The 142,863-nt window shown below is 40.6% G+C and overlaps 10 protein-coding genes across 17 annotated transcripts in view; 5 read left to right on the top strand and 5 right to left on the bottom strand.

Annotated features, from left to right (window-relative positions):
• The window catches only part of armc6 (armadillo repeat containing 6), a 3,812-nt gene extending 2,880 nt beyond the window's left edge, over positions 1–932 (bottom strand). Inside the window, exon 1 of the mRNA XM_054626672.1 lies at positions 490–932. Coding sequence (XP_054482647.1) covers positions 490–610 — 121 coding nt within the window. The 5' untranslated portion in view covers positions 611–932. The remainder of the gene's footprint in view (positions 1–489) is intronic.
• Positions 933–12,369: 11,437 nt separating this feature from the next.
• On the top strand, positions 12,370–27,300 carry LOC129089144 (transcriptional repressor p66 alpha-like). Of its 6 annotated transcripts, none has more exons than XM_054596515.1 (11): positions 12,370–12,565; positions 18,997–19,532; positions 21,122–21,251; positions 21,568–21,696; positions 21,800–21,877; positions 22,358–22,477; positions 22,770–22,964; positions 23,977–24,238; positions 24,846–25,258; positions 25,343–25,601; positions 26,090–27,300. In XM_054596515.1, exons 2-11 carry the CDS (start codon positions 19,000–19,002, stop codon positions 26,227–26,229), a joined length of 2,259 nt encoding a protein of 752 aa, XP_054452490.1. In that variant the 5' UTR covers positions 12,370–12,565; positions 18,997–18,999; the 3' UTR covers positions 26,230–27,300. The 6 variants fall into 6 exon arrangements, with proteins under 6 accessions (XP_054452490.1, XP_054452492.1, XP_054452491.1 ...); XM_054596517.1 differs by having other exon boundaries at positions 21,119–21,251; positions 22,794–22,964; XM_054596516.1 differs by having other exon boundaries at positions 21,119–21,251; positions 22,791–22,964.
• A 2,283-nt stretch (positions 27,301–29,583) lies between these two features.
• ndufa13 (NADH:ubiquinone oxidoreductase subunit A13) lies at positions 29,584–32,530 on the top strand. Its single transcript, XM_054596160.1, has 5 exons — positions 29,584–29,728; positions 31,088–31,166; positions 31,271–31,342; positions 31,442–31,511; positions 32,295–32,530. The coding sequence occupies exons 1-5, from the start codon at positions 29,635–29,637 to the stop codon at positions 32,412–32,414; spliced, it is 435 nt and encodes a 144-aa protein (XP_054452135.1). The 5' UTR covers positions 29,584–29,634; the 3' UTR covers positions 32,415–32,530.
• A 785-nt stretch (positions 32,531–33,315) lies between these two features.
• Positions 33,316–38,072, bottom strand: cirbpa (cold inducible RNA binding protein a). Of its 3 annotated transcripts, XR_008531119.1 has the most exons (8): positions 37,985–38,072; positions 37,204–37,310; positions 36,976–37,082; positions 36,675–36,795; positions 36,407–36,557; positions 36,250–36,308; positions 33,752–33,828; positions 33,316–33,668 (listed from the first exon to the last, which is right to left on the bottom strand). XR_008531119.1 is itself a non-coding variant. In XM_054596226.1 (7 exons), exons 2-7 carry the CDS (start codon positions 37,301–37,303, stop codon positions 35,726–35,728), a joined length of 552 nt encoding a protein of 183 aa, XP_054452201.1. In that variant the 5' UTR covers positions 37,304–37,310; positions 37,985–38,072; the 3' UTR covers positions 34,818–35,725. The 3 variants fall into 3 exon arrangements, 2 of the variants coding, with proteins under 2 accessions (XP_054452201.1, XP_054452202.1); XM_054596226.1 differs by lacking the exons at positions 33,316–33,668; positions 33,752–33,828 and adding an exon at positions 34,818–35,739; XM_054596227.1 differs by lacking the exons at positions 33,316–33,668; positions 33,752–33,828 and adding an exon at positions 34,818–35,102.
• Positions 38,073–40,392: 2,320 nt separating this feature from the next.
• LOC129089154 (midnolin-like) lies at positions 40,393–45,863 on the bottom strand. The gene is made up of 7 exons (XM_054596532.1): positions 45,519–45,863; positions 45,043–45,130; positions 44,092–44,154; positions 42,696–43,226; positions 42,404–42,509; positions 41,492–41,743; positions 40,393–41,052 (listed from the first exon to the last, which is right to left on the bottom strand). Exons 1-7 carry the CDS (start codon positions 45,743–45,745, stop codon positions 40,889–40,891), a joined length of 1,431 nt encoding a protein of 476 aa, XP_054452507.1. The 5' UTR covers positions 45,746–45,863; the 3' UTR covers positions 40,393–40,888.
• A 7,112-nt stretch (positions 45,864–52,975) lies between these two features.
• Positions 52,976–60,250, top strand: LOC129089351 (voltage-dependent calcium channel beta subunit-associated regulatory protein-like). The gene is made up of 10 exons (XM_054596763.1): positions 52,976–53,023; positions 55,880–56,025; positions 56,231–56,292; positions 56,402–56,564; positions 56,651–56,831; positions 56,928–57,071; positions 57,793–57,991; positions 58,123–58,327; positions 58,405–59,375; positions 59,430–60,250. Exons 1-10 carry the CDS (start codon positions 52,976–52,978, stop codon positions 60,248–60,250), a joined length of 2,940 nt encoding a protein of 979 aa, XP_054452738.1.
• A 1,339-nt stretch (positions 60,251–61,589) lies between these two features.
• Positions 61,590–78,141, bottom strand: stk11 (serine/threonine kinase 11). Its single transcript, XM_054626620.1, has 11 exons — positions 77,897–78,141; positions 76,229–77,158; positions 70,314–70,397; positions 70,019–70,108; positions 69,559–69,691; positions 68,868–69,004; positions 67,668–67,795; positions 66,253–66,310; positions 65,917–66,110; positions 64,180–64,419; positions 61,590–63,445 (listed from the first exon to the last, which is right to left on the bottom strand). The coding sequence occupies exons 2-10, from the start codon at positions 76,510–76,512 to the stop codon at positions 64,211–64,213; spliced, it is 1,317 nt and encodes a 438-aa protein (XP_054482595.1). The 5' UTR covers positions 76,513–77,158; positions 77,897–78,141; the 3' UTR covers positions 61,590–63,445; positions 64,180–64,210.
• An 879-nt stretch (positions 78,142–79,020) lies between these two features.
• Positions 79,021–87,047, bottom strand: sugp1 (SURP and G patch domain containing 1). The gene is made up of 14 exons (XM_054626365.1): positions 86,917–87,047; positions 85,542–85,731; positions 85,255–85,358; positions 84,601–84,849; positions 84,329–84,452; positions 84,133–84,233; positions 83,099–83,222; positions 82,681–83,009; positions 82,230–82,336; positions 81,751–81,928; positions 81,505–81,611; positions 80,359–80,504; positions 79,768–79,897; positions 79,021–79,618 (listed from the first exon to the last, which is right to left on the bottom strand). The coding sequence occupies exons 1-14, from the start codon at positions 86,933–86,935 to the stop codon at positions 79,592–79,594; spliced, it is 1,935 nt and encodes a 644-aa protein (XP_054482340.1). The 5' UTR covers positions 86,936–87,047; the 3' UTR covers positions 79,021–79,591.
• A 1,068-nt stretch (positions 87,048–88,115) lies between these two features.
• LOC129088958 (E3 ubiquitin-protein ligase RNF126-like) lies at positions 88,116–93,875 on the top strand. Its single transcript, XM_054596244.1, has 9 exons — positions 88,116–88,247; positions 89,412–89,470; positions 89,579–89,639; positions 89,729–89,967; positions 90,415–90,483; positions 90,557–90,626; positions 91,070–91,163; positions 92,093–92,208; positions 92,779–93,875. Exons 1-9 carry the CDS (start codon positions 88,173–88,175, stop codon positions 92,929–92,931), a joined length of 936 nt encoding a protein of 311 aa, XP_054452219.1. The 5' UTR covers positions 88,116–88,172; the 3' UTR covers positions 92,932–93,875.
• Positions 93,876–96,349: 2,474 nt separating this feature from the next.
• LOC129089090 (potassium/sodium hyperpolarization-activated cyclic nucleotide-gated channel 2-like) lies at positions 96,350–124,470 on the top strand. Its single transcript, XM_054596432.1, has 8 exons — positions 96,350–97,497; positions 99,836–100,259; positions 102,281–102,442; positions 111,324–111,542; positions 121,714–121,860; positions 122,127–122,367; positions 122,495–122,659; positions 123,521–124,470. Exons 1-8 carry the CDS (start codon positions 96,350–96,352, stop codon positions 124,468–124,470), a joined length of 3,456 nt encoding a protein of 1,151 aa, XP_054452407.1.
• Positions 124,471–142,863: the final 18,393 nt, after the last annotated feature.

Here is a 142,863-nt window from a genome sequence, read left to right as displayed (position 1 = left end):
CGGCTGTGGCGTAGTGGAGAGCAAGGTAGTTCTCCAATCAGAGGGTCGGTGGTTCGATACCCGGCTTCGGCAGTCGATGTGTCCTTGGGCAAGACACTTAACCCCAAGTTGCTCCTGAAGGCTTGCCATCGGTGTGGACTGGATGATGAATGTTAGTTAGAGTCTGATGGTGGCACCTTGATGGTAGCCTGTCATCAGTGTGTGAATGGGTGAATGATATGTAATATACTACTGACTGTAAGTCGCTTTGGATAAAAGCGTCTGCTAAATGACTGTAATGTAATGTAATGTAATGTTTTAATTGATCAAAATTGTCATGAACCAGCTGGACATACTGATACACTTCATTCTGATTCTGAAGTTCATAAAGATCATATCAGACTTGGCCTCATTCTCATAGAGACAATAAACAAGCTACCCATGAACAGTCAACTACAAAACTGTACAATAATCATCTCCATCAGTCACAGTTCTTTCTAGCTACGTTACCTTGAGACTCAAACTGCTCCACAGCCTCCTTCAAAGCCTCATCAGGATCCATCTCAAACTCGTCCATGTTTTCCTTGACAGCAGCATCAAAGGTTTCCTGTGTGATCCTCCGCTTCTCCATTTCTCCCCAGTTAATGTCCAATCCGAAGTTAAGTGTGTAATTACAGGTATGTCAAAAGATGAGAAAACTGTCTGTTCAGTTTGAACAAAGATAGCTGCTAATAGCTAATGTTAGCTAATAGATGCTGTGTTTCTGCTCGTTTAAATTCTCAAAGTTACCGTTTCATAAAGCTGCTGTACTGTTATGTTCTTTACCACTTAATAAAGTATCCTCATTAATAACATAAGTCAAATCCCCTAACTGTTACCACCTGCTTCACTGATATGAATGAACCGTCCACCGCTGTCGATTTACGCAATTTGCGTAGACGGAAGGGCGTGAATTGTGCGCAACAACTTAAGTGAATACTCCTCAAAGGGTCCCACTCATTAATGTGTCCGGTTGAAACAAACCCTGCAACGCGTTGGTTCCGCCAACGTTAGTTCCCTTGGTGTCTCCTAAAGACAATATTCAACCATTTCATGACCTGTGTTTTATCACCGGCTGACCACACGGGAATGTATTTACTAATAGACAAGCCATTATTTCCATAAGGAGAGTGAGGGATTGCTCCGTGATTATCCGTCATAAAATACACAAATATATACTTTTAAGTGAAAGCTATTTTGACGAATTTCCCTTCAAAATAAAGGAAGTATTTTAGTCATTTATAACACGGTAAACTCCCATATCTAGTGGATATCGTGAAATACCCTTTAGAGGTAATTATTGTATTTGTGTTGCTGTGGTGTCACTACAATGACCTGAATTAAATTGGTACATTTTTCACTTAAAGCCTCCCCTCTGACTCACCTGTAGAAATAGGTGAGCTGCAGCCAAAGTGTTTGATACCAAGCAGCTGTACAATAAACCACAGAAATATCTGGAAACATGTCCATCAATGTTTTATGCTTTTCTTTTAATTGCACCAGCTGACTGTCCAACAAAAAAAACCTGCTCAGTGTAGTGCTGGCACTTATATTTGGTTTCTTATGTTTCCTGCAGTGGTTCATATCACCACAAGTATAATTATTTTGTGTATACCATGAAATTGCACACAAACCTCAACATTGATGCAGATTCTCACATGCATAGATATACACATTTTCTAAAGAAATGTATCTTGGCACTAACCAATCTTATTATGGTTTTAAAAAAAATAATAATGCTGCCCAGCTTCACACACTACTTTTAGGTATACAGATAACACCTTCACGGTAAAAGAAACACAGGCATGCTTGTCATAAAAATGGCATATATTTTGGGGGGGAAACACCTAAGTTGAGTCAGATCTGGTGTCCTGCAGCACGGGGGCCCCACAAGGAACCGTTCTGGCTCCATTCCTCTTCTCCATATACACATCGGACTTCAAATATAACTCTGCCACCTGCAAAAGTTCTCTGACGACTCTGCATCATCACCTCATCTCCGCCGGTGATGAGAGGGAATACAGAGAACTGAACCAGGACTTCATAGGATGGTGCCGGCGGAACTGCCTCCAGATCAACTCTGGTAAAACCAAAGAGCTGGTGGTGGACTTCCGCCGGGGTAAACACTGTCCTCCGGAACCAGTGAACATCCAGGGACAGGACATTGAGATTGTGAAATCTTATAAGTACCTGGGTGTTCACCTGAACAATAAACTGGACTGGACTAATCATTCAAAGGCACTTTACAAAAAGGGTCAGAGCAGACTGTATCTGCTGAGGAGACTGAGGTCCTCAGGAGTGCAGGGAGCACTCCTGAGGACCTTTTTCGACTCTGTGGTGGCATCAGCCATCTTTTATGCAGTGGTCTGCTGGAGCAGCAGCATCTCGACAGCTGACAGGAAGAGACTGAACAAGCTTGTCAGGAAAGCCAGCAGTGTGCTGGGGTGTCCACTGGATACGGTGGAGGTGGTGGGAGACAGGAGGATGATGGCCAAGCTGTCATCCCTGATGAACAACACCTCCCACCCCATGCAGGACACCCTGGCAGCTCTGTGCAGCTCCTTCACCACCGGCTGCTTCACCCCCGGTGTGTGAAGGAGAGGTACTGCAGGTCCTTCCTTCCTGCTGCTGTCAGACTACACAACCAACTCTGCTCCCAGCAGACCACATGACACTAAAAACCTGTGCAATACAAATACACCGTGCAATTATAGTTATAATAGTTATTCTGTCTGTACATATAATATTTCAATTATTGTGGATTTTACTGTTTTTTATTGCTTATTTATAATAGTTGTTTTTTATTGCATTTTATTTTTATCTTGTTTTTCTTTTACCATGTCTCTTGTGTGCACTTTACCCTATGCTGCTGTAATCCTGCAAATTTCCCCGCTGCAGGACTAATAAAGGATTATCTTATTTTATCTTATCTTATCTTAAACAAGCACCTTTCGGATAGATTCAAATGAAATCTAAAGTTTGTTACAATACAGCTCTTAAAATACCCATTCAAATTTGATTCCTTTTTTTGAGCCAGGGCATTTACTGTATCTCTATGAAGTTCATGGATAATTCTGAGACTCAGTTCATTGGATTTTTTTAAACTCTCTGTGACATCCTGGATTTATCCAGATCTTTGAAATCCAGCTGCAAATCAAGAATATGTTCTCAATAATCCGCAAACAAGTCTGTTTGCATCTGTTCCTGAAATATTAACATTATTGAAGACACAAGGTGATCATGACAGCGCTTAATGCAATATTTTCAAAAGAGAATAGCTTGGGGTCTGTGTGACTATGTGATGCTTATGTGACTCAGTGGCCCTCTTTTTCTTCTTCTTCTGTTAGATGACAACACACCACGAGCTGTGGACGTTTATTATATAGATAATTTACATTTTGGCCTGATGGAAAACTCATGGAGTTTACCAAAATGGAATGATTTCAAGAATATATTGTGTATATGTGCTCAGTAAATTTAAATGCAGTCCACCTATTTAATTTAGATTGTTGTGTACCAGTAGACATTTTGATCTGATGTTGGCACCAAAAGCATTAGGACTCGATGTATAGTTATGATCAGTATCTAATATACAGTGTACAGTAATATACAGCTGCTAGCATAAGAGGTTGGGGGCATGTGATTGTTTTATATTATCCAAAAGAAGGGGTTTAATTGCACCAATGCACAGCAGTCATACAGGGAGACGTACCTTGCAGAGCAGTCAGAGATTATCTCCTTACCACCCACAGAAATACACAACTGAGTAATGAAGCCACAGCTGAATTAGAAATTGACATAGCTTAGGGGAAACAATTAGGGGAGTGAAGAAACAATTAATCACTCTTTAGTAACTTAATAAGTCTAAGCATCTTTGAAAGTTGAACTGACGTTAGAATCCAGAGTTGTGAAACATTAAAATGCAGCTGTGGTCATCAGTATTCACAATTATCCTTTCCCAGCAGATCTGAACAAGGCTTGTGGAAACGCATTGGATGTCCACGGGGCAGTTCAGATGCACCAAAACTTTTCCCAGCAGCTCCTGGACGACCACAGCCTGCCTGCGGCCTAACCTGAATACAACCTCATCAGTGTAAGCACCACGTCGGTCAGTCAACCATAAACAGAGAATCAATCCACCCTGCCTGGAATTTGAAAGAAACTGTAATGTGTTCTGTTCCAGTGGACAGACGGCCTCCCCCAGTGCAGGTTCAGCCTCAGAGTTGACCTGCTACCAGCCTGGCCAGCCTGCTCTGAGAACAAAATCACAGCCTGACTGGGAAAAAGAGACACGGGAGAGTAATTGTAGGGATACTTAAATAAAAAGATGAACAAAATGGTCAATATGAAGCTAAAGCCAGCAGCCAATCAGTTTGGCTTAGCCCAAAGACTAGAAACAGGAGTAAACAACTAGTGTGTAGAGATGACGGTAGGGGGATTTTGTAACCATTTGACGTAGCCAAGACAGTCTTTCCCCTGTTTCCAGTCTTTGTGCTAAACTTCATATGTACCATACGGACATTAGATTGGTTGAGGGGATGAAGTTAAATATAAATGTTCAGTGATAAAAAAAAAAGCTTAAATACATCTTGAACTGAAACCATCCGTTACCCAAACAGATTTGACATTGTTATCTATAGTGTTGTGCATGAATTCACAACACTATCTGGTTGGCTAGTTCTGATACACAGTGTTAGTTAGGATGCATTTGGATAGATAGTAAACTATATATCTGAAATGAGCTTAATGTAGTGTAATGGTATGTTTGATGTGTACCTTAGGGTTGGGTTGACAGCTGCATATGTAGTTTATTCACTTAAGAGGAACGAACGTGAAATTAAAGACATATATACCTGAATTATATTTACTCGACCCTGAAACCAACATTTAATAGTATTTATTCATGCTTTTTAAGGTATGAAACATTTACTTTAAACATCTTTTGAGACTGTGATGCATTAAAAAAGTATTTGGATAATTTCTGGACACTGCACATTAGGTGACTTACTACCTGGCCTTTTACATTTTTACCTTTCACGCTCACTGTGTTGTATATTTGATATACCAGGCACAGTTTGGGTGGAGTCAAGAAATCAGTTATCATAAGATAATAATAAGATTGACTTTTACCTGTTTGCACATATGTTGTTTCATGATGAAAATCACATTCTTATCTTTTCCATGTAAATGTTGGGGATTTTTTTTTCTGTCACCTGTTTTACTCAAGTCAGCCAGAGGATGGCAGCATAAGTCTCTATTTTCATGCCTTATTTATTCAATGCTACATTTCATTTTAACAAAAGCAGTTGTTGTTTGCCTTTGACTGTTTGATATATAATGAAATAACTGGTAGGACTGTTGATTTAGTAACGCTTCTGTTGGACTGGTGCATTTATTGTTTTATCGAGTCAAGATATTTGTTTTGCAGATTTCTGCACTGATAGTTTAAAAAAACTACTGAGTTCAGCTGTTTGCAAAGTAACTACTGCATAAGAACTACATTATGGATGCCATTTATTGTATTTTCATTTTATTGTATGTTATGGAGCGGAATGTTTTATTTGTGTTCTCTCCATTTACATTTTAACTGCTCAACTTCAACACATCTATAACTTTATAAATAAAAGCAATAGAAGTAGACTTGACTATTCTTAATTATTTTCTATCAGAGACTAAAATCTAAGTGCTAACAGAAAGAACCATACCAGGTTTTTTTTAAATGTTGTAGCCCACTTAGTACAAGACACAGTACACTTTACATCACGGCCAACTGTGTCGCAGTGTTTAAGACATTTCCATTTATTTCTGTACACAATGTAAACCTGTAGGCAGACTTGATACTTGCTTAAGTTGACACTGTGAAGTCTGCATTCATTTATGTCAAAGCTCTTGTATTGTCTTAGAGTAATACAGTGCACACTTTCAGATCAATCTTATACAAAACACTACCAGGCAGCGATGGAGTTAAACAACTCAAGTTTCAAGTGTGTGCATATTCAGTTTTATGACACACAGAAATTATTGAATGCTTTTAACAGTAGAGGAAAGCATTTAAAAATCTGAAACATAGAATTTATTTAAATAGGGTCAGAGATCTATATGGTATTGTGATATGGTATGACATGATCAAAGGTAAGAGCTTTATTTTGAAATCCTTATTTGAGAGAGACAAATTTTCAACCACAAATGTGTTTGAGTCAGCCTTATTTCTTTAAAAGTCTCAAGTCCATCAATTTGCCAAAATTGTTTGATATTAGAAATAAAAAAATACACGGTTTGATTTTGCTTTTTAATCAGAACAGCAGAGTGATGAGTCTCATAGGTTGTTCTTGTTTTATTTCATATGCAATGAGCTGGAGTAAAGAATCAATATATCAACAAAAATGCATCAGTAATGCTCTCAGACTGATGTGGACATGGTAGCGCAGGATAGGTGTCTGACCTCGGAGGAACCACTGAGTGAACTGTGAAGGACACAACCTATGTATCAAATGCAAAGGCCATCAAGAGACGAGGATCAGGTCACCTGTTTAGAAAAAGGTCAACAAAAGGCCTAATGTTTCCAATGATAACCACTGGCCTCCAACTGTCAATAGAGATGTTTTAGGCTTTAAATAATGGGAAATAAAGTTACTGCCATTTCAGTGAAAGAGATGGGCTATAGAGAAACGCAGCATTTTAGTTGAAAAAGGGTATTGTGTTGGGATTTTAATAATATATACAAACCTTGTGTCTTCAATATCCTCCATGGAAAACAAGACTTCTAACTAATTAGGCCAAAGCACAATGTTACAGATCATTTAGGATGATATCTTTGCCTCTATATATTATATTAATCAGACATCTAAAACAAATAAAACTGACCACCAAAAAAAAAACATTCTTAATTGAATATTATTGGACATTAATGAGGCAAAGTCATTTAAATATGAAAGCAATTGATCTTACTTTATGTTAGTTTTCTGAATCTGAAAGTCTGTGATATTACATTGTTTAAGACAGGTATTGATTTTCCCTAGGATTCATGATAAGATAAGATAAGAAATCTTTTATTTCCCGCAGTGGGGAAATTTGCAGTCCTAAAGAGACTAGAAAAGATAAAAATCTATTATAAATAAGCATATGAAAAACACAATAACTGAAATTTATTTACAGACAAAAAAAAAACTATATTAACTATTATTGCATAAAAACTTGAAAAGTATCTAACATATGACCCGATTTTGACAATATAATTGACATAGCATGACAGTAAAGTAAAGAGTATTAACTTAAAGTGAAGGTTGCTGGGATTCGTATACCCTAAAATATCCTATTAAGATATTCAAGACAGGCTCATCGTTCATTTTCAAGTATGGACATGAAGTTTTGCAGCCCATCGGTATTCAATGGAGAGCTGATGTATTTCTGTCCTACCACAAATAAATATCATGAGACACAATTACATCAAGTTATAACATTTATTCTCTCTTCTCATATATCTGTCGGGAAATAAAGAGGTTTAGTGAGAAGTGAAAACTTTTGGGACGCTCTAGGCGTCTCGGACGCAGCTGAAAGGAGCCATTTCCTGCCAAATAGTGAGCCAGTCTAATCGTGACTGCAGCAGCTACTTCCTGCATTGTTACAGTACTTAATGAGGATTAAGTTGAAGCTGTCATGTTGAAACAGGCGGCCATTAGGCCTCCTACACGAGGAGAGAGGAGATCTTAACTGGGTTGATTTCAGAGCTGATCCCTTCACATGGTCAAGACCTGCTGACTGACTCTGTCATGTCAATAGGCTACATATTGGCCTGAATATAAATATAGTATAGTTTATATTTGATCAACAATACACTCATACAACATATCAGTTCATTTGAGAAATAATAACATTTGTGTATAGCAGTAAAAAAATAACATCATCGTTATGTAATATTGCACTCGTATTAGTTGCTGCACTTACTGTATTCGTATCAGTTCGCTGCACTTATTGAATTTGTATTTGTTTACTGCACTTATCCTATTCGTAGTAGTTTGTAACACTTATTATATTCGTATTAGTCTGTTGCAATTATTGTTTTCCTAGTAATCTGCCTCTGCACTATACTTTTGCTCTGGTTTATGCTTTTAGATGCTTGTTTAAGAAAGGAGATGCACTTATGACTTCTGGTGACTAGTAGTTCTCTTGAATACCTATGTTGAATACACTTCCTGTAAGTCGCTTTGGATAAAAGCGTCTGCTAAATGACTGTAATGTAATGTAATGTAATAGTTGTGAATGATGAGTAATAGCAATAAGTATATTTACATTTCCTAAATAGATGAGGTGGACAAAGAAACAGGACCACCTGACAATATAATGTAATACAATACAAAATCCCATCCATCCTCAAAAAAGATAAGATAAGATAAGATAAGATAATCCTTTATTAGTCCCGCAGCGGGGACATTTGCAGGCTTAGAGTAAGCGTAGAGTAAAGTGCACACAAGAGACATAGTAGAAGAAGACAAGCTAAAAAATGAAAAATAAAATAAAACAAGTATTATAAATAAGCAATAAAAAACAGTAGAAAAAACAACAATAACTGAAATATTATATTTACAGACAGAGAAAAAACAACAACAACTATTTTAACTATTTTTAACTTTTTTAACTATTATTGCACAGTGTAATGTGTAATGTATTGCACAGGTGAAATTTTTTGTCATGTTATTATTATTCGCTCTGACCTGACCTTTATTATAAGTAAAGGCTCCAAAAACTCTACGTTGTAGGCTAAATATAGGAGGGATGTTTAACTGTGTCATATTTTCTGGTAGTTTTCCGCCTCTGTACATTTATTAAAAGACAAGTTAACCTTTAATTCACTAATGTTTGCAGGGCCGTAGCAAGGGTTTTAGAAATACTTATGTTAGGAGTCCTCAAAGATCCACCATTCAATTGCCGCAACCCAAGAAAAAATCTGACCAGACACCAAAGGGGAGTTTTTACCTATGCTTCATTGTTCGATTTTTATTTCTACAAATATTTGTCTACTTTAAGTTTTGAATCCTGGTTGAGAGCCTTCTCTATAAAGCTAGGAATCATATTCTGGAGGGTAAATAGTCATTGGACATTTTTCAAATTTAGAAGAGAAATTCATGGTCCTCAGAGGATTGATCCTACTGACTTTGGTGATCTGCTGACTTGTCCTCTAGGAGCTTTTTGAAGCGCCACCAACTGGCTGAACTTCTCACTAATCTAACAAATGGTCTGTCGTACTGTGAACTTCAGTGGATGACGTGATGTTTTCATTTACCACGTTTTCTGCTTGTGGCCTTTATCAGGGTCAACAATTTGAGGTTGTTCTAGAACCCCTCCTCTATATTATGATGTAAACTCCCCCCAGGTTGCTCTGTGTCCTGGAGTCATGTTTTCAAGTGAAGCTGGTTTCGGATTGTATTTTACTTAGGGTTATTACTGGCTGAGGTAACATCTACTTGTCCCTTGGTCCACAGTAACAGTAACAATATATACAGAAAGATTCAGCATTATCTGCAAACTCCAGAGTGTTGTTTAATGTTGGCTTTAGGTATGGGTGATTATGAGAGGATGGCCCCTTGGTTCAGATTTGGTTGCATTTTTATGTGACAATGAGTAGCCTCAGGAGATGGAGTGGCAGGATGAGAGGACGGAAACAATCAGACCTGATGACACAGCATCATCTCTAGAGAGAGCCTTTTTTTGTCATTTAAAGAACCGCAACAAAGAACGCTGACAAAGCACTCGAACCCCCCACCTGTTAGAGAACAGCAGCCCCCTACCCACTTCAGTCTACTTCTATCGCTTAGATCACAGTCTTTCAAATGTGTGTGTACACGTGTGTATGTGTGCATTTCTATGGATGTCTGTGGATGATAGAGGATTAGTTCGGTTCACAGGGATGCTTTGAAGGGAAGCCATGAAAGAAGCAGCCAGCTGGACCCTCCTGCAACCTCTGACGTAGTAACGCTGCCATGTGTGCTGTTGACTCACATGTATGGATCTGACTTTAACTGCAAGCCTGGTTAACTGGCTGTTAATGCAATAAAATGAGATGTATACATGTGTTTTGGGTTGATGGTTTGGAATTTTATATGGGGTCAGGGAGTGATATGTGATGCTAGCATAGGTCCTTAAGAGACATGAGGTAATAATGTGATGCTGAGGTTGCGATAAGGATCTGAATGTGAAGCTGAAGCAGGTCCCTGTTGAGGGTATGTGAACATGAAGCTGAGGATGCTGCTCTGAGACTAAAGTTTGAGGGGAACATATGATGCTGGTGTTGCCAGACTTTTTATGTTGGGAGAAACATACACTATATTGCATATCTATATACAGCAGTCATGTCAAGGCATGTTGTGCAGTTACAAGACTAATTGCGTAGCCGGATTGACCTGCATTGCTGCAAACATATGTTAACTCCCCACCCTCAGTGTATAGACTCTGTCGCCTCAAAGTTTCCATCCAGTGTAAGACGCACAGTGGACTTACATGAACTCAGGTTTGTGTCAGATGTTGGTTGTAATTTGATTAAACTCAACTTTATTTAGGAACAGTTAGTTAGTGTTCACGAGCAAAATAATCCAGTTAGAAAGCCTCTCATTTTACTGCAGCAGGGTCTGTCAGTCTCGTTGGCATAGTCCTGGTTCTGGTTCTCCCGAGCCTCCCTTCCCTCCAGCGATACGGCCTGGGCCTCCAGCAGCATGGTGTCGATGTTGGCCACACAAAACTCTGCTCCTGTCCAGAGGAGAAGCTGCTGCAGGTGGAAGGCAGAATGTGAAGCTGGATCTGGATCTGTTCATGACGGGCTGGTCGCTGCCGGAGTCTGAGCTTAAGGAGTTTCTGGTGAATCTGAATGCCATGAACTGTTTCGTCACAGGACTTTTTAGGGACCCTGGGGGTCTCAGGCACTGGGACAACTTAATTGCCACCTGTGCCCGGTTGGCAAACCAGTCTTGGGTCCTGGCTGACCTGCACAGTATATCAGTTGTGCTCTGTTAGTGCTGCATGCCCTTTGTTTACTATATGAATTGATTTTGTTACATTACGTTACATTACATTACAGTCATTTAGCAGACGCTTTTATCCAAAGCGACTTACAATCAGTAGTATATTACATATCATTCACCCATTCACACACTGATGACAGGCTACCATCAAGGTGCCACCATCAGACTCTAACTAACATTCATGCAACATCCAGTCCACACCGATGGCAAGCCTTCAGCAGCAACTTGGGGTTAAGTGTTGTTCTATGTGTTGCTTGATGTCATATGTTTAATGTTTTTTGGTATAACTAGGTCAGATTGCTCATCATACCAGCAATAAAGTGGCTTTGTATTTTTGACCTGCTGGTTTCTGTCTTTTTCGTATGTTAGGGGACAATTGGGGGGCGGCTGTGACGTAGTGGAGAGCAAGGTAGTTCTCCAATCAGAGGGTCGGTGGTTCGATACCCGGCTTCGGCAGTCGATGTGTCCTTGGGCAAGACACTTAACCCCAAGTTGCTCCTGAAGGCTTGCCATCGGTGTGGACTGGATGATGAATGTTAGTTAGAGTCTGATGGTGGCACCTTGATGGTAGCCTGTCATCAGTGTGTGAATGGGTGAATGATATGTAATATACTACTGACTGTAAGTCGCTTTGGAGAAAAGCGTCTGCTAAATGACTGTAATGTAATGATGTCATATGTTTAATGTTTTTTGGTATAACTAGGTCAGATTGCTCATCATACCAGCAATAAAGTACCTTTGTATTTTTGACCTGCTGGTTTCTGTCTTTTTCGTATGTTAGGGGACAATTGGGGGGCTGGATGTTGCATGAATGTTAGTTAGAGTCTGATGGTGGCACCTTGCATGGTAGCCTGTCATCAGTGTGTGAATGGGTGAATGATATGTAACATACTACTGACTGTAAGTCGCTTTGGATAAAAGCGTCTGCTAAATGACTGTAATGTAATGTAACTTGGGGTTAAGTGTTGTTCTATGTGTTGCTTGATGTCATATGTTTAATGTTTTTTGGTTTAACTAGGTCAGATTGCTCATCATACCAGCAATAAAGTACCTTTGTATTTTTGACCTGCTGGTTTCTGTCTTTTTCGTATGTTAGGGGACAATTGTGATCCTGGACTGCTTTGAGTGAAATGTGTGATGCCATCTCATTGTTAAGTGATGTATGCATGTGTGTGTGTGTGTGTGTGAGAACCTGAATGAGTGTGTGTTGGAGGGGAACTCTCTACTTGCTGGTTCCTTCATGGGTCACCCCGAGGAGCCAGTGTCCTGCTTTGGCCCTTGGTGGTCAGTGACTTCTTACATGATGTGATCCGGTCGCCCTGGTACACCGAGGTGCGCATGCCCACAAAGAGGACGCAGCGGCTCCATGTGTGTTGAGGCTCATTATTTGGCAACAGACGCGGCAGTGGGGAGGGCCGAAAAAAAAAGAGGATATCCCCTGGATTTAAAAAAAAACCAACGATTTATCGAGGTTAACTGCAGATTAAACATTCCTTGGTCGACCATCGGTGAAGAACGGGCGACAAAGCGACCGAGTAAGTTGACTGAGGAAGTTTTTTTTTTTACTGAGTGGATTTTTTTTAATCGGAGTCGTCGAGAGGAGCCAGGTTTTCTTTCCTCCACCTATCTGTGACGATAAAGACGCTGATGGGCTGTTGAAAAGTAACACTTCTCCGCAGAGCCAAAGGTTGAGCAGTGTAGAGGAGATGATGGAGGGTCTAAAGGGGTCTGAAGGGTCTCCAAGACAAAACATTCTCTTGTTTTACGTTTTTATATGAATGCCAGCTTGTAAATATGACCCCTGGACTTGGTTTCTGTGCGGTATTAGTCGTTAAATGAGGTAAGGATTACAACGTGTCATCGCCAGCAGCGGCTCCTCCCGGCTCGGTGGGTCTCCGGGCCGGTCGATGAGGAGGACAGCCCGGGTACAAGACCCCCGGAGAACCGCACACAACCTCACAAGAGGGATTTTTTAAACAAAACAAAACAACAAAAAAGTTTGTCTGCTTTTTGAGCAGATTGCTGTCCCGCAGACAGGTCACCTATCCGGGCTCGGTTCTGGTTCTGGTGGTGGTGTAGTCATGTGGATGAGGAGTTCTCTCACTTTGGACTTTGAAGAGTCTGCTCAGACCTTTATACTGGGAGCTACAGTGGTTTCATGGTGGTGTTGGTGGTGTAAGCTAATGCTAGCTAGCTAACAGCATGCTGTCCTCCAGTGTCAATAAAGAGACGCCGGCTGGGTGCACATGTAGTGGGCTGGTGGTGTTAGAGGGCTGAGTCTGGGCTGGTGGTGTTCTGGGTGGAGGGACGGGTAATGGAGGACGGTGCTTGCGAGCTTTAAGCCCTTTGGCACAAGTGTTGGTTCTGCTATCTGGTAGCTAATCTTCCTACTTCTCGCTGTGACAACCGGAGTCTTCCTCCTCTTAAAGCTGAACACACACATACACACAGAAATACACACACACATATACACACACATATACACACACACACACACACATATACACACACATACATACACACACACACACACACATATACACACACACACACACACACACATATATATACACACACATATACACACACACACAATACACACACACACACACACACACACACACTGTCACACACACACACACACACACACACACACACACACACACACACACACTGCACACACACACACACACACACACACACACACACACACACACTGCACACACACACACACACTGCACACACACACACACACACACACACACACACACACACACACACACTGCACACACACACACACACACACACACACACACACGTTTTTAGCCATCACAGCCAAACCAGTGTGCAGCGCTTCGGGACAGAAACTGTGTCCCAGTATAACCAGTTTATACTTTATAAGTCTTTTGTGTATTTATTTGTACGCATGCGCAAAAAGGCTTTTAATATTTAGCCTAATGAATAAATATGACGGAAGCCGGTGTGTTGACAAAACCACATTTTTTCATTTTGTTATGAAATCTGCTGCTGGTGTTCACTTTATTTGTGCTAATTTAAGACTTTAAACCTTAATTGCAGTTTTAATATTTTCTTCCAATTGAAATTTTCTAAGGTGTTATTATATAATATTTGTTATGTTATTATTAGTGTTCTCTGTGATGATACTAGTGTAGTCTACAACCTAAACTGCAGTATGCTACAATAAAACTAATAAAAAAAGGAATGAGTGGAGAAATAAATCAATGGCTTTACATTGTTTCATTAATTATTTATGTTTTTGGTTAATGTTACAGATTTCCGAGGTTATTGTTTTTATTTAGGGCTACAACTACCCACTGCTTTCAATATTGCTTAATGTGCTGATTATTTAACAGATTAATTGCTTGGTTTATAAAATGATAACATATTTTGATCCATCGAAGTTTACCTGAGTCCAAGGTGACATCTTTAGGTGTCTTGTTTTGTCCGTCCATAAACGTCCAAAATCCAAAATCTTTACATTACTTAAACAATTGATTCATTATCAAAGTTATTTCTTACTCATAATCTGATAATTGACTAACTGTTACAGCGCTACTTTTTTCAGATATGTTAAACATCCTTATCAGTAATCAATGATCATTGTTTGAGTAGGACCTCTGCACAACAAAGCCACTTAAAACCAGTTATTGTGCATGCCATGTCGACTGAGGATGGTATGGTGATTTGTTGTTAGAAGACTATCGCTTTGCTTCTGGAGAGCTGGAATAAACAGTCAGTTGTTCATGTGAACAAAGCCCCTGTAAAGAGTTATCTATATTTTAGTCTGTTGCACGCTTGCATTGTTTATGACTTGTCACTGTGAACAAAATACATGTTGCCTTTTAGAGAAAGGGGTTGACTCACACTGGGTAGAAGAGTGGAGAAGGCTTTGCTTTGACACCCCGTTATGACAGACAGTGCTGAAGTTGTATGTCTACTGGTAGTCATATTGAGTGACTGTATTCATGGTATTACAATTACAACCGCATGTGAGTCAGAAAGTGTTCAGAAGTTTCAGTTTTGTTGTTTTTCCAGAAATCACTGTTCCAGTGATCTCACACACAAGACTGGACCAGAGCCGTTGTGTAATCGCCACTGTTCTGGAAAGGGTCGTCTGCTGGCCATATTTTAAGCTGTTGCACATGACTGCAGGGGTCAGAGGGCAGCTGTTTAGTCAAGCTCCATGACTTCATCAAATATATAGGCAGCACTGATTGCCTTTTTTCTGCCTACTTTGTGTAGCGAGTCGTGCTCATTGCTTCATCAACACTGACTTTTAAATTATTTTATCAAGTAACCTAGTGATCAGCTCCAAAGCTAAATTGTTAAATAAAGCCTAACAGCTCAGATTCAATTATTATATTATGAATTGTGGAGGCTTGCAGACCATCATTGCTATCATTTGTTTTTCTGACAGATGCCACCAGATATCTGATACAAGTATTTAGCAGACACCGCAGTTTTCCATGGTAGTGCAACTGCGTGGGTGCACAGTTCTCTGTTAATCCAGTGCAGTGTTGAAATATGTTTTCACAGGTTAAAATGCTTAACACATACTGTATGTGCAGCCAGACCTCCATGATGGTTGAGAGTGAGTCTGCTAGCCCGAATGAAGTCTGATTGAGTGAGTGGTGGTTGGCATGATCCATGAGTGACTAGATAAATAACCACCTCGGGGCAAGAACAAAAGACACTCAGCGAAAAATAAGACGGGTTCGGATGAGCGGCGCCCTGATAGTGGTAGCAATCTAATACCAGATTAACATATGAGTATTATGCCTGGTGAAAGCCACACTTGCCGAGAGTCAAGTACCTGCATGGTGCAATAAAATGATATGGTAGTGATCCTTGTGATGTAATTACATTGCAAATGTTAATGTGATGATTGAGTTAGATTAGATTACAGTTTGTTAAAGGGCCAACCCTTTGGTCATTTTGTAAACGTTGCCTAATTAATAAACAAACACAGACACAAGGGCTGAAAGATGCTTTCAAAACTGATGTAATGTGAATAAGCAACTATGATTGTTTATTTATATGTAGTATTATTTTTATAGTGCACTTCTCACCCAAACATAAACATTGTTTCACTGCAGTTACTTTACAAAGCAGCAGTGGCTAAAAAGTATTTCTTACATTGTTGTGTTGCATTTAAAGCGCATATCTCCACTAGTGTGCCGTTAGAAACGCTTTTACAGAAATATCGCCCTCTCTTACAATTAAAGACGCAACAGCACGGCAACAAACTTAAGAACAGTAGAACACGTCACCTTGACCACCACCACACACCGTACAATGATGTCTTTACAGTGTCGTTAAATGCTGTTGGAGGATTTCCATCCTATTTTAATATTTATCCAGATTACAATGTTTAGCGAGATAATTCTGATAATAGTACCATGGAACTCTCATAACAACGCAAACTCTGATTAAAAAAGTAGCGAGGGAGTTTAGCTCTTTATCCGTATGTGTGTGTTAGTGAACAGTCATTTAACTTGCAGTTAACTTTGTGAACATAGAATGATTGTAAGTGTAAAGTGGAATTTTCCTTTCAGTTTTAGCTGCTTTCAGAGCCTTTGCACTGGTTGCATGTGATGTCAAACTCTCATGTGGGCTGGGGTTTGATACACCATACGTGTGTATCTGTATGTATGTGTGTGTGTGTGTGGGCTTGATGGAAATGTGTCTAAACTGCCATGGAGATGAAATGTGAAACCTGTCAGCCATTCAGATCCTCTGTTATAAAGATAGGGTCAGTGTCTGTAAGAGGTTGGGGGTTTGCGTGACTTACTTCTTACCCCAGCATCATTTCACAGCTGTGCATCAGAATTAATAATGCCATCACAACTATCCCCAGCACACACACACATATACACACACACACACACGCATGCACTCACATACTGTGTAATGGCCGTCGTTGTGGAGGCACGCAGTGTACTCCAGCACCTGAAGGGTTAAATCCAGCTTCAGCTTCTCTCTCGGTCATAGACACACTCTCACACACACACACACACACACACACACACACACACACACACACACACACACACACACACACACACACACACACTGGCCAACCGGTTTAAACCGGTTGTCAGGAAAAGTGCTTTGTGTCCCACTGAATCCTGGGAAGGGTCATGTCATGTGTGTCTCAGTGATGTCAGAGTATTAAAAAAAACTTAAGTCAGCTCTCTGTTATCAGATGATTGCTTTGCATGCTGCATTGTGACTCCGTATGTGTAGTCTGTGTAGGTACATCACAGATACACTAAGTGTGCTTTATGCTCGACGCCATAACCACTGTGAGAACAGGAAGGGGAGGGAGTGGAAGTGTGTGTACAGTGTGTGTCACATAGAAGTAGTAGGGCGTAAGGGTTCATTTTAGTCCTTTTTTCCCTAAAAAAACCCTGATAGCTTCCTGTAGTGCGTTGCTGGGCAGACTGAGGGCCTCACACAGACTTGGCAGGACCGGGCCTCGGTTCTACAACAGAAATGCATGAATATGATTCAGGACTTAACAGTTCTGTGTTTCTTCTTTGTGGTCGTCCAGTAAATAGTCAAGGTCTGAGTCAGTCTCTCATTGTCTCTTGTGCTTTCTGTTTGGGATACTGAACTTTGAGCACAGGTCGTCTCCTGCAGCAGGTCATATGGGCCAGCACGTGTTCACCTTTTACACATGTGATAATAGCCAAAGACATTCTAATGAGAGCGTGTACATGCACTGTAGTATACTGATTTTAAGGGTCTTATTCTGGATTTGGATCTTATTCTGGATATGAAGTTTACATGAAACATTGAAACTTCATATCCAGAATAAAACCTTGTTATCGTAACAGTCTAATCATTTGCTTTCAGGCATGTCTTAATCTTTTGACATCTGAACCACTTTGTCATTTCTATACTGACTGAGTTACCTAAGCAGCTAAAGATAAACATAGTCATACTTTCCCTTTTTTCAGCGTGTTGACCATAATTAGATCATTTACCGTCATGGTTTTTTCTATTTCTGACTAACTATAAGGTACACCTGGATATAGTGTCCACATGCCACAGTATTGCAGTTTCTGTCAGAGAACTCCAGCTCGGGACAAACTGTTTATCAACATTTCTGGCAAAATATGATGTTATCATGCGCAACACAACAACCTGATGATAATTGAGGTTGCACACTCAATGTTGTGTGCATGCTTATCAGATTGTAGAACAGACTTGCTTCAAGGAGATGCTGAACACTAAGAGTGTGGTTTTGTAGTTCTGACCGATCATATGACAAAAGTGTCCAGAGGGAAAGATAATTTATCAATAATAACATTTACTCTCCAATAGACGCATTCTTTTGTCGTTAAGTCTATTATACATAACCAGTACTTTATACACAGAGAATTTTATTACAATGTTGTCATGTGTTGCCATCCGTTTGATGTCTCATTGCTGCACTGTTCGTACCCCTCTTACAAAAGACGGTGAAGTCAAGTGATCCTCAGATATTTTGGTTTCTTTTGAACATTGAGGGCTTACTGCATACTCCAAATGTCTTTTTCATTTTTTTTGGTTTTTGGTTTACAGACATTTGGATAATTGGATGTTGTGGAATTATACTTGAGTCATCATCTTGGTCATGTGACCTTCATAATCACACATGTTTTGTCCGGGGGCCATTTTAGTCACCCTGTGTCCCCTACAGCTGACTCAAGGTCAGTTTGTCTGCCTAAATTCTAAATGATATGACACTTTCAGTAAATTTGACAATTTAATTTATTATTTTAAAAGCTCTTTATTGTTGTTTGTCAGATAATGTCAACATGAAAGGAATAAAATGTGACATCCAATCAGAGCTTGAAATAGTAATTTTAAGTACTGCGAGTGCTGCTTTCAAAGAGCTCTAATTCATTTTATTTTCAACTTGATTACATACAATTATTTATTTTATCTTTATCTGCAGGGGATGTCTGAGGAGGCTGTCCGCAAGACGCGCAGCCAGAAGAGGGCGCTGGAAAAGGATGCTCCCCCCGAGTCTATAGAAACCTCGGATGCTGACAATGAAAGCAAAAAGCCTAAGTTGGACCCTTCTGAAGCCACAACAAAAGAACAAACTGAACCTGAACCCGCCTCTGTACTGGCACGGGAAGATCAGAGCCCGAATATGGTTGGATCAGAGCACGAAAAGGAGAAGGAGCAGGAGCAGAGCCTGTCTCCGTTGTCTTTAGCGTTACCTTTGGCCTCTCAGCCGGTGAAGGACGATCAGGAGCAGACGCAGAGACAACAGACGACGGTTGAACCCAGCTCAGACAATCAGACTGAGTGCAATGACAGAGCCAGCAAGGTGAGGACAGAGACGGCTACGGATACAAGAGGCCCGGTCCGACTGGCAGAGTCAAAGGCGTCCAGTGGCCTGCTGGCTGCAGGAGAGGTGAAAGCCACCATTAAAGTGGAAGTTCAGACGGAGGAGCAGCCCGTGGACATGAGCACCTCGAAAGGGTGAGAACATAAATATATATTTATTAAAGTAAACTCTCTTCAGCTGGTACAACCACATGACTCATTACTCAAAAAGTAATGATGTCAATGTGCAGAAAACTTTATCAAGACGACAGAAAGATTACAGGCTTCTTATTCAGATTGTTTGTTGGGCGAAAAAACTTACTTACAAAATCATTTATTACACTATTTGAATCTTAAAAGACGTAAAATGTTGAAAGTTATTCTATGATCCTGACTTACTGTGTGGGGTAGAGGGGGTGCGGGGAGTTGTTGACTTCAGAGTGGGGTTAACTTTACCTCTTAGTCTACCTCCATTTTCCCCCCACTCAGCACCTGAACCCTAAAAACTCCCCTCACACAAAATGAAGCCGTGTGTCACAAACCGGTTCCAGCCGGTTGTTGCCATGGTTTCCACAGTGGAAGGAATAGTGAGTGCAGGGGGAGGAGGAAAAGTGAGTGTGTCACGTGACGATGACTTTGAGGTCATGTGACTTCTTTGGAAGAGTAGTGATTAATCCACAGGAAGTGATGATGGCGCTAAGCCCGAGGAGAGACTAATACACACACACTCACCCACACAAACACACACACACACACACACACACACACACACACGTAAGGAGGACGGCGAGAAGAGACAGCCCTTCGTGTGTAGACTTTAACGAGTTATAGGAATACGTAATCTGTGTAATCACAAGACCATCCTTGTTTTGGAGAAGAACATTACTCGTGTTTTTTTCAATCTTTGAGTGCCTCTTGTTTAAGAATTTAGGTCATCTGCTTTCACATTCCCACTTTCTTTGATTTCCTTAGCGTGTTTTGAATGAGATAAGCAGCCCAATAGAGGTCACCCCAAAATGACTCAGACGCCTTTAATGTGCTGCCACAATATCCTGTTTCAACAGGAAATAATAGGTGGCAGAGCCATTTGATGTGACTGAGAGACCTTATTGGCGCTTTAGGGCCCACCTTGCTCCTCCTTGTTATTTAGGACTGTTCTGTTGTTGGAGTGGTATCAACATGAAGATTACATGTGTGGAGGATGTGTGGGCTTTCTAGATCATGGTGGAGCGTATTCAAATAATGAATGTGGTTAAGGAGCAGATCTCTATGAAAACAGACATCACTAATGGTTGCTGATATTCGAGTCGGTTGAGGTGAACCTCTTCATCTTGCCTCAAACAGCCATAAAAAGTTTTTAACCTCAACCCCACTGGATCAATCAGTACCAACTGATAATATCTGTTTTAACCAAAATAACATTTGTTGTAAATTCTAGTGGAGACCCCAAAGTTTTTAAAATACCAAATATGTCGAAATTTGGGGAAATGTGTATAAGATTCTGCCCAAGGCATTTGGAAAATGTTGGCGCAACCACTAGAAAAAAACATGACGTCCTGGATTTGAATATTACGCATCATAAAGTAAGGAGCTGAAACAGAATATCTGTGATATGGTCAGATAGGGTTCAATAAGAGGATTTTGATGTAATGCAGTTCTGTGCTCACTCTATCCAGTATAAGTCATTGATATATAAGATGCTTAAATCTAAATTTGAATGTCATTGTCCTTCTTCTTTCCAGCAGTATAAAAAGGGAGAAGCGCCCTCCGTCATCTGAAGATGACGATGTCATTGTCCTGTCAGACAATGACTCCCCCAGTCCTCCCATGAACGGCTTGAGCCACTTTAAGGAGCTGGACACCGACCTGCTAATGGTGAGACACTTGTGCACAAAGCTAGACATGTTAAAATCATAGCTTAGGCTTTGGCTATTAGCTTTTTCCAGTTTTTTTAAATACAGACAGTTGGTTTAGTTGGGCCTTGGTGTGAGCAACTTATTTTCTATCCTCAAAAATTGAAGTTACACTCTAGGCGATTCATTGATGCTCAGAGCAACTGAAAATAGGATCGCAGATACGGGTTCAGTATCCCAGGATGCATGACTATTAATGGTCAGCTTAGGCTCCAACATCTAATGTGTTATTTGTTGGAAAGGATTTTGTGAGTGATGTTGTTGTCTGTGGATTGTAGAAGAGCAGCCCAGCAGAGAGGGAGCGCATCATTAAGCAGCTGGTGGAGGAGCTGAGACTAGAGGAGGCCAAGCTGGTGCTGCTGAAGAAACTTCGACAGAGCCAGATACAAAAGGACACTCTCCAGAAAGTAAGCGGTTATTACCCACATCAACACAGGGTCACACAAAGAGGCACCACAACACTTCAAGCATCCTGTTTATGTTTAATATCTTTCTTCTTTTCCTTTTCAGCCCACTGGTCTGTCCGGCTCCTCCGCTCCTCCTCCTCTCATTCGAGGAACAATTACAAGCAATAAAGGCACTCAGCAGGTTAATGCTCTTCTATGACTCATGGGCTGCGGTTGCACTTACACCACGCAAATTTGTTTTTTATTGTTGTTGTTGTTTTTTAGCATTATAATGCAGAAAATGAGTACAGTGACAAACTTTATGTTGGACTATTCAATTAAAGATTCCTGTCCAAAATAGAATCACACCTCCTAAGAAGGATGTTTTAACTTTATCCAGAGAGCACAATTAATGGTACGCTGCTTTAAATGTTGCTGCCGCAAGGAATTGTTGGACAACATTATCTCCAGCAGTGTACCCAATGCTAAAGAAGATAAGAAAGGAACCACCTATCCTTCTCGAATTATGGCTGCCACCTAAATACTTCTGGGTCATTTCACTCAGTTAAGAATCTTTCTTAGCAAAAAAGACAATTCGACCGCAGCGATGCATCAGGCAGCATATCTGTGTGACAGCACCTGTAGTTGATACTGTTTCTGATTTAGTTTTTTCTCTGACCAGATATTGACAGGCAGGAGTTCAGGCACCGTCATTCCGCCGCCGCTGGTGAGAGGAGGGCAGCAGATGTTGTCCAAACATGGCTCCCAGATTATAATGCCGCCTCTAGTCAGAGGGGCACAGGTGAGTCATGGGGAAATGTTACCATTATTATTAACAGGGTACGATATTAAAATGACAATGTTGTCTTTGTCAGGTTAATGGTAGTCTTAGTTGTACCATCTTACTGCTGATAGTCACTCTGGGACAATTAGCAGGGAAATAATGACACTTAAACTCAGGACTTATGGTCTCTTTGCGCCTTTCTCTCTCTGTGTGTACCCTTTGCGTCGGTGCTTTTGATGCCCCTCCCTTGTCCTCCACTACCTCTGTCTGTGGTGTCCCTCCGTGTCACCCCTTCCATTGTCCTGGTTAGCCCATCTCTGTATCTCCACAGCAGATCCAGGCTCTCCGCCAGCAGCAACAGCAGCAGTTGGCTGCCTCTGGAGGCTCAGGCTCAGGACCCCCTCCTCTGCTGATGGGCCCCAGGAACTCATCCCCTGCAATCCACGGCCACAGAGGCTTGGTCAACTCAGGCCTCATTAGAATTGGCACTAGTGCTCACACAATGGTAAGTATTTCACAGGTTCTTTCAAGGTTTAAAAAAAAAAGTATATTCCGCTTTAATATTGGGGAAAGACGAGCCAGGCTTTTCTGTATCCTGCCACCTGCCACATCTTGGCATCAGTAAAATGATTCCTTTCACATTTAATTTCTATCTGGCTTCAGTTCACTATTTGTGTTGCCAATTACCCCTGTTTCAAAAATGTCCATATGCAGGAGTAGCGCGCATTCATGCATGGATCCCAACTTTTGTGTTGGAAGTTACTTATGCTTTTGAGGCCCCGTTTTTTGCATACTAAACGATTATCAATGAGTTCCTAATACAGACATTTAGCAATTTCCCCCATCAAGTCTAGATTCGAACTGAAACTCTGAGGAAATGGATGACCGAAAATATTCTGTCTATTTTACGTTTACACCGGTGTATGAAGCAACCACAGCGAGCGCTTAGTAGCTTCAGTCCTGCCGCTTTATCAAGTGTGCGATTATATAAACTTATGGGTGCTTCATTTTTGGTATCGTACCAAGTAGGAGCAGATGCACAAAACGATGCATTTCATGAAATATAACGTATAATATAATATAGTAAGAGAGTCGAACTTTCACTGGCTTATTATGATGATTACAGAAGATACGTCAGATATCATGACAAATTTAGTTATCTACAATAACAAGTCTAATTTGTTTAGAAAGTTAGCTACCTTGTGGGTTAAACTGTCCATCACCATGTGAAATTGATCAGCTAGCTAACATAAGAGACTTCAGATTGAACTTTTCTAGCTTTACACCAGTTTACTGAGCAGCTGGTGTAGCTGAATACTGTCTGAGGCGGCTGCATGTCTGTGCATTAAAGTCTAAGTGAAAAGAAGTTAGAGCACCTTAAGCTTCTGTTTTGTGAAGTGTTCCTCGGTGACACTGAATATTTGAGCGATGAATAGTTACCAGTTGGATTTAAATCCTTTGCATCTGATTGGACCAATAATAGTGTGCGGTCTTTCTGTCTTCGCTTGTTTTCAAAGGCCTCGCCATCCAGTTTGAAGAGCTCTTCCTCGGGAAGCAGCGGTGTGTCCTTGGTTAGCGTGAACGACTCTCCAGCCAGCCGCCAAGCTGCAGCTAAACTCGCCTTACGGAAACAACTGGAGAAGACTCTACTGGAGATTCCCCCACCCAAGCCCCCTGCCCCAGAGTTTAACTTCCTGCCATCTGCAGCCAATAATGAGTTCATCTACCTGGTGGGACTGGAAGAAGTGGTACAGAATCTGCTGGATACGATCCACAGAGGTGTGTTATTTTTTTATTTTTTTCATGGATTTTGTTTACATGTTGTAGAGTTAAAAAGATTGTTCATTAATCAATCAGTCAAACAAGAAAAACAGAAAAAATATTTTCAATAATCAATTAAGTGATTAAAAAAAAACCCGACAAACTTTCTCTTTTTCCCCTGCTAAATTGTGAAGATGTTCTGCTTTTTTCTTTGTCATACATAAGTGTAAACTTAATTTCTTTAGGTTTGGTCTGCTGGTTGCACAACAAGCAGTTTTGTGAGATCTATTTGGGTTGTAGTAAATTGTGATGGTTATTTTACACAACCAATACAACTATTGATTTAGAAAATAGTTGTCAGATTCATCATTAATGAAAATAGTAAATCATTTCAGCTCTAGATGTTCGGATAAGATGTTTGATCTTTTTCAAACAAGCTTTTGCAATTGTGCCATTTTTATGGAATTTAAATATTGTCCATATGTAGTCAGGACATTTTCACTTTAATCCATGTTCTAAATAGCTGCTTACTTGTGTATGTTTCTTTCTTATTACTTATTTGACACCATACAAGCAACTCCGTTCTCAATCAGTGCCTCTGGGTTTCCCATCTTTCTCCATCCAGGAAAGACAGGTGCAGCACTGTCCAAGAACATTACCAGAGACCCCTTCACCTGCACCCAGTGCAAAACCGACTTCACCAGCCGCTGGAGGTACGACAAGACAAAAGGCGGGGCTGTCCTCTGTGAACACTGCATGTCATCCAGTCAGAAAAAGGTTTTGAAAGCTGAGCATACCAACAGGCTGAAAGCTGCGTTTGTCAAAGCACTGCAGCAAGAGCAGGAAATAGAGCAGCGTATTTTTCAGCAGACGTCCTCACCAGTTTCCCACAGTAGCTCCTCATCCTCTTCGTCGATGAAAGCAGAGAGGGGGATGTCTCATCAGCTGAAGCAGGCTCACGCCAGAGCGTCTTCCTTCCAGCACCTCCACCAGGCCAGTCGAGGAGCCAACATGGTTCACCATCACTCTATCAAGCAGGTAGGAATCTGTTTTAAAGAGAGAAGCATTGGTGCAGTTGATGCAACTGTAACACAAACCCTTCCCTGTGTGTCTTCCCCTCAGAGCTCCCAGGGCCAGCTGTCCCATGGTGTCTCATCATTGGGGGTGAGGGGCGTCTCCCACTCCTTCTCCTCCTCCTCCCAGCTGCAGAGTGCAGTGGCGGCTGCAGCTTTGGTCAGCCGGCCAGGTAAGCATGCCCACGTTTCCCATCGCTCTGTCCAGAGTTCAAAGGTGAGCAGCAGTGGAATCGCCGGCAGCAGGAATATCAGCGGAGGTAGTGCCTCATCCACTGCATGGAAGAAGCAGAGCCACAGCAATACAGGTAGACTCACATTAATACCAGCCCGCCCGCTGACATCGGCTCTCTCTCAAATTCCTGTCTGGTCCAAAAGCAATCCTTGAACATCCTACGTCCACATTTTTCTACTGTTAGGAAATCTTATCCAAAAGTCGCCATCTAGTATAATCTCAAATATAAAAAAAAAAAATACAGTTAAGGAGGAAATGTTTTCGGACAAGGCAATCCCACTCTCCAGTTCCAACCCTGCCAGTGATCTCAATCTTCCTGCTTTAGTTCCTCGGTTTGGTGCTGTATTGTTTTTCCCTGGGTGTCACTAGTAAACCCTAGAGTTTTATCATTCGTCATTTTTCCTTTGTTTCCGTCTGTATGTTGTGGGGACCCGGGTGGCTATATATTCAGGTGCTATGAAATCATACTGCTTTTATTTCTTATTTAACTCCTGGGCCATTAAATGGCCAGCATGCAGCTCACTCCACACCTTGACCAGCTGCTCTCTTGCATGTTCACAGGAGTCACTATGGCCTACGTGAACCCCAGCCTGACGGGTCACAAGACGTCAGCCACGGTAGACGCTCGTCAGAGGGAGTACCTGCTGGACATGATCCCCTCTCGCTCGTCGATCTCGCAGACTGCAAACACATGGAAATAATTCAAACAGTACTCTAGTACTACTAAGTTTTTGTCCAAGTTCCTCAGTTCCAATAATATGGTCAACAGCAATCACCGGAGGACTGAAAAGCAAATACAATCTCTCAAATTGAAGAAACCTTCCTTCCTTACTTTTTTTATGATTGTTGTTTTAGTGTTCTTAGTTTCTGTTGTTTATTTTGAGATTTGCTGTTCTCTGGTAATGTTCAGAAACTATTTTGATTTGATTGGGGGAAAAAAACAACTAATACTTGAAAGACTACCCTCCGGGTTCTTCTGTCCTCCAGACTGGGTTGTTAAATTATTGTGTGATAAGAGGCTATGTGTGCATTGAGTACTTTGAAAAATTCAAATAAGTACTATGATCTAGGCTTATAAGCCCTTTCTGCCAAGATGTGGGTCAAACTGACCCGACCTTTTGACACTTGAATGGTTGTAGTCTTACCCAAGAGTTCACATTTAACTAAATACACATTAGTTTTAAGCAAATACAAAATAACTGAGTTGTAAAAGTTTCAGTACATCACCCCCGTAGTTAAAGGTTTGAATTTATTTTGTATTTACAGTAAGTTATTTTGTTTTTTTAATTATATTTCAGTATATGATGGTTTCCACAAATGAAGAGTTTATACTAGCTTTTTTTTCCTGTTAAACAGCATGCCTTCCCTCAAGCACCTTAGCTGAAGAAGCATGGTGTCTTAATACATCTGTAATTACCATCTGTAATTTGCTTATTTTATATTAATGTCAACATTGTAAGATTATTTTTGAGTGTTTTGTCATTGCTGAGAAAATGCAAACTCTGAAGAAGCTGAATTGGCCACACTTGAACCAGAGATATAGCTTCAGACAAAATGCATACAACAAGGCCTGAATCAGTTTTTAGAGGGACTATGTCCCAGTTACCAAGAGTCTGGAACACATAAGATATCTTCATCTTGTACCCCTCACAATATGGCATAATCTCTCTGCTTCCCGATTTTAGCTACATTGTAAAAAACTTATGTTAAAAGTTATTTGGTTTACTTTTTTCCTAGCTCCTAAATGAATAAAAAATTACATTTTAAACATGTTTTCATTGATTATGTGTGGATTACATAACACCAGCTCAACATTTCATCTATAAAACAAAACCGTATGGAATGACATTGTCAGTGATCACTCTCATATGATCAGATCATGGGTTATTAAATCTAATCACTGGCATTCACTATCGCATCTTTACAAATCTAAGCTAGGGAAATTATATGTGGAGAGGTTATATCAGTTTTCGTCCAAAGCAAGTGAAGGTCTTAATTCGAAGACAAAGATAAGAAAATGAAATTCAAAAGCAAGCAAGAAGGAAAATGGAAGTTTCAATGAGGAAAAGGGTATCATAAAGGCGAATCAGATAACAGTTGTTAAGTGAGGTGAAAACAGGAAAGACAGGTTGGTGAGATAACAGATATTAAAGAGACATCAAACATAAAAGACTGCATATAACTGCCAGAAGGCAAACCACCATTTTAGGCAACTGTGTCATCCTCGGCAATAAATTTCATTGTACTTTACACTCTAAACACATATAAACAATCAATAAAATGAACTCTTCCTTGTCATTTTACAACATTGCAATGCAGCTTACACTTGTTATAATCCAATAGTACATGTCACAAACTGGCTCATGTGACATAAAGAGAGTACACACAAGACCATACTTAAAACCAAACAATTGAATAAACTAAGGTCAACTCAAAAACAACTGAGTGTGCAAATCAGCAGAGTCAGAATGTGATGAAATGCTATGCATGGATGTGGCAGGTTTGCCATGGAGGTGTTGAAGGGGCAAAACCAGACAGATATCATGCAGGGTAGATGTCTGCCGCAGCATAGGAAAGAGACAATGAACCAAGGGACCAGCTTTTATAGCCTTAAAGACCCAGCTGAGCTAAATCAGGCTTAGGATCATTGTCAGCCAACTGCCTGCTGAGGACAGTAGCCGAGGCTCACATATGAAATGCAATATTACAACTGACGGGGACATTTGTGTACATGTGTACTCCCATGCAATACTTTTGTACTTCTACTTAAGTAGGATTTTGATAACAGGACATTGCGTAGATGTAAACCATTGAGGTAATCTGTCACTAAAGACAGTACATGTTTTACAAAGAGCCTGCATTAAGACAAAACAATACAATTCATTTAACCAATTTAGTATTTAGTAGTGTTGTTGCTAGATTCAGGTCCAGTTCTTGACATTTCAGAAAAAAATGTTCTACAAATTATGACTGCGCTCTACTAGTACTTTTGCACTTGAATTTTAAGTATTAGTGAAGAATAGACCTCATCCCTTCAATAAGCCAGTGATTCACTGATGCTCACCGCTGATTTTTAGCATCCACAGCCTCCCCTCAGACAACGCTGGTGAAAAGACGCCCCCTCATGCTTAAATGTGCAGGCTAGATGCACTTCAGCCAAAACTATGGGGTCTCTCTAAGGGCAAAAAACAACAACATTTCTAATAGTTTTTGTTGAAATTCTCATTACATCCTGACAGGAATCATTGAATCAGAAGCTCTGACAAAAACAAAAGGTTTCTATGGCTGTGGCAGAACTGTAATAAGCCCATCCAATCATTTCATTATGGACGGTCTAGCTGCCTGTCTACCTACTGCCACATATCCTGCTGTTCACTCATCACAGTTGTCCCTTCTTATATTCAGGCTAGTGTCTCTGGATGGGGACCTGAAGGGACGGGCTCTCAGTGTTTCCTACTTGGTGACTTTCTTGCTGGATTTAGTAACTTTTGGAGCTAGGGCTGCTTGCTACTTTCATTGGAAAACCGTTGGCAACAATGTGTTAGGTTTCTGGGTTGTAGGATCAGGATATAATTTGGCAAACTCTTGCTGGTTTCTCAAGATTACCAATGCTTCCTTTAATAAGATAAGATAAGATAAGATAATCCTTTATTAGTCCCGCAGCGGGTTGTAGGATCAGGATATAATTTGGATATAATAATAAAAATAAAATATAAATAAAAAAAAAATAAAAATAAAAAACAACTATTATAAATTCAATAAAAACAAGAAAAACCAATAACTTATATTTTTACAGACAGAAAAAAAACAACTATATTAACTATTATTGCAATACCTAATTTACTATGAATGGAAACTGAAACAAGAAAAAAAAACACTGGCTGCAGTATTCTTAATATTACGTTAATAATGCCTTATATACATTTATTAAAAAAAAAAAATAATAATCAAAAAGCTGGTTCTCTTAAATAAAGCCAAAATGTGGAGTTGTCCTCCAGACGCCTGGGGGCGGTAGAGAGCCAGAGAGGGTCTTGTCGGACGAGAGAGAGAGGAAGCCTCCCTGCAGTGACGTCACCGGCGTGTGTTGCTGGAGAAGACGGAGCAAGATGGCGGCGTCCAAGGTGAAGCAGGACATGCCTCCTGCGGGAGGTTATGCTTCGTTTGACTATAAGAGAAACCTGCCGAAACGAGGACTCTCAGGTACTTCCATTACACACAGACAGGATCCACACACGACCTGCTAACTATGCTCAGGAGCAGACCCACTAAACGGGTCTAGTGTTGCCTTCAAAAGTACCGTACAGCCAGTTCACTGCTAACATTATAGGACCTGAATGCATTTGAAATGTGAGCTGATTGAGGTATTATATTATATAATGTAGCTACATATACAATGTACTCGAATTTCCCCATGGGGATCAATAAAGGAATATAAAGGAATATAATGTAGTCTGCAACACTGGCTGCCTTTTCTATCAGGCATCATTAAGACCCACCAAAGTCAAATAGTTAAATATGTATACAGTGTATATATACAGTGTATGTATACAGTGTATGTATACAGTGTATATATACAGTGTATGTATACAGTGTATATATACAGTGTATATATACAGTGTATATACAGTGTATGTATACAGTGTATATATACAGTGTATGTATACAGTGTATATATACACTGTATACAGTGTATGTATACAGTGTATGTATACAGTGTATATATACAGTGCCCACCTTCAGGATGAAATAAACAAAACAAGCTAGACATTCTCCTCAACGTTACTGTGACAGAAGGAAAGGCAGCAACGAAGATTGATTCAAAATGAGCTTTATTGTCCAGTTAGGTTTTGTGTAAAAGTGATTAAGTTAATCTCAGCCGATCACATTTGACAGTCAACTCCAAACTGCTGTATAAAAGTAGAGACAGATGTCAGATCGACTTGATGCAAATATCAAACAGACAACAAGAGTATTTAGTTAAGACTAGTTTCGTTTTGAACAGGCATCGACTCTAACCACCTACTTTGTCATTCTCTCTCGTCCTTGGCTTCTCAACCGCAGCCTGGTGGCTCACTTATCCGTTTGTGATCTTTTTATAAGGTACAGACAAAAGGAATGTGACAGAGAAGCGAAACCATCAACATGTTTATTTCCTGGTTAGTCAACAATGGTTCATGAAAAGCAACTCCTACGATACATCTCTCTCACGCAGGGGGAAATCTGTGGGAAATATCCAGTCTCTGCAGGTCAACATATTAGAGAGCATAGATTTGAAAGAGCAGACTTAGATTCAGGCAAATCCTCACACATGTTGAGATGTAACCATTGGCTGTTGTACTTTTATTCAGAAAGTGACAACCATCAACACATTGGTTGAATGTCATTAACTTTCATCAAATAGATTGGAAACTGGACCAATTTATAAAAAATAATTGTTGTCCCTAGCACTCACATGAAACTTGATATTGTGGTTGGGATAACTCAAATCCCTACATTAGTAATCTGTGGTTGTATACAATGTTGCCTTAAACCCTCACTAATCACTTCTTTAATCAACAGGATACAGCATGTTTGGTATCGGCATTGGCATCATGGTGTTTGGTTACTGGAGGCTTTTTAGCTGGAACAGAGAGAGGAGGTCAGATTATTCTGTCAATTATACTTTGGGTTTAACTGTTGTTCACAATTGATAATATTTCACAATATGGCTGGAACTAGTGGTGATGTGTTTGTGCAATAAAGACGCCTGCAGATTGAGGAGATGGAAGCCAGGATAGCTCTGATGCCTCTGCTGCAGGCCGAACAAGACCGAAGGTGACAACAACGAAAAAACTCATACACACCGTAACACCATATACCGTAACCCCCTTCATGCTAGTGTTTATGTAATGGTTGAATTCTCCCTCCGCTCAGGTCCTTACGGATGCTGAGGGAAAATCTAGAAGAGGAGGCCGTTCTCATGAAGGACGTTCCTGGATGGAAGGTAAAACACCTGAGCATCAAAAACTATATATATTTTTTTACCAAGATATTCACCCATTGAGATTAAAAAATCTATTTTAAAAGGGAGTCCTTGTCCAAGACAGCAGCATATGGATTCATTTAGAAAACGAACAGACTTAACACAATCAGCAAATTACATCAAACGTTAAAATAGCAGTTTATTCAGTGATCAAATAGGACTTAATCCTGTTTTTAGTTTTAAGTGACTGTTGCTTTAACCAAGATGAGTGTGCAAGAAAACAGTAAAAGCACTTCCACCAATGACAGTGCAAGTTTATTTATAACCATAAAGCCATTTATAACCTTTATAGCCAGCTAACATTACTGTAGTTTTGGATGTATTCAGACATAACTAAGTAGCAGCTACGGTAGTTTTATGCAAAACGATATTAATGCTCTGTTCTGTTCATAAATGTTATTAATTTATTCTATTTTAAAATGCGTTTAAAATGCGTTTTTTTCATGGATTCAAAATAATGATTTTCTGCCAAAGACATATCCAGTGTTTTATGACCAATAAACACTGATTCTAAGATCTTTTTTGACCCATTTATGGATGAGTGTTGGTTCAGCAGGTTACAAACATTTCAGCAATTCATTTTAGTTCACTAGTGAATATTTGCATCAGATATTGGGAACATGATTAAGATGTTTAAACACAAGAGACATTTATTAATAATCCATGTTGATCATCATTTGATCCAGGTGAGCATCAGTGTCTTTGTATTTATAAAAACTGTTTTTCCTGTTAATGTTCTTGCAGGTTGGTGAGAGCGTCTTCCACACAGACCGCTGGGTCGCCCCTCTGTCAGAGGAGCTTTTCAACCTCCGGCCTCGTGAAGAGCTCTTGCACAAGCGTTTCGGTTTCATGTCGTACGTGTGAGCACCACCAGATGTCCAGCGTCCTGAGATCAACCTCATCCACAGCCAGCACCGCGTGGACCTGAGCCTGAGCTCAATTCAGCTTGTAAATGTTCTATATTAAAGTGTTTTTTCTGTACCTAATCCTGGTTTGTTTGATATTTTTTCTGTTTGGATTGAATTTCACTGCATGTACTTCCTAGTGGTGCAAAATCTATTGTAACTGGGAGGTAGTTGAACTTAGTTTTACATTGTATGCTTTATTACAATTCATATGAAGAAAACATTAGAAAGTTATGGCCCATTATTAATTAAGCTACCCCTAAAGTAGATGATAAAATAATCCTTTGATAGTTCCGCAGCAGGGAAATTTGTAGGATTACAGCAGCAGAGAAGATACAAAGTAAAAAAAAACACAATCCTAAATAAGTGATAACACAGTAAAGAATAAGTAAAAGAACATTAAATGACGTGTACAGCGAGTTACATTTTTAGGGATATGTGGTCTACTGGGAGCAGAGGTGGTTGTGCAGTCTGACAGCTTAGCCGTCCCAGGACACTGCTAGCCTGACAAGTTTATCAAGTCCCTTCCTGTCTGTCGAGATGCTGCCGCCACAGCAGGATATTCTATAGAAGATGGCTGATGCCACCAGAGTCAAAAGGACCTCAGTCTCCTATATCTATGTATCCATCTTGGCAGGGACAATTTAGAGCTTTTAGCAAGAAAATACTTGAGGGTAATAATATGAATACCAAGCATAGTTTAAATTTTCCTTCGAGTACTCCATTAAGACCTGAACGCACAATGTTCCTTGAGGTGATTTGCTCCCACCTTAAATCACTTTGTAAACCCAATAATCGAACATTAAAGTGTTGTCAATGTTCCCCATCCAAATACAAAAAATGAGTACTAGAACAGAAGTAGTTTGCCAAAATTTTATTTTTGGAATATTAATACAAGAACAGCAGAATACTGTAATACTTGTGACTTGTTAAATGAATTTGCATTGAAATCATCATAACAGTTCTATATTCAGACAAAAAAAAGAAAAAGTACAACTAGGGTGTACAGCTGTCATCTTGTCGTTTGTCTTTCCTCCAATACTCGTGACCACCACCCATTACAGTTGAGAAACGTGTCCTTCTGGCCGGCCGACATTTCAGTCGGTAGGATCCTGGCCGGCCGACATTTCAGTCGGTAGGATCCTGGCCGGTTCCTCCCATGTAGCCTCTGCTCACAGCTGCGCCATCGCACCATGGCTGTTGCGCATTGAGCCTGAAACAAGGCAGTAAGACATTGTCAGTCAAATTTTGACTAAATCAGTAACACAACATGAGGGCTCAACTGTTGTACTGCACCTGATAACTGAATCTGCATTGATCACCGTCATCTTTAGCGAGATACTTCAACTTTTAGGCTCCACTGAGTCAGTTCCCTAAAGAAAAAAGATAAAGACATGGATTAGGCTGGGCAATTAACATTTGACACAAGTCAAATCACAAAATGCATGCAACCCTATTAGAGTCTGAAACTCACCACTTATTCAAATGTAAGGGTACAACAAAATACAGTCTAGACACCTTAGACGTCAATTAGGACTGCTGCGGGGCATTACTGGAGCAAATTTGAGGACTAGTGCAGTGAACAGAAGTGGACTGAGCACAATACTACCCATGACTTAAGAGGCCAATGCTTTTTTGGTGGACTCGGGAGGATGAGCACTACAATCCAGAGGAGCTTCTTAGAAACATTTTCTCAATGAACTTTTCCAAATCGGGGAAGAGGCCATGGCATGTTGTAGGCGACATCTGAAGCAGAGGACTAAAAACAACGACTAACTTGAAGGTATTCATGGAAACAATGAGAACTGAGTTTGAAGGATGTGAGCAAAGCAAAAGTAGATTTTTACCTCACGTGCATTGGCCTACTTTCTCCACATTTGACCTAGGCAAGAGAGCAGCTTTCATCTCTGATGAGCACTTGTTGGAAGGCGCAACACTTCACTCTCCAAGGACTTGTAGGTTTTTGATGTGGCTGACCTCTTGAACGTAATGAAGTGTTAACATGACCAGCTGATGATTTCCCAGCATCACCCATTTTCCAACTTTAGGGGTTCAGTATTCAAACCTCACTAGAGGTTGATCTCAATCGACTATAAGGTTGCCTAACAAAACTGACCGCTTTTTTTGACTGGGCCAAAAACCATTACGTTTTAGGCAACCAGATAGCCTGTCGAATTTTTACAGTAAACCCAATTAGAGATTAATCCGCCATTGTTTTTCAGATAATTGCTCTCCAAAGAACGCGGATGTAATTTCGGTGCTACGAGCTGTAATTTTTCTAACGCAGCCTTACAGTAACATGGGCCTAGAGCTCTCAACTAAATTCCCCATGCGGTACTTTTAAAAGGCAAAAGAATCAAGATTATTTTCCACAGTCTGTTTAATAGGCTCCATGAAGCCAAACTGACAAAGAAAAAAAATGTTGATCATACAAAGAACATAAAGTACAAAACTGTTCCCGGTTGAGATATTACTTTGGGGAAACGAAGTTACATTTTTCGATCACTTAAACAAGATTAGTCCATTTTACAGCACATTTAAAATGCAGATGTGGAGCAGAGCACAAAAGATACCTTGGACAGACTGTAGCATGCTGCAATTTGCAACTTCATGACAGCCGGCCACTTCGGTTGTGTAGTTCACCAGTCTGAAAGGAATTCACTCTTTGAACACAGGAGCCTCAGCTAGACTAAGTTTTTTTTTTTTTAATAGTAAAAGAAATTTAGCATAAAATCCCCCAAAAGTCTGTTTAGGAGTAATTCGGATTTCTTTCCTCAATCGCTTTAAAACCTGGCAAGAGGTAGGTCAGCCACTGAGACTGAGCGAGGAAAAAAGTAAAGGAAAACGAACAAGCCCATCGGATATTTCAATATAAAAAGAAGGAAAAAACTAAGGAATCAAAATCAGGAAACACTTTACGTGCTGGACAAAGTCTATAGCGATGGTAGTGGCCATGTGGAGAGCAGTTGTTCGGTCCGCAAAAATTGGGAATTACAGTACTGTTCAGATTACACAGATGCCTTTTAGTTAATAAACGACCTTTGAGGAATTAAGATGCCCAATCAAGCAAGGTAAGAGTCTGGAACTGTAATTTGTAACATGGTTTGTTAAGGAATGACCAAAACTCATGGCTACATTTTTTTTAAGATGCTTGAGCTACTACAACAGAACTACAAAACTAAGGTCAGCAATAACACGTGGACATTTTTCTTGAGGAGCGCATCTTTGAAATACAGCCAGCCAAGTGATGATCTTGAATCAGGGAGATGTTTACTCGTTTGCAGCTGAGGATAAGAAGTGGGCACACAGGTAAAGACACTGAAAGTTCCAACACTCGAGTTTCACAACATCCCCTCAATCCCACCAGACAGTCCTTTTAACCCTCCCTCAGTTTTTCAGCTCCATTCGCTGAGCAATGTCAGAACATGTATCATTTGCTAGGTGATTCAAATTGTTTGCCAGCATCTGTATCAGAGTGGGACTGTGGAAGGAAGGTGGGGGCTAGCAAAATTTGGCAACCGCAGCGAGGCATCAAGTTGGGCTCAGGTACAAAACTGAGGGACACACATTATACAAGCCTTCATATGTTGGGGCTGTGCAGTTTTAGTGTTCGATAACCCTTGGTGTGATGGTGCTTTGGAGTCATATTAGTTAATGTTTAATGAATGCTTAGTGTGTGACAGACTATAAACTTTTATGATTAATATTATGGCAGGTTGAAGGTATCTTTAAAATTTGATGACAGCCCCAACATAGGTCTACATACACAGTACAAATGCGTATCATATGCTTACCATAGCTGTCGTATCCATCACGGTAGGATGGACCGCGGTCGCTATATCCACCCTGACCCCTGGAAACATAGCAAACAATGGTCAGTATAGTTGCATCACATTAAATTGTGCATGCAACAGCATCAGTGAGTCTCATCTGTAATTTACAACATTTTACCTGTTGTCTCTGTAGCTTGAGTATCCGCCGCCGCTACCGCCTCCTCCACCTCCGCTGTTCCTGTACTGGCTGCCACCAAACCTCCCTTCAGAATGGAAGCTTCTGTCGCTGTAACTCCTGTCACTGTAGCTCCTGTCACCACCGTATCCACCTGAGAAAAGACAAAGACATCATTGACCAACAGGACAGGAAGCATGGCGTTGTAAACAGAGCACATGACAATTAGTCGCAGACAGCTAGTGTCCACCTCTGGAGTAAGCTCTTCCACCTCGACCACGCCCGCTGAATCCACCACCACGCGTTCCTCTTTGGGCACCAGAGTTGAAAGTTCCCCTGGTACGTCCTCCCTTTCCTGCTTCATCCACACGAATTGACCGTCCATCTAGAGTCTGGGGGGGGAAAAACATAAAAATTTAATTTAAATCCTAAATGACTTCAAAATGCCAAGGCTTTACACTTTTGTACATTGCAAGGTAAATTGAGATGTTTGGGGAAAATTGTTAAAATTTAGCCAACAAAATCAGTAGGAGAAAAATAATTTAAAAAAAATGCTGCAGGGTTGTGTTTACCTTGCCGTTCATGCCCTCCAGTGCGTCTTTGGCATCTTCTGAATTGTCGTATTTCACAAAGCCAAAGCCGCGAGATTTCCCCGTCTCTTTGTCTCTGATCACATCCACTGTAGGGGGGCGGGGGGAGGAGGAAAAATATATATTTCATAATCTCCAAAAGCAAAAATATCGTCAGCACATACACACATATATATATATATCTTGTATCAACAAATAAAAGGCTTTTACCTTTTTCGATGGTTCCATATTTGCCGAAGGCCGCAGCCAGAGACTCCTCGTTGGTCTCAAAGCTCAGTCCTCCGATGAACAGTTTACCCTCGTCCGACATGGTGGAGCTGAGATTAAAACACAAACACAGCCAAGCAATCACAAACACGAACAAAACATTTGGATCTGCGCAGAACGAAAGAAGTAGGTCACCTGCCACTATGATCTGCGTATCGTTTAATATAGATTTAAACCATTTTTTAAAATATAAAATACATAAATATAAAATAATCTTAATGGAAATTATTCTGTGCAAAAAAAACAACAACAACAACGACTTGAATCCCCCGCAGTTGGAGGCCTAGCGGCGCAGTGAGCAGGGCCTCAGGCCTATAAACGTGGTCCCGTTATGTTAGCGGATTATCGGACAGCCTCCATCGGGTCGGCGCCATTTTGAAGCACCGAGCTGAAGCTTCACTCCGGTTTCAATGCCCGACATTGTAGCTGCACACACGGCTTAGTGCCAATAAATCATCGTTACATAAGAGGAACACATATACTACGACACAGGCACATTAATAGCAACACAATTAAAGCATTTGTTGTGTAATATGTTTATAAAAATACATATAATAATGATAAAAAAAACAACAACAGCTCACATATCTCACTTTTTAAAAGCGTATAACACGATAATTAAAAGTCGAGATAAAAAGCAAACATGCCTTGTAAATGCAGGTGTACGTGATTAGTGTTCCACCGTGAAAATATATAGAAATAAAATCGTATAAATAGCACTTACTCTCACTTAATGTGCGTCCGACTGACGAATAGCGAGGCTGCAGGTCGAATGAGAGGCTGAAGAAGGAGCGGTCCGCTTTACAGTCGCTTCTTCTTCTGTCGCTCTATTGTTGGTAGCGTGTCGACGCACACCGCCACCTACTGGACCGGAGGATGTGGCGTCTCTCTGTGAGGGTAGGTACTCTGATTTAAACAACAATGTGTGTTATATTATATAACACACATTGTTGTTTAAATCAGAGTACATCAGAGTAGAAAAAAAAAACATGTAGCTATATATATAACCATATATATAACTTATATATATATGGTTATATATATATAGCTACATGTTTTTTTTTTTTATATATATTTATATGTATAAAAAAAAATGTAGCTATATATATAAACATATATATAAGTTATATATATGGTATATAACTTATATATATGGTTATATATATAACTTATATATATGGTTATATATATAGCTACATGTTTTTTTTTATATATTTATATGTAAATTCATAAATACATCACACAACCACCTGAGTGTGTGATGAATTTACATATAAATATATTTAAAAAAAACATGTAGCTATATATATAACCATATATATAAGTTATATATATGGTTATATATATAGCTACATGTTTTTTTTATATATTTATATGTATAAAAAAAAACATGTAGCTATATATATAACCATATATATAAGTTATATATATGGTATATAACTTATATATATGGTTATATATATAACTTATATATATGGTTATATATATAGCTACATGTTTTTTTTATATATATTATATGTAAATTCATAAATACATCACACAACCACCTGAGTGTGTGATGAATTTACATATAAATATATTTTTAAAACATGTAGCTATATATATAACCATATATATAAGTTATATATATGGTTATATATATAGCTACATGTTTTTTTTTTATATTTATATGTAAATTCATAAATACATCACACAACCACCTGAAACCCCTGCCAGGCCCCCTCCACACTGACCCCACACCCTTTATTCCCGTTGTGTGTGTGTATTTATATAATAATAATAATAATAATAATCAATCCTTTATTAGTCCCACAATGGGGAAATTATTTCTCTGCATTTGACCCATCCTGGAGGAGCAGTGGGCTGCAATGAAGCGCCCGGGGAGCAACTTGGGGTTAGGTGTCTTGCTCAAGGACACCTCGGCATGTTGCCATATAGATATATAAACTGAGACAGTAGACATTAGGGCAACAATAAATAAAAAAACAGTAGACCTAAGTAAAGTAAAAGCCTCTACTATAATAATCAATTATCAATTAATCGTTTTAGTCTTTTCCAAACAAAAATCCCAGAGTACACTGGATCCAGCTGCTCAAATGTAAGGATTTGCTGGTTTTCTCTTTCAAGAACTGAATATTTTGGGTTGCAACCGATGGTCGATTAAAACAAGCAATATAAACACGTCTCCACGGGCTATGCCAAATCATAATGGACATTTAAAGATTTTCTGGCATTGTTATATAAATATATATATATATATAGTTGTTGCTGTAAATGGATTTCATATAACTGAGGTGCAGTTGTTGGTGTAAAGGGAGCACAGATCCTGTTTGCTGGTGGGGGGTACAGTGGGGAGGACCTGGCATGAGTTTCAAGTGGTTGTGTGATGTATTGATGACTCTCTCTCTCTCTCTCTCTCTCTCTATATATATATATATATATATATATATATATATATATATATATATATATATATATATATATATATATATATATATATATATATATATATAATGCATAAAACTACAGTTGTTTGTGTTATATGATTCCATATTACAGAGGTGCAGTTGCTTTCAGGTGGTTGTGTGATGTATGTATGAATCGGAGCGGGTGATGGGTGTGAATGTTGGCTTATCAATACAGTCAATCACATTCAGGTCGTCAGCCAGTTGATGGTTCTTCACAGTGTGGGGGGATGGTTTCCTGTGGCTGTTGATGTCCTGCAGGGTCGCTGGCTGAACAAATTTTCAGGGTAGCTTCTCTTTGTTATTCTGTTTTCCTTTGTCAGTATGTCTCTGGCTTGGGTGTTCAGGATTCCCCACTTATCTAGGCCCCCATTCTTGGCCTTGAACAAGACGTCACAGTATCTGTGATCTCATTAACGTCTGTAGCTGCAGCCTCAAAAAGCACTCAATTAGTCCAAATCAAGCCTTTTACTTCAGCCTTGCCCTCATTAATCCGTCTCCTCACAGTTCAATATCACATGTCATGCTTAAACTTAAGGAAATTCACGTAAAAAATGATGCCAATGTCTGGATGAAAAAAAGGTATCAATTAAGAGACAGATGAAGGCAGCAATGTGTTCCAAGTCTAAAAAAGGGCACGGAAATATCCCAAGGTTTCTTTATGTTCCCTTTATTCTTTTTTGCCTTCCTTGTGTGTAATATTATTAATATTGAAACATTTTATATGAACATCCTCAGCACAGAACAAGACATAGTTTACATTCAAGACATGTACATTTAAGGCATTTTAGTACATAAAGAAACATACGGTGAAAGGTCTTTGTACAAAACACCAAGATGTATTACATGAAAATGCACATTGGAACCTTTTGTGGCATATGGGACATAACAATGTGAGCCGTTTTCCCTCACAGACTAAGATGAAATAACATTTTCAGCACAGAGACAGCCACATGAATCACACTCCTCAGACCTTCCCGGGGTTACATTCTTCAGGAATGCTTATAGTGTCAAAATAGCACCAAAGCATTTGAGTTCACTCTGCTGCTCTTTCACCTGTTCCATGAGTTCAGTAGTATGCATTGGTTGCTAAGCTGGTTCCTTCTAGTCACCAGAAAGCAGCCTCTGCTATCACAGTGATTGGATCTCTCCCATGCAGGAGACTAGGGACGATGGTGATGATGCTGGTACGGGCGAGACGTTCGTGAGTTCCTCCGAGTCCGCCTGCGAAGACGCCTCTGATGCATCAAAAACTGCAGACGCTCTAGCTTACAGTGTAATGTTTGGTTTTCCTGTGTTTGTGAGCAGTTCATTTGACTCTCCTCACCTACAGGGAAAGGGAGGAAGAACAATTTGTTAGAACTGCTACACGGTGTCCCAACGCCAATATTTAAGGATAAAGGTGGGAATCAGTAGTCCTACATTATATTCAAATATTTAACAAACGGGGCACAGACTAATTTGTCGTGCATGTACACATGGGAAACGCAGTACATAATAAGTAACGGACACACATGCCAGCGGTATTAAATGGAAGGACGTAGAGTAGAAGGCATTGACTAAGACTCATGAATTTAGGGTTACCAGTCTTCACTTCTCACCCAGTGAAGTGTGAAAAAATATGGCCTTTTATTACGGCACTAAATGTTTGGTCAGTGTCATTAACCCAACTGGAGCTTTATTGAGAGCCAATGCATCAGGAATGTATTATGAATGCATTCTCCACCAACTCCGCAGTGTTCAAATGAGTGATATAATGTGTTCACCTGGAGTTTTACTCAAGTGTTCTGCCCTCTGGGCCACCAGTGTTTTGCTCTTTGCTTTGCTTGGCCCCTCCTCCGCTGTGAGCAGCAGGCTGGCTGGAGGGTTCGAATCAGGACAGTGGGGAGGAGGAGGGGCAGGTTGAGCCCCCTGGTGGTGGTAGGTAGCTCTGAGGAGGTCTGTGAAGATCTGGAGAATGATGCCAATGCCACGCCGAGGATGGCTGAAGCCACTCTGACTGCTAGGGGCCAAGGTGCCTGATGGGATAAGAAGTGATCAGGGGACATGAGAGAGGGAGAGGTGGGTGATAGTTGATGAAAAAGAAGAACTAGAAGCAAACTGAGACAGTAGAAATTAGGGAAACAATAAAAAAAACAAAAACTAAGTTAAGTAAAAGCCACTACTATAATAATTGATAATCAATTAATCGTTTTAGTCGTTTACCAAAGAACAATCTCAGGCTACACTGGATCCAGCTGCTGAAATGTAAGGATTTGCTGGTTTTCTCTTTCAAGAACTGAATATCTTTGGGTTTGGATCGATGGTCGATTAAAACAAGCAATTTAAACACGTCTCCTTGGGCTATGCCAAAGATTTTCTGGCATTGTATAAACAAAATGATGATGGAGAAAATGATCATCAGATTAATCATTAATGAATATAATTGTTAGTTGCAGCCCCCAAAAAACACTAGAAAGCTGTTAAAGAACAGCCCCTCTGTGCAGTTCATTCTGTTTTAATATCCAAGGACAATCCTACACTTGCAGTAAAGCATATAATATTATCTACTAGACTTGCAGCAACACTGCAATTTTCCTTTGGGATTAATAAAGAACTTGGTCTGTCTATCTGGATTAAACTAATTAAAAACTATTGTATTGTGTCATTTTTAGGCTTTTAGCTGCTGACACACTTACCAGAAAAAGTCCCGGACAAGACCCCTGGTGAGGGGCTCACAAAACTTTCTATGACTGCCCCTGGCTGCTTGCTCAGCTCTGCAGTGCGTGAGGCATGAACATGACTCTGTAAAACGAGAGGGAAATAAATATGTTTTTAACCACACGCTATGAGGAATAAAAACTAGTAGAACTTTTTTTAACTCCTAACTGACTTGTTATGTTACAAAAACATGCCAATAATACATAGGTGAAACCATGACAATGCATTGTGATTTGGATATAGTTTTGCAGTAGAATATGTAAGCCTAACCTCTTTGAGGGTTGAAGCTGGCGTTGGGTTCTGGGGTCCAGGTATGGAGCCGGTGGGAGCAGGTGAACAGACTGGTGTGGCTGCTGGCAGTGGACTGCTGGGATGTGGACAACCAGAAGGCAAAGAAGGGGTTGAAAGACCAGGAGAGGATGTGTGTGTAGAGTGGGACGGACAGGACTGATGTGGAGGGGCAGTGGTGAGTGAGTGGAGGCTCGGAGCTGTTGAGTTTAAGGAAGTTCTGGGTCTTTGAGCACTCAATTGCATCAAGGATGTGGAGTCAGAAGAGTCTGGGGCTCGAGTAGAGGTTTGGGAGGTGGATCCTGTGGTTTTGTTAGAATAGTCAGGATGGCTCATCCTGGCAGCAGTGGGCAGGCCGGCCTGAAGGTCGCTGCTGCTTCCAGCTCTAAAGTCCCTGTGGTGCTGCAGCTCCGCCACGTTCTGTGCGGACAGTTGGAGCTGCACATACATCATGTGGGCACCAATTCCCAGGTTAATGGTCAGAGGAGAGCGCCCTGACAGGAAGTCATTGATCTGCAGGATAGACAGGAAAGACACACATCAGAGTTCAATTTGTTGACACTCATGGTTACCATGGTAATAGCAAGTGTGGTTTACAATATTTCAGCAAACATTAATTGAGAATCTTATTTGTCAGGGATACAACGGAATAGCTGCAGCCTCATAAACTCACATTATTTTAAGATAAAAGTCATCATGGATGTATTGTATTATGTGCATGCAATGTTTCCTGTGGCAAACCCAGCCAGTAACCATGACAAGTGCTATATAGAGGGATACAGTAATTATTGAGTGTAAATACTGTTGGTCAATTAATGGTTATTGCAGACAAAATGCCCCAAAAGTAGGTTTGATTTCATCAAAATCTTGAGGATTATAACTTTAAATAAACTTTAGGTCAAAGCTGTACATGTGTGTGTGTTTCAGTGTGTGTGTATAACTGTCAGTCATCAATGAAGTCTGCATTACCTTTGTGAAGGACATGACGCAATGAAGTTAGTATGTTTATGATTATTATTTTCCAGAAAACATCAAAACAAGAATGTTGGGCGTTTCTTCTCATGACACTGAATCATACATATACATTGCTGTCCAATGATAACCATGCACTCCCTATTTGGTGATTTCTTTTTGAAAAACTCTCATGCTCCTTGAGAAAGTTACTATTTTAATCCCCAAAGGATTATCTGAAAGAAAGCATTGTCAGTTCACAATGCAAAAAAAGATGAGGTTTTGGAGATGCATGGTTTCACAGGACAACAGTGAGATTTGTGCATGAAAATAAGTGGAAAACACACCAGTGCATAGTTTGAATTCTTAAAAAGCAAGATTGTGTCTATTTATTTACAGCATAGAGCCAAAAAGACATTAAATTTACCTGGACTTCTGTTAAACCTTCCAAGACGTCCATCATAGTTCTCTCAGCTCTGGCAGTGGAGCACTGTGGCAGTAAAAATATCACAACATGACATCTCAACATGAAGTCTGGTTAAATGTGTAAAAATGTGAATGGAAATGTGTTTCAGGAACACTTTACAATATCACAAAACATTACCAGAGAACAATTGAAGATTGAATGAGGATCTATCTTCTAGTAAACCATTAGTTATATCTTAATCAAATTTTAGTAACAGATAACTTGATTGAGAAATGACTGTATAATATTATATTAATGAACTAATATGTATTTAATTGTTCATGAATCCTTACAATGGCCATTAACTTATGATTCTTGTTTACTTCTGAATAATGTTGTAAACAGCAATTAACAAATTACAAATCATTATGTCATTATAACTCCCCTTTAAGTTTCTATGCTCGCCCTTGAATAAAGTGGTGTTTCAGAGACCTGAATCATTACTTCATGATTACCTGTTCATTAGTTACACATTGTATGCCTCTAAAGTAAAGTGGTGGATCACACTGAATGAATATTTCATCAAGAATAATCATTAGTTACCATGTTTCTCTTTCCTATCCCTGGTGCATCACCCAAATTGATGGATTACTCTTTACAGCACTAGCAATGCATCAATATTGATCCTGTCATTAATTATCATCTAAGCCTTACGGAAACATTTTTTACAAGTAATCCATCATTACTTCATGCTTATCAATCCACAGTGTGAGAATCATCACAATTGTATGACTAGAAAATGAACAAAAAGGAATCAGTCGTACATTTGATTGATTCAGTAGCTACTCAGGAACAGCCCAGTATGATGCACCACTTTACAGGAGAGGAGGCACAAACATAATAACGTACAGGTAATCATGAAGTAATGATGACCACTGTGTGTATTGGTGGAGCCTGCATCGGCCTACTTACCACTAAACCAGCTTCAATGGCCGGGACCAGGGTCAGCTTGCTTCCATCTGTTACACCCAGGTCCAACAGTTTGCCTGCAGTCAGCTGCCTGCCACATACACATTTTATAGTTACCATATATTGACTTAAGAATATAAGATGGGGGAGGCTGTGGCGTAGTGGAGAGCAAGGTAGTTCTCCAATCAGAGGGTCGGTGGTTCGATACCCGGCTTTGGCAGTCGATGTGTCCTTGGGCAAGACACTTAACCCCAAGTTGCTCCTGAAGGCTTGCCATCGGTGTGGACTGGATGTTGCATGAATGTTAGTTAGAGTCTGATGGTGGCACCTTGATGGTAGCCTGTCATCAGTGTGTGAATGGGTGAATGATATGTAACATACTACTGACTGTAAGTCGCTTTGGATAAAAGCGTCTGCTAAATGACTGTAATGTAATGTAATAAGAGCTGTGATGAAGCAATGTGTGTTACATGACTCACTTGTCTCTGTGCAGGAGGACGATTCTGTCTGTTTGCAGCCTGAGTTTGTGGGAGATGTGTGTCCTCAATTCCTCCACTGTCTCTCCCCGGGGGACGGTGAGCTCCACCGGGCTGCCGGTGGTCGAGGCGACAGACAGACGCATGGTGGGCCGACCGGTGGAGACCCCAGCCGGGCAGCCTGCAGACTCACCCGGGGTGAAGCTACAGAACCCCTGCTGCTGCTCCATCAGGCTGTGAAAGGTCCAAATTTAAACCAGATGCTGGTCGCTCGACTGAGTTTAGGTGATTTCTGTTTTCAGTCTAACTCCTCATCCCTCAGAGGACAGTGTGAATCAGCTTTGGACATTTGACAGACGCAGCACTACTCCACCGAGCGTAAAACACCCCAGCCCTGTCAGTGTAAGCTCCGCCCCTTCGAAAGAACAGCCAATCAGCGACAGCGCCGAGTCCGGTCTTCCTGTAACGTCCAATCACAGACGTCTGTTCCTCCCGTAGCTCCACCCTGTTCTGTCTATCACTCACCATTCATAAATGATGCAATCTGCAAAGCACTACAACGTTTTGTACAGAATGTCATCATGTCCATTTTCTAATAAAAACAATTACAGACTGTAGGCTGTAATATTTCAGGTTATTATTAACATTATTAAAAGCTTCCCAGAAATGAGTAACATTTTTTCTGTGCTACTACTGAAATGACTCATAATAATAATAATAATAATAATAATAATCAATCCTTTATTAGTCCCACAACGGGGAAATTATTTCTCTGCATTTAACCCATCCCGGAGGAGCAGTGGGCTGCAATGAAGCGCCCGGGGAGCAACTTGGGGTTAGGTGTCTTGCTCAAGGACACCTCGGCATGTTGACTGTAGAGGGGTTTGAACCACCAACCTTGTGGTTACGGGACAAGCTCTACCTCATGTCCACACCATTATCAAATATTTACTTTCTCATTATCATAATAGCCCTATTATTACACTATGTGTCCATGACGCCATTACACCAGCCACTAACTCATCTTTATTTGTGTGACCTACAAACACAGTGACATCTACTTAAAACGGGACACCTGAACTTAATGAGCATAAAACTAGTATAAAACCCACCTGCTTATTATCCAGGATACCAGACAATTGCTCTTAAGGTGAGGCAGCTTCAATTTTTTTAAAGGTCTAAGGATAGAGGTGGTCATATGTGGTAAAGATTAAAAGGACATCAGAGACAAATATGGGCACATTTGTGTAGCTACAAATTAGTGAAGAAATTCCTGCATATTTTGGGGAAATTTTAACAGTTCAACAACAAAGACGAGCTCTACTTTATTCTACTAATATCTCCTCTCTCTCTCTCTCTCTCTCTCTCTCTCTCTCTCTCTCTATATATATATATATATATATATATATATATATATATATTATATATATACATCCTGTCCCAGCATGCATTGGGCAGAAGGCAGGGAAACACCCTACATGCACATCTGTGGATGCAGTATAATCTCTCTGTTCAGCCAGTGGGAGGAGACGCTCACAGACAGGATCCAGCCTTTGTTCTCTGCGGTCTTTTTCTTCCTCGGCTGTTTAGTATTCACGTCCCACCTCTGGTCCACAGCAGATCCTCTGGCCTGCACCTGTCACATGACTCACAGTTGGGAGATGACCAGCTTGGAGTAAAGTGACGTAGGAAACCGGGATAGGGCAGAGAAATGCAGCTTATATGTGTTTCCACACAATGGCTAAAAATAGCTACACCCACAACACCCCCGCTTTATACGGCCTGCGTCACTCCTCTTCCATATCACCTCCCTCCCTTCCTCTCCTCACCCCCACACTCACTCCTCTTCGAAATGCAGACATGTTTGCCTCAAATTGTATTTTGTGTCTGTGCAGCATGTGAGAAAAACAGCAGCTATCCACTTCCTTTTTCTGTGCTGCTTTGCTTTGCATATCTGTTCAGTGGAGTGTTTTCATCCCTATTTGTTTCCTTCTCTAATGTGCTCTAGGAATATGAGCGCTACACACACATATACACGCTGTAAATATCATTTAAAACCATAACTTCATATTACTCTTTATTGAACTTCACTGGAATTCAAAAGGAATCCCACACTAATCTCTCCTTCGTCTTTTCACCTTTTCAGTGACATGATGAACACAATATCTCAGTGAGATTCTGCTGGAGATCTCGTCTCCCTCCCTGAGCCTCCCCCACCCTCATTCCTCACCAACATTTCTTTGGCCAACGTTTCACCAAGAAGGGAGCGAGAAGGGAGAGGTTGCTGCTTTACATTCTTTGGGCCTCGCTGAGAACAATTCCACAGGATGTCCTGCTCTCCAGAGCATGCACAGACGCCGTTCTGACGTCAACCGACCACCACACACGCACACACACACACACACACAGCCTCTCCTGGCATCATTTCCCAGATGTTTCAATCCTCTGGTATGTTACGCCTTAGAGTTAATGGAATTTCAGAGATAAAAACATTTGTATGGAATCAGTCCTGAATATTTCACAAATAATCTCAGTGATGGACTAAGAAAAACATCAAATGGCTGTCGCATTGTCTGTACATACAGAAACACAGATGGTGAAGAGCACATCACAATCTGAATTTATTGCCTCAAATTAATTTTCTAGTAATTTCGTTTAGCTCAGCCATCTGTTTACAAATTTACCGTAAAGCACAACAGTCCCTCAAATACTCTTTATTTATTTATCTAATGCTTATTTCTACAAGTAGAAGTGAATGGACCTATGTTCTCCATACGCTGAGTCAGAAACCCTGAGGGTTACCAGCATGACACGTCTGATCATTAAGACTGAAATGTCTCTATTTTTGATAGTTCATTATATTTAGTATGCAGTTGCTTTGAAATAGTTTTTGCAATCAGTGTAGAAAGCTACAATTTTCTTCTGTTTGTGAAGAGTATAACACCTGTAATAATAAATAATCATAATGAATGCATTTATAATTACAGCATGTAAAGGGTCTAAAAGTGACAGATGTTCTCAGTGGCAACATTTCTTTTTTCAAGTGCCAAGTCCTTGAAAAGATTAGCTGTGTTTATGTTTCAGATGTTAGAGGAGTAAAGAGACTGAGAAGCGTACAAAATGTACTTACAAAATGTATCTTGAGGAGTGTGAGGCCATTCCAGTTTACAGACATTATGTGGTCACATTCCTGAGAACAGTAACTCCAGTGAGTAATTACATGTAGGTCATTTTGTTGGCCCTGAACTGGTTCCTCTCATGGGCTGTTATTTCTGTCACTCAACCAGCTGCTCCACTTTTGGGCAAGTTTTGTTTTTGGGGAAAGTCTTTGTGCAGAAACATGAAATGGGTTTCTAACTAACTCAGACATCGTCCTCCAGCTTTCTGTTATCACACAGGTGCAGATTAGACCTCCTGCCCCTTTGCAGCTGACACATTTCCCCTTTGTGCAACTCCTTCATTTCTACATCACTTAAGAATTTACACTGCAGGGGAGATGGTTGCAATAAGCCTTTTTGGATTGGAGTGTGAGTGCAATAAGTGTAGAAAATATTTGTGGCACAAAAGTCACAGGGGACAGACAAAGTAATGTAAACACACAACGTAAACAAGTTAAAAGCTGTACTAAATAGCTAATGCTCTTGGTTGGTTATCTTGGTCATGTTGAATGCCTTTAGCTGCATTTGTCGTGAGTTAAATTAAATAACTAAACTCAAATCATCAAAGAGGCATAAAGCTGTGCCAAAATACAGTTGCATCAGTATATCTGTTACATTTTATTATTATCATTTAATATGTTAAGACAACATGAGATGGACTAGAGTTGGATTTAGGGTTTGAAAAACATTTACAAATGTGTTAAAAGATGATCCTAAGTGGCAGGCAAAAACAAATATGATCTAAATGTACAGCAGTTTTATAGCTATTAAACTTAGAGTAAAGATAAGATAATCCTTTATTAGTCCCGCAGCGGGGAAATTTGCAGGATTACAGCAGCATAGGGTAAAGTGCACACAAGAGACATAGTAAAAGAAAGACAAGATAAAAATAAAAGTATTAAGTATTATAAATAAGCAATAAAAAACATAGCTATATTTGCACAGTGTATTTTATTGCACATGTGTCATGTGGTCTGCTGGGAGCAGAGCTGGTTGTGCAGCCTGACAGCAGCAGGAATGAAGGACCTGCAGTACCTCTCCTTCACCACCGGGGGTGAAGGAGCTGCACAGAGCTGCCATAAACAAGTTTATTTAATTTGTTGCATGTATTAGGAATAAATAACCTTATGTTAAGTAAATAATAAATAACAAAAATGCATTTCGCAAGGTGTGCAGGGTATATATTAAGAAATATTTGTCTTGAAAAACAACTTTCTACAGAGATACCATTTTAAGGGATCAAACCTTTCATTAGAGAAAACATTCTTATGGTGTAAATTCTCACATTTGGATGAGTTCTTTTAATGAGAAAGAATTCAAACTATTGTTTATTATGCAGGAAGTTTTGATCTGGAGTTTTAAAAAGATAAAAAAATAAACTGCATGAAGAACTGAAGGCCTAAAGTATGTTCAACCTGAAAACAACAGTTCAACGCTGCCACCATGTGGTGAAACGTGAGATTACCAAGATGTCCACATTTTGTTGCGCATTAAAGAAACGAAGGCAAACATAGCAAATGGAACATATCAAAATATAAATCAGAATTTCAAGATCCATACCAAAAAAAAAAAAATCCCCATAGCCAACCAATGAATTCCTCCATCAGCAGCTGCCATTCATCACCACCTGCTGTGAATGAGGTTCTCTCTCCTCCATCTCACATCATCACCACCATCATCACCACCATCACCATCACCACCACCGTCAGCACTGGTCACATGGTGAGTGGGTGTGTCTTGTGTGGTTTCATTCATAACTACAGTCTATATTTGAAGCCCAAATTAAAGTATGCAGACGGGGCATGCTGCCGGTGGAGTCTACAGCCGGGTGAGTCCGATCTTCATGATGGACCTACAGGCATTCTGTGCTACTATTTCATTATGTTCTGGACAGCTTCATTGGAGTGTTTCAGTGTGAGATGTTTGGTGTTCCTGGTGTGATAATCATGCATTGTTTCAAGCAGGCTGAGAGCAGATAACGCAGAGATGCTGGACAGCCCCGATCGGAGGGTTTTCGGAGGAGAGAGGAAGATGCTGATGATGCTGATGCTGAGGCTGCTGCTGCTGGTCGCTGTAGTCAAGCTGCTTTAACACCGTATAGACCGTAAGACACAGCACACCTGGAGACTTTCATCATCCAGTCACACGTCAGGGTGATATGCAGTTACCTCCCTCCTCCTCCTCCCTTCAGCCTGGTGGTGCTTATAAGGGTGTAAACACCACAAGCATCTTTACAAAATCTGCTGATTTGGATTTTTTTTCTCGCCACCATTCAGGGGTTGGTGTTTTTTTTAATTGTATTCTGCTTACTTAGATAATAATAATAATAATACAAAATGATAATATAACATTTTCTAAAAATGTATGGAACTTTAAAAGTAGACTAATAGGGAAAAAGTTATTATGAATGAAAAAGAAAAAAATGATTAATGAATATTTAAATGAACTTCTGCTTCAAAAACATATTTAAAGCTAAAGGCTCTAAGTGGTTTTTATTAGGTCGTAATAATAAAGAAAATGGAAAATGTAAGACCAACAGCAAGGACATTTTTAAAACCTTGGACAATAAAATCAAATGAAATAGACCATTAAATTATTTTCCAAGGTAGCTTTAAACCATTTTTTTATTCAATGCCTGAAGAGAGGTCAGATGTTTTCTCCACATCTGTCTTGAGGGAGATATTGTCACAATTAAAAAAAATATCAGTGTTTTCTTCTTTTGTTACAATTATTTTACTTTACTTTCAGTTTCTTTTAAGTCCCCCTATTATCACGTATATCAAGAAAATGTATGATAAATAGTGTATAATAGCTGTAATAATATAGAATATTAATATGTTTCTAATTGTTGACAAATACTGTACATTAATAAACACTTAAAAATGACCATATCTGCTTACAGCTACGTCATAGAGTGTTAAACCATTCATTAAATGTTAGAAAAATAAGGGTGGTAAAGTAAAGTGTTACCAAACTTCAACATGATCTGTGTGTGTGTGGTTCTCTATTGTTGGAGTGCTCTTGCTATTCAGAGCTTCGTCCTCGTCGGTTTTACCTTGAGCTGTTGGTTTGTATGAGATAGCCTATTATATAAAATATGACTCTCACATGGAGAGGGAATGTGCGGCAGTGTTCTCAGTGTGTGTAAGGAATGCGACCGTGGACTGATGTTACACAAGCTGCACTCTGTGAACACTATTATGTACTGTCAGCTCTTCTCCCTGTCTTACCACATTTTTGTCAGTCTTCGTCTCATTTTAAAGACAGAGGACCGTCGTCTAATGACTGAGACAAGAAACTCTTGGTTATTGTGTGATATCGAGTGTGTATGTGTGTGTGTGTGTGTGTGTGTGTGTGTGTAATAGTACATCTTCAGGAGATGTCAGTACATCTTTAGACACATTTAATGTACTGTGCTTGATGTTAAATGTTAAAGGGGCATTACATCAGTTTTAAACAAGAGCAACAGTTTACTTGTCATGAGGTGCAGGTACTGTTCAGTCTGCAAAAACAGCCTTGTTCTCGGGCTCATTCAAATGAACAGAGGAAGGCAATAACTTTGATTTAAATAAGAGCAATTCTATTGATTTACATAAAATAATAAGTTAAACAGAGTTACATATGTCTCTTTCCCAATGTAAGTCTATAGGAAAAAGTATTTTTAGGACCCATGACATCACATGAAGAACCTGGAACTTTTAATTCCCCAGTTTGGTTGTTATGTAAAATTAGATATGAGATGTGTCCCGTGGTCTTCTTTGCGTTGGACTATAGCTACACGTGAAGACAACGTGCCCAATTGTTCCGTTATTAGGAGTTATCACAAATGCCATTGTAATTAATACACTATAAATGAATGCACACTTACATTTTTAAAAACAGGCAGCACTGTAGTTTTTTTGCAAATGTCAAACAGGAGGAAATCGTGTTTTTGTTGAGGACTGTTTACAGCCGTGAATTATTACACATTTGGTGCTTATTTATGGCAGCAGGACGTTTGTGTGGTATTGAGTCACAACAAACTACAGCGCCCACATTCATCGCAATGAAGGAACATGACACCTGGTGCAACTGTGTGGCTTATTGCTGTGTTTTTAAACAACAATGGAGGTCTATAACATATACATCAGATATAGTAGGATCATTTCACTGTGGGTCTTGGTCACAGTATTTGTATCTTCTGCTCGTTGGTCTTTCTGCATGAAATAACAGCAACTGTGTCATTATGGAGAAAGTAGCAGCAGCTCTGTCTGACTTCACTTTCTCCGTCCTCTGCAGGGTTCACACACGCTGACCTGGACAATGAGCAATGATTTGCCTGTTCTGACAAGTCTGACTGAGAACTCCACTGTGAGTACCGCTACGTCCGCTCCTCCCACTCTGTGTTCATCAACACTAACTCTCCCCACCTTCACATCAGCTGGTGTCTGCGACAACTCCTCCATGATACTTTACAGTTCAAACTGGACCTCAGCCAAAAGCAGCAACAAATAGGTAGAGATAGTGAGTTTACGCCCCAGAGTCCAAGTAAAAGGTATTACAATCCAGCAGGAGCTGTAGTGGAGGAAAGATTGATCTGTATCATAAGAGGATTTGACTAGAAAACAGGGCGTATGTGTGATGCCAGCTTTGTGTGCCATGTATCTGAGACAGCAGTGGTGATTATTGGACAGTTAAAGCTGTTAAAGCTGAGGGAGCATGGACAGTAGTTTCCCTCGACAGTGTGTGTTAGAAGCTCGGCCTAGAGACTGGCAAGAGGCTTCGCCGCTCACGCTGATTGATTGGGTTGTTCTTCCTGTTTGGCTGAGCTTGTGAAAACAGCAGATTCAATTTAAGCTACAGGCGCTGTGACAAGCTGTGTGCGTGTGCGTACGTATCAAGGTGTGCATGTTACCTACACACACACACACACACACACACACATGGCTTCAAACACATTATACTGAAGCTCCACATAGGCTTCAGCAGAATGTAGGTCACTATAGCATCTAATGGATGTGAGAATATACTATGTGTTAGTGTGTGCGTGTGTGTGTGTATGTGTGTGTGTGTGTGTGTGTGTGTGTGTGTGTGTGTGTGAGAGAGAGAGAGAGAGAGAGAGAGAGAGAGAGTGTGAGAATGTGACATGAGACTTAGTTTGACACATATAGGCCTGAAGCAGGTTTGAGGTTTACTGAAAAGAGGGGAAAAAGTGTACAGTTCTTAATACAACTCCATTAGTTGATTGACAGAAGATTAATTGTTTCAGTCATTTTCCAATCAGAATTCTGTGCTGCTTCTTCAGTTGTTTGCTGCTGTTGATATAATATATTGGGGTTATGGACTGATTGACAAACAGAACAATTCATTTCTGAATAGAGCAAACTACAAATGAAAAAAACTTGCAAATATAATTTTCACTATTTCCTGACATTTTATAGACAAAACGTTTGATTGAGAAAGTGATGGGAGGATCACAATATAATGAAAATAAAAATAATTAGTTGCAGCCCTAAAGTGTCTGTACATCAAGTCAGCAGCAGGCTTTGGGTTTAAGCTGTATTTTAAACTTTGACTGTTCAAATAGTCCTTAATCCTGTTTTAACTCCCTCCATGCTTGTTAAATATTCTAGTTTAAATTGGCTCTGTAGCAAAAACTTTAAAAGCACTTTCACCTCAAACAGTGCAGGTTCAAGGAATGACGTATACGTAATTTGCCAAATGGCGAAGGTTGGAGCTACTGAGAGTTTTAAGAGTCAGTAGAGAACATAGATAAGGAGGCAGTTTGTGTAATATGGCCTCATAATGAAAAATGTACCAACGTTTCATTCTACAGTTGTATAAGGACGACAAACCAACTTAAAAATGACCAACCAATGACTTTGATGCTGATCTTGCTAACGCCATCATCATCATCTAAAGGTCGGCCTGTGCTCAGTGAGGAGCTTCTCCTCTCCTCGGTTTTCTTTAACTCTGTGCACGATGACAACCTTTAACATTTTCATATATTATGTAACGCTAAATGTTGCAATGGATGAATATTCCCTTTGTGACGCCGAAAAGAGCCCAATTATTTTCACTCCCTTTTGAAACTGACATCGGAAGAAGAGCCAGAAAAGTCTGGTGTGGGGATTGCTCATGTGTGTCTGCAACCTCCTCCGATTTCCATTTTTAGCCTGCAGAGGCCTCGTTTCCCACTCACTGAGAAGAGCTGGGAGATTGAATTAAGGGTCTCGCTGATGTTTCGATTAGCATCCCCAAGCTCACTCAGCTAAGACTGAGAGTATTAATCAGAGGGACTAAAGCAGCTGTGTGTGTGTGTGTGTGTGTGTGTGTGTGTGTGTGTGTGTGTGTGTGTGTGTGTGTGTGTGTGTGTGTGTGTGTGTGTGTGTGTGTGTGTGTGTGAAAGCAGGCAGGATGTATACGAGTGTGTGTGTGGTTACGAATCACTGTGAGCAGGCAGGGACTCTCTCAGTGTTAATTCTCTCCTTATTAAATATTACAACGCTTTGCTGGCAGCGTAATGCGACAAAGAGATTCCTCATTGCTGTGAAGCTCAGAGGGAGAAGAATCAATTAATGTCCCAGCAGGACCAATGCAGCCAGCGAGCTCACAACAACTAAACATGACAACAGAGATATGTCTTTGTGCTTTTAAGGAATGAGTTACAAATTCCAGCGATGATATAAGAATACAGTAAGGGGAATAAAAGTGAAACAGTGAGAGTACAGATGGTATCAGGGTTTGACTGATAGTGGTTTTGAAAGCCAATATGTTTAGTGCCAGATTATATTTTCTGTCAATATCTTATTTTTATGCAGCAAGAAAAGATCTATTTTTAACTTTTAAGATCCAGAATAACAATTTCAAGCTATTTCCTTTAATCCAAGGAAGATATAGGTTGAGATTTGACAATCGGTCGGTGAAATGCATGCTTAATAATGCAATAATAATATTAATATTTTTATCCTGAAAGAGAATATTACCTTGTTTTTATGTTATGGCTTACTCTGACATCCAAACACCATATTATATTATCATAATTATTATACGTTTAAGTGATTGTATACTGTACTTTGTATGTAAAATGTATTGAAGTTAAAATATTTCCATCTGAAATGAAGTAGAAGGTAATACGGTTAAAACTAAAGTAAAGTTCAAGTACCTCATAACTGTATTGCTTAGACTAAATGTACCCAACCTCTTTTCTTTGCTGCTGTTGACCAGGATGTGCCGGTGGCGGCGGGCCAGGTGGAGAACTATGTTCTGCTGCTGGTGCTGCTGAGTGTTTTTGCCGGGGGGACGCTCGTCCTGCTCTCCCTGCTGCTCCTCTTCTGTCACCGCTGCTGCATGGGTGGACGACGCTACTCCAGGTGGGTGCGGTCCGCTGAGTGACACACTGTGTGGGACTGGCAGGCCTGGTTTGTCTGCAAACACACAGGGATTACAGGCGGCAACGTGATTGTGACAGAAGTGGATTAAAGCTGTGGTGAATCTGAATGTTGACAGCTGTGGGGTGATCAGACATTTGTGTTTTCTCTGAAAAGAGGACGGAGTAAAAATATTTTCCCCTTTCAGAGCGAGTGATGACCCCGAGAAGACAAACACGACTTATGCTGAGGATTCTCAGCCCACCCAAGGTCAGAGCTGTGTATTTTCATAGGTTCATACCTACAAGTCTCCTGGCCCACCGTCCTCACTCACTTTATTCCTCTCCTTTGCTTCGTCCTTGTTCTCTTTGTCGCTCAGAGATCACCATTCATCTGGATGAATCAGATGCTCTGTCAGCTGCCAGCTGTCACGATGGAGAGTCAGAACGATTTGTCTCCACTGGGTCTACTGGCCGCAGAGTCTCCTTTAATGAATCTGCACTTTATGAACAGGAGAAGACGACTCAGGACAAAGGACGCAGGTACAGCTGAACGGGTGATTTTACATTATTATTGGATGAGCTGTTGGTGGAATCAGATAAGATGATTCGTCTTTCCTCTTTCTCAGGTACACTCTGACTGAGGGAGACTTCCACCACCTGAAAAAGGCCCGGCTGACCCACCTCCACCTGCCTCCGGCCCCGTGTGACCTGAAGATCCTCACCATCATGGAGTGTGACTCAACAGAGAGCAGCACCGTCAACATCAATGAGACCACTGCTCCCAAACTGCCCCTCACAATCTACCAGGTGACTTTTCACTGGCTGTGATTTGTCTCACTAATGTTAGAAAAATCAGGTTTGTTTTCTCATTTTTGTTGTCCCCATGTTGATTTCTCTCTCCAGCCCTCTGACAGAAGAGTCTCTGACTGGATGGGACTGAGCCTCAGCGGAGGTCTACCAGGAGACCCGCACCACTCCACCATCCTGGACCAGGGCCCCAGACAGGCTTCATCAGCCATGAAAGCCCAGCATTCATGGTCCCAGACAGTGAGTTTCCCCCTTTTCCACTTTGCATCGACAGTTATAAAAATGCATATTACAGGTCAATGTGTTTTTAGCCACACTAGCTGCCTTGCAGGGTAATGTTGGACTGTTGGTTGGTCGGTCGACCAATTTCGTCTAGATCAGCAAATTATGCTGTGCCAATAAGTACAACATCACTTCTTCATCATGGGTTGATACGCTCAGTGTTTTATTTAAGTTATTGTAATCAGGCAAAAACACTATTTCTATGCTGGGGTCTTGTCGTAAGTGAAATGTCAATATGTCAGGGTCAGACTTTCAGGAATGCCTGTGAGAAAATATTTATATCACAGCTGACATTCTAAAGCAGGTTTTTAGTTCCTGCCTGAAACATTTTTGTTTAGAAGAAAAGATCAACTTTCCTCAAAATCTGCAAAGCACTTATTGTTTTATACAGTAAAATTGTGAGCCACAAACACATTTGCAGAGATAGATTCCTCAGTGAGCATTGATCCACTTGTATCACAGAAATACAAAGCTGTGAAAAGCAGCTACCACAGGCTCAAACCTACTGAAGCACTGTGACATCAGTCATCACTGCAGCTGAGTGACAATATGACAAACTGCGGTCCCCTGAGGAGCTTTGCCTCTGCCCGTCGCGATTCATCTCAGATCGTCTGCCTCAACCCTCCTTAATGTCTCATCACCTCCCTCCATCCTCCTCTCCCTTCATCTCTTCTGTCAGATGGAGGCTATTGGGGACAGTGGAGAGGCTGAGAGTGAACAGGGGATGAGAGGAGAGTCGACTCAAGCTCCGGGCCAGACTTCAGTTCTACATTTCTTCTCTAAACTGCGCCGTCATGCCAGTCTGGAGGGGGCAGGGCCTTACTTCAGGAGGTGGAAGTTTGACAGCAGTCATCGTGCTGCCAGCCTGGATGCCAAAGGTTTGGATAAATGTCATAAATGGATGAGTAAGCTTAGATTTGTGTATGATGTAAAACTATGCAAAAAAAAATAAAGAAAAGGTGAAAAACATCAAGTAGACATTTTATCTTTTCATGTGCATTTCTACTAGGATCCCCCAAGAGAAGGCCCTTCCAGAGACAGAGAGCAGCAAGTGAAACCACTGATCACACCGATGATGACTCTTTGTCTCTCCGAGATGAGGTCATTGAGTCATTTCCACAGTCCCCTGTCCCGACCAGTGACCTCCAGTCCCTCTCTGCAGAGTCTCTGTCTCAACCAGACACTATACTAACGTCCTCAATCTTCCTCAGCAGGTACATCGCTTCCCATAATCCCATGATTTGCACGATGAAATTCCCAATTAACGATTAACTGTTTTCCATCTTTGCAGGTTAAAACTAGAGGCCATGGTGGAGTTCGGTGGTAGCAGCGGCGCCACAGGAGAGGATCTCTGTTCGCCAACAAATGATTGTCGGGCGCAGAGGCAAGAGGAGGTAACATCCAATGGGACAGGAGAAGAAAGAGAAACAAAGTTTGGTGCAGGTATGAGAACAGAAGGAATGGGAGTTCAGCTAGAATCAACAGAATATGACGACTTGTTTGCAGTAAAACAAGAAACTGCTGTACAGGAAAGGTTTGAAGACATGTTAATGACAACTCAAGACCCACAGACATCAGATGTGAGGAACACGAGTGAGGCAGATGAAGGTGATGAGATGGTTTTGGGAGCTGAGTCCAGGCGAAGGACCGGCTCAGGCTCATCAGTGTCCTTGATGATTCGCCAGGAGAGCTCGGAGGCTCCTCCCTCCCTGTACAGAGACATTTGGAGCTTGCGAGCCTCTCTGGAGCAATACGCCTCCTCGGACCAGAGCAGCACAGATCGGGAGTCCATTCGCAGTGATGCAGACAGCGTCTCATCCCATGGTGGGGCAGGAGCTCGCTCTGGCCTGGATAGCTGCTTGTCCCAAGACCTGGACGATGAGCCTGAAGGAGAAGGCGAGGGAGAGATGTTGGAGGGAGGAATGAGAGGGGCGTCAGGTGGGGACAGTGAGGTGGGAAGTGGAGCTGGGGGAGAAGGTGAGGCAGGGAACCGTAAACTCCTCCAGATGGACAGCGGCTACGCCTCCATTGAAGCACCGTCCAGGGCCCCTGAGGAAATGCGGCTTTTTGGGACTCCTGGGGCTCCAAGAGGGAAGACGGCGACTGAGAGGAGGCTGTTCTTCACCAGCTCTGGGAGAAAAGGTTCAGTGTGCGAGAGCGTCGAGGCCCGGCTGTTTCAGGAGGAGCTGGAGGATGAGGCGGCAGACGGCACAGAGGGGAAACTAAAGGAGAGATCTCGAACTGGCAGCCAGTCTCTTACCCTTCAAGAAAAACATCATCTTCTGAAATCCCTTCAACCTCAGAAACCTCCAGAATCACAATCACAGCTGATGTCCCCGCTGATGAAGCCGATGTCACAGCCCTCCGCTCCTCACAAACCTCGTCTCCGCCGCCGCGACTACAGCATCGACGAGAAGACGGACGCTCTTTTCAACGAGTTCCTCCGTCATGATCCACGGTTTGACCAACAGGATTCGCCAATGCGCTCCAGGCACCGATCCAGGGTTCACCTCCGAAAACAGTGGCAGCGACACAAGCAATACAGCGACCCGGGGTCAGGCGCTGGGGGAAGGTACTCCCCGTCTTTGGAGAGGCAGAGGTTCACACCGCTGCGAAGAGGCGACAGCGCCGGTTACCCTCTGGACACCAGGTATCACAGCACACTCTCACGAATTGCGAGCGCCGCCGATGAGGAAGCCAGCGAGGTTGCGGCTTGTGAGGAGGCCTCCAAAGAGAGCAAAGATAACAAAGATCCGTCGAGTGAAGGAGGTGCAGAGGAAACAACAGAAAGTACAGCAGACACAACCTCTGAAGGCAATGACCCAACAAAGAGTTGTGCAGAGCGGATTGGTGAGGATGATGGCTGCCAGGTCTCCACAAAAAAGGGCACAGAAAGCACAACTAGCCCATCTTTGACCACAACACAGCCGAGCAACATGGATCCGAGAGTCAACAACCGAAACAACAACAGTAGTCAAGCTATTCTTTCAGAGAGCAGCCTCACAGACAAGCTGGCCGCGTCGGTTGAAGAGAGGCTCTACAGCGGCCTGCGCAGCGCAGAGACGCTCGGCCGGGGAGGAACGGAGCGTGTGCGTACCGTGTCACACACAGCCTCACCTGGCTTCAGTCCCATATAACCTGTTTATCTCATCTTCTTCATTAACTTTATTTCACATCCATTATCTATAGACGACAGACTTGAACAAAAGGGTCAATGCTTCAAGCATCATCATGTGTTAAGATACTTGGCCATTTGTGTCGCTTACATTTGGACGGGTAACTGATGCATCAAAACATAGATATATCCTAAAAGGAGAGAAGAACAGTCTCTTCCAGCATTTCCATTCAGACCTTGATTTCCACTGTGACGCCATGTGACACGTGATGCCCCCTTTTTATTGGTGACCATTCCCAAAATCAAATGCATTTATTACATAGCTTTGAAAATATAGACCCATCTTTAGAAAAAAAAAATATTTTCAGACTTAACTGTGAATTTCCAGCATGCTACTGTATGTCCAAACAATGTGTATGTGAATACTGTACAGTTTTAACTTTAAAACAAAAAGCACTTTGATGGGAAGAAAGATAACGATGGAGTTTCTGTCACCCATTTATCTCATTTTGAAACCATATCCTCCTCAAGTGTCCTTCTCATCTTGATCAACACGAGGGTAAATGTCTCTGTGAAAGCATGAGGTTTATGTATTTGGCGATAAGAACACTGACCATGTAAAAGAAAAAACATATTAACTTAAGTGCTTGCAACCCTCTAATTTACACAATATCAGCAGATCTAGAGAATAAACTATATCAGAAGTAAAAACAGGTGGGATACCCAAATTACAGACGATTTTTTATACTCATATTTCATCTATTTTTATAGGGTTTTTGTTAATCATTTGTCCCTGTTAATGACCATAATTAAGGAGGCGGTATCCAGGAGCTTCCTTGGGTTGGAACGAAGTGTTGCATCAGTGCTGGGACTCTGTTTGAGGGGGAGACTGACAGATGATACTTAAAGTGACTGACACAGGAGCCTCTCAGGCTTTTAGACAGATGGTCCAGTGACAGAGAGTGGAGGCTGTGAAAGGGGAGGTTGAAACTGAATAGCAGTGGCATGGGATACACTCGCTCTGTATTACTAAATAAAAGATACGTCTGGTGGTATTCTATATTTTTCTTAGTCAAACATCACACGAAAAGACCAAAACTAACAATTATTCATCCTACTATCAAGATTTACCTGTGAAGCCAAAGCCTGATTTAGTTTATTGCTCTCCATTGTCTATAAACTATAACAGTTTTGCATCAATTAATGCTACAGATAGGCACATTAATATATTTTGAGTTAGTACCACATGAAGCCTAAATATGCACCAGAGCAAAATTTGTGTTAATCCACAGCTGATAACAGTTCCCAAAAGTGAACTATTTACTCCCATTAGAGTAATGATTTCTAAAAACTGCAGTGCTAAGCGGTTTTGGTAGATTATTTATCATAAAAACAAGAAGGAATAAATATAAAAGTGTTGTCTATTTAGAGACAAACTAACACCTTGTTGGTTTTGTTTATTTGTTGGCATAGAGAAGAAGATAAAATATTGGCAGCCCAATCCTTAAAGTAATACTTTGCAGATATCCTGTGTTTACAAGTAAAAATCACAGGCTGAACAGCTTTCTTTCCACTCTCTGTGCTAGTATGGACATAAAATTATTTGTTATGCATTCATATCAAATTGTATTTCTTCAACATGAGAACATTGCTGCATGTTTTAATGTGTGACGTCACCTGGAAAACTGCGATGGCAGTTACAGCTTGTCCGTTTTCCTTTCGCACAGATTCCGGTTGGAGCTAGAGTACATGTATGTGTGTTATGAAACTCATGTCTTTGTCCTCCTTCATGGTGGACCATCCGTTTTATTGTAAATAAGTAGTGCAGAACATTTAAATGTCTCGCAGCCTTGACAAAAGCTAGACCTTGAGGGACCAACTGAGGCACATTCATTTTGGACCGAACATTTTTGTGAATAAAAACATGAAGAAAAAAAAAAAAAAAAGAGACTCCACAACCCGTGATTTTATGCTGCTGTAACATAATTCATTTAAGATGATGTACTGTGTGAAACGGAAGGCGTCCTCACACACTAATCACACCCCTGAAATATTATTCAGCCTGTAAACGCGAGACATCTCTTCATCCTTCCTCGTGTGTCTCGTTTAACAGAGAATCTCTCTGTCGACCTTGCTGACGTGGGTAGCGCTGCTCCCTCCCTCCCTCAGAGTAGTGACTCACCTGCTCTCTGATCTATTCCCAGCGAGGGGCTGACGATAGGCCTGGCTGCGTGCGAGGGGGGCAGGGCTCCCGCTGATGTGATCGGCGCAACAAAGAGCAGCATCGCAGAAAAACAGGCGACTGCGTGATTGTGACGGCACACCGCCTGCAGCCGCGCGGCCACGTCTTGATTTCTAGGATCTGACTGCAAACTAGCTGCAGACACCAGGAGTATGACAATAGTAGTATTCCTATCAAATAATAGCCTTGTAAAGGACAGGTAGGAAAATTAAAACAGGACAAAGGATCATCCAACAAAATAGCCTGTTTGGGACATATTTTTTATAAATAATAATTAAAAAATATTCATTGGAAAAAGAAAAAGAAAAGAACCTAAATGTAAATCAAAAAAACCCCAACAGGTCAGCGGTGGATCCGAAGCTTCAGTCCGTCCACAAACCAAGCACTTTCCCTTTCTTCCAGCTCTGTACAGCATGCAGTTTTTTATGTTTGTGGTAGTAGAGTACTATTATAATTATTCGCATTACAGATTTAAATATAGAATTATTCATAACTTTTGTTATCTTTTTTTGTCTTTAATTTTTTTACACATCACAATGTGTCTTAGAAACTGCCATTAGGGTTCTGTAAAAACAAAGGTAGTAATAGAAACAGAAGGTGGGGTAGAGTGTTGGGATGGGTGGGGTACAGGGGTGATGGTGTTTGTAAAGTCCGGTGTAACACTTGACCCTCCTAGGAGGATGACAGGATGGAGAGGGGGACATGACTAGATTACAGAAGTGGATGACAAGAGTTGATAGGAGCCAAAATATGGGAGGAGAGAAAAAAAAACAAAAAAAACATCTTCACAGCCAGTGCCTCAGTCTCAGAGCAAAAAGAACATTTCATGCTGTCCTCCTCCTCCCCGTCACTCATACCGCATCTTCAAAAGACTCTGCAGGCCAGTGGTCCAAGGAGGTATGGGGGCATTAACGTCAGCAGGTTTCTCTCACAACTGTGAGGACTCCGGACACAGAAGGACGGGGACAGACCGACCTGAGAGACAGAGACGGAGGACAGAATATAACAAGACGTCTGGTGTGGTTTTATTTGAAGTTTATCTCATCGCATTTTATAACCAAAAGCAACTGCCCCTTAGTTAAAGTATCAGGTATACTTTGTGAACATGGAAAGACTCATCCACAGGGTGAGAAAGAGAGAGTCAAACATCCCACAGCCCACTTTATCTCATCCAGGATGAGTCATCGCCTGAACAAATTAGTACACAGCCTCTCCTCTGCACTGAACTCATGACAAACAGCCTCACACGGTGACTGGCTTGTATGTGCTAGAGATTGAAAGAGGAAGCTGTGGGTGGTAAATGGAAAGAGAGGAGGACAACCTATTGCATTGGTGTGTACGCTTGCTGCATCAATCTGTCCCACTTCTTAGCCTGAATGAGGGACACTGACAAACCCCTGGAAGGTTATGGTCTTGATTAATCCTGCCGAAGAAATAGAAAAATGATGCACCAAGACCAGATCTAGTTTTCATGACTGTATAGGAAACCTCTTGGGGAGAGGTGGTGAGTCAGAGCAACGCTCTCTGAATATCAACACTCTCTCTCTCTCTACCCTGATTACCTCTTCCACACCTTCTTCCTCCACTGATCTCATCCCTCCCATCATTTCATCTGTTGGTGTTTATCTCAATCCGTTTCCTCTGTCTACTGTATAGAAGGCGTCCTCTGAACAGAATTCACATCCTTTGTTAAGAGTCTACGCACTCACCAGGCGGGTTGTTGCCGAGGGAGGAGGGGGGTCATTGCTGTTTGCAGGTGGAGAGCTTGCGGATCTTGCTGGCTGTGGAGACTCCTTTACGTGAGGGGTTGGATGAGGAGGAGGATCGGCGTTCCGCTTTGGCCTTGCTGTTCAGAGACCCCCCCTCTGTCCCATTCACACAAACTGGCTTGGCTAGAGCTGGACTGTGGTCCTCGTGCCCCTGATCCTGATCTTCTTCGGCCACTTGTCCTAAAAGACACGCAGAGTCAAAACAAATCCATCACAGTTTGAAACAACCGCTGACTCGATCGCTGCTTCACTGAGCAAGCGTGAGGTAGTAGCATGAGTGCGCAATCTGCAATGATGTATAGATGGAAATGACAACAGAGCAACTGCTGTAAAAGCTGTAACATGTTGGTTTTTTTGGGCCCTAGCCTAATGTGACTTTTAAAATTTAAAGTGCAGAGGTGTGAGTGTGTTGGTGTAGATACAGCGATTGCAGTTTCTGAAAAAAAAAAAAAAAATCTCTGACCTGCAGATTCCGATTTTTGCTGATTCCGATTGTCTTTCTTTTTCGTACCTTTTCTTTACAGTGTTCACAGAGAGTGCCAAATGTTTATGCAACGTGATGTGTAAATCGGACGCTAACTTGCTGTTTGGACCAGCTGTTACTGTCTGTGCCTGTGTGTACAACCTTAAACAGACTTGAAGCACATGAGTAAATTTGACAAGCAAAAAAAATTGTGTGTGTGTAGCCAGGGCCGGGAAAAACTCTTGGATAACTTCCCACAATGTGAACACTGTAACACCGAGGAGAATAACAAAAGCTGGGAGATGTAGTTACTGCTTTAGAGAAACATTAGGTCTGACCGTTGTTTAATTTACCATGGACTCTTAATTCACTCACACAAAGCATCCTATGAAACAATGCGGAGCATCTGTGGGAGTGAACCCTGAAAAACCATTCATACTCCCACACCAAAACCATTTCAACTGGACTATTTTTAGATCACTTCATTCACAATGTGCAGCTCTGTTTGTTTTTATGTGGAGCACCACTTCTAGATACCCGACACAGACTACTGCATTTATTATTAACAGCTGTTGCCTAGCAACAGATAAAGGACCTGAATTCTGGGAGAAGAGGATTAAAAAAAAAAAAAAAAAAAAAAGCAGGGAAACAAATTAAATCTAATATATAAAAAGGTACCGTCGTCATCTATTCACCCCAAAGTCAGTAAATACTGAGAACGTTTGAACACACAGTTAACACATGAAAATAAGTTGTACAAAATGTACATAAAATGTAGCCTGTTCCAGACAAGACTCTGAATCTCTGCCCACATATAAGCCTTGTTTACCCGTTTCCACTAGGTAAACAGTCAACCAATCAGAGCTCAGTAGGTGGGTTTAAGAATGGGGACATTTTCCTACATATGTGAAGCTGGCTATCTACCTACATTCATGAGAAATACAGAAAAAAACCCAATTGCAACTAGCATGGATGAGTATCAAGCATCATAATGAGGGACATTTTTGGTAAGCCTTTATTTACCTCATTGCTTTTTTAGGGATAAGGGATGTCATTTGCAGCCTTATACAAAAACAAAAAGTGTCTGATCATCTTGAATTTTGTTTGACCTTTTAAAGACATATTTAGTGATGACTTCACCCACTCAAACAAAAGAGCATGAGCAGTACTGGAGGAAAGAATAAATAATAATATTAGTCTGAGCTCACACTTACCTGGCACTGTGAAGTCCTGAGTGTATATGATCTCATCCTCTCCATCATAGAGCTCGTCATCGTCCTCCTCTGTGTAGCCGTGGAGATCCTCCAGGTAGGGCACCACCGTCATACTCCGCCAAGGATCCCTGCTCTCTGCGTTGGCAGGGATGGGCACAGGGGGCTCAGACGGAGGGTGTTTCTTACGCACCCAGCTAGAAGGGACAGGCAGGAAGAAAATGGACATGTAAATGAAAAATCTCACTTCAACTAGGCTTTCTAAAACACATTTCTTAATCAGAACATCATTCATTTTACATGGGATACATTATTAATGCCATATACTTTATCACTCACTTGTGTTGCCTTATGTTCTGTATGGAAAACCTCTTCTCGGGGTCATACTCAAGCATTCCTGAAAAAACAAACATTACAAAAGGTCAATTAAATCACAACAATCCTGAAAAATTCCTCCACTCACATCATGTTTCTGTTAAGTGTTGAACATAAAGTTGTGGGAGGACACAGCAGTGAGGAGCGAGCTAACAGCAGACAGATGGAAAACTCATTCAGGGAACATTAATTAATGTGCGTAATAATTTAATTCATCACTGTGTGTCAAGGAATCCTGCAAAGCTTAAGGAGTCAATGAGGTACAGTGAGGAAACATCAATATGAGTAGTAGAACAGCTGTATCAATTTAATGAAGATTTTGTCCCTTAATTATCCTAATGTGGGCTGAATCTGTGGGAAAAGCAGAATGTGAGGCAGCAGTGATGCAGTGCCGATCCAGACCGAATAATGTAATTGTCTGCCAGCAGGCAGCGAGGGGCAGCGTGCAGAGTGCTGATAGTAGTGCTGCGCCTGCTGAAGGACACCTTTTGTGGCACTGGGCTTATTTTAGCCCATGTAATTATGGACCGACTATCTCCCAGGTGCTGCGTCATCACACACAGACGTCACACGCTCACACAAAATGGGGGATGCAGGCTCTCTCAGTTATAACAGCACCAGAATGTGGCGGTTCTCTTTTTTTTTTTTTTTTTTTCTTTCTTCCTAATCACAGTTAAGACATTGTTCAAAATTCCTTCATGTGACACCAAGTACAGTAAAACAACCAGATAAGATGGATCAAAGATGGATTACTAGGCATTCAGCTGCATTGTTTGGTGCAATAATAATCTTCCTAACATTCTGTTTGGATTTTACATCCATTCAGCGGATTTTAAATTTCACTATTAGTTTTTTGTTTTTTTTACAAGGTGCAGAAGCATTGCAGCATTCCAGTCGGGAAAAGCAACGCCTGACTATGAAGTGTTTAGTATGCCGCTGCTGGCTCCAGATCAATGGAAACTACGTCAACAGCTGGAGGGTTTTCTACAGTTTGGAGGAAGCCTGGCATGCTGAGAAGTCACAGAGACTTTCAGTGTCACAGCACCACCTACTGGACTTTTTTGTGATTTATTGCTGCTCTCAATCCAAACCTGACCAATTCCATTTCGAAGCTTTTACTTCCAAGAGAGTCTTTTACTGCAATGTTACACAAAGCAAAGCACATCCACTATGTTGATATAAATAAATGATATTGCCTGATGGTGCATGACATAATCATCTACTGTAATGACAAAGAAAAAAAACTACACTCAATGGATAATTCCTTCGCTGAGCTAAGAATCTTCCACAACAGCCTAGGTATGTAACCACAGCAACAGCTTGATGAGAAAGTATGATTTGGCCTTATGGTAAAAACATTAGCTCTCTAACACACTCACCTCGCAGCAGGTCCGACAGGAGGGGTCCACAGTCCTCGGGAATAGTGTAGTCTCCTTTTCCAATGTTCTCAAATAGCTTATAGATGTTGTCCCCCTCAAACGGATACAGACTTGTTGTGATGTTGTATCTGAAAAGATAGAAGGAGTCAGCAAATACTGTAAGTGTATCATAAACTGGGATACTGTTAAGAGTTGTCACCAGTGTTTTGCTTTTTTGGCAGCTATATTACCCCTTAGACAAAAATGCTTATTAGTTTTAGTCACATTATAGTCATTTCTACCCTTCATAGTTTGAGTCAAAGACAACTCAAAATGTTTAAAAAAGTAATTACATTTTAATCAACTTTTAGTCATTACCTATAAAGTGTTTTCTCTCTTAATTCTGTCAGCCATTTTTCAATTTAGTCTTCGTCCTTTGTCAAATGTCCTTTTTTTAGTCATCAGATTATATTGTACATTTTATTCAACCTATTCAAGCCAAAAAACAATAATTTAATAGAAGAGAAGATAGATGGTGTTGAAAATAAAGAGTTTTGTATTGTTATTTTTTTTTAAACTACATTTTTATTCTTATCTTTTGTTGTCTACGATATTGCACGTTCGATATCGTCACAGTAAATTATGTCTGATACGCCTCATCATCGGCTCGCCTTAATATTGTAGGGAAAAAAAGGTCATTGATAAACATATTATGTCATAGTTTCGACCTTTCTGGTGTTATTTTTGACTGTTCTTTATTATCTAAGAGAACCATATTGATGCACATTTTAATCACAGCTTTTTCTATAGTATAACATGCCTATGTACACCTCCTCTCTGTAGCAGTCTATTCAATCCCTAAATCCTACACTCTAAACTTTACACAGAATGACAAGGAGGAAATATTATTTTTGAGGACCTTAGAGGTGGACAACTTGGGGATGCCAATAGTGAGATGACTGAAAATCAGTAAGGACATCTGTTAAGTGTCTTTCTCTATTAACGTCAGGGCTGCTACTCTGCCTTTTGAACTTCCTTATCAAAAGGACAAGCAAGAACATTTTCCTATGACTATCATTAATGTACCAGCAACCAATATCAAATTTTGTCAGTTATTAAGACAGTTTAGCAGATCTTCTGTCTATGATTGGGCATTTAAAATACCATGAAATCTAAGGATTTCTTCGAGAACTTGAGCAACCTGAGGCTCTGAGTACTTACAGTGTTACTCCAGCAGACCAAATGTCCACTTTAAACCCTGAAAAGGTGTCCAGTCCATTTGCAATCTCTGGAGGCTGGAAGGCCGGTGAGCCCTGACTGGTGCGACATGTGTCATCCTCTGCAAATGGGTGAAGGGCCTGAAGAATAGAGAATGAATATGACGAGTGAGAATCTGAGTTAGTGTTTCTCTATATCCATATCCACAAATATCAATTATGAAATACCTGAATAACTTGTTGCCATTTCCTCTCTAAGCCATACTATCTACATTAGAACCAGTAGTGATAACATTGTGATAAAAACTAGACTGAGTCCATAGATTGTATAAAACATGGACATCACTCGTAGGTTTCTTATGAGCCGTTGTGAAGTTAAACGTCGGCGGCTCCAGGCGCCGCTATCGTGGCAGTGACAACACAGCCCAACTCTAAAAATGGGCAAACAGGTGGATCATCGGTGGAGCTGAGGCAGGCCCATGTGATATTTTCGTATAATAGATGACGATTATTTTTGACAAATCACCCCGTCCCTACCATAAACAGCACTTTTGTTTTTGTGTATACAGGAGCTGGCAGTATCATTAGTTGGAATATGTGGAAATGAAAACAATGTGGACCACTGGTGGTTATGGTGGAAAAAACCATCACTCCCCCTGGATGGTAGACAACACAATGCTGCAGCTCAAGCTCACCTCTGCTACTCCCAGGTCGGAGATTTTAAGCGCTCCGTCTGTGGTCAGCAGCAGATTTCCTGGTTTAATGTCTTTGTGAACTATTCCCTGGCTGTGCAAATATTCAAGGCCATCTAAGAGTTGGCAAAAGTACCTGAAAAAAAAGGAAACAGAGGGGTTGACAGACATAATTAAAAGAGTATAAGTGTTTCATACTGCAAGTTGTAAAAAAACAAAAAAAACAATTGGCATTTCAAACAGTTTATCACTGTGGCAACATGAACCTTCATCACTTAGTACTCTAGCGTCAGTGGCTTTCCAGCAGTGACCACACATTCACTCAATTCATGCTCAGTTATTTTAACAGCAGAGGCCCTGCAGTCTTGGATCTAATCTTAGGCCCGGAGCAATGGCTGCAGAGAGGCTTATTCTAAATATAGCAGAGGGACTAACGGAGGGGGGGAGAAAAACACACACTTACCCGTGAGCTTGAAATACTGGAAACCGTTTTTCTGGGACGCTGTCCAGCATTTCTTGCATCCCACAAACGCAATACTCCATCACCATATACGTAAGTCAGGAGTCAAGGGGATTTGCCAAAGCAAACAAACAGATCCTTTAATATATTGAGCCCATTATAAAGACAATAGGTAACAAACTGAAAAATGTAGGCACAGAAATTACCATCAGGAACAGCAACATTAAAATCTAACATCTAAAATCATTAAATATCAAATATCAACTCATATGCGCACTCATTTACAATGTAAGGATATATTTTCTGCTTCTCTTCATTGTAGAGCACGTCCACCAACTGAATCACATTCTTGTGTTGGAGTCTTCTTAGCAGCTGAATCTCCCTGTAAACATGCAAAAGAACAAAAAAACATGCAAAAGATCCATTAGGCAATGTCCAGGTAGTGTCTTATAATGTAATAGTGGCCCTTGTCTTCTGAGAAATTAGGATAAAAGCCAGGTTCCGTAAACATCAGCACAACCACACTCATTGGGGATGCACCAGTCCGACTTTTTAGTAATTAACTAATAAGCGGTGTGCTTCACTGTGTGGAAGTGACTGGGATCATTTTACATGTAAACCTTTTAAATGCAGCAAAAAATTAATTCTTAAACAGAATTAAACTTAATTCAGCTATTTGAGTCAGTATCTGCCTGATATTTGATACCTGTGCATCCCTAGCACTCTCATGGCACTGTATAGCATCAGCAGTTATATGCTGTATATATATATATATATATATATATATATATATATATATATCGAGCAGGGACGAGAATTGATGGCAACATAAATCATTTCACAATACAGCAGTTGCTGTTTTGTGTCTCTGTATATGAAATTCAAATACATTTTGTTATATATTAACGAGTAACTCAATTTGTATATCCATTAAATCAAACATAAGACTCTGCTAGAAGGTGATTCATTGAAAAATTGCAGGAATGGTACTGTAAGACTTGATATTGTCTGAGCGTAGGAGCAGTCAATTACACCAGTCTCATAGAGACCGATAACCCGACAGTTCACTTTGCTACCCAAGGAGTTTAAATCACCAACATGGCAATACACCCAGGAGACTCCACATTCATCAGAGAGCTGTGAGAAGGGATGCTAATGGAATTGGATCGGAAGATTGCAAAGCACAAACCACAGACTATCTTCCCACATCCCCACACGGAGGACATTTTTGCTAAACAATTAGTGACGCGAATCTGGTGATTAGATTTAGATTAAATGTGTCTCACTGGAACATTGTTCATATTACTGAAAATTAATGCCAGTTATGTGTTTCATTAGCAGCAGTGAATATTGAATAAAAACGACATGCTATTCTCTGTACATGTTTCAGTCAAACAATTGAACGTCGACATATGTCATGTCAAATCCCTCCTTTTTTGGGAGATGGTAAAATCGTAAATGTTTGCAGTCACTGAAGATAGGTGCTGGCTAAACTTACTTCTCTTCCATAGCGTCATACAGTAGTTTTTTTTTCTTTTTTTAAGAATGGGGGGTTTGTCTTGCCTTTATTTGAACAGCTGGAGAATGACAGGAAATGGGGCAGAGAGGGGATGACATGGAGCAAAAGACCACGGGTCAGAATTAAAACCCGGGCCGCTGCCACGGATTCATCTAATATGAGGAAGCACGCTCTACTGGATAAGCTAGAGGTCGCCCCATGTAGAGTTCTGTCTTTACCATTTCTTCATCACTGTATATGCAGTGTGGACAAAACATAATGTTAGCAATGTCAAAGACATCAAAGTCACTCACAAAAAATGAAACAGAATACATTGATCGTCGTTGTGAATATATTTAGAACTGGAGAAGATAAAAACCTTGATTGTTATGTAAATCGATTTAACCATCCCTCCAGGAAAGACGTGATTAAATGTTTCATGTAATTACAAGTCAAAGCCATAAAGGGAGTGCGCCTGTACAAAAAAGAAATAAAGCCCCAACAGTGCTGAAGCATCATCTATTCATCTTTTTTTTCTTCTTTTTACTTCTTCACAATCTAACAACAAACTTTTCTCTCCTTTATCACCCTGTGGTTAATGCGCTGAGCCAGTCCTCTGCATTTCACACAATCTTACTACTGACAAATGGATATTCTGGGCCTCGTCAGCCTCTCGCTTGCACACAGAGAAACTAAAGCTGTTGCTGCTGCATCACTGCGCTGGTAAAAAAAGACAGCTGACTCATGCACACCTAAAAGCAGACCTATGATTAAAGCATGGAAAGGCATTTGAGCCATTACCTCCGTCTTAAATACTTCCTCACTCATCGTGGGTGAGATTCCTTAACTGCAGATTGTTCTCCGGGGAAATGCAGTTGATTTGACTGGTTGCAGTCTCATTGCGCAACGCACGTTTTGCAATTCGCCATGTTTTTGTAATTGATGACATTGATGAGTTGCCCGAACACCTATTTTTTTCCTGAAGAAAAACTATTAACCATTTATAGTGAAACCATTAACTATTAAAAGTGAAACTATTAACGTAACCAGTAACATTTCTGTCAGGTAAATGTTGTCCTAGAACGTTTTCCACTGATAGTGTGGCAACACAAAATTTTACTTTACGCAACAATAAACTGAATCTCTTGTTTTTTGCTACGCTGGTGGCCAGAGAGCAACATTTGATTAGATGGAAAGACCGTAATCCTCCGACGTTTGCACAATAGATTGGTGATAAATTGTATTTTATAAAGTTGGAGATGATTAGGTATACTATTACGTGCTAGCTGACAAGTTTATATTGATATTAAAAACGTTCCTTTGCTGTGTTGATGCTTTAAACTCTGGTAACATTATGGCTAAGTAAAGTCTTTGGTATTTACACGTACATACATACGCACACACACATATGTTTATTTATTTATTTTTTTTAACTTATTTTCCTTGCATAATCTAAGTTGTATATCCTGTAAATGTTATCATGGGTGGGGCAGGGGGCTTCCTATAAGTCCTTGTATTTATACAGTGAATTGTCAAATGAACTATGAACAAAAAAGCTGAAATAAATGTTGTCAAAAAAATATGGTAAGGCATGAATAGCATACTTTTTAGCAATACATCATCTCTGCTATTCAGCTGAACAGCAAGCACAGATGACATGTCTGAAATGTAGCAACCAAGCTGCTTCGGCATCGCTACTTGTTTCCATAAAACAGATCATAAAACACAGGCACTGCTGCCACTAAGGAACAGTGACTACTGCAGTCCATCCGCAGTCTCTGAGCTCCAATGTGTTATGAGGAAGCCTTGTGTGTTCAAGGCCTGAAGGCTGCAGAGCTGAAAGGATTTCAGCACACAGCTACTCTGGCACACAGTGGCAACATTGACAACTGATCAAAATCTGCATCTACACTGTGCTGAGTCTAGTTTAAGGTATACGTGTCTGTGTTTGCATTCCTGTCATTCCAAACAAGGGCATGGCATTTTTGGGGTGTTGCCCTAGAAACGGGAGTGCCATTACTCAATCAATGCTGGTATGAGCATGCCCATTCCCGTGGCAACCCTGTAAAAGCAGGATGTGTTTTGCAGACAGGAATGCTAAACAGAGGCTGAATGGGAGGCTTAGAGCTACTACGGCACCGCGCACAGACGGGCCTTTACAGACTCGAGGATCCAGCTTCTTAAGGCTGGAAAACGTAAGGCCTCTACCAAGTTGGACAGATGTAGAAAAAGTCATGCATCAAGGAACACTGCTGTGGTCTTATTAAAAGAGGGACACAACCATGTAGTTAACCACTGCAGCTTAGTCCTAATAATATAAATATGGCCAGGTTTATTGAAAAAAACATCTTTGAAAACAAAAACAAAAGATTTATGGTATGAGAAATATTTGGGACACCTTCAGATTGATACAAAGGTGGAAGTGGAACCTGTTTCTTTAAAATGTAAGTAGGTTTCCATCTGCAGTACAATACCTAGCATTACCCTATTCAATTGTTTACTTTCTATAAAAACATTTGTAATCACTAATCTCACACATCTGATCAGGACAGTTTTTCAACATCCTTCTTTAAAAAACTGCTCAACCTATGAAGTAACATGGGGACTGACTGACTTAACAGTAATTTTACATTCTGCCACATATTCTGGATTTGACTGAGGCCTGGTCTTAGAGTTGGCCACTCCAGAATATAAATATGGTTGTTTTTAAGTAAGTTAGGTGTAGCTTTTGCTCTCCCCTATCTAACACTCCATGCAAACATCAGTGGGTTTGCATGCGGGATTTCCTCTGTTTTAACCTCTACCTTCAATTCCATGTGTGCACGTCGCACACGCAAATTCAAGGCAAAACTAAGGCTGAAAGGATCCAGCGTAGACACTGATGGAGAACTGCAGCTGCTGCTGTCGAGCTACTGACAGGCTGCTATCAGTACCAACTAACTGGAGACTGAGATGGGGAAATATGGTATTACTTAACATTAGGTTGCTTATCTTAGAATGGTTACACAATATTCTGTGATAGACTTAAGTAAAGTTAGTCTGGATACTTGTGATACTGAAAGTTACTACTATAAGCTACTAAACTCCCTACAAAATGACTCTTACTGAGCTGTCTCCATAGGATTTTCATCAGTCTTCTGCTGCCGTTTTGATTGCAGCCTACAAACACGCCATCTTGCAGCTCTTCTTTCTCTCTGTGTGAACTCATTTTGACAGTTTTCTAAAGCTTCCTCTATAATTAGAACAGGCCCACAGCGAAAGGCTGGAGTAATATTTAATAAACTACTGTGTAATTAAAACTTCTGATACAGCCAAATCACAGAGGCATTAAGAGATAATAGAGAGACAGACAGAGAGTCTGGTACAAATAGAACATGTTACATTTAAAATAAAAAAATCTATTCAACATTTATTTATTTATAAACACTGGTAAACAAACCTGTTTTTATTAGTTTAATAAATTACATTTTTTTCATGGTAATCTTTTAGTTTCTTGGGTTGCATTGATTTATAAAATATATTTAGTTGCACTGACTACATTCATTTGCAAACAAAGCAACTTATTGAGAGAAATCTGGTAAAGGCAGAATGCTCTGTCACCACAGACTGTGGCTGTTTTTGTAAAAGGTCTAGCTGTGTTAACCAAGTTTTTCTTATTACTTCACCTCGATTACAGCAACCACTTTCTTTCCTATGCAATGTTTATAAATCTGGGTTGTTGCAAAAAGTTGACCCATTTACTTAGGTGCATGTACACTCAATGTATGAAGATATTCCCTCCTTCACTGTGGACATTTGAACTAACAATGCTGATTTTTGCAGTTCTGGTTTGTGTCAGCTTATGACTGGTATACGTTAATACTTACAACAGCTCTAAGTTTGTGTGTGTAAGACTCTGGGCATGTTGTTGCATTAGTTTCATACTTGGCAATTCAGGCATACAAATTATCTCGTAATTGAACATCATGAATTTGAGACATCACTGAATTACATCTGCTGCAATCTGTGTTGAAAGCTGAGAAATGTTGGCATTTAGACCATTTTTAACTGTTTAAAAACAAACTAAATTCACTTTTTGTTGGCCTACAGTAAATTAAGTTTTTATCGATGCAGAAGTTTATTCAGGGTGTGCTAGGTGCAACTTCACATCACTCTTGTGATGTGTGGAACAGAAGAATCTGAGCACAACTTCTGACCAAACTCAACATTGATGCTTGTCAGAAGTGCATAAGACATTAAACCCTCAACCAGAAGAGGCTATTGAAGAAATGTAGTATACAATATTCTTAAAAATTGTGTGAAATGCTGATCCATTAATCCACTTTGGCTTAATTAGTTAAATGAGAAAACGCTTTTTGTAGAAAGGTGAAGTAAATCCTCAAAAAGGTATTATCTTGATATTAATACTAATATTAAGGTAGTGGAGATTTCAAGGGAAATATTTCAGTTGCAGGTTGAAGGTTAATAAGAAACCAAGTTAACAGTTGTCATAACACTTTCAGTAGGGTGATTTAAATCAATTAGCTCATATTAAGAACAAGAATTCCAGTCAAGTCAATGCTACTGTATCTCAGAATGACTCACTATTCCTAACAGGAGAGACCCATCCTCTAAGTTAGTGACACTGGTGTAATGACTTGAATTGTCAGAGTGCAGTGCAAAGACTGCAATAAATAGTCAAAGAAAGCAGGTTGACAAACCCAAAAAAGACTCACTTTTTCACATTGGCTTCTCCATTGGGAATCCTCCTCAGCTTCTTCTTCTTCAGTATTTTGACAGCCCTGCGACAAAGTGTCTCTGAGTCCAGCATCTCTTTCACTTTGCCATAAGATCCCTCCCCTAGCAGATCCCCCATCAAGTACTTTCCTATCAGCTTTGCCCTCTTCCTCCTTGGCTGGTAGATCACCTCTGTAGAGTCAATGCGATGAATGAAAGTATCCATCTCCATCAGTTCATTTTCATTTAGATAGTCAAGGTGTTGCAGCTCGCCGGTACTCATGACTAATAGTTCGGCGGCCACAACTTAAGCCTCCTGTGCAAATTGTTCGCTAATAGCTATGATTGCTGCTGGAGAGTAATCCACTGGTAACCTTTAAGCACTGAGCCGAGTGTTTTAATTCCACAAGGTGGACTACAGATGATTTACAAAATACTGAACATGGGAGAGAGAATAATTAGGCCTGAGAGTTGAGGGGATGGTGGGAGATCAATCCCAATTTGTAAACATTAGGGCTCTTTTCTCTCAGGAGGTGTGAACAGAGGTGAAGAACGTGTTGGGTCCAGTGCCAAGTTAGTGCTCTATACTGTGCATAAGTGCAGCTGAACAGAAATTAGAAAAAATGTGATTCTAAAATGTTATTATTCTCTGCTTAAGTATGAATGTAACACCATGCAGACTAAGGTAGAGGCCACCAGTCCCGCTTCGAGGCCGTGCAGTACAGCATTTCTGTCAAAGGTCCATGCTTTAAAGCACAGGTTTCCTCAGGATACATAGGTGTGTACAGCTGGACTGGATCCAAGCACAGATCTACAGCCAAACGAATGCAGCAGTATGAGCCCGACTCCCGGAGGTCGACTGAGCCATCCAATGTTTCCAACAGTCCTCAGGTGTCCTCCATGCCACCACGGTTTCTACTGCCTGGTGCCTGAAAGCAAACGAGCATTTAAACATGGTTAATAATGCACACACAGCACACCCGCTTCTGAACTAAGTTAGCCCTCCTTGGTAAACAATCTGTCCAGACATCAACACTTGTCCGGTCAACCTTACTGGGTTTCCGATCCACATGACAACATGTTCATTTATGAGAGTACACGTGTATCACCCTGCTGGGATCAGTCGTTTGAGAGTTTGATTGTAACAGGAGTTGAGGTTTTTGTTTAGTGTTAACGCTAACCATCAGCTAGCTGGTGAGCTAGCATAGCATAGCACGCCTGCATGAATGAATCGCTCACCCACGTCCACTCACATCGTTGATTAACACACATGTGGCGACCACTGCAGGTTTGACCTCTTAAGTCTGCTATTAAACATCGACCACTAACTAAATGGATGAGGACCATCGATGGACAAGCGAAACGTCGTCACACAGCTGACGGCTCTGCTAGCTGCTGCGTTAGCAACTCTGTCCTAGCATTAGCCAACTTCACCTCCTTTTGCCGGTAGAGCGGTGATAGCAACATATAGGAGAAGAAAAGTGTCCCCTGGATGTACTGCATGTACAGTATGCTCACCCAACAGCAACATGGACATCGGCTCTCTCTATAAAGACAGTCAGATGCATGTAGCTAACGCAGGCTAACCGGAGCTGTGTGAGCTACATCGGTAGCATGCTAGCTAGCTAGCTAACAAGCTAACGAGTGGACTCCTCGCCGGGTCTCACCTGTATCCAGATGAATCTCGTTTTCTCTCAGGTTGTATTCCGTCCTGGGTATAGCTAAATGTTCCACTTGGGTCTATTAGTTTAATCAGCAAAATGTCTGACTCTTCGGTTTACTCTTGCTTCTCAGGTTGACGCCATCTTGTTTACCTCCCCCCCCCGACTCTGACAGCCCATACGTTAATGCGTCAAATCAAAGTTTACCCTCCCACACGTCGAGGGACGAGAACAATGTCACCCACTGCTGACTGCACATGTTCTACATATCAAGCTATTCAGCCTTTTACATGCCATTAAGTAGTCTGATCTTATGTTTTGGGGGATTTAGGATGGATATCCACAGGAAGGGACACACAAGTTCTACTGCAAGGCTTTATTTTGTTATCAACACTTGATTATATTCAGCACTAAAAAGAGGTGAAAATACATTTGTTTGAGCTGGTTTCAAACTTTCCTTCCCTTTATGACCTCCACTTCAGTCCATCAGCTCTGGAGTTGAAGTTCTTACTCAATTTGTTGATTGACAGAAAAATTATTGGCAAAAAATGTCATAATCTGTAATTCCCAGGAAGAAAATGCCGGTTTCTCAAATCAAATGTGAGGATTTTATGCTTTTTTTCTCTCTTATAAGACAGTAAATTGATTATATTTTAGATTGAGTTTCAGACAAAACAAGCAGTTTGACATTTCTGATATTTTATTAACCAAACGATTAATGGATAATGGATGATAATCACTAGCTGCAGCATTACATTCAAATAAAAGCTTCACCATGCCACTAACCAACTAAAGCTTTGGTTCACCTTCTTATATGGCTTAAGCTGCCTCTGATTGATGCTCTGGCCAACACCAGAGTGCTCCTGCTTAGCTGGGATTTCTGAGTTATATTTATCCTGTGTAAACACCCCCTGGGAATGGCAATCTGAAGGTCTGATTTCACTGATCTGTCACCCTCGTCCTCCTCCTCCTCCTCCTCCTCACCACTGACTGTTTGAGCCTGGTCAACTCTACTCAATGGGTCAATGCTGTCCAGAGCCATACAGAAAACAATACTGATGGCAGTTACCAACATGATTGGATATATTCCCGCACTTAGCACACAGGTGCACCATACACTGAAGGAGAGTTCCCCATTCACTACTAGCTCCTACTTATTTCCTAATAAACAGGGAATAAACTGTGACAAGTCAACATTTCAGTAAGTGGCCATATTTATTGTGAACACTGAAGCATATAATGACAGGAATCGAAAATCAGTTATAGCACAGTGAGAGTATTACTCAATGCAAAAACTATACAGAAGATTGTGCACTAAGACAGAACCATTATAGTGTACTGTATAGTTGAGAATGCAAAGTCTAGTCAAGCTCTGAATAGGAACAAAATGGTGACACGAACTGAGTGAAATCATTCTGGAAGTCAGGCAATGTGAGCCTATATGTTTGAAGTTGTTACAGTATTACATTGAAATGGTACAAAACAGGTGATCAAGTATTTAAAGAAACATTTTTGATTTTTTTCACTCAAATCAAACCTCAAATGTAATGGATAATCTAACAAATTTCTACATGTCACACACGTTTAAAAATTTCTGCAACCCAGTCCATTTCACAACCGAGCAGAGATGTGACAGCTGCAGAAAAAAGGCTTTAAGTTATGATAAACAAGAACAAGTATAAACAAAAACAGCCCTCTACTTCAGTAATATGGTCTCCGTGGATTATTCTGTGGAAACAAAAAAGAAACATTAGATAAATTCAAATAAAGCTAAGTTTATTTATAAAACAAGGGGTATGGATTTCTACATGCTATCGAAAATTCAATTTACGGAATATTGTTACAACAAACAGAAAACAGTATGAAACAGAAGTTACCAGTGGGTTGGGCCTGAAGCGGTAAGCAAGCATCATCCTCTTTCTAAAAGCATCATACTCATCATCATTTTTTGAGAGCTCGGCTGGACGGTCAACTCCAAACCCTGCTCCGTTCACAGCGGTAGTTCCCCTAGAGTGCGACAGAGCAAGGCCCTCAAAATAAGTATCTCTTTTCATGTATGTTTGGTCATTTCAGTGCATCTTGAAAGCAAAACCATTCAAATATAGTACTTTTTCGCAGAAGATATTTTTAGCATGTCACAGTAGAAAAAAACACAGGTGTTTGTGATAAAATGAATGAATGGCTGAATCCAAAGCACATGCCAGCCCACTGTCATGGCTTACTGGGACACTTGAAGAAATCAGTTCCGTTGTTAATATAATTAGTAACATCTGCACATTTCCTGCCATGACAAGTCAAAATGTTGGCTGTGAAAATAAGGTCTGTTCAGATGTAAAAAATAAAACAGTTGACAAAAAACAATAGTGGAAACAATAATTAAACTGTTCACTTAGAAGCATTGAATTAAAGATTCTCTAAATGATAAAGATATGCCATGAAAGGCAAATGTACTGAAGATGAATGCTCACTTGTTGACAGGAGCCTTGATGCCCTGTCCGTCACTGCCCAGGCCTTCACCTTCCTTCCAGCCCATCTTCATAAGCATTCGGAAACCAAGATTCTCCACTGTCAACTTAAACTCTTTGTATTCTGTGTAGTCTGGGTCCCGGCCCTCCTGCAAGTCAAGAAGATTAGAGGTGTAAATTCATGTCATATCAAACTGAAGTGTCTGGAATACCATTTTGCTTTCTAAAATAAAGGGAGATTATTAATATCTAATTTAGCATAGGTGAGTCAAGATCTTCTAATGTTTAGTTGGTTTAACTGGAAAAAGAATGAACACTGTCATCTGAGTCAGTCTCCACATTGCTCTGCATCAGTGGTTATCACTAAAGTCAACCTGCAAAACTTCCCTAGTAATACTTTTTTAAAGAGGCTTTTCTCTTTTATTTTTTTATTTGCGCCATTACCCTCAAATGGTATGCTGGGTGGCATTTAAAATGTATATCTTGGGTGTAATGTGATTGCTGACTTTCCAACGTTTTATGACTCCTACAGTGAATTTGAACGTGAAAAATTGGCATATTGGCATACTCTGCTGTTCTAATCTTTAAAATGGGATAAACAAATTTGGTTTCCACAAGCTAAATCAAGTTAAAAAGACTCCTCCTGGGGATCCCTTATGAGGATCTAAAGGAGTTTGCAGGAGAAAGGGACGTCTGGGTTGCTATGCTGGCTGTTGCCACAGTGCGTCTGACCTGGATAAGCAGCTTGAAAACAGCATGGATGGATGATTACAATCCTGTTTACAGACATTTCAAACTGACCCTGGCCCTACTAAATTGTGTATGGCCTTGTGGAGAACCAGATATTTAATGGCTAACAGTTCCCACAAATTACACATGAAATAAGTTTTACAGCAGCCTGAAGAGATCCTGCAGAGACTAGGTGCATTGTTTATTTTCTCTGTACACAACACATCCTGTAAAATGACACATTCACAACATTTAATGACCTGTCGGATGTCTGAAAAACAATTATTAATATTAGTTGCCTCCTTCTGACTCAAAAGGAGTCATCTTCATTAACCTCTAAAACTGAAACTAATGGATAAGGGAAATCATAGATCCGTTTCTATTAGGCTGCAGAACAAGTGAATTCAGAGGCAAACTAACCTTGAGTGCTTTGAAGGTCTCCATGAACTTATCCAGCTCCTCGGGAGGCAGAAAGTCACCAATAAAATGTTTCCCTTTACCCATATCTGTCAGAGATTCGGCCCACTCTGAAAAAGTACAGACAAGATTATTTTTTTACAGCAACAGCTGATCACCACACCCTGACAAGAACTGATTATAAAGCACTGGCAGCTGCTAGTGTTGCAGAAGCAAGACCCAATTTTCCATACTGATGGTCAGCCTTACCGCGGGTTTTCTCCATTTCCATATGTCGGAGACGATGCTCCCATGTGCCTGCCTGCTGGTCCACTTCTTCATCACTGTCATATTCATGTTGGTGGTCTCGAATGGCCTTCTCCCACATCACCTGCATCTCCGCCATCGCACGCTTGTGCTTCATGATCATGTCATACATCTCTTGCATCTACAGAGTGCGTGAGAAAACGTTACACCGACAGTGAGCAAAACATATGCTGGAAGTAAATTACAGGACCTAATAATCCCTATTTTATGGTGTTTTCAACCCGAGTCACCAGAGTGCCTTTCGACTATTATAAAAAAACTGATTAAATAAAAAAAAAAAAAAACAGACAAAGAGCAAATAATTTATTACTGGGGTGGGTGGACATTAGATATTGTTAAAAGTGCAGGTGTGCAATTTTAGCTTACTTTAAAATGTTTCCCTTACTTAACTAACTTAATATGTTGAGTTGGCACTTTCATACCTCTTGTTGTTCTTTGATTTGTTTCTTCTGATCCTCAGATAGTTCTGTCACTCCTACCAGACCAAGAGGCTTCCCCTTCTTATAACCAAGACCTCTCAGGTCCTGGACTGAAACAAACGTTGCCACAAACTTATATATTCATAAATGAATCATTAGATCCACCCATAGTGTGGCCAAAATAGCTAATCAATATGTGATTTCAAAAACAATACCGTTTGCCATTTTATCAAAACGTATAATGATAGCAGATAATAACATTATCTTCTATGACGATTACAAAATGCTTATACTAGCATGCATGGGTTGGAAAAGAATAGACAATGGTATCAGCTCCAAAAACATATTGACACTGCACCAAGTTTGGGTTTTATGTTAATTACTTTCATTCCCCACAAGAACAAAACGTGTGAGCACACATATTAACAGCATGCAAAAAAAAAAGTTGAAGTACCAGAGAGAGAGGGTGTGTTGGGGTCTGGAACATTAATCTCCGGAGGAACAATGATGGGAGGAATCGGCAACTCGACCTTGTCATCCTCAGACCCCCATCTACTCTTTCTCTTCCGTTTGACAGGTGGAGTTTCACCCTCTTGAATGTGGGGTAGAGAAGCGGAGTTCGGCTGTGGAGAGATTCCTGATATTGGGGGAGCAGCTTGTCGCTGAAGGTCTGTCCAGGATTTTGATGCTGCATGTGAGGAGCTCTGGGAGGCTGCGGCCCGATACTCCTGTACTTTCTCTTTGTAGAAACGGTGGGCTGGACTTTGGTGGTCATATAAAAAACTAAGGGGGAGGGGGGCAGTAGATATTTTGTGTAAAACAAGGCTTTAATGGTGTAAAAAAAACACAGTGATACATATGCAGTGACTGACCTGAAGGCAGGGTTGTCTCGGTTACGCTCAGCAGCAATGGCTTCCACCTCAGGGCCACTCTCTGCCACAAACCTGGCCAACTTCTCAGCCATCTGCTGGGTTTCTGGGTCCACTGGGGGGGAGACTTTAAGCAGCCTATCAGTACTGGGGCTCAATTCAAACTCTACTACTGTACCGTACTCAACTGGCCCTCACACACCACCAGTCTAGAGCCAGTAGGGGATAAGAAGAGGAAGGAGGGAGGAGGAGCAAGGGGAACAGGGGTGGTGAATGGGGAACTGTATGGATGTGAGGCTTTTACTGTAACAAATTAAGACCATGTAAAGCCCAGAGAGGCTCCACCATATACAATATTCTTACACTGTGAAACTTGTATCTGCATGAACAATGTTGTGCACACTTTAATACTAGAAGATGTAGTCCAACTTCAAATTCTTAATATGATTTAATTAGGCACAACATAGAGGTGTGCAATATGGATATATATATAGTGCTTATCACAATTTACTGGCTTAAGTGTAAGACTCCATTATCAGTTTTCAAAGACAAATCCAAAAACTAATATGTTAAAGAAGCCATGACCTGTATATGGACAGCCTAAAAAAAAGAGGTATTTTGATGGTGAAACAAATTAGTACCTGGACTTAAAATCATTTTATACCCATGCTGCCAGGTGAAAGTCTGCAGTCTGTGTTATGTCGGCAATAAATAATATAGTGAAGTTCATCTTAACTGGTCAGTTGTAGGGAAAACTATCAAAGTAACCATGCACGAAACAATCTAATGTATCTGTGAGGGAAAGATTTGAAGCAAAGTGCATTGACTACAGTTTAAGTTTAGGCTAATATAACGCATCATAATGTCTATGGCTGTCCCTGTGAAGTTATATTGCGAAAACTGGTAATGAGACTGACGATGCTATATTGACATTATTGTCCACCCCTTTTCAATTACATTTTATTGTTTCTAAAAAAGAAAGTTGAAACAAAGAAAAACAGAGACAAAAGACGGAGTGTGAGAAGAGATAATCTTACCATTATCTGACGTATTCTCAGGTCTTAGCAAATGCTTTCTCAAAACGGCAACTCTGTTTTTGAAGTAGAGATACTCCATGCTGCTCTTATCATATAAAAATCTGAAACGCAAAGGATAACATTTGAAATTAGATAAGTTTTGGAGTACTGTAAAAGTAAACACATCTGTATGAGCTACGTAGTCATTCAGACTTACGAGAAAACCGGATTGTCCTTGTAGTCCTCCTTGGCTTTTCTTTCCAACGCAGCTCCTCCCTCCGCCACAAAAGAGGCCATCTTGTCGATAATGAGTCTGGTGTCTGAATCCTCTGGGGGAGAGACTTTAAGCAGGCTATGAGTACATTTACTCAAAGGGCACCTATGTCAAAATGCCAATCACAACGCACTGGAGTATGCATAGGATGCACTGAAATGTCCAAGCCATGGAGTTGTCCAGAGATACACTGGAAAACACAGGCCCTGAATTACCTTTCATCTCCAAGAATCCTGAATAATCATCCTCTTCTTCCTCATCTTCATCATCCGGAGAACAAAACACACTGGGCCTCTGGCTGAGAACAGGATTCTTCTTGGAGTGTGAGTAGTTCTTGAACTGACTAAGCATGCTGCTGACTCCAAGGCCAGGCCGCTTGCCAACAAGGATGCTCTTTTTCTGCAGCGCATTTCCTCCTGGTGGTGAAATGGAAGCTGTGGGAGTTTTGGCATCAGTGGTGGAACCTACAAAGAGTATGAAAAAGGACACATTGTTTTTAAAAAATAGTATAAGCCTTAAGGGGTATTCTTCTTCCTGCTCTAGATGGTATGGGTTGTTCTTCAACCAGAAAATTTGGCAGGTAACCAACACAAGTAATGTAAGGAAACAGCCATGGGTCCTTTCTATTCTAAACTAGTTTCCTTAGTTCAGGATGCACTTTTTAAAAACCTCTACCACCCACAAACTGTAGCGCTGCCAAGGAGTTATAGTAGCCCAAACTACTAGGTTATGCATGCCTACTACTCCAGGGTTCCTCTTGCTTTGTTGAATTTCACTATACAATATCATAGTAATACATTACTTGTGACAAGAATAAGACAAAAACACCACTGTAACCTTTTGCTCACTGTGCAGATCAAAGTACTTACCAGAACCATTGTTGGGTTTGTCCTTATTCATCCTCATGAACTGCTGTAAGAAGCTCCCATCATTTACAAACTTGTTTGAGGAAGGTCCTTGAAAACTAGGAGAACTATTAGGATCAGAATGAATAAAATGTGTTCAATGGCAGATGTTGGATTAAAAAAACCATTCACACAAACGATATTGACAGAAAGGATCTTTCTCAGATATTCAACTGTACTGTAAATGATATAGGTATGTGTAATTGTTTCGTGTCTGTGCCATATTAACCGTTCCATTAGTATAACGATACCTTGGAGGCAGGGGTTTGCTCGGGGCTTGTACATTCATTTTTGCTTGCTCTGCCATTCTGGCCTCAATCTCCTTCTTCTTCTGAGCGATCAGCTTCTCTTGTCTGAGAATATTCATGTTCATCTTGTTCTTCTGTGGCTGGATTGGCTTGGACTTCCATCCTCCTCCTCCTCCTCCTCCTCCTCCTCGCCCTAAAACACGATGAAAGGGAAAATGCAATATATCAACACAATAACCATGTTATACGGCTGAGGAGCTGGCAGTTGAGGAAGCAAAAGTAAAAGGACATTTTCTGATATGTAGCCTTTAAAATGTGCACCAATTAAGTTACAAGGTTGATTTATTGTCAGTCTACAACACAGGCTTAAACACGAAATGCGAGCTGTAGTCCATTTATGATACACAAGAAATAAAGAACTTTTTTTATGATGTGGAGTATCTAGAGTTTATTTGCTATTACATTGTTGGATTTTACTAAGGTTCAACTTCTTAAAGGCAGATATACATGGGCACTTACACACACACATATATATATATATATATATATATATATGTGTGTGTATACATACATACTTATATATATATATACACACATACGTATATATACATATATATATATATATATATATATATATATATATACACATATATATATATATATACATATATATATATACATACATATATATATATATATATATATATATATATATACATATATATATATATATATATATATATATATATATATATATATATATATATATATATATATATATATATATATATATATATATATATATATATATATATATATATATATATATATATATATATATATATATATATATATATATATTATATATACATATATATATATATATATATATATATATATATATATATATATATATATATATATATATATATATATATATATATATATATATATATATATATATATATATATATATATATATATTATTCTAATATATATATATATTGTATACATATATATATATATAATATATTATTCTAACTTTGTATTGCAGACTAGCATTGAAGAAAGCTTGACTTTTAAAAGCTGATCAGAACTGTGCGGGAAGCGACATTTGTGTCATTAATTTTGTATATTAACGTCACAGTTGCATAACTAATGATACCCAGGTAACGTTATTTGTTAAGTTACGTAAATATCATACAAAATGTCTTATTTATTAACTTACCCGACAGCTAACTAACGCAGGAGCCACTACGTCTACATGAAGCTAGACAGTCCAAAGGACCAGCTACACTGGCTAACTTCAATGTGTAACCTGGCTAAAGGGAGAGGCTACGTGTTTAGCATCGCAGTCACATCCACAGTGAAGGTTTACCTGCATCGCTATGCTCCATAGTCCCAGCAGGAGAAAGATATCTACGTAGAAAACGCCGCTCACGAACTACAACAAGGCCAATCGCTGCTAGCGAAATAGCTTTATTTGTAAGTAAAGTCCACAAGCAAAAACAAGGACTCCATTTCCGGTCAATGTTTTTCCAGAATAAAAGCATTATATTTGGTATTTATATTGTCGCAAATTCGTTAAAGCATGGGCTACATCAGAATGATGTACAATGTACATCATTCTGATTTTATTACTGATTTTATTACTTTTATTTTTATTTATTTATGTATTATTTATAATTTTTATTTCATAATTAATGTTATTTTATAGGCAATACTCTATAGGCCTTGTTAGTTCCAGGTTCAATATGTGCACTAAGGTTCTTTTCAATAAGTTTTCAATAAACGTTGAACCCATCTGGCCCTTGACTTGTATCAATTTCTTTATTTCGGCCCACTGTGTATTTGAGTTTGACACCCCTGATGTACATGATACAGGTCATTAGCAGAACAATCAATCAGAAAGTCAGGAACCTCTGCGAGGGTTTTGTTCAACTTCAACTAGTCTATGAATGTGTGTGTTAGTGTATGTGTGTGAGTGTGTTTGTTATTAAGGAGAAAAAAGCCTCTCTGTTGATCTAACACTTGGTGAACAGAAGAGGGGAATAAATAGATTTTTGCATGAATATCTGAAAATGAGGGCTGGGGTCCATATCCTAGTGTCTTATTAACTTCAGGTAATATGGAAAGTACCCACATCCTATTGAAGGAAAATGAGAGTGCATCATTTCCAATTTCTTTTTTTTCCAAATATTGCATTCTATATTACTTCTTCTGCTCAGCATAATATATCTAGCCTCACAGTTATACAATTATGATTTAAAAAAGGGATTTTATGTAAATCAATCCTTCTATATGTCACATAATAAGAAATCATTGAATAGAATTTACCAAAACATTTTGTATATTTGTATATATGTTACAGTTGTGTAGCATTGAGGGGCTACAACTTAATTTCATTGTGCAACCTGTGTTGTAAAATCTCGAATATACAAGTGAACCTTGTTATCTTTAACGAATTAAAGCTTTTCGCTTTAATTTGAAAGTATTAAACCGGAAGTCTTCTTCTTCTTGATATTTTTCCCCCCACATGCCAACACGTTTGCGCTTTCGCGTTTCAAAATTCAGGTCTTTATTGTCCCTTGTCGCCACCCGTCCGTGTCGTACGACCTGGTCTCCTGCTTAGAAATGGCTGAAGCTCCACCACGGCCCTGCCGGTTTTTCTGTCACCGGTGTTCAGCAGAGATTAGTCCGCGTTTACCGGTAAGGACCCAGGAGACACATTTGCCTCCTTGAAGGATGAAGAGTGTTTGTTGTTGTGTGGTTTATGTGTGTTTTGTGGCTCACACCCAGTCACGTCGGCCCGTCGCTGCTGTGTAGCTAACGATGAGCTAATGAGCTAGCCTCACAGGCGACAGCGGTGACAGGATGGTAGTGGTGTAGTTGTTGGGTAGCATAACATAATAAAGGCTTGATAACGTCATCTTAACAGCCTGACATGCTTCACAGTGGCTGGCTAGCAGAAGACAGATTCACTTTGTAAACCAGACTCTGTCCACGTTTTGATTTAAAGATGTAATTAAAATAAAACTGCTTAATGTAGATGTCTTTCCTGAAGGTTTGCTGTTGGCTTATTGTGGTTACACCTGTAAAGAGCAGGATAACTTTCACAGAATCTCTCCATTAGTGCTGCTGTTGTAGTAACAGTGCTTTTCCTGCCACAGCAGTCTGTTGATGGCCATTCATGGGAAGCTTCTTGAATGTTACAGTAAGGGTTACTTCATAGACAGTTAGCCAGCTGCTTACCTGAGTGACACCTGGCACATTATAATATGTGACTAGGGTATATAGAGTATATTTACTCATTGGAGGTACTCACAATGGGTTTCAGCATAGATGATATTGATTTACAGTTATGGTTTACTGAACATTGGTAAAGTCACAAAGACCATGTTTATAGGAAATTATGTATTTTACATTTTTAGACATATACTCTGTTGACGGTTTATTACGGAATGGGAACAATTTAAGCCTTGTAATAACTCTTTTACAAAGGTTATATTATCCAGTTTCTAAGTGTCTATTGTCAACAGTTTTTTTGGTGCTGTTGAATTGTAATTTATTATGAGGCATTTCTACTACTTTGTCCACCCAATTTATATCATTGACATCGACTAAACATAAACATTTCTCAGAATAACTCAAGAAAACAATTCAACGGCAGCATATAGCTTCCAAAATGGATGTACAGATAAATCACCACTTTTCTAACACTCTAAACTGCTTTCATAACCCTCATAAGAGTAGCATTTTTTGCCGAGTTGATGAACTAGAGTGCATTATTTTTAGCTGTGTACACAATAAACAGACAACTGTGTTTTTTCTTTTGGTGTATACAAGATATTCACATTTATATTTTCACTGTAGGACTACACCTGTCCACGCTGTGATTCCGGTTTTATTGAGGAACTGTCTGAGGAAGGAAGGTATGGAGGAAAATTCTGTTCATGAATTTTATTAATTTTATTAATTTGATGTTTAACTGTATGGAATGTAATTCTTAGCTTTTCACTTTCTTACCCGTATTTGTGCAGTACTGAAAATGGGTCCGTATCCACGTCCTCCACCGGTGATCATAACCGACCAGCCTTTGAGGTCAGTGTGGTTTGTTAAATCAGCTGGTCCAGGATACATTTTGCACCCCGCACTGTGATTTGACATTGCGTCTGTCTTTTTTCTACTAGAACATGGATCACCAACACTTGTTCACATTTCCCTCTGGGTACGGTCCGTTTGCCCTTGGGATTTTTGATGAGAACTTCGACCTTCGAACGCGGCTACCCACAGAAGACAACCGCGAGACAGAAAACAGGAGAGAAAGGGAAATGGCATCACGACAACGATACGGTGCACGGCAACCCCGGGGTCGACATGTTCCTCGACGACAGGGTACGCGCCATGAAGGAGTGCCCACATTAGAGGGGTGAGACATTTCAGCAGTAGAGAGTGTTGAAAGTTGTTGTTGGACACATGAGGATGCGGGTAAAAAAATTGCTTTCACATGTCATGGTAAAAAACAATTAAACAATATTATGTTGAGATACATTTTAATATAATGTATGCTTAACTAAAGGGACCTGTTATGCCTATTAGTATAAGCATATTGCCTCATTTAAGAAGTATGAAACACAGAATATCAAGTATTACCATTTTGATAACAAGAGCCACTATTCCTGTAAATATCAAACAGCAGATATTTAGTATTACCATTTGTTACGAGTATTGATATATATTTATGACCATAAAACTACTAATATTTACAGAAATGTCCAATTCGTGCAATTCAGATAAGAAGACAAGTTGTATTTCTCAGTTTAATTCAAGAGCTGAAAGTGTTTTTTCTTTTTTTATGTGTTTTTTCTGGATACAGAATTATCCAGCAGTTAGTAAATGGAATCATAGCGCCTACAGCCATGCCAAATATGGGGATTGGACCATGGTAAGTATAAGAAACTGGGATGCATGTTTGTTTACTTGTTTCATATTTTGTTGACTACGTTCTTGTCGTGCAGGGGTATGCTACATTCCAATCCAATGGACTACGCCTGGGGTGCCAATGGTCTTGATGCTATCATTACACAGGTATAATAAATTCATTTATTACATGACAATGATGCATATCAATTAAGCGGCTACATTGTCCAAATAACCTTTTAAATAGACTCCAAGGAATTGTGCTATTTATAATATCATAATTAATAATCCATAGTATATTTTGTATTGTATTTATATTGTATAATTTATTTTAAAGCAATAAAAATGAGACCAGGATCCAATGTCCTAAAAGTTTTTTCTGCATTTTAAAGAAGTGTCATTTTTTAGAATTGAGTATAAATGAATAGTACCCTGTTGGCATTAAACAAATAGCTATTAAACTTTGTGAAGAATTCATCCTTTAAATCGGACACGAAGTTAAGCTAGGTATTAGCAGTGAATGTCTAAGAGTTGTAATTTACAGAACAGCCTTGTGGTCCAGCAGATGATCTCACTGCCATTCATTGGGATTCTGTTCTTTTCACCTGTAGTTATTGAACCAGTTTGAAAACACGGGTCCGCCTCCTGCAGACAGAGAAAGGATTAAGAGTTTACCCACCGTTACTATTACAGAAGAACATGTGGGTAAGTCCACGTCTCTCTCTTGGGACCGATACAGATCTGGCATTAACATGCGTCTTGGGTGATCCGATCACAAGTGGACAGCTCTGAGGCCGTCAGTTCACACCAGGTATTAGAATGCGTCTGTTGTGACCACTTGTGATCAGATCACACTTCCCCACCAAAATAAACACTTGCTTACTTTGGATTGCAAAGACCAAATGCGTTGTTATTGTTGTTTTTAACAGGCGGGAGGCAGCAATGCTATGCCTCAAGTTCAGGAAATTAAACAAAAAAAATCAAACAATACAGACCGGGTTTATTCATTGTTGTTTTCAAAGCAAACCAAATCACCCAAGAAATTTGACTTACTTGTAATATATCTCTTTCCATCCTCCATCCATTTTGCCTGTTGCTGTTACTTGTTGCACTTTGATATAGCACCTTTAGCGCTCCAATATGTGCGTACTTCATCTTACGCAGAGGACGTCGGTTGAGTAGGCCGTCCCTCACTGTAGCCCCCGGACACATTCGGGTACACACTGCTAAAATAATGTGGTCTGAGCAACTATCTGTCAGAACAGAAAAGTTCTCCTTTTGATCAGTGTTTTTCTTTTTACTGTTTTCGTACAGCGATACATGTCACTAATACCTTCTTAGCAAGCCACATAAAAAAAGAAACTCTTTGCATAGGCCTGTAAGCTAATCCAATAACAGTATTTTCTCTATAACGAGAAGACAGCTGACAATAGTCCCCCTCAGAAAATGTTGTCCTTATGCAGTAGGATGATTATTCTTGTGAGGGGGAAGTAAAGAGCTTGAATATAGTCTTACTCTGTGGAACACTGCCTAAACTCAAATAAACAGAATTGGTGTGATCCCTATTTTCGTTGCAGCTGATGCATGTGACCGTGGGTCTCTAACACACGGTATGTTGTTTTCTGTTTGTGCAGGTGCTGGTTTAGAGTGTCCTGTGTGCAAAGAAGACTACAGCGTTGAGGAGAATGTTAGACAACTGCCATGCAATCATTTGTTTCACAATGACTGTATAGTTCCATGGCTGGAACAGGTATGTACATCTAATATCTAAAGTATTAAGGATATCCCAAACAGATCTGCAAGATTAATATCAGACACTGATCATGGTATTTGATTGGTATCAACCACAACAAGTTGTACGGCTTTATAAAGTCAGAATTGTCTCTGATCATTTATTTATTTTAACACATTGTTCTTTGTGAAAACTTGTGAAAAACGTCCTTCAGTATGAGAAAATGAGCTGCAAAACGACATGAATCAACAGCAGCCAGCAGTTACCGGTAAAATGAATTGATAGACAGTTTGGCAGCGGTGCTTCGGGTTAAACATACTGATTCTTCGCCTCTGTTTCTGAGACATACCTCTGGTGCTCCTCTTAAGTACTGCTATAGGTTGACAAAGTAAATTTGAAAAGCTTATAAACATTTTAATATTCCACTGTATGGCACCATAAAAACATTAGAAGAATACTTTAAAGAAACTGGTAAAGGAGTATTTTCTCCCTTTTGGAGCAGAATTGGATACATTTGTTTGTCTCCAACTAGTCATGTAAATTTGATATTTTGAACATACAAGTCTCGATTGTCCTTGTCTCCTCCAGCACGATACGTGTCCTGTGTGCAGGAAGAGTCTAAGCGGACAGAACACAGCCACAGACCCACCAGGGCTATCGGGAATGAACTTCTCTCCCTCGTCCTCATCCTCTTCCTCCCCCAGCTCACCTAGCAATGAAAATGCTGCCAGAAACTCATAGATGTTCACCACCAACGTCACCTCGCATCTGAAAACCTCACAACATACGACATACGAGAACCAACGCCTCCTAGCTGAGAACAGGACAGCAGTCTGTCTCAATTCTAGGGGACGATATGAGTCGAGTTGAACTCTGAATCTGTTGCAGATTTTAAGTCATCATTCCTCCCTCTGTGTTGAGCGGACACCGGGTCCAGCTTCTGCTGCTGTTGTCGCAGAGTATTTGAGGAGGTGGGACTAAAAGTTGGAATGTGACCAGAACTGACTGGAGCAGAGTTTGAGCCGGAGTGGACTGCTTTTTGACGGAGACGTGTGTTTGCCACAAGGCTGGGGCACATTTTTATATTTAAATAACAGAATGCTCTTTTTTTTTTTTTTTTTTTTAAACATAGCCTGTGGTGGTGCAAAGTCAGTAGATGTGTAGATAGAGAATTCATTTTGAATAATCTGCCACTGTGCAGCTGGTGGATCAAACTAAAACCTTGTGGAAGGAAACTGAGTGTATGCATCTGATTCATATTTATTTGCACTTTTGCTTTTTTTATTTTGCACAAAAATTCTGTCTGATGTTGAGAATGTGAATCAGGGTAAACTACTGAACAAAAAAAAAAAAGACTTCACATTTTTTGCATTGAATAAGTTTTTTTTTTTTATTAGATTCTCTTTTTATTAGAGATTCATCCAGTGAATTTGCATCTTGACAAGGTAAGACCCTCACAGCTCAACAGTGGACATGTTTTTATTCCTTAAGAGAAAAAAACTCACTAACATACTTATTCATTGAACCCTTGCCCAAAACTCAAATTGAGCATTGTAACAAAAAAAAGACACATAAAAAAATACCTTACCTCTGTGAAACTGGCCAAATGTGATTCACAAAACAAGTGTTTATTATTTTATTTACAGATTTTTCGTACTGTTGCAATAAAGTGCTAAAACAAACAAATTTGCAGTTCCTGCTGATAAGGATCCTTTTTAAAATCTTATCCTACCTGTGCTGTTGTAGAAGGTTTAATTTTACACATTTGATAATGCTTCACTCTCAATCAAACCCCAATATCTGTTGATCAGGATAAAGGACCCCACTTGGAAGTGTTCATGTTTTATTGCCTTACAACAATTTAATGCGGCTTTTTTTTTACACTGATCCACAGAAAAATACCCTTTAACAATAGTGAAAGCTGATGGCTACAAGGATATCTAAATTACAAATATAGAATAATAAAATACTTGTTTGTATTCACCCCATTTAAAGGACGCACCTAAATCACCACTGGTGCAGCAAATGGACCTTTTTCATAGCAGACATTTTTACTTGTCAAGTCTGGAAAATGTATTTGTGGACGTATTTTTGTGGATGTGTTTCGATTCTTTTTTCCCTCTCTTTTAATCTTCCTGTTGACAGGTGTTAATTAGCGTTTCGCTACAAAAACTTAAAATAATGCATCTGGTTCTTTGGCATAAATGTATGTTACAATTCTAATAATACTTTGTTGTCCATATCAAATACACTTAACTACACATGGCAAGAAAATTTCCAAATCACAAAAAACATGAAAACGTTTTAGAGGCCTTGGCTATGATGTTGACAAAACTCCAAATGAATGTTGATAAACTAACACGGACCAGGAATTTATTTTTAGCAAAAACTGACAAACGTGTCTGATGAGTCACCAGACCAGAGGTTCTCATACCAAATAAGTATGAATAACATTCATATTGATATCATATACCAAAGCAAATATGAAATACTGTTTGTTTGGTTTTAATGGTTTGGTTTTATTTTCATGACCTTGACAGAACAGAGGCTCTGGTTGAGAAATGCTGACTTGAAATAAAAGCTGCTCAATTATCCTCATTTATTTTTACTCACGTCATCTTCGTGGTATATTTCTTTTGTTGAAAACTGTTCGAGAGCGTCACTCTGCTGCGTCGCCCCACCAGGAAATGAAAGTGAACCTTGGTGCAGTGTTTTGTCTAATGAAGTGGAGGGAGGATGTTAGAGAGAAGGAGAGAGGAGGGGGGGAGAATGATGACGCTTATGGCTTCCCAGCACTGATGCTAAAAGGTAAGAGATGTGCAGGAAGAAAACTCGACACTAGTTTGAATTCCTATTTGAATAATAACGTAGTATAAGCATGATGCGTAAAAGTAGGACCAGAAAAAAGAGCTAACTACTAGTATCTCTTCTCAAGAGACAAAGCACTCCAATCATATCCCAAATGTGTTTTGATAATGCTCTGCAGCATTGTAGTTTTGGCACAAACATTATAAACTAACTAACAGAGATGCTAATAGAAATGTAATTACTACTGCTCTACATAGGTGCAACCATCAGCTTTTATTCTCATACCCTGCAGTTCAAACCAGAGCACCAAATAGTCCGTCAGTAAACTGAACCTGCATCTGTTTGTGTGTGCACTACACGGATACCTCTGCTGTACTTGTTGACCTTTTGCTACAGGTAGTACCTGCACAGATTATGCAGTAGCTGACAGAGCTGACTTGAATAGCCAATTGATTACACCTCAGTGCTCCTTTGGTATTTCTGATACTCACATTCACTAAGAACGCACAGTATTCTGGTTGTGTACTTTTATACTCATGCCATATGTGCCTCTAAACCTCACAAGACCAGACTCCAAGGGGCTGAAATCAAAAAGTCAAACATGTACCCTGTGAGAAGTGGAAGGTACATCATGTTCCCTCAGGGGCATTTACCCAGCCACAAGCCCCCAAAGGAGGATCAGGCTCCTTTGAGGCGACATGTCGCACAGTAACTACCTTTTAGTAAATACAGTGACCTTAACTGTACCCCTGTTCCTGTGGCCGACCACAACATTTGACATTTCTGTTTTGTTAGAATCACATAACAATGAACATTTGTCTTCCATCTTCTGTGACATCCTCAAGTGGCCGCTAGGGGGCACTAAACGCCAACAGAGGGTAACATCAGTTCAAGGAGGTTGTCATTGAAAGCACCTTCTAAAACATATGACATCATTTGAGTTGTTAACACGTGGTAATTAAACCTCTGATGTCATTATACGGTGATTGACAACACATTATGCATCTATTTCAGTGTGATTGTTTATAAAGAGCTTCTTGAGGTAAATCAAGCTTTAAGTCAGGCCTAAACTGGAATAAGCTTGAGTTGAATAAGCAGCCGCATTGGCTAATTTAGTGTAATGCTATTTGACAGGCAGAGGGCTCAGTTAGTTGAAAGCTTGAGCATCTTTGACACAATGACTAGTGGAAGTAAAAAGCACAGTAGTTTGCAAAGAAGTCACGTCCACCCCTCCCTCTGTCCCTCTCTCCTTCCTCTCTCCTCTCTGTTCTCCTTCCCCTTCTCTCCATCTCCATCTCCCCTCTGCCTCTGATTGGTTTTTCTCCAAAGATAATTGGAGGCAAAATTTGATATGCTCAATGTCATGGACAGGAATGAGGTTTCGCCGGCGTCTGCTGCCACCATGAAAAAGAAGGCGGTGGGTACCAGTGGATGCAGCCACATCAGTGCACCACAGGCTGCAGCATCCAAATGCACAAGAAGCGACAGCAGCCAGAACTGTCTGGACTCTGGTTCTCCAGGTGAGCAGCCAGGTGCGGCCAGCAACGTCGTGATGGAGGAGACAGAGGACGGGGAAGAGGAATGCAAGTTTCAGCATCCACGGTTGCGCCGAGCTGGAGGCAGTGGAGGAGGAGGAGGAGGAGGAGGAGGAGGAGGAGGAGGCAGTATCAGGATGAAGAACTTTACACCAGGAGGGGGAGCAGCATCCTCGGGTTCCAGGAGAAACTCAAACAAGGAGCTTTGCCACACGCACCCAGAGGACGCTCCTGCAGCTCCACGGCCCACTGCTGCCTCCAGAGATACCCAGACACAGACACCCAGTCCGGGCGATGCTGCCCAGCGCGGTGAGACCAGCAGAGCATCTGGGGCGGTTTTGATCGAGTCAGTGGGTGATGGTTGCAAAAGCGTCGCTCCAGTTTCCAGCATGAAATGCAACAAAAACGGAGAATGCAGGAGGGACTCGGGTACCGGGAGCCTGCGATCAATCGTCTCCAAGCAGGAGAAGCAGACCGGAGGGTCGGGGAGGGCCGAGGACGGAGGCAGCAAGCGAGGAGCCTGTAACTCGACCTCCGCCAGCATGGACGGCTCCATCACACCGGGCGGGTCCCTGACCGGGGGAGGAGAGAGTGCAAACCCCGGCACCACCCCGGTGTCCAGCGGTGGCCCCGAGAAAAAGGACTCAAGGGTGTCCTTCTCCAATGCACCAAGCAGGAAAGCATCGTCCTCGCTGCACGGCCCGACTCAGACTCAAACCCAGCAGCCGAGGAACTCTGTTACTTTCCAGAAGCTGGAGGATGGACCGCCGATCGTGCCTGCAGAGGATGGGGACCCTCAGGGCAGCCAAGCCAGCTTCATGCAGCGGCAGTTCAGCAGCATGCTGCAGCCTGGAGTTAACAAATTCTCCTTGCGCATGTATGGTAGTCAAAAAGCGGTGGAGAGAGAGCAAGAGAGGGTCAAATCAGCTGGGAATTGGATTATCCACCCTTACAGCGATTTCAGGTAAGAGCTGGGGTTGCCATTGTCATCTACAACTTACTTTACAGTGAGTAACCATTGTGACTCCATATGCACATACAATTGGTGATTGTTCGAGGCTATACAGGCTGCTGATTTCTTAAATGCATCCCTCATGCGTCTGCAACGTGCTGCCATTTATCCGCCAAACAACCTGTTGTCAGGCAAACATGCTTGAGCAAAGAGTGTGTCCTCTCAAGGTTGTAAACAAATCCCAGTCTACATATATATATATACAGTGGCATGTCTGGGATGCTCAACAAGCCCGGCCTGCTAACACATCTCGACTTTTCCCCTCGCAGCAGTCGCTCACATTCAACAAAGAGGGCATTGCTGATTCGGGCTCATTTACAATGTTTTTCCCAAAGATCTGGTTAATATTCGTTGTAGCATAAAGGTATGCTCTGTGGCAAGAGCAGGACAGGATGTAGGCTATGTGTGTGTGTGTGTGTGTGTGTGTGTGTGTGTGTGTGTGTGTGTGTGTGTGTGTGTGTGTGTGTGTGTGTGTGTGTGCGTGTATATGTGATGCACTCAGTAATGGAATGTCACCTTGAGCCAAGTGTGCGAAAAACCTCAAGCATGCTCACTGGAGACATGTCTGCCTGTACGACTCCCCGGATCCTGCATTCCAATGACGGATGCTCTCTGCTTATCACCACCGATAGACCCAGCTGGACATTCAGCTGCTAATTTGACATCCAAATATTAGGAGAAGGCCTTTATTTTCGACATGTATGAGTCGCTGAGTTGCATTGAAAGCAATGGGTTCTCCGCTCGGCTGGTTTCAGCACCACACGGAGTGGACAGCTCCCACCTTCAAAAGCCAACCCCTTCACAGTGCGATTCATGATTGGCCCATTTGTATGACAAAACGCAAAGACAGAAGACCAATCAAGCTTAAACTTGAGACATGTCTTCTCCAGCAGGGATGTAGTCTAGACGACTTTGGATACCTTTCTCTACCCATGCAAGCTCCCACAAGATTTGAATGTGTGGCTGCCCTCTCTGTGATTCTTATGCTAATTGATGCATGGTTAAAGGAGCAAAGTTCCTCCAAAACAGTATCATCAGGGCGGTTACTGTTTCACTGTGAAGTGGAGGAGTTGTGCACGTTGCATAAGTCGCAGTGTAATGACTCAGCGCTGCACCTGTCCTGCAGAGCTTCCTCTGACGGGCTCAAACCTCACTACTTTTACTCTCTTCTGTCCCATTCACCAAACTGCCACCTCAGCACTGGAAAGAATTAGCAACACAGACGCTTTTTTGGTATCCATTTGTACTGCAAGGTCGATAAAAGCACTATATGCAGTCTGATGAATTAAACCTTTTGTTCTCTCTGAGGTCCTGGAGACCATTGGTCCTCTTTAGCAGCTCAAGAGACATACTTAACATATTTTTATCAGCTTGATACTTCATGACTTTTCTGCTACATATAATGACTTGTGTTTGGGATCTCAGTTAAGCTCCCTGACTATAAGACATGGTTTAACACAATGGATATGTTACATATGTATGAATTGTGTTGCTAATACTTCTGCGTACAATAGTTTAGTTTATAACAAACCTATGCCAATACATCATTGAAAACATAAAACAGTTCAGGTTTTCTTTGTAAGGAAAGAATTATAGCTTCAAAAAATTTCTACATATTGGATTTTATTAAGAAAATCAGGCCACATTAAGTTGGGTTTTCGTAATTATAGTTCCCAGCACTTATTTTTTTACAAATACACTACTGGGGTAAGCGTAGGTCAAGCCAATGTCAATAAAACAGAAGGCTTAAGAAAGGATGTTAAAAGTTGCTTTCATCATTTAAAAATTGAAAAATGAAACCTGAAGTGCACATTCACTTCAGCCATAGACTAGAAAACCTACCATAGCACAAAAAACTCCATGAGCGAAAACAATCACAAGATTATTTTTCTTGCATTTTAAGAATATTGAATGCATATAGAAATGTCTTTTGACATATGTCATTCATGGAAAAGTAAGTATAGCATCTCATTATATTCATGTTCAGGTAGACAAAGTGTAGCTCCTGCATTATATTTTCCCATCTTGAGTTAGGAAATCTCTTTTGGCTCTCGGCTTTCCACAGCAACTCCCTTTTTTTTGTCTGACTCTATTTTTGTCTTTTTTCCCTTCCCCCCTCCTTCTCCCCTCCTGAATTCCACACACACACACACACACACACACACACACACACACACACACACACACACACACACACACACACACACACACACACACACACACACACACACACACACACACTCACTTTACACTGTCATGTACACACCCCAACTACACACATGCCTGCTAGGTTCTACTGGGATTTCACAATGCTGCTGTTTATGGTGGGCAACCTGATCATTATCCCTGTGGGCATCACCTTCTTCAAGGAAGAGACCACTACGCCCTGGATCATCTTCAACGTGGTCTCTGACACCTTCTTCCTCATGGACCTGGTGCTCAACTTCCGCACTGGAATCATCATTGAGGACAACTCTGACATCATTTTGGACCCTAAAACCATTAAGAGGAAGTACTTAAAAACTTGGTTCATTGTGGACTTTGTCTCCTCCATCCCAGTGGATTATATATTCCTCATAGTGGAGAAAGGGATCGACTCAGAGGTGTACAAGACTGCTCGGGCCCTGAGGATCGTCCGCTTTACCAAGATCCTAAGTCTTCTGAGGCTGCTGAGGCTCTCCAGATTAATACGCTACATTCACCAATGGGAAGAGGTAAGCAGAGCATACGTTTCATGACTGTCCCTCTGTAAATATTATATCAACTCTGATCACACAGCTCTGAGCCACAGAGGAAGAAACACCCAATCTAGTCCGTGATAAAAGGTCACTGAGTTGCCTCCAATATGCAGATTGTTGGCTTGCGACCAAACCAACAATCTGCCGCTCTGTCTGCTCCGAGCGGCCTGCCATCCTCCGCCTGGAGGCTCAATATTAATGTTCTCACCTGCCACCTGGTGAGAAATGTATAATGTCAGAAGGATGTTTGAGCTTTAACAAACTTTGCATTCTAATTACTGTTATTGTCACACAAGCCCCCCTATCCCTCTGTCTCCCTGTCTGACCTGATAGTCCCACTGGCAGCATCAGGCGGTCTAATAAGCAGCCTATTACCAGGGCAAACACAGTTAATCAATTACGGTGCCAGAGGAAGAGCAGGTGGGGTAGAGGGTGATGGTAATATGCAGCACTAGGGGGATGTTGACTGTGATTATATATGTCAGTAATTGTTCATTTAAAGGGATCGGAGAGGTTAGGTAAGCTGGCATTTCCTCAGAGGCCTGACTGACAGACTTTGGATATAAAGGTGGATGCTGTTGCTAGGTAGTCCCCTGAAGACTGAACTCAATGACCTTAATCCTGCCCTTCCTGGCCACTTTTATGTACTCTGTGAGGCATGCATTTTGTCGGGGGCCCTGCTTCAGCCTCTCCATCGGACTCCTTCCTCAAAAGAAGGAGAGCAGCCTGGGAGACAGGAGGTCCAACAATGTCACAAGATCACTCAACTTTTCGTTCATGCCAGTATTGGCAGCCCGGTGTTGGCATTTTGCAGTAGTGAGCAGTGCGGTGGGGCTCGACTGCTAACTTGACCTTTGGATAATTGGATTTCTGAAGATATGATGTGATGCATGCACACACACACACACACACACACAGTGGTGCATGATGGGAAGTGATACTTGGCATGCATAGAGAATGAGAGCAGGATGTGGTAGAGTGTGAGACGCTGACACAGGATACGCCCAGTTTCAAAAGCCCAGTCTGTTTGACATTATCCGTAATAATTTATTTTGAAAATCCAAGAATCTCAACCCTAAACTACTTTAAGTTCCTGTAACTTTCTTGGAGCTGTCCATGGTGCTGAACATTTCCACCAGCACAACACGACTGTGTACAGAACAGTTTCTCATTCGTAATCGATAACAACAATATGACTATTTTGTCAGTTGCTGATTGATAAGAACTGAGAATGAAAACTCCATAAAGAATAAAGCTGCATTTAGAAAGATTAACACACGTGGTTCATGTCCAGTCTCATTCCTCGTCATTCCCATCACAGAGTATCTCTTCTACCTCAGCTGCACTGAGTAAGAAATGACCCCATTTATCAGACCTTTCTACATGTTTTACTATGAAACATTTTGTATTTTTACAGATTTAGACCTTATAAAGAGTGCTGTGGTATTAAATGCTGCCATTAAGCACCAACAAAGGGTGCTTTCTCAGAGTCAGTCAGGTGAGAGATGATTGGCCTAAGTGGCTGTCCAGTGACTCAGAATGATTGATGTGTGAGACGACACGGACTATCAGTTGTTAAGGATCATGATGGTCCCTGTCCATCACAATGTGTGTTTGAATTTGTGTATGTGTAGGTGTTGGCATGTCTGTCTGAATGTGTTGTTAGTATATCAGTGTGCCTGCAGGCTTACGTGAGTGTTTTGTGTGTGTGACTGGACTCTGTGTGCATGTTTGAGCCTCTGATTGATGTCATGTGTCTCTGTGTAACAAATGTCCTGCTGCTCCTGCTGTGTCTGATGTGGGACTGATGGTAACCTGTCTCCCCTACTCATTAATCAAACTTACTCTGTCACTGAGATTTGAATTCAATGTCTTTAGTGACGAATATAGAAAAGCCCTATTCACAGAGTCTATATTGCAAAATCCATCATATTTTCTATTTCTATATGTCTCAGCCTAGTTTGAACTCCCCTGCCTGTCTTATTGTCTCCCTCCAGATCTTCCATATGACCTATGACCTGGCCAGTGCGGTGATGCGGATCTTTAACCTGATTGGTATGATGCTGCTTCTGTGTCACTGGGACGGCTGTCTACAGTTCCTCGTTCCCATGCTGCAGGACTTCCCCTCAGACTGCTGGGTGTCCCTCAACAAGATGGAGGTTTGTGACAGGGAATCATGTCTGCGCATACCAAGTTGCATATATCAGAATTAACGGTGGTCACAGAATATTGATTCTTTCTGACCGCCATTAGAAAGTACAGCCACACTTGCAGCTATGTGATGCTGCTCTTGTGCACAGCAGTGCTGTTAGCTAAATGCTAATGTCAGCATGTTAACAAGCTAACAATGATAATGCTAACATGCTGATGTTTAGCAGCTATGATGTTGACCACATTCACTAATTTGGTGTGTTAGCATGCTAACACACCAAACTAAGTTAGTGAATGTGCTAACATTTAGCACTAAACATCATTAGTTTTATAGGTACTTATAAACCAAATCATTGAAAAAATTAAATTGTGAACTGATAAGGGCACCAAATGGAAAGTCAGGGGAACGTCAATGTCAGTAGGCTTAATCCTCTGAGGACCAAAATTTCATGGCAATCCCTGCAACTGTTCTTAAGATATTGATTCATTTTATTCAGTCTGAACCAAAGGGATGAGCCAACATTTCCACCACTGGAGCAATGCTACAAGTGTGGTTAAACGGAGAGGTGTCGTCTAGGTTAGCTGCGATCGTTATATATACTGTAATTTCCTTCAATATGGTCCACTTTGCAAACAGTGCAATGCACCATTTAGGTGACTATTATTATCCTAAGTGATGATTGTTGCAATTATGATATAACTGAATCAGGAGGGAAGGTCAGTATTTCTTTCCAGCAAATCAAGAAAATTACTGAAATAACTGGCTTCTGCAGAATCATAAAGCCGGTGGGCCAGACAAAACAACCGTGGGATGTCGATGAAGAAGGTATGAAAAAGAAACCGGGAGTGATTCAAGCACTCCTCTAGATCCCTCTGTGCCTCCTCTTCAGCTTGGTGGGGTGATGACAGGAAAGATAAAAGGGGAAAACAGAGGGATGGGGAGGTGGTATAACCTGGCAGCTGTGCTCTTTGTTGCCATGTCTCTCTCAGAGAGATTAAAGCTGGTTGTTTATACGTCCTGTCTGTGAGCCTTTTATTGAGTGAAGGGAGACCAGACTAACCCAGACATGAAGCACAGGTCCAAATGGGGTATTTTAAACAGATTGGGCCCTGCTCTACAACATTGGCAAGGTCTGCCACGACAATTTGTAAATTTAAGATTCAAAGTATTTCATGGCTGACAGCAGAGGCTCTTTTTTTATTGCTGTACAAAAGTAATTTCTGTTAAGCAAGTAAATGTGGTGATGTATGAATGTCGTCTCTTTCATGTTTGTGAAAGGAAAGGAGGTTGTCTTTGTTTAATGTGTCAGGCACTGACATACTGCAGTTTTACTGGCACTGTTTTGTACAGCCGCACAGTATTGACAAAAGCATATATTATAATATTGATCAGTCCCTTGGTATCAATAATGTGGCATTATTTGGGGTTTGATGAATGCTTTCATGTGATATTTAATTTTTTAAAAAGCTGATGGTGACATGATCTCAGAAAAAATATGCACTATGATGGCAAAACAAGTAGAGGCATCTGCTATCACTCAGTAAAAAAATCCATTTATGTTTAGAGAGTAGATTTACATCACTGCATTGTAACCTCTGAGATAATAAAAAAGACAACATTTAAGCTACGTTTATACCTCAATGTCTTGAGACATTGAGAGACTTTATCCAGAGCAGGTGTGTCGAAAATCCCTGAGGCAGACTCTTGACCATATCCAAGTAGAGTCTTTGATGTAATAGAATATCAAAAACTTCAACACACATCGCCTTTAACTGCATCCTTCAACTGTTTGCCCTCCACTGAAATACATTCACACAAACAAACATGTATGTATATAACAAAGATAATCAAATACAGAACAACAACAGAAACAAAATAGTAAGGCTGATTGATATGTTGAGGTTGTTAGAGCTGAAACGGTTAGTCGATTAATTGATAGCAACTATTTTTATAATCGATATATCATTTCAGTCACCTTCCAAATATTTTACATTATTTATAACTGAGTATCTTTGAGTTTGGGACTGTGAGACACAATAAGTAAATCGTAGATTGCATCTAGAACTTTCAGCTTTTTTGCAAAGTTTTTTACATTTGGACATTAAACCATTGATCAATGAATCGAGAATATATTGGATGCATATAATTATAATAAATATCATTATACTGATATGCAGCTTTACGCTTGATTAATAATATGGCCTTTCTTTTATTCCATTTTTTTAGCGTGTAAAAAATAAACTGTGCTGACCTTGCCTTTAAAGCACTGCAGGCAAAACAACCTTAACTTCAAGATAACTTACATCACAACTTGAATATTCCTGCTTATATAAACTAACATGTCTCAACAAAGGACAACCTTGTGCTTTGTGCAGAGTTTGAAGTCTAGGATGATGAAGTTTGGAGGTGACAGGCCTCTGATTCCTCCATTACTCTCTATATCTGCATAATCAAAGACAGTCCGTCTCCAGAGAGCCGTCACTCTCAAACCAAAGGGCCGCTCTGGCATGGTACATGGTACATCCTACAGCCACCTGAGACCGCCCCCCTATTGAGTGGCTGACAACTTGTAACATCAGCCATTGTGTTGCAGCCAGGCCATCTATCATGCCTCGCACCCTGCAGTGTCACTGGTGGTGCGGGGCCCAGAGGCAGGACCCATGGAGGGCGTTGAGAACACTCTGTAACTTTGTATGACATCCACCAACCAGTAATTGGATTCAGTCAAACTTGTAATACCTCAGGGAACATAGGTTGTTTTTTCAGTGCACCCCAATTCCGTCCATTCACTTCATTCGGTTTATATTTAGCATTAGCTTTATGCGGCTTTGTCAGCCACATAGTTAATCTCCATGGTAGAGTGCAGTTTGGTGGCAGAGCCTCGCTGCATCAGTGGAGGCGACGAGGTAATGATAGTGACAGACACAGCGCTAACTGACAGACACAGGGTGTGTGGTTTCAACTCTGTAATTACAAGTGTGTGTGTGTGTACCCATCCCTTACTGTATCCACATCACAGAGACGTCTCATTTTATCCCCTGCTGCCATCAGCAGGAGGGGGCTTTGCAGTACACTGGTCTGCTCCCTCGGAGAAGATAAGCCGGTAATTACTACGTATGGTGTTAAATCACTTTATTTACTTACCGCACCCAGTTTGACCAAATGGTTATACAGGTCTGCTGCTGGATGTTGCAAATTGGTGGTAAACTACTCACCATGCCTGTAAAATTCTATACTGTAAACACAAAAAGTGAAAGCTGCTGCCTAACCTCTGTAAATGGACTAGAAATTATGTGGTGTTTGTTTCCTCGGCGAGGAGGAGAGGAAAGATGTGATTATCTCGGTCCCAGAGGACCTCCAATGTTTTTGTTCTGAACAATCACATACTGTTGAGGGCAATAGTGCTACACTATCCTCCTCAAAGAAGAAGTGCAGTTACTGTACTTAACCATTACTTAAGAAGCAGTGAGCTTATTGTGTTGAAGTGCAAATGTTTCTGTTTTGGAGACAGTAATTTGCTACATATGGTCACAATGAAAGTGGCACCCTGATAGGGATCATTTCAAAATGATTCCCAAACAAGCCCTCTACAGTTAAGTGATACAGTAGTTGTCATTGCATCTTAGTAAGACATTTTTTTCACAGATATCCTCATGAGAAAAATAATGTTTTCAAAGCAAACTCAGTGGCACATATTCCAGACTGACCCACAAGAACTGGAGGCTTAATAGTTGTTTAAGCTTTTCCAGAATGCAGATGAATTCATAAAAATTCGTCACTGACTTTACCCACTAAGGAAATATTTAATAACATAAACAAACATAAATAACATAGGAACATATTTTAAACATAAATGTCGGTTTAATAATAATCATTACTACTTAGCTTGTGAAAATAATCGTATTGTGTTTTCTGTCGCTGTGGAGATGACATATTCATAACTAAAAGCCTGTGTTACATACTGAAGTCATGGAGCTTGATAAGATAAGATAAGATAAGATAAGATAAGATAAGATAAGATAAGATAATCCTTTATTAGTCCTGCAGCGGGGAAATTTGCAGGATTACAGCAGCATAGGGTAAAATGCACACAAGAGACATAGTAAAAGAAAGACAAGATAAGAATAAAATGCAATAAAAAACAACTATTATAAATAAGCAATAAAAAACAGTAAAATCCACAATAATTTAAGTATTATATGTACAGACAGAATAACTATTATAACTATAATTGCACGTTGAATTTGTATTGCACAGGTTTTTAGTGTCATGTGGTCTGCTGGGAGCAGAGCTGGTTGTGTAGTCTGACAGCAGCAGGAAGGAAGGACCTGCGGTACCTCTCCTTCACACACCGGGGGTGAAGCAGCCGGTGGTGAAGGAGCTGCACAGAGCTGCCAGGGTGTCCCGCATGGGGTGAGAGGTGTTGTTCATCAGGGATGATAGCTTGGCCATCATCCTCCTGTCTCCCACCACCTCCACCGTATCCAGTGGACACCCCAGCACACTGCTGGCTTTCCTGACAAGCTTGTTCAGTCTCTTCCTGTCAGCTGTACAGGATGCTGCTGCTCCAGCAGACCACTGCATAAAAAATGGCTGATGCCACCACAGAGTCGAAAAAGGTCCTCAGGAGTGCTCCCTGCACTCCAAAGGACCTCAGTCTCCTCAGCAGATACAGTCTGCTCTGACCCTTTTTATACAGTGCATTTGAATGATTAGTCCAGTCCAGTTTATTGTTCAGGTGAACACCCAGGTACTTATAAGATTTCACAATCTCAATGTCCTGTCCCTGGATGTTCACTGGTTCCGGAGGACAGTGTTTACCCCGGCGGAAGTCCACCACCAGCTCTTTGATTTTACCAGAGTTGATCTGGAGGCGGTTCCGCCGGCACCATAGAAATGGGCATTTACAAAGCAATTAAGCTATTAAGTTGCATTGTGGGAAATGTGGGATCCTACGTTTTTGTAGCTTGATACTAGAGGCCATAAGTAAGCCTCTGATTCAATTGATATTCAGAAGTATAAATATTAATTCAAATTCAAATTCGAAAAACCTGTAAGCAGTTTGTTGTACTGAACTAAGAAATGCTGAATATGTGTGTTCTCTGCACATGCATGTTTTAAAGAATGTAACATCTTTTAAAGGAACAGTTTGACATTTTTAGAAACATGCTTATTTATTTTCTTCTTTCTAGTTAGATGAAAAGATCAATACCACTCTTTTATCTGTGTGTGAGATACTGAGCTCAAGCTGGAGTCTGGTTAGCTTAACTTAAAAGCTTAAAGCAGGGGGAAACAGCTAGCTTGGCTTTTTCCAAAGTTTGGAAAAAACAACAACTAGTCCCTCTAAAGCTCACTGATTAACAAGTTACATCTTGTTTATTTACTCAGTACACAAACGAAAAACGACAAGTTTTAATTTGCTCTTCTTCCAGTTTTGCTAAGTTAAGGAAGCTGGCCATCTCTAGTGTCATACTAATTGCACAAACATGTGATATGAATCCTCTCATGTCGTGTACTTCCTAACATTTTAAACCATTATCATGAATTTGGGTTCAAATTGATAAACTGAAAGCATCTACACTAGGAATCCATCACACAGTGTTTATGTTGAAGGATAGAATATGTTGAGACGCTTTTCTTGTGGTCTTTAAATTAACTGTTGAGGGATGAGGATTACATTACATTACAGTACAGTACAGTCATTTAGCAGACGCTTTTATCCAAAGCAACTTACAGTCAGTAGTATATTACATATCATTCACCCATTCACCCACTGATGACAGGCTACCATGCACCATCAGACTCTAACTAACATTCATCATCCAGTCCACACCGATGGCAAGCCTTCAGGAGCAACTTGGGGTTAAGTGTCTTGCCCAAGGACACATCGACTGCCGAAGCCGGGTATCGAACCACCGATCCTCTGAATGGAGAACTACCTTGCTCTCCACTACGCCACAGCCGAGGATGCATTGTCTTCCACATTCCCAAGCAACACCGCCCAGCCTACACACACTCACTGAGGCAGACCAGAGGAAAGGAAGGAAGAGACACAAAGAGAGGAGGCAGGAGGCGGAGATGACACAGGCTTTGTTACATGTGTGTCAATTACCTTTTGATATTTGTCCAGCTTATCAGCCGTTGGACACACATAGTGATCGGTTGTTCAGTCTGATATATCGTCATTTTCCATTATCTGCTTCTTCCCTGTCTCTGTCATTTCTTCCATCCCTGCATATATCGGTCCTTCATTCAGTGAACTGTGAAGTTATGAGACTGGCTGATGGGTTGGTCGACTACTTTGATCCAGACTGAAATAAAACAACTATCAGAAGGATTGCTATAGAAATTTAAACATAAATATAGCTACAGACTTTCATTGTTTCCCAGAGGCTGAATACTAATGAATATTCCGATCTCCAGACCTTTCCTCTACCGCCACCATGAGATTGCCATTCGTGTTTTATAGTGAAATGTCCTGACAACCATAAAATGGATTACCAACAAATTTGGACCAGATGTTCCCTTGTAATGCTCTCATCAGACTTAGCCTTACTTTGTGCAACTTGTATGCATGCTAACACTCTTAACTGAGGTAGTGACAGTGGAATAAAAAGATGAAAACACTGATACTTTTGAACAGACCTGATGCTTAACCAGAAAAATAAGGAATATTTCTTTTTTTATGTCTTTACCTTATCCAACACTAGCTATCTCACCTTTTTGCTTACACCAAGCTCACACAAGGGAACTTTGTATTTATACCACGCACATATCTTAACACTTTAGTTCTCATGAGAAACCCCTGATAAACCTTTATGATATATGTTACCATAGACCTTTATCCTGACATCCCCCTCGTCTCTACAACTGCTTAAGTTTAAAAACTATTTTTTTTCTACCTAGAATTTTGGTTTTCTTTCCAATGAGCATTACAGCCTCACAGGGCTGCCAGTGTGTCTATAACCTCACTTGAATTATCACACACTCTGAGCCAAGTGCTGGTACATTTTGTCACTTCTGGAAGGCACATGACTAACTTCTGTTCATTCAGTTTGGCAGGTGAGATTTACGTGTGAGTTCATATGTGAGATATATGAGGCCTTCTGCACAGCGAGGCCACAGCAGCATAAACAAAGAGACATTTTAGGGCAAGGGAAGATATATTTAAAGCCCTTTGCGTTATCAGCCAACTTCAAACAGACTATCTGCAGCTAATGGAGCCGCTGATTACCAACAAAGTAAAGGATAGTTCCCAAACCGAAATCTCCGGGGAGGGCTGAGACTTAGGAGGCTATGGAGTCTCTTTCTCCCTCTCTGTTGCCTGTGCTATTTCAGAATCAAAGTGCTCATCGTTCATCTATTATTCAATCTGTTTCACTCCACTGTTTCTCTTTCTGTTTTCACATTCACCATTTAGCCTCAGCCCACTTGGTGGAGCTGTATTTATTTTTGGAGTCTTTTTTCTCTCTGCTCGTGACGGAGAAGTCCTTGTATCACCGTGTGGCCCTTTAATGACGTGTCTCTTAGATCAGAACAGACACATAAGACACATGCTGTTTTATTGTTGATGTGTTTTGTTCATTTTCTCTATAGTCCTCTTCTTCAGTGATTTATTTAATTATTGACATATTTTTTGTTATTGATTAATTCATCATTTATTCATAAAACATGAAAAAATCTGAAAAGTGCCTATTGCAATTTCCCAGAGCACAAGGTATAAAGACACTGAAAATAACAAATTTTACATGGTATAGCAACTTTTCTTAGCTCTTGAAATGTTGACGTTTTGGAAGTGGGTTTAACAAGGCAGTGATGGGGCTAATTTAGTTATTTGAAATAGGCCAGGGAAAGGAAAGCCTGTTTTATAATGTGATGGCACATCCACTAATAGACTGCTAATGCTCCTCTATAAGTTATGATAGAGGATATAGTTAATTGCCTTTGCTGAATGCAGACTTTAACCTCTTTGTATAGCCTGCTACAAATTTAGAGAGTAGGAGTGTGTGTGTGTGTGTGTGTCAGGAGCCATGATAGAAGATGTTGTTTTTTTGTGCCCTTGAAGCCATCCTCTAAGAGGTTTTCAGGAGGCTATTTTAAACGTAATTTTTCCACAGACAGAAGCTGCTTTAACAATAGAGTTTCATTTCACAGGATGCAGTTCCCCTGGTAGAAAGATTTAAATTAAACCCAAAAACCTGGGCTTCAACCCCGGCTTTTGACTTTAACTTTAAATGAATTGGCATTCAGCGTTCTGTTCAGGTCGAGGTCACCACAGTTGGAGCTAATGAAAGCAAAAATGGAAACAAAGGGAGCTGGTGGACAAAAGTATCGGATCAATGGATCTTTTTGGATTTCTCATTCACCCCTCTCTTTTGTGACAAAGGTTTTTTTTGGCTTAAAGCTGCAGTGGAAAAACACAGAGCCACTATTTACATTTAGGACAGTGTTGATCAGATGTCCTCAAAGGGATCGAACAACCTGAGGTATGACCCTTTGTGTATCTCTAAAACAAGCAGCCTGGTGGCCGCTGCCTGGCTGTCACCGCCTGTTGTAGATTCCTATTCACCCAGCTCTGAAAGAGCATATTTAATGACCTCTCATTGTCATTCCTCTCTGAGGAAATAATTTCCAAACCGTCTCTACTTTACTGATTAGGCCTCGAAGGATTCCCCCGATGTTGTTTCCTCTTCTTCCCTCTTTCCTTCTAATGCAGCTCCGTCCCTGGAGTTCTTATTCGTACAAGTGCTATTCCACGACCCTGCTGTCCCCAAAGCTTTTCCTCTGGTTCCCTACTCTCCGCCACCACTCTCCCTCAAAACAGGCCTTTTTATGTAACATTGATGTCTTTAACTATTTGCTTATCTCCCCTTCCTCTCTCTCCACAGAATGATACCTGGTCAGAGCTGTACTCCTTCGCCGTATTCAAGGCAATGAGCCACATGCTGTGCATCGGTTATGGCCGGCAGGCCCCAGAAAGTCTATCAGACATCTGGCTCACCATGCTCAGTATGATTGTAGGAGCGACTTGCTATGCTGTTTTTATTGGCCATGCGACAGCTCTCATCCAGTCCCTGGACTCCTCAAGACGGCAGTATCAAGAAAAGGTGAGGAGCTTCATTCAAGTCATCTCTGTCCCATGTTCAAACATTTTGCTGTTTCCTGTTAACCTCTTAATATATCTTTTTCCACTTTTATTTCCAATTGAAGGAAAAGATAGTCATTTTGGGAAACATTTGCTTTCTTGCCGAGAGCAACTATCTAGAGTCTCCTCAGTAAATATGAAGTTACCATCACCAGCCAGCTAACTAAGCATGAAGGGGAATTCCACCTAACAGCACCTCCAAAGCTCTTAAATTAGCACACTATATCTTTGAGAGCTGATGTGTAGTAATACCCTCATATAATTATATATAGAAGAATTTTACAGATTTTTAATATGTGAAAAGAAGATCACTGGTATGGGGTCGGTACTCTGTCAGCATATGCTGAAAGCTTTGGTTTGGATATCTGTGTCGGTTCAACTATGTGTGTCTGCACAGTGGTAGTTGTGTGCTGATTGGCCCACTAGGGGGTAAGTGCAATGAAGAGCTCCCTCAGAGGTCAATATTAAAAATGGTTCAGCTTGTTATTTCTCTTTCTTCTCCTGTGTCTTTGTTTAGGATTGGCTTCAGCTGATGTCACGTTATTGATTATTTGCTACTGAATAAATCTAAATGTAACATGTGTGTTTGTTGTGCAACAGCCCAGTGTAGCATCAGGTCACACCACTTTGCTGTAGGTTATGACCTTAATCACACAATACCAGATATTATTTAACCACTCTTATATGTTCAGTAGCTAGTATTTTCCTATGCCTATCAGAAACAAGGATGGGGATCAGAGCAGTGCTGAACAGTGCTGCAGCAGTGGCCTGTAGTGGTAACGGCACAGCCTCTCTGTTTCCAAGCAGAGTCTCGCTGGCTGGGGAGCAGGGGGAGTGTTGCTGGCTTTCAGCAGCCAATCAGAGGCTCCGGGTGTGTTCGGCCAGGTAGAGCCACGTCGCCAGGGGCTGGGCGTATGTGTGCGTGGGGGCTGATGTGGGAGAGAGAGAACGAGACATAGAGATAGTGTGTGTGTGTGTGTGTGTGTGTGTGTGTGTGTGTGTGTGTGTGTGTGTGTGTGTGTGTGTGTGTGTGTGTGTGTGTGTGTGTGTGTGTGTGTGTGTGTGTGTGTGTGTGTGTGTGATATGATGTCCCCTTGGGCAGCAGTAGAATTGATGAGGCAGCAGACCTGTGTGTCCTGCCAATGTCATCCTGAAGGTGATGTAGGCAACCATGGCCGCCTCTCTCTCTCTCTTCCTGATCACTAATTTCACTGGCCCTCACTCTATCTGCACTCTGTATCGTCTGTTTGCATCTTTACTTAGCCCTCTTTTCATTATCTCATCCCCTCTTTTCTCTTTTCATCCCCCTTTAAAATATTTCTACCTGATTTTCAGCTGTCTGCCATATTTCTCTAATGTTTATCCCTCTCTCCTCTCGTTTTGATCTGAATTTCTCTGTCTTTCTTCCTCTCCTCCTCCCTCTTTATCCTCTCCGTTGGTTGTGTCCTTGAGAGGTGCAGTGCTACTGCTAACTGTCTGCTACAGGGAGCAAAGCGAGGGGGGAGGGGAAATGTGTGGGAGACGGTAGGGCCTTGTTGGCGACACAAGTCCTTGTGGACTGTGAGATATTTGAACACTGTCTGTTTCACATTGTTTAGGGTGCATTTTGTTTATTTAGCATTGTTTGAAACTCCCCTTAAGTGTTTTTATTTTTTATTTATTTTCATTTCCAATAAATGCTTTGAGTGCTTACTGTTGCTCTTGTCTTAACTGTGTGTCCTGGATGATGGGAGTTGAAAGGCTAGAGATAGATCCGTTGTGTTTAATCTGTTAGGCGTGGGTTCTTCCACAGTGGGGCTCACTCACCTTTCCAATAATAACATCATTACTCCCCCTTTTCTTGTTGCTGGCGTTTATAAGTTTTCACCTCAGCTTTAAATATCCAGTTAAATTTGCACCGCATGCAGTAATGTCATATGTATTTAAGAGCTGTGATGAGGTGTACAATTTAAACTGTATTTTTATTCAGTTTTAGGATAAATTAAGGAGTAAGAAGCAAACAGGATTTCACTTCAGAAATGTGTTCATAATGTTGTGTGCATTCTTGTGTATTTGCTCATATTTAGATATTTACTAATGCATTGTCACTCTATCCCAGAATATATGTTTTTTTCTGCTGAGGGCAGGAAAGTGCATTTAACCAGAAGTATTTTTCTGACCAGTAGGCTTTTTTCTGCTGCTCTTAGGATTAGTATTTGAGCTGAAGACGTGTTTATTAAAAAAAAAAAAACGTGTATGGCAGAAAAGTGCCAGCCATGCCAGTGAGGCTGATGCCGATGCTGCTGGGTGAATTCGCCTCCGGATCGGACTGTGAGTGACATTTCTATCATTTGGAGAGTGTTAGCAAAACAAGTCTGCCGGCAGTCTGTTACAGCTACAGTGAGGCTCGAGTTTGCATTGTGTCGAGGTTTCCATTTCAGCCCAGCAGTAATGTCAGACTCACAATGCATGCTGGTATAATTTAGGGAGAATCTGGGTTGGTGGCTTTGGTGCAGAGACCTATGAGTTATTTATACAAAAAAACACACAGTAGCAGGGCACATAGACCTAAAATAGAAATAAATAGTCTAACTTGTGCCACCTTTAATGCACCTTTAGAAACAATGCAGATGACTAATTAGTGAATATGTTTCTGGTGATCACTGCTCTTGGAAAGTTACACGTCAGTATTCATGTTTGTTGTTATATGACCTTCAAACTTGCATATTTGGCCAGTAGAAACGCTTTTTTTGGTGCATTATATTCTGTGATTTTGACTTTGTGATTCTGACTTTACCCTATTTTATGTAATTCGTTGTGAGGTCACTCGAAAATGCGGCATTAATGTCCCTTCAGACTCCAGGGTGCACAAACACACACACAGGTGTTTTCACTTAGACTTTGTCTCATGCTGGATTCATGCACTGCCGGCATAATAAAAGAAGAGCATGAAAACCAGCCTGAGAGTTCACACAGTATAAGATGCTTCACCCACCTGTTCTTTTCTGGTGTTATGTATTCAATTAGTGAAACCAGATACAGATAAACTATTTTAAATCAGCTGAAACCATTATAGTATTGTTAGTATTGGATTTCATTTAGATGTAACACCTGGGGATTGTGGTTTTGCAGTCAGCTATTTTACTTGGAGTCTGTTGACAACTATGTAGTTCTTTTCACCAAGTGGGACAAATCGTCACTGTCAGAAATTGAGGAAATGTCTACAACTAGAAAGCTGACGATTTTCAGACCTGGCTACTTGTAATTATTGTGTAACAATATGACATGACTGAGTGGGCATGTAACACTGTGCTTTTCTAACATTTGTTTAACCCTCGTATTAGTTTGGATGCAGCTGTTTTGGTAGGAGGGGATGCACCTAAACTCCTTATTGCTTTGTGGTTTGGTCTCATAAGCCAGGATAAGTAAAAAAAAAACATGTGTAGGTCTGCAGGGCCTTTAAACAGTCACTTTTTATGGTGAATTTTTCTCCACATGGAGTGCCACATGGATGACTTATTTTTCTATGACAGCCAGGAATTTAGCATTGCACTGGCTCCCTCAACAAAAAGGAAATGGACATTATTCAATTGGATTTTTAGATCATTGCAGAAAATTAGCTCTGTGGCAAAAATAATTTATCATACTTCCCGTTTTTGTTCAGCAAGATAATCTTTACAAATGAGCAGCACTTTTAGAATTTTCGAAGACTGAATGCAATTGGATTGACCTCATTGAGAAATATTATTGTGATATTCTTCTTTTGTAACTGCACGGCAAAATACTGCAAGTCACAGAGCGGGAAGGATGCTGCCTGGCTGTCGTGAGCGCAAGAACAGTGACAGAGGATGACAGAGACAGTAAAATGTTTGTTAAAGTGCTATAACTTACAACTTTGTGGACGACTAAACTGCTAGCCAAGCTAGCTCCAGCACTTAATGTTTATGACATGACCCATGCTATTTTCTGTCACCCCGGCTTTTGAGTGCACTCTGTGACTAAATTTTAGCAGGCAGATTTCAGTCTCAAAGTATGGATAGCTGGTCATTGCATTACATCATTTTACAGATATCTTATGTTTATTTACATGATAACTAGATTTAGTTTAGTGTTCGCCTGAAATCACCCAGTCTACTTTAGAAAATGTGATGATACTTCCGGTTTTCATGGAGTCTAAATTAAATTTATTAGGAAGATTTAACATCTGAAAGCCATTTTTAAGAGCAGTCGTTTTTACCTTAAGTAGGAAAAGCACAGGTATTACTATTAACATAAACCAGCCAGCATTCACAGCTAGGACGGGATCTGGAGCAGCCGGATCGAGTTTCGCCATAATTAAATATATTATTTACATCCGTCCTCTTTATTTAATGTTTTATTTTCTTTATTTAATGTTTCTGTTGGTCAATGTTTCGTGTTGGTCACAGTAGCGGTTCAGTGATATATATATATTTATTTTATTCTTATTTTTAAGATTTACATTTTCAAGTTCTTATTTTTAAGATCTTAAGTTGATGCCACGAAGGCTGCAATATCATCTATTATCTTTATTTAATGTTTTATTCTCTTTATTTAATGTTTTATTTTCTTTATTTAATGTTTTAATCTCTTTATTTAAAGTTTTCATTCTCTTTATTTAATCTTTTATTTTCTTTATTTAATGTTTCATTCTCTTTATTTAATGTTTTATTATCTTTATTTAATGTTTTATTCTCTTTATTTAATGTTTTATTCGTGTTTGTCACAGTAGCGGTGCAGTGACGTAATGTCATGATGTTTTCACGGATGTTTCACTGGACGGCTCATCCTCCTGTATACCGGTGTGCCGGATTACCGGTGTTTTTCACGGTACCGGTACCGGTGGACCGGCCGGCTCAACCTCCTATAGCTAGCATAGCTAGAGGAGGTTGAGCCGCCCGGGAGCTAGTGGAGACGTCCCGGTAGAATCCCGGTGACCGGGAAATAGGTTCCGGCGATCACCGCGCATTGCATGCCGGGTAGATTCTTTTTTTTAATTTTTAATTTTTAAATTCAATAACTTTATTGAGACATTTGTTCATACATATAAAACACAATATATTTATATATATATATGTATATATTTACATTTTCAAGTTCTTATTTTTAAGATCTTAAGTTGATGCCACGAAGGCTGCAATATCATCTATTATCTTTATTTAATGTTTTATTTTCTTTATTTAATGTTTTAATATCTTTATTTAATGTTTTATTCTCTTTATTTAATTTTTCATTCTCTTTATTTAATGTTTTATTAACTTTATTTAATGTTTCATTCTCTTTAATGTTTCATTCTATTTATTTAATGTTTTATTATCTTTATTTGATGTTTTATTCTCTTTATTTAATGTTTCATTTTCTTTATTTAATGTTTCAATAACTTTATTGAGACATTTGTTCATACATCACAGATTGTGCCTTTGTAACATGCAGCAGACAATAGACTAGTCATATAACTTTACAAGGATTCACTTTTTGCATCAATTATCGTCACTTAATAGTCTTGCATTCGGTTTTACATTGAATCAGTGCTCCTGTCTTGTCGTTGAAAAGACTAAGCAAGTCACAGCAAGAAAGAGAGCACACATCAGTCTGAGTTCTCTGCCATGATGTGGCAAAAGATAGGATACAAGATTGTTTTATACCCCCCTTCCTGTGCTCCCTCTCCGTGCCGCTGCCATCATCAACAACAGTGATCCGTCTTCTCTTAGCCAGACAGTTTGTCACTGATCGCTCCAATTATCCAGAGCCAGGCTGACTCTGCAAAGATAGTGGCCAAAGAAATTCCTACACCATCCTCTACAAAAAAACACCATCCATTTAGCCATGAAGGATATTCACTACTGTAGTAGAAAGTGTGTCTGATGAACAAGCCCTTATCTGCCAGTCTCCTTTGGTCGTCACTCCCTTTGACTGAATTGTAGGAATATCAGTGTTTCCTTAGCCTCATTCATTAAATTAGACTTTGTACTGTGTGGGACCCCACAGTGTGTTGTTCCTCCCTGTGTACACATCTCTGAATTGAAGAAAGACGAATCAAGCTCTGACTTACACTATCTGATTTTTTTCTCTTTGGTGAATGTGCTGCATAATACAATGAGACGATTAAACAGAGAATTAAGTGAATGAATTATACATCCACATGGCCGTTTGGGATGAACCCCAATTAGAATTTCCAATGGAGAGAGGTAGTGGGATGAGTGAGCAGGAGAAAAGGAGAGGAGAGGAAAGGAAACACAAGGAAACTGTAGGTAAGGAAAGAAAGAAGGAGAGGGAAATGATACGAAGCTGATTGCTGTATTGGGTCATTAGTTAATCGGTTTAAAAGGGTAAAAATATAATCAAAGTCAAAGACAAACGCAGAACTTTAGATGACAAAATGTTGGTGGAACAGTTTGTTGCCGCATACACTGTCATCAAAGTGACACAGAAAATGCAAAAGTCATTTTCACTCTCATTTGGAGATGTCATTCCCTCGTGGGTTCTGTGATGCACCGGCCAAACGCTCGCTCCCTCTCCTCTGGGATACTGGACAGATACAGGTTGGCCTGATGACGATCGATACGCCGCAATGTGACATGGCTCTCAAAGTCAAGTCATTAAATGCCACCGACTAAGTTCAATCAGATAGGCTTTTGCTGCCTCATAACCACAGCTGCTTGGTCGCTGCATCTCTGCAGGGAGCAGAAGGTTTTTCCCTCGCTGGCGGACCGCCCCTCACCTACACTTTGTTCACAATCAGCAATTCTATTCTGTGAAAGGCTCACCAGCTGCAGCGTTAGCTCTGACACGTCGGGTAAAGAGTTGTGACACAGGGTGATTTCTTCAGGCCACTCTCCATCTGCGGATGTCAGGATGCAGAGTCACTCATGCAGGTGAGACATTGTGTTGTGTAACTCCGGAAGATCAGAGGAGCTGTGCAGCTGCCCTCCCATCCAGGAGACTTTAACCTACGTAGATTTTAAATTATTCAAACGTTGCATGTTTGGTTTATTTATGTTTATGTTATATGGCAGAAGGAAGCAGCGTGGGAGATGTAATCAGTCAGAAACACACATTGCTTTTTCTGGGCAGAGTGACAAGACTTTTCTTGCCTAGCAATGTGGGGTCATTGTATATCAACATCCTCTGCAGAAACACGTATATCATAGCATTAAACCCACATACAGGTCAGAAAGTATTTGTTTTCTCTATTTTTATCTGTTTTTACTCTGTAATCTAGTAAATTGGATTTGAAATAGAATAGAGAGGCTGAGGCGTAAAGATTTGACCACCGACTGTGAGATGCGTTGGAACATTTACAGACTGCCAGTATTATGGAAACTTTTTCTGGATTAGATTTTTGGCTTTTCATTGGAGGTGATCAAACACACCTACAGCTATGCTTGCAGCCCTGATGCTATACTTAGGCATGTTAGCATTCTAACATTTTGTAATTAGAGGAGAAAGTACAGCTGAGGCTGATGGGATGTCATTAGTTTGGCAGGTATTTGGTCATAGGCCAAAGTATTTTACAATGTAAAAAGTCAGGAGTGGAGTCAGGAGATCTGCAAAGTTATCACAAAGTTATTACAAATAATCCTGAGAGGGAAAGTCATGGCTGATGTTTAAAACTCTTAAAAACCCTTAAAAAGAATCTGTCTCTTTACCTTATAAGCACAAAAGCATTTCACACTCAACGCCAAATCACAAATTGGCAGTTAAACAGAAAAAACTAAACCTTGAAAATGTAAGTCCATTTGTTTTAATTTAGGCAGACAATCCCAAAAAAAGAGATGGGTGTTGGGTGTGGTAAAGAATGTTGTGGGTGTTCACATCCATAGTGGGTTAGCAATATTGCATTTGCAACCTTTTAGTCTAATGCACCAGGATAATATTCCTGATGACAAGACTGAACTTCGAAAGTGCAAGAAGCAAGAAGTGAAGAGTACAAACCTGGCAGAGCATCACCGGGGAGGATGCCAAGTGTCTGCTGATGTCTTCGGGTCATAGCGTCAGCCATTTAAATATGAAGACTTCATTCAAGATTATGTTAACTTCTTACTTTCTTCCTCCTACAATGGAATAGCTGTGCATACAAATAAACACTATAATTCCTACACAGCTCATCTGACGTGGATGTAATCACACTTCAGAGTCAGCACTTCAGCCCCACAGGTTTAGTTTTATAGCAAATCAAACAATTCAGCAAAATGTAATAACTTTCTGAAAGCACTGTAAATACTGTCAGTCAGTTCTGCAGTTGAGATCATTTAGTTACTGTTGCTTCTGTGACCTTAGTTATATGAAATGGTAGTCACAGTTCTGTTTAGTTTCAGGTGCAAAGACAATATCAGCTGGAATTACATTATAGTGGGGTGCATTTTAGCTGTGACTTAGTGCACTGCTCTCAAGAAATTGAGGATTTCATTGGCCTGTACTGCAGGAATCTCCATGTGTACACAAGTATTCAGTTGTATGCAACTAGCAATCTTTGTTTGCCAAATATGTATCTCTTTTGGAAACAGGGAGCCAGCCTGTCTGTCTCTAAGTACAAACAATTACCAACTTAAACATTTATATTTCGTTGCTGAGGATCCAAAGTTCTTGGTGTGCAAGTAGGTGAACCTCATTGTTTTGCTCGTGGCCTTCATCTGGATTCATGCAATATCACCTAAAGTGAAACTGGGTCCTTCCAGTTGTGTCTGTTCATCCACTGCACAGTGTTGGAACGACAGGACAGAGGTGGTTTGGACGATGACTTTCCTCACTTCCTGAAAGTACCCAGCAGCAGGTGCTTGCCCACTGAGCTGTCACTGCCTCTCAAAATTGTGTTTTGGACAGCTATATAGGTGTAAGGTGGAGTTATGCGTCTTATTAGGGCTTTCCATTTGAGCTTGGTTGAAGTGCACAGTCAGATAACAAAGAACGAGGAGAAATCTTTCTCTCTCAACAGTCGATTGTCTGCTCGATTCACCACCACATCCGTCACCCCCCAGTCAGCAGGCCAGCCATGTAGTTTTTGGTTTCTCAGTTGGCTCTTTGGATGGATTGCAATTAGCATATCTCAACACCACAGCTGATTGTTTGTGTTGTTGCCATGTTTGTCTCCTCAATTTCTATCGATCTGGCATTGATTAACTTCTAGGTAGCATGAGGGAGTGTGCTCTTTTCAGTTGACAACTGAAGGGCATGTGCCTGCACTGTTTTGTGCAGTTTGTATTGTGGTTGTTGAGTCATCCTTCAGAAAAAAACCTTGTTTATTTTCATTGATAAGCTGCATCCTCTTTAGAGGCTGTAGCTTTTGGAGCTGTTGATTTGTAACGTGCTATAATGAGAGGAGTTTATACTGAACAATTTTGTGCACCAAATAATGAGACACTAGAAAATAATCTGCGGACAATGCAATGCAATACAATTCATTCATTCAAAGTGGCCATAGATTTTAATCAGGCACCTCTCTAAAACAGTTTCAGTATAAACTGACATTATAACCTTCAGAAGGTTAAGATTTACTGCCATGCCGTTGCATTAGACTGCCAACTGAGTGTAGTGCTCACCAAATGTCATATCAAAGAAATAAACAGCTTTGCTTTGAGGTTTCTACATACATATATCCAAAGATCTCTGCATACTTGCTGTGTGTGAGTTGTAATTCCTGCTGAGTATATTTACATAAGTGTGTAACGATATGGGTGCATACATGATCTGATCCTTTGTGCTTTACAACCCGTGGCAATTTTTTAGCTGTGGAGAAATACACATTTGGTTCTGTAGTCAGTAATTAACAGCATGTTTGTGGGATTAATTTAAAATAAACTACAGTGCCCATTCTCATCATAATGAAGGAACAACAGTGTGGCTCATTGATGTGTTTTTGATATTTTTTGGACAACAATGGAGCTCTTTGGCACAGAAGAGTCAGCTTTATCAGGCTTTGACTTCACAGACAGCACTTGTTGGTGGGATCAATGCATTATTGGTTTTGGATCCGCTTCATGGGATTTTTCTGCCAATAAGAAAATACAGAATATCATCAGACTTTATACAATAACAATTTAACAATAAAAAATATTGTTACAGTGGGAAAAGTGTCAGAATTATTATGTGCACTGCATTAACAGAACATTATCTCTGTCCGTCTCGCTCCCTCTCAGTACAAACAAGTGGAGCAGTATATGTCCTTCCACAAGCTGCCTTCCGACTTCCGACAGAAAATCCATGACTACTATGAGCACAGATACCAGGGCAAGATGTTCGATGAGGAGAGCATTTTGGGAGAACTCAGCGAGCCCCTAAGAGAGGTGAGACATAAACGCACAATAAGACACACAATCTCCGCATATGAAGTCTTGCTGAAGGATCATATTTTGTTTGAGATAATTGTTTGATTTTGAAAATACAAAATCACTACTTATTTTATGCCTTGCAGTTAGTTGTGACATATACTTAAAAGATGAACATTAATACAAAAAAATCCCTGAACTCAGAATCCATACTTGACTGCAGTGTAGTGCTGCAGTTGTACATTTTACAGATATCTCTCACCAAACAATATGTCTTTTCTTAGGAAATTGTGAACTTCAACTGTCGCAAGCTGGTGGCATCCATGCCGCTGTTTGCCAATGCAGAGCCGTACTTTGTGACGGCCATGTTGACCAAGCTGCGTTTTGAGGTTTTCCAGCCGCATGATTACATCATAAGGGAAGGGACCATTGGGAAGAAAATGTACTTCATTCAGCACGGAGTCTGCAGCGTCATCACTAAGGGCACTCTGGCAATGAAACTTTCTGACGGCTCCTATTTTGGAGGTAGGACACAGTTTGTGGCTTCATTTTTTTTCTCTTTTCTCTCTTTATATCTCTGATGGTGACATTTTAAGCCTTTTTGTTTTGTTTTGTTTTTAAAGCTGATGCACTTTATTCTTTGTCGTTTCAGAGATCTGTTTATTAACGAGGGGTCGGCGAACAGCCAGCGTGCGAGCAGAGACTTACTGTCGACTCTACTCTCTGTCTGTTGACCACTTCAATGAGGTCCTGGAAGAATATCCCATGATGAGACGCGCCTTTGAGACTGTTGCCATTGACCGTCTAGACCGCATAGGTAAAAAGTTGCTCCATTGAATGCTTACATAAGATAAGAGGCTGACATAAGGGTACATTGATCTAATTTTATATTAAACCTTTTTTTGTCCCCCAAGATATTCCCATTGAGATTTAAAATATTTTACCGACATAAAAGCACAAGCACCAGACTTAAAACAGGGCAACAAAATGTTTAAAAAAATGCAATAAACTTCACCTAAAAGCAATAAGAAATAGACTTAAAACAAACAGAATATCACATCAACCCATGAATTGAAAGTATTTGTTCAGTAACATGTGCATTCAGTGTTTAAATAGTCCATAATCTTGCTTTTGAAATTGTCCATGCTTATAAAAATAATCTGATGTACTTCATCCCCAGAACCATCACTTAAAACTAAGTGATGGTTCTGGGGATGAAGTACATCATTTGTGTGCATGACCATAGGTTGAAGCTACTGAAGCAGTCAGACATATGACTAGCAGTACAAACACATGTAACATCAGTATCGCATTTTTGTAAGTCTCTTAATAAAGCTAATTTTTTCAAATAAAAAAACTCTGAAATGAACCCCATGTACTCAGAACAAAATGATAATGTGCTTTGGAAATCTGTCCAGAGTATTAATGTTAAAATAGGCAGTAAAATGAGCTGTGCTGTTCCCTCAGAATAACACAGGACACTGTAACAAAAGATGAGAGTACAGGGTGACACATCTATTTTCCTCAGGGCTTGTTCTGCTAGAGGATGTACCTGATTTAAAGGACATCACATGCCAAATCTAACCCATATTGTTCTACCTTTCCAAATCCTTTTGTTTCCATCTGTTTATGTGTTCTGTTTTTTGTCCTCTTCGTCCCGTCCTTAAAAATGAATCAGGCAAAAAGAACTCCATCCTGATGCACAAGGTTCAGCATGATCTCAACTCTGGTCTATTAAACAACCAAGAGAACGAGCTGATCCAGGAGATTGTCAAGTACGACCGTGAGATGGTGAAGCTGGTGGACCTGCAGCGACCGCGGGCCATGTCTATGACCCCGTCCATTGGCGGTATCTTTGCTCCTCCTGGCCAGCCGCAGTCGGGCTCCGCTATCGCCACGCTTCAGCAGGCTGTGGCTATGAGCTTTTGTCCTCAAATGGCGAGTCCGTTGGTGGGTCCAGGGACTCTGCAGTCTCCTCGTATGGTGCGACGGTTCCAGGTGATGCAGAGCCTGGCCAGCCCAGTCTCCATGTCTCCTCTTCAGTCTCAACCCCCTCAAACGTTCGGAGGGGCGTTTGGATCTGCAATCTCCAGCCCGCCTGTCCAAAGCCCGCTCGCAGCTTCAGGACGGACTTTCCAGTACATGGCGAGCGCAGGACCCTCTGGTTCCCAATTGTCCCTAGTACAGCACCACGCACCAAGCCCCACACATACCCAGCAGAGGCCTGCCTCACACAAGAGCACCCACTCCCTTCATGCAGGTAGCTTGAGCCAGGATACCAGGGCCCTATCTGCCTCCCAGCTTTCACTTCCCCAGGAGGGAACACAACAAGCTGCCTCTGCAGCCCCCAGCCCTCCACAATCTACCCGCACCTCCAACAACTCCATAGGTCCCTCTCAGCCTCCTCACCCCAACCTGCCAGGGCCCTCGGGGGTGGGGAGATCGGCAGGAGCTCAACAAAGGGTGGCCTTTGCCTCCACAGCCCCGCCTGGTGGACCTGCTGTAACGGGGGCAGTAGCAGCAGCTGCTGGATCAGGACCTCCAGACTCTGGAGTTCCCAAGAAAGATTCAATTGTCAGCCTTCCAGAGCAAGACTCTGCCAGATCCCGGCTGTCTTCCAACTTGTGACCCTGGTATAGTTCAGGAAAGAGGCCTTTTTTGTAGGAGAATCTGTTTGTTTTAGGTCAGTCCAGCTGATCTGTCAGCCTGCTAAATGACCAATCAGCTAACGCCAGCGGCACCAGGCAGTGGACCTGGATGCACTGCGTGCTGGTGTCAGCAGAAAGAAAAGAGCAACTCAAAGTTTTGAGACACTTTGGCTAGGAGGAGTCTATACAATTAAACTAGTATAACTTAAGGTGGAACTGGTCTAGTCTACTGTGCCAGCACCTTTAGTCTTAGTATCACCCCTTACACTCTGCTTCCAAACACCTACTGTATATCGCTGTCTTTACTGTAAAGATATGAAGAAAAGTATGATTTATGTAACTATTGCATACTGTGTTGAATCCATGCAATGCAATCTAGCAGGAGCTGGACTTAAAAATGAAAATCAGGGACTTGAAGTCAAATGACAATGACATTTTAAGAGTTCAAAAAGTGTTTTGAGTGTACTTTTTCTGTATAAACTGTCGTAGCAAAAGAACACATTGCTCTTCATATTGTTTAAAATAGTAGTGAAAATAGTGTTTTAGACCGCTGGTCGATCTTACATCGATGTGTAAATAGTTGATGAAAAAATGATGGAGGGATATTATATTCATTGTATCTACCCAAACCAAAGTTGAGCTTGAACACAAAGTCTGGTTGTGTCTGTATCAACTAAAAAAGAAACATAGAAGAAAATGCCATTTATTTAACTGCCTTGATTCAACGTTAGAAGCCATATATTTGGTTTGTGTGTATGTATATATGTGGGTGTAAGTTTGTGTGCGTGAGTTTGTTGGTACGTTTCGGTTCAGTTTTCAGAGAATGGACTCACACACACTTGCTTTGACAAGCGCGATTGGTTTCACATGCTGACGGCAGCACTGACCTGTTTTCATGAAACATCTGGGAAGCGGTCAGCTGCTTAGTCAGCACACTGATTGTAACCCTGAAGGCAAAGGTGGTTAAATAATCTGAGCTTTATCGAATGGAAACATTTGTGATCAACCCATACTGTATACTTGCTTGTTTTTGTCTAGGTTTATTGATTAACACATGCAATATAATTCTGCAATACTCTACCCCGCCTATATATAAATATATATGAATATAAATATCTTAACATTTGCTGTACAGGAAAGTTTTCCTTTTGTTTTCTTTTTAATGTGAAATCTTAAAGAATCCAGCAGCTATTGTGGCTTCACTTGAAGTATTGTAATCCAGTGACCTTGTTGTTACCTTAACCAAAAATGTTGGGAGGGAATGAGAGGACATGCAGTGTCATTTTCATTAAAACAGACAGAACAAACTCCTCAAAACTGGTTTAGAGTCACAGGAGGAACCCACACGTTGTGTTCAGCAAGTCAGATCCTCAAAAAAGTCACTTTAAAAAGCATTTGAAGATATTAAATTGTAAGATGAATGGGGCTGGGCAATATGGGGCATGAATGCCTCAGTTGTAAAAACTCTTTGCTAGTCTCCATGTGCCCCATAACACCCAAAACTCCCATGAATGTCTCAACATTTCGATCCACAACAAACCCATTGTTCAAATTTCGGGTTTGGGTTGAGGCTTCAGTTATAGTTGTTCTAAATAGTCTGATCCTGTTGAACCTAAAAGCCTTCTCTTGCTGAATGTATGCCATATGAGAAGGAAGACAGCTAATCAGATATAAACTGCCATGTAAATAAAGGGACAGAGATTTAAAGAGGCTTCTGATGCAAGGGGGTTGTGACCATTGTTGTATGTGTTGCTGAGTGTCTGTGTGATCTTTTTAGGTTTGATGAAGCTTCTCTGGGTAGAACGTTGCTGTATTTAACCTGTATGTAACCCCCCCCCATCCTATCCCCAGATCTATCACGAGAGGATCCTTTTTTTTTTTCTTCATTTAATTCATAGTTATTGAGGTTGGCGTAAACGAACACAAGTCGTAACAATTTTGAACTCCTCGGTCCGAAGAGAGCACTGAGGACATTCGGTGAAGCACCTTGTGTTGCACTTCGACCTTGTAATCAAACTAAAAATTCTCTTAAAACGGATGCAGTTCTTCTTCTGGATCCATTAATATCTAAAGGATGAAAAATTAATCCAATTGGGAAAGAAAACAGGCAGCTGATTCAATGTGTTAAACAAACACCAGCTCTGAGCATTGATCCAAAGCCAAACTGAAAAATCGATGGAATGGACATTTCACTCAGGTTTGCTACCTTTTCAGAGAGATCTATTGATTGCCGCGGCGTGGCTGTCCATTGATTTATGTAGTCTTCTCCATCCTCCCATAATCAACTTGTTGATTTAACCATGCTGAAAGGTTCCCCTTGAATTTTGATTGGCTGAGAAAAACAAGGATCTATCGAGTGGAGACGCAACCCTCAGATTGTTAATAACGAAACTCGCTGCCGTTTTGATCACTTTGAGAGCTGCGTAGGTCCCGAAACAAGGTGTAAGTGATTGTTTCATTCAAGGGCTTCATCATCTGGCTTTGAACCCTGGCTCATTGTCACTGTAGAACGGACACATTTCCACTTTCCATTTGATCAGTAACATGCACTAAATCTTGTTCATTGTCGTACCTGGGTCTCAGTGCTGCAACCCACTCCATCAGCAGCACGGGAACTTTGTATTGCTTTTTTCCTATGGGAAAGGTAGATGCCAAAATGCCAATACGATTGTGAATGAATCCAGTCCATTTGAGTCAATCGCTGTTGTGTGCTTCAATGCTGTTCCAATGCAATCAGTTGGTCCTCTTCCCCATTCCTTTGTGCTAATACCAGAGTTTGCCCTTTTAAGCTGCTATCAGGACTGTGCTGATATTATTTGAATGAGTCCACAGTCAGTGAGAGCAAAATGGAAGGAGAGTTAAAGAGCTAATGTTTCAGGCAATATCAGGCACCGTCTGTGTTTCATTGCGTCCATCCAGTAAGATACTGTACTGTATAATTCACTCCCACTCAAAGGATGGCATACCCGACACTTTGATCAGTACCACTCTGTTTCAACCCCTCAGCCATGAAGCTGATACAGCCCTGGCCAAGCACATTCTTCTGTCAGTTATCTGTTTTGTGTCTGCGTCACAAGTGTGTTCAGTCAGTTGGCTTAGGGCCACTGTCGAATTGTGTTTGTGATATAGCGCTGTATTTGCCTGATGACGGGGGGGTCAAAGTGCGATTGTCTAATGGTTCTTCTTCTGGACCTTGCTGTGAAGTGGGATTTAAATCCCTCATACATGTTTGACACTGACTGACAACTATTGAGAGTTTCTAAGTTCCAAACCTCTCATTCTCGCTGTACCAGATGTTAAGGGTACTGAATGCCTTGGTGTTGATATGTTAGCAAATCAGGGTATTCTTTTTGTCGTAAAAGTGTCTTTGATTTATTAGTAAATATTACTTGTTTATTTTTTTTGCAATGTGCCCCATGCACACGGACTGTATATACCTTGTGCCTAGTATATCTTGTTTCCACATAGTCTATTTTTGTGGTATGTATGTGCCTGTAAAAATGCAAATATGTGTTTTTATTTTCAACTTGCAATATATGTAAAAAACATTAGATGAAGACTAGTATTGCTGAATTAAAATGACAATGTCAGAATATATAATTTTCCCTGATTTGGGAAACACAAAATTGCACATTTTTGTTGGTTTGAGCCTTCCAACACCATGCGCGCTGTACTCTGTACTTTCATGTTCTGTACATATGGTATACACAGAGATGTGGGGCACATTGTTGTGTTTTTCCACAAACTCCTGTTTAAGATACATTTTCTACAGTGAGAGGGTGAGCTCTGACAGGCTTCTGGTGGATATTGGCAGTCTAGACGTTAGCTTAGATGACCTGCTTGATGCACAGAGCCAAAAATTACAAAGAAAATATTAACTAAAACTGTGGCGATGCATGCACAAAAACTTAATACAGGAACAAAACAAGACGTGTGCACATGCTGGAAAATATTTCTCAATCGTCTGCACAGGTCTTTAAACTCTGATACTGTTTCACAATGATCTGGTTTACCATTAAAAAAAAAATCTCTCCCAGCAGTCACAAGCTCGACTCCCTTGTTGAGGTACCTTGACAGATTATAGCAGAGTGCATGCTTGTATTTTTCTTATCTAAGCAGAGTTCTGTGTACGATTCTTAGTGGGACCTTCAAATCTAGACATTGTCGTGAACCAACTACTGTACAATGATTTTATTTAGTCTACCAGTTAAACCTTTGTGTCGTAGCTACTGTAGCCTGCTTAGCTTACCTAAGCCTTCTCTCTGCTTCAGGACTCTGTGTATTGTGTGCTTGAGTTTGTGTGTGCGTGTGTGTGTTCCTGTGCCTTTCCTTCTATAATGTTGGTCCCACTTGAGAATACGATGCCATTTAGGGGTTTGAAAACCATGTGAGGCTGAGAGACGCCAGCACAAGCTGGAAAGTGTTACACGGTCACGACTCTACTTGTTCTAAAAATAAAAAAAACAACACTGTAATGCTCCTAAAAAAAGACTCTAGCACATCCATAGACTTAGTAGCATTCCACAGCCTGCAAGAGCAGCTCAGTGTGGGCATCCAGACACACTTTACCAGCACCATGTAGACAACAGCACAGATATCTGACACAGCATGTGTCCTCTCTCTCTTTCTCTCTGGAGGCCAATCTGCAACCATCTCAGGCTGTGCTCTGCTTAACAAAAAAGGTTAACGTATTTCAGAACTCCAGCTCTGTCTAAGTTGATGTCTACAATCCAGGGGCAAATCAGCTCCCAGCCAGAGCCGCAGCTCTTCCAAATCGATTTCAGATGACCAGGGGGATACCTTGGATGCTGGTATTAATTTTGGCCCTCCAGTCTTTTCAGACTGAGACGCACAGCTGCCGGCGATGGGCGCGGGGGCTGATTTGAGCCTCCAAAAGGCTGTCTTGTCCACCACCTCTGCTGGCCGAGAACACGGAGCCACACCCTGGTCTCTCTCAATAAGCTGGTCTGTCAGTCAGTGGCAATGTCGTTTAAGCGTTCGTAAAAAGACGATACATTGTTGTGCAATAAAAAGATGAGCGCATTGGCATACTTACCTCTTTGTGTGGAGTTTTTGTTCACTGGTGTGTCTTTTTTGGCCGCCCCTCTTTGTTGGATGCAGTGCATGTGAACATTTAATGGTAGCTGCAAACACACACACACACACACACACACACACACACACACACACACACACACACACACACACACACACACACACACACACACACACACACACTCAACCTTGTAAATCAGTCAGCAACCCCTCCACCCTCATTCTACCCCACATCAGATGAGATCTCTCTCTTTTTCTGCAGACAAGGGCTCTGCTGCATCCCTGATGAGATGTCTGAGCTCAATCTAAGAGCTTTCCACTGTGTGTGTGCCTGAACACACACAGCACAGCAGCAAGTGTATTTATTCCCGTACCTGCAGTGTGTGCGTGCACATGCAAGCCCTAGTTTTGTATTTGCCTGATACGGAGAGAGAGTAAATGAACCAGTGACAGTGTATGTGTGTATGTGTGTGTGTGTGTGTGTGTGTGTGTGTGTGTGTGAAAGGGTTGGTGTGTGTGTGCGTCAGAGATGAGGGCAGCCCAAGGACACACTCCTCTGGCAGCCTGGGAGCAGCACCTACCACTTCCCTTTCAGTCTATTTCCTTTATACACACACACACACACACACACACACACATGCACACGCATAAACACACACTGCTGTCTGGATCCTCATTATGCATGGTACACTGAGATAGAAAGATTAAAATCACATGCAAGGTGAGGTTTCGACACAGAGCTTTAAGCCATTCATGTTGCCTCCCCAGACCTACATAAGGCGGGTACAAAGTGGGTGAGGCCATCCGCAGTGCGTGTACATAGTTTTACCTTGACGTGACATAATGTCCTCCCCCTCTTCCGCTCTATTGACACACACACCAACTCTCTCTCTCTGTCCATTTCATTGTAATTCAATGAAGAAGCAATGTACTGATAGTGGCTGCAGGCAGATACTACACCGAGTTGTGGAGCTATATGTAGTCTGAGTATATAGTTTCATCCTGTATATGGCCGAGGATTGTCCTCTACCTGGTTTCCTCTGCAGTGCCGGTCCTCTACTGTGTCCCTGGCTGTCCTACTTCAATTAATCATATCAGCATCTCCCACACTACCCCCCAGGCTGTTTACCTCCAGAGGGCAATTTGTTTATTTAGCTGCTTACTGGTATCCTCGTCCCTCTCCTATCCGTCTTCCTCCAGTTCCCTCGCACTGCTCCTTTACTGGGTGCAAACTTCCTATTGACCCGCTTTTACAAGCTCAAACATTCTTTTCCCCCGGGTTTTTAAACATTTTCAGCTGTGGTTCATAAGAACAGGTGCAGTTTGCTATTGTAACTCTTGCAGGTATCAATGTACCCGGGAAACTCTATGTGTGTGTACGGCAAGAATACAGAAACGTTTGCCCTGTAACATTTCCTCTCTGCTGCAGCTGCTTCGGCCATGTCTCTCTGCACCGGGGAGCATCTAGAGAACACAGCTCAAATCTGAATGCCAGGATTAGTATTTGGTCCAAGCTCCAGAGTCCATGAATGAGTCAGTGAGCAAGACAGAGAGAGAGAGAGAAAGAGAGAGAAAGAGAGAGATACAGTAACTCATCTTACAGCTGAAGGCAGCCTCAGTAACATCACAGCTGCTGGACAGTGGGCTGGGGAGGAAGTGAGAAGTGCGTCAAGCTGAAACGATCAAGAGAAAAACGTACAGAAAGAGACAGGAGGGGAGGGTCACATGGTGTTCTACAAGATATGCCATCTTATTCAAATTAAATTTGTAGGTTATCTTATCTTTGGTCCCTGTGGGGGGTTTGTTGACTTTGTTTTATTCCTCTTTAAGACAAAAAGAGAGATGTTCCTCTGAGTGATCAATGCAGCCTTCATCCAAGGACACATGGCCTTTAAATCATGTGACTCACACCCAACTATAATTCAGTCCGCCATTCAGTGGCACACTTACTACACGCATAGATCAAAAGACAAGCAATGGCAAAGAGTCCAGTGATCTAGGAATCAATAGCACACATGCCAATATAAAACCTCTGGTTACACAAATTACACAACACCCTTTAACCACAATAAATCCAGCTGTATTGTAATTGTTTAATATAGTGAAAATGGTTTCTTTCTTATATAAAGCAACAAACAATCTTTAAAAAAAACAACCATTTACCAAATTAGTTTGAATACCATACTATTAAAATGTGGCCAGGCTTTATTGTAGGTGCTTTCTCATCAATATTGCGTTACACTGTATATTTCAGTGCATGAATCTAAAAATTACATTAAAAAAGTTTAAAATGTATACACCTTATATTTACACAATCCATTATGTAATGAATAGTGAGATGTGAATTCAGACTAAATCGACAGCTAAAGTCAAGAATCTAACTTTTCTTATCGAGTACTGTATAAGTGCTTAAAGCAACAAATTATGTAATGAGCAGCGTGTCTCTTGGGGAAGAGGAGGAGGACGAGGAGGGCAACAGCAGTAACAAGGGTACATCCTGCATGCAGCTCAATAATACAATGTTTTATGTAAATTATGAACTGCAAGAAAGTGGCTTCCTGAGAAAGTCTCCAAATACTGTTTTAAAAGTTAAAATGATAATTCAGCAACTGTTTCTGATGAACTTTACAGTCTTAAGAATTTTGTTGTAAAATGTTTTCTCCTTTTGAAAATAAAATGAGAGAAGCAGCAGAGGAAACAGCAGGGCCGAAAGGTTCCTGGCTGCTGGGCTCTCTGTGAGCAGCTGGTCTGAGCAGCACTTCATACATCTGCTCTGCTAAACACTTCCCATTACAGACGACCCAGAAACGTCCATGAGCGGAGTCATAGATGAGAGAAAAAGGATGAAGTAAAAAAAAAATCACACAGAAAGCAAAGCTGTGACATGCAAGCAATATGTGCGCAACAGGAAAGATGATTCATGGACTCCAGGCAGATATTATTACCTTTTTTTTCTCTCAAAGCACTTTGTTTCGTTTGCAAAACATTTAATCTCCTCCAGGTCTTTAGGCTGTTTCAGCTGTGATTGTTTTGAGACAGAAAACAAAGCCCCCCGTTCAATGACTTCACTCCATCATCCACTTCCGACGATAATATTTGCTTCGGGCCGCCAACTGAAGTGATGAGAGCCAGGACAATGCTTTGGCGTCTGAATCATCTCATCTGTTCTGCTCTGTCAAGGTCTGTACTCAGTGACACTGTGGCTATTCATCAGAGCAGACACACACACATTCACACACTGTGTCTCTCACAAGAACACACATACACACACAGAGTGAAAGACTAAATATTCACCATCCCACTATACCTGTCATTGCAGAGCTTTTATTAACGAAACTGTGCAGAAAACACTTAAGTCACCACATCGTCTTTCTGTGTGTTTAAGTGTGTTATCATTTCATTCCAGATGGTATATCTATTAAATTTAAAGCCTTCTAACACTTTGCAAGTGTACTTGAGTAAATCATTCTAAACACTTGTCTCTGAGTCTGATTGAAAGAAAATGCAAAAATCATCCCCCTCTATTATCTATTGTAGCTAACTACAAAATGAGTATCTATTTCTGAGCCAACTTCCTGGCCAACTAAACTGAGAAAAGTACTCACTTACACTAAGTGTATTTTTTGCTTTCTATACAAAGATTTCTGCTTGTCTAAAATACATATACTGCTGACATGGTGTGTGTGTATGTGTATATGTGTATGTGTGTATGTGATGTGCTGCTGTGTCATTTTGTATTATGTGAATTAAAGTTTGTTATGCAAATTAAAATTAGCTTTAAGCTAACTCTGGTACAATATAACAGATGGTAACATCTTTGTTTATGGTAATATTGTAACATATCCCTAACAAATAAAATTAAATACATGAATTAAAACAAAGCACATTAGAGTGAGCAGCACCAGCCTCCCGACATTTCGGAAATAAAGTCATCATTTCAAATGCTGCTTGTCTCTGAGTCTGATTGAAAGTAAACACATCAATTTGCCCCTAGGATTAGCTGTTTTGGCTGACTACATTGGGATCTGAATGATTTATTTAAAATGTAAGTTTATAAGGGATTTGTGTTAGAGGATATACGTTTCCCAAATCTCTAGAATATAGAAAAAAACCTGACTTTTGCTTTAATTCAGGCTGTGAAAGGTCAATTTGAGGTGAAATATCATTTTTTCCTGTCACTCAAAGTAACTGATTTCTCTAATTTTTACATAGTTGCAGAGAGAAATGCACAATTCACTGGGCCATTCTTCCTGTTTCTAAGCAGATTCCTTGTGTTAGTGAAAAACTATTAACTAACAGCTCAGATGTGATGTGAGAGGAGGCAGAGAGGAAGTGACATAAAACAGGGAAAAACTATAAACAAGATAAACTATTTGTTGCTGTGACCCTTTAACAGCGCTATTATATTCTGGCTGTGTATGGCTTTTTGTTGTTGTCGAGCATTGGCCAAGGGGCCAGTCTGTTCTGCTCTGTCATAGCGTCTGGCTATGTGACCATAATCGCTGATCTACGGCTGTGGGGGCTTGCATTTTCTAGTGGAATCCAGAACTCTGTGCAGAAACATAATCTTTAGTAGAAATTTTAAGTGGCCTTAGTAAAGATTGATGACAGTGTGCTGAGGCGTCTCAAGCAGGTCACAGCTTCTGGGTATGAGGGAGGACCAGCACTGACGGTCTAATTGTCGGGAGGACAGAGAAACCCCACAGCATCCATCACATTCACACAGAGCAACCATGGGTCCTAACAGCACCCTTGTCTCTCTCTCACCTCTCTTCCCTGTCTCAGGTAAGACACAAGTTTAGACGTAGGAGCTTCTACAGTTTAACACAGATTTTGGAGAATCAAGTGTTTCGCTAAAAGCAATGGATTGGACTAAAGTTGATGTTCAAATTTACATGTGAGTTTAAATTACAGATGAACGTGGGAATTTTCTGCACATTTTCACCGGCAATGACATTAAAATATTGCTTTACCAAGACGATTCAAGTGAAAATTGTAAACACTTGAAGTGTTTGCCTTTTATCTACTGTACCAATGTACCATACTTGACCTTGTCTTCTTCATAAATATTATTTATTTTTTATTGCCTATCCAGTATATATTTTCTTCAGTTTCAATGAATCTTGAGATGCATTGCTTGTCTCTTTATTAATTGTCTCAGGAATTTGTAATTTGACTTCCTTGTTTTAGTGGTTGTTGCAGTCTGTGGCATAAATATAAAGATTTTGTTCTTAATAATAATAATAATAATAATAATAATGATATTAACAATAAATAAGTATAATGCCTGAAAATGTTTGACCTAACAAAACTTCCTACCAGGTGTTCATTAGACAATATTCACTTGTATAATCCAACATATGTTCAATTATAAGATTCATGTGTGAGTTTTATCATTTTGTTATGCCTTGTACATTTACTCATTTGATTCTCCTGCACACTATTATTTGTTATTATGATAATAACAGTATTCATGTTTACCTGAAGAACTGTGACCTGTATCCTCAGAGAGGTGAGCAGAATGACTTGCAACGGAAAAAAATATGAGACCAACTAATTATATACAGGGAGAGAAAACATACGGGGAGAGGGAGGGGCAGTAAGGTACTGTCACCCTTTGAATGCCGCCACTGATTAGAATAATATGTTAAAACTTGTGGGACAAAGTTGACTGAAGAAAATATTTAAATATGCATACTGAACAGCGTGCCCATTAGACCACTCAGCCAATGACAGCGCCTGTCAAACTATCGATCATCATTAAACTATTCACTGAAAACAAGATGTTGCAGTGGCTACTCAGAGAAAAACTAAATCTACTTTTTTTTAAAAGGTGTGCAAGCAGAAAGTAAAGGCACATTATTGTGCTCATGAGAATAAAGTCAAACTATTTAGCTTTGTTTGATGTACTTAACACTTAAATTGTTTTGTGCCTTTCAAAAAGCGAGTGATGGCTGTCTCTTGTCTTCGTGCTAAGCAGATATATTTGCCGTCATGACATTTCCGCTTTATTGTTCTATAACCCATGCCATCCAGCAAAACCAAATGAGGCATGCACAACCATCTACATCATACCGGCCTTCATATGATAAGTATAAATAAGTGGTGAGTAATGGGAATCAGTGGGAGTGAGGTCTGGGCACAGTGAGCTTGGAGGAAAAGTCAAACCAGTCATAGTGACCCACTGTTCAATCTGACGTAGCTAATGTGAGGAAGCCACTGACTTTGGACTAAAATGGTGAGAGACATGATTTCCAGTCGGAGGACACTGGGTCGCTCGCTGATTTCGTCATGATGCTTCACAACTGTCTTGAAGAGTTCCTGCATAACGTTAGCCTGGTTTCAGACCCCAGAACAGCTGTACACAAATCAAAATTTTTCCTTTTGTGCTCGTTGTTGGCTATCTCCAAGGCATCGAACTTCTGTCATCTTCCTGAGAAAAACAATGGCAGAAAAGTAGCCACAAGCATTAAAGGATTGACACAGCTGTACAGGTTGTTAGCCGTGCTAGTGGTGTGACTCTAAGTCAGTGAAATATCTTAACAACTATTGGATGGATTTTCTGGAAACTTTGTACAGATATTTTTGTTTCTTAGATGATGAATCGTCCACTTCTCCTCTATAGCACCAGATTTTGTCTAGCACTCTGGTTTTGACCAAATCCCAGCAAAATGAATGGCTTCCCCATCAGCCTCGGTTGTATTTAATGTTCAGTGCTGATTAGTAAAATGCTAGTTAACATCATCAAATTACAGACATCAGCTTGTTGGCATTGTCATTGTGAGTACATGTTAGCATGCTGACATTTAGTTAAAAGCACCACTGTATCTGTAGATAAAGCCTATTCGGTCATGGTAGTCGACATACTACTCTTAAATTGACATATTTACTCAGCTGCCGTGAAAAACTAGATGTAACTAGACAAACTAAATGTCTAGAAACTGCGATGACTGAACGCAAGTGGGCAGACGCGTCAGTCACTGCCCTCCCAAATGGAAACTGGCAAACAAGAACACAATGTTAGACTGAATAATGGTGTAACATTAACAGCAGTCAAATTAACAGACTAACATCAAGTCAATCGTCAAACCAAAATGTGCTGATAATTGGATTAAATTAGGCAGATGAAGAAAATGATCAATATCTTCTGCTGAGTTTACATTCAACAGCCATGACACATGTGCTTTCTTGCATTGCAAACAATCTCCAGTGTCCCTTGTAGTCTCATTTCCTAATCTAATAGGAAGCTCATTTCATTTCCCCTTCCTTTCTCTGTCTTCCATCAGAACACCCTTGCTGTGACCACCTCATTGCTCACACATGCACACACAGACACCAGTTCAGTGCTCATGCTCCTCATTGTCTCTGTTGGCGTTCATTCTACACCCCACCACGCCAGAGAGTTTGTGTTATCTAGGATGGCAGAATACCCAGGGCCTCTCCCTTCTCCTCCTCTCCTCAGATATCCCAGTATGGCCTATTTCTGTCCCTGCGTCTCTCTGCTTTCAGCAGAGTGCCACTGACGTCTCTCTCTCTCTCTCTCTCTCTCTCTCTCTCTCTGCACTAAACAGATGAGGGCTGTCAGTGATGGGGGTTCAGATGACGTTCCTACCACAAACCAACAGAATTTGAATAATTCTTTTTTTTTTCTTTCATCATATTATGTGTTACCTCAATCCCTCGTTCTAGAAAAGAAACAACATTAAGACAATGGATGTGTTATCACATTTGCTGTCCCTCTTTTCTCTAATTGAGAGTCATCACAGTGATTAGAAGTTATTTTTATGTACAAAAAACAATTAAGTAATGAGACATAAATGATTATTGTGTGTGAGGATGGCAGAGGCGGTGATGGAGTGCAAAAAGGGCAAAGGGGATAAGAGGAGTGAAGGAAGCAGAAATGAGAAAAGGGGATTATTTACAAAAAACTCATCTCTGAATTTGCTGAGTCACTAAGCTGCAGACCAGCTTCCTTCTGTCTCTTCCTCACCCACAAGCTCTAGACCAAGACACACAGCTTGTCCCCACCCCACTGTCATCGTCACCATCACCACCAAACACACACTCAGAAACACAACCCAGGATGAGGCATATTGTTACTCCACGGCTATCCTGTGGTATCATTGCTTCTTTGCTTACGTCATACAGACTCATACAAACAACCCAGACTGCATTAAACAAGAAAAAACGAAACATTTATTCAAAAGTTAAGCAGCAGATTGGAGGCCTTGCAGCCAGATGACGTGTATTTGACATCACATCCTGAGGTGTTTTTCAATTCACACAGATGCATCACATTGTTGCAGGATCCAGTATTCACTGCAGGTTGGAAATGTTGTGCTACTTTAATGGTCAGCCTCTGGTCAAAGCATCATGTGGATCTGACTAGATCGCTGTTCATTTTTTCTGCAATATCTGCAGGATGCTAAGAAATATCGTTCCGCTATGTTGTGCTGTGGCTATAAATACCTCTGACTTATGGTATAAAAATCAAACTCATATGCTCCACTTACTGGAAAGCTTGCCGCCCCCGGGATTATAAATTTGTATGTGCAAATCAGTGATTGTCAAAGCTTGATAATTCTATCTATTACACTGCTCAGTGGGCAGAAAGCATTTATATGATTGGTCAGGACGGATTAATGTATAGTAGTACTTGCCAACAGTGAATATATAACAACAACAGTGTGTCGGGAAGAAACTACTGAAGTTCAAATTACCGTCAAAAAGCTATGACTTATATTTTCATGGAAACCAGAATGATGCTGACTAATTTTGACTCTGATTTGGTGGATTTATAAGTGATGGTTTTACAGTTGTGGGATGTAAATAAGTGCATTTACTCAAGTACAGAACATAAGTACAATTTTAAAGGTACATACTTGAGTATTTCTATTTATTTTTCTACTTGTAATCTTCGCAAAAAACCCTCATCTAAAAACCATCACACTCAACACTGGGCTTTCTTGGGTCCTAAGTTATACACCTGCCCAGTGTAAAGCTGATCGGATAAACGGTTGTTAGAGAAAAAAATTACAAATAAACATATATGTCCTCTAAATTCTTCTACTTTATCCATTCTTGAATGTACTGTAGCGAGCGATGGAGAGCAAGCTGTACCCAGCATGTCGTTACACAATATTATTTGTATTATACAAATATTTGCTGTCTGCTTGAGTGTTTGCCTGCTTCTGTTATTATCTACACATTAGTCATTAGTATATAAAAAAAGACTTAACATGCACAAATACACACACACACATACACACACACACACACACACACACACACACACACACACACACACACACACACACACACACACACACACACACACACACACACACACACACACACACACACACACACACACACACACACACACTATATACAGCCATCAGATTAGCTCCTATGGAATCAGCATGCAGCATCAGCAATCTATTGACAGAGCAGCACCCCCTGCTGTTTGTGAAACAGTGACAGGAAGAACACACACATTGTGAAAATTCATAAACATACTGTGAGAACAAAAGGAGAGGAGAGGAGAGGAGAGGAGAGGAGAGGAGAGGAGAGGAGATGAGAGGAGAGTCTGATGTGATACAGTATGACTCAGGGCTATGAAGTCAGAGTGGGTTGGCAGAGATTAAAGGATTGAAGAACAAGGGAGAGAGAGCGTGGGCAGACAGAAGGTCCAGTAGTCCGCTGGAAAGTAACACAGCGCTGGTACTCATCAAAATAAACTGTAATCAAAATGATATCCCCTAACACCTCCGGATGGTGAAGGGATCAATACATTCAGCGCTGTGTACTATCTCAGCGGGGAAACATAAACCTCAACTCACTTTTTGTGTCATGGGTGTGAGGAGTAAACGGATGGCCGTCTGTGTCCTCTGAGGTGTCTGCCTCATGGTGAATGAGGCTGTCCCGTAAGCAGACAGTGTCAGATTGCATCTCCACCACAGCTACTCTGTTCATCAATAAGTCCAGTAAAAGTGTCCTTGAGCAAGATGCTAAACCCCCCTCCCGTTTGCCTCAGTCACTTGGGATTGGATCGGCAAGAATGGACCCTATAAATCAATTTGAAAAAGCACATAAAAAGCAATATGACCTGCTGTTAAAATTGTTCACTTAATATCCGCTCTCATCAGCCTTGTTTTCTGCAGCAGTTGGCAGCTGTTTTTAGCGCAAAAACTCTAACAACCCACTGTGCACTACTTGCTCCGCACCAAACAACAGGCAGACACAATTAGCGCCTACAGTGGTGAATGTTGGACTTTCGCCAGATGGACAGAAACACGACTCCAAATAAATGCTAAAGTCACTTCTCTCCCTCTTCTGTCTCCATATGGTCTGACGCGATTGATTGGGGTCAATAGATCCAATGAATGTTGGATGAGACCAGCCGGATGGATCCCATGTCACACACACACACACACACACACACACACACACACACACACACACACACACACACACACACACACACACACACACACACACACACACACACACACACACACACACACACACACACACACACACACACACTTACATGTACTGTATACACACACAAATGCATTCTGGTGTTGGTGTTAATTAGAGTTGTGCATAATTGAAGGCAGATGTACTCCACCTCATTCTTGGGGTCAATTAGCTGTGACAGCAAGAGCTTCACAATCCTAAGACCCAATTAATAAGAGGATTTACTTATTATCACAGCGACTGGATATAATTATATTGAATCGTTTTGTGTTATGGTTGAGTGCTGGGTGGCAGATGCTGCGGCTACCTTCAGCTCTCGGAAGGGACCGCTGTTAATCGTGTGGTTACGTCTGCAGCACTTTAATCATACTTTGTGGCATCAGCCATTGGTATTTAAGACAGCCCACTGTGTTTCTGGTGCTTCTGAAATACTCTTTATACTACTAGATACACTCTTGCTTCAGTCTTTACTAGATATCGACTCCCTGCAGGAAATCCGAAACTGCTTAAAAGAATCTCCCCACCAGCTGACAACCAGACCACATAAATCCCCAGCGTGTGTAATCAGAAGGTAGTACAGGATGGAAACACCTTCTGCCACATTGTACAAGGCCCCATATATCTTGTAAGCTTGCATGTTCACACCTAGCTGTAGATGAGTTGAAGTATAGACGAGCAAACACGTCAGGGGGACACTAACTGTCATCCTGACAAAACAGCACTTCATCATCACATGTACCAGGAGAATAAATGACACGCATGCATCCAAATGGGAATGATTCTCTCATCACATATGGTGAATTTTGACTTTTGGTAATTTAATTTATTAGACTGAATACATGAAGACAGGCTACCAGAAGCCAAATTCAGGTGTGATCCTGTTGAGAAGAGTCTATGAAATATATTTACACACATAACAAATACAAAAAAACAGGTGAAAGCAGCAAAGGGGCATTAGCTTTCATCTACACATGAAAGAAAACACAGGAATAGCTGCCAGCAGAATATACAAGCTCATGTGTTGTTCTGCATCTACTGTTCTCACAGTCTCTGAAAATGATTCATAATCAACTTCACAATTGTCTTGGCTCACAGGGTTTTGTCAAACGTGTTCATATTTGCCAGTTCGTCTTCAGAGAGGAAAGGTAAGCTGTGATCCAGGCAGAAACACAACCTTGTTAATTAATCAGCAGCCGCACACTTCATTTTTAGCTCCAACACCCTGCTGTAAAACTTCCATTACAACACACACACACACACACACACACACACACACACACACACAATCACAATCAAGTTCTATTCACCTCCAGACATGTATTTCACAGCCATGATATGCCATCCCCTTAAAGCCATAGTGCAGGTTGCATAGGGATGTTGCAACATCATACATAGAGGTATCAAATACACACACACACACACACACACACACACACACACACACACACACACACACACACACACACACACACACACACACACACACACACACACACACACACACACACACACATACAAACACACACTAACCTTGGGTTGACTTTAGAAATCTGCAATGCAATATCCCAGCAATACTTAACAAAAACCATCAACAGTGTTTTTCAGCAGGATGCAAGTAGTTTCTGTGCAGGAGTTTGTGGATGATCTGAGATTTTCCTCCAACCAGTAATGCAAATGGAGGCGACAGACACCTGGAGGAGTTGAAGAGTTGGAAGGAGAGGAGGAGACCTCTATTTTTGGAGACGGTATGGTGTCCCAGGAGAGTCTGTGGGTTCCCTCCTCAGATGGCAGCACTGGAGAAATCTGCAAGAGAGGAGCAGCAGAAGATGTCAGTCATAATGAGTAAACATAAGGATTTATATTTTCGGGCCTTGCAGTGAGAATAAATCGACAAATTCAAGTGGTGGAGATGTAGCAAATTAAATGTGCTGAATTGTCCCTCTCCATATTTCCTTTTAGCCCTGAAAACTGAGTGACCTCCACTGATTTACTGAACGCCTACTGAGAGCATCATGGAACTGAATGTTAAAAAAAAAAAAAAAAAAGTCGGCCCATTTCTGTTGCTGTGACAACAAAAAGGCCAAAAGGAGGCAACCTTGGACGCCGGACAGCTTTGTGTCGATGCATCACTGGCTTTCTCTTGAGGCTGTCAGCTTTACAGAGCACCAACACTGACTCACATCTCACACCAATTATATCCGTAGTGAACTAATCTTATCTGCCTGTGGTCAAACTGTTTTAATCTGGAATTTGAATATCAGAAAGAGCAATCTTCAACTAACCTGCTGCTAATGGAAGACAGAAAATGAATCTCTGTGGGTAAAATAAGCTAGATCTAGTTGAGAGCAAACCGTTTCTGAAATGCCACAGTGGAGTTTAGACCCTGATGAGTTCAAGAAGTGTAGGCGAGATTAACCTGAACAAAAAAACATTCACCTCTCTGTTTTTGCAATGCAATTTTTAAGGCAGACATACAGGACGTAAGCCTATATCCTGATCAGGGTTGTAGCCAAGATCTGAGTGGACAGGGCTCCCATATCCTTCCAAATTTGGACCTGACACCAATGAGGTCAAATCATTTATCTATAATTTTTTATTTATTCTGTTAATTGTTCAGTTTCTGTAAATTTCGTTCCCCAACATGAAGGTCTAAATGCTATTGGAACGCTTTTACACTCCCAGAAAAAAGGTTTGGGGTACTGAATAATTGATTTCCTTTTAGTCAGAAGGGTTTTTTAAATATGATGAGGTTAAAAATACTGGAATCAGCTATAAAACATCCACCCCAAACACAAGGCCATGACGTCAGTGTACTCAGTGGTACACAGCTAGAAGG

This window comes from Anoplopoma fimbria, chromosome 3 (assembly GCF_027596085.1).
Source record: "Anoplopoma fimbria isolate UVic2021 breed Golden Eagle Sablefish chromosome 3, Afim_UVic_2022, whole genome shotgun sequence".
Lineage (NCBI taxonomy): Eukaryota > Metazoa > Chordata > Actinopteri > Perciformes > Anoplopomatidae > Anoplopoma > Anoplopoma fimbria.
Note: the sequence above shows the minus strand (reverse complement) of the source record. Positions and strands in the feature narration are given on the sequence as shown.

Bases quoted from the DNA above. Each gene is read 5' to 3' on its own strand.
- LOC129089154 (XM_054596532.1), bottom strand. From the start codon at position 45,745: ATGGAGCAGCAGCAGGGGTTCTGTAGCTTCACCCCGGGTGAGTCTGCA. The intron at 43,227-44,091 runs GTAAATTTAATG...TCTATCCTGCAG, and splicing joins AAGGTTTAACAGAAGTCCAG to ATCAATGACTTCCTGTCAGG. The intron at 41,744-42,403 runs GTAAGTGTGTCA...TTATCCCATCAG, and splicing joins CTTGTCCGGGACTTTTTCTG to GCACCTTGGCCCCTAGCAGT.
- LOC129089351 (XM_054596763.1), top strand. From the start codon at position 52,976: ATGAGCAATGATTTGCCTGTTCTGACAAGTCTGACTGAGAACTCCACT. The intron at 56,293-56,401 runs GTCAGAGCTGTG...TTTGTCGCTCAG, and splicing joins GGATTCTCAGCCCACCCAAG to AGATCACCATTCATCTGGAT. The intron at 58,328-58,404 runs GTACATCGCTTC...CCATCTTTGCAG, and splicing joins TCCTCAATCTTCCTCAGCAG to GTTAAAACTAGAGGCCATGG.
- cirbpa (XM_054596226.1), bottom strand. From the start codon at position 37,303: ATGTCGGACGAGGGTAAACTGTTCATCGGAGGACTGAGCTTTGAGACC. The intron at 37,083-37,203 runs GTAAAAGCCTTT...GCCCCCCTACAG, and splicing joins ATATGGAACCATCGAAAAAG to TGGATGTGATCAGAGACAAA. The intron at 36,796-36,975 runs GTAAACACAACC...TTCCCCCCCCAG, and splicing joins TGGAGGGCATGAACGGCAAG to ACTCTAGATGGACGGTCAAT.
- LOC129089090 (XM_054596432.1), top strand. From the start codon at position 96,350: ATGCTCAATGTCATGGACAGGAATGAGGTTTCGCCGGCGTCTGCTGCC. The intron at 100,260-102,280 runs GTAAGCAGAGCA...GTCTCCCTCCAG, and splicing joins ACATTCACCAATGGGAAGAG to ATCTTCCATATGACCTATGA. The intron at 102,443-111,323 runs GTTTGTGACAGG...CTCTCTCCACAG, and splicing joins TGTCCCTCAACAAGATGGAG to AATGATACCTGGTCAGAGCT.
- ndufa13 (XM_054596160.1), top strand. From the start codon at position 29,635: ATGGCGGCGTCCAAGGTGAAGCAGGACATGCCTCCTGCGGGAGGTTAT. The intron at 29,729-31,087 runs GTACTTCCATTA...TTTAATCAACAG, and splicing joins GCCGAAACGAGGACTCTCAG to GATACAGCATGTTTGGTATC. The intron at 31,343-31,441 runs GTGACAACAACG...CCCTCCGCTCAG, and splicing joins CAGGCCGAACAAGACCGAAG to GTCCTTACGGATGCTGAGGG.
- LOC129089144 (XM_054596513.1), top strand. From the start codon at position 19,000: ATGTCTGAGGAGGCTGTCCGCAAGACGCGCAGCCAGAAGAGGGCGCTG. The intron at 21,878-22,357 runs GTTAATGCTCTT...TTCTCTGACCAG, and splicing joins GCAATAAAGGCACTCAGCAG to ATATTGACAGGCAGGAGTTC. The intron at 25,602-26,089 runs GTAGACTCACAT...GCATGTTCACAG, and splicing joins GCAGAGCCACAGCAATACAG to GAGTCACTATGGCCTACGTG.
- sugp1 (XM_054626365.1), bottom strand. The intron at 85,359-85,541 runs GTATCGTTATAC...TGATCCTAATAG, and splicing joins AGCAAACCCCTGCCTCCAAG to TTCTCCTAGTTTTCAAGGAC. The intron at 80,505-81,504 runs GTTAGTTTGCCT...CTTGACTTGCAG, and splicing joins AGACCTTCAAAGCACTCAAG to GAGGGCCGGGACCCAGACTA.
- stk11 (XM_054626620.1), bottom strand. From the start codon at position 76,512: ATGAGTACCGGCGAGCTGCAACACCTTGACTATCTAAATGAAAATGAA. The intron at 70,398-76,228 runs GTGAGTCTTTTT...GCATGTTTACAG, and splicing joins GGAGAAGCCAATGTGAAAAA to GGAGATTCAGCTGCTAAGAA. The intron at 64,420-65,916 runs GTAAGTGTGAGC...CGTGTCTTTTAG, and splicing joins TCAGGACTTCACAGTGCCAG to GACAAGTGGCCGAAGAAGAT.
- LOC129088958 (XM_054596244.1), top strand. From the start codon at position 88,173: ATGGCTGAAGCTCCACCACGGCCCTGCCGGTTTTTCTGTCACCGGTGT. The intron at 88,248-89,411 runs GTAAGGACCCAG...TTTTCACTGTAG, and splicing joins AGATTAGTCCGCGTTTACCG to GACTACACCTGTCCACGCTG. The intron at 90,627-91,069 runs GTATAATAAATT...TTTCACCTGTAG, and splicing joins TTGATGCTATCATTACACAG to TTATTGAACCAGTTTGAAAA.